We start from the raw sequence: 143,840 nt of genomic DNA, 5'->3' as shown, positions 1-143,840 counted from the left end.
CAAAATGCTGTGTTCCGTCATACGCTTTATGGAGGGATTTTGCACCCTGCTTCTGCCCTCTCGAACCTCGGCCGGGTCTTACGTAGGAATCTGCTTTTTGTCCACGAGAGACTGGTTTAGACTCTTTACTTTATAGGCAGTCTTGCTTGTGAGTTACTCCTTTTTTCCTCATAAGCCTTAAGTCTGGGCCTTTACTCCTCACCAGTGGACTGCTCCCTTCACCAGCGACCCTTCCTGTCGGCAAAACCACTACCTTCTACAGGACTTTAAAACTACCCAGACGTATCCAGGCACTGGCGTTCTTTAAACTGTTCCTGTGTCCTCCTTTATGTTTCTGCTGACAGTGGGAAGAATAGATGCCTGAGAACCCTGGGTTCTTAGGTTTGGCTTCTTTGGTAATAGCTCAAGACCTGTTCTCAAGTGCCAGCTTTACTTCAGTAACTGTTGACTCTGGTCTGTTTCTGACGCCTTTCTAGAAAAAAGTCTGTCGCTCAGGTACACCAAAGAGGAAGGAGAGTTTTCTTAGGCCACCCTTTTAAAGCTTTGCAGAACCTCTGGGCCATATTCGGTTTTCAGACAAGACTTGGAGACCTTAGGCCAGGAGATTAAATAGTTTGGCAGTAAATTCTCAACTGGCTCATTCCATGGTATTTGCCAGCAAAGATACCAGACTGGCAAGAGTCGTGATGCTATAATCTGTCACAGAAGTTTCTCCCATTGAGCCTTTAAAGGGCTACAGTGTCGGTACCTGTACTGCAGTCAGGAGAGACCAACAGTTTGGGTGGGGGGACTACTGGTACAAGTGCCTACTAAGTTCATACAGGTGCTAGAAACGTCTTCATTACTACAGTGTGGCCACGCTCGTAGTGGCCTGAACACTCCAGTGCCTGTGGGAGCTCCCTGCCAGGCTCCACACCCTCCATCGGTGCTGGGGGTCCGCACGGTGCTTGCCAACCAAAGACCCGCTCCTGTCCACCTGCTGACTTTGGAGCTGAGAAACTCTCATTCCGTATGATTCTCTCAAGCACCTCCTGTCTCCCTCTAGCCTTCAAGTGGTCGTTTATAAGAAAGTTGTCTGGAATTCAGAGCATTTTTTTTCCCCATAAAAAACTGACATAACTGGTGATTAGCTTTTAAGCTCAAACTCACTGACTTACACAAGTTATGATGAGATGTTCCAAAAGTAGATGTGAACTATTTATAACTGTTTTGTTGTGTTCTTTAACATACAAGAAAACAATTTGTGAATTCCACATTGGATGGCCAAGAAGACCCTGACACGCTGCTGGCCCTCGGGGCTTCAGCCTTACTGTCAGCCACACGAGGGGAAGAGCTTTCTAAATCCGTCCCCTCGCAGGGACTTTAGGGCAGAGCTGGGAACCGAGCCGGGCAGGCTGGGGAAGGAGATCACCACCAGGGCAGAGCCCAACGCAGCAGGACCATGTCGCCTTACTCTCGTCCCCAGCTTCCCTCTTCCTTTCCCTCCTTGGGGCTGTGGGCCTGGGTTGAGGGAGCTGGGATGGTCTGGTCATGGGAGAAGCCGCAGAAAAATTTGCTCCTTTGAATCTGATGGGGGAGGCCATTTGTATTTAGAAAATGCTCTGTACATTGGGGATTGCCTGTGTTTGGGAGGTTCATTAACTCTCTGCATCCTTTTCTCAGCCTCCAAGCTACATTGAGAAATTACTGGTCTGTGTTTTTATTAAGCCTTATAACATTTTTTACATGCATTTGGTGCCAACTTTTTTGTAAAGCTGTCATTGGAAACAACAAACCTGTGCTCACATCACAATGTAACCTTGAGAGGAGCCTGTTTTTTTACAAGGCAGGAGTGGGTGTAGCTGTTGAATTAAACTTAGCAATCATGTCCTAAAAAACAAAAACAAAAACAAAAAACAAAGCTGTTTTCTCTTAGACCCTTCATTCAATCCCAGGATGCCATGCTGGTTCTGCTTTCAAAATTCATGCAGGATCTGACCACTTAATCACATCTCCAGTGCTACCACTCTAGCCTGAGTCTCCTTCATTCTCTCACCTGGGTTACTGTAGAGTTCTCCTAACACGTGTCCTGCTTTTACTTGCTTCCTTGTCATCTATTCTCATCTGACCCAGCAAACAGAGAGATTATTTTAAGATATAAGTATACTGTATTACTTCTCTGCTCAAAATCCTGCAATGGCTTCTCATTTCTCCCAGAGTCAAAGCCAAAGTCCTTACTTAGACTCCATCCACTCAGTCCCCCATTGCCTGTCTGACCTGCCCAGCCACCCTCCCCACCCATGCCCTGCTCCAGCCCCATTAGCCTTTTGGTTATTGCGTGAACACCCAGGCACATTCTTGCTCTTTCCCTTTCATGTTCATGTAACTCACTTGGCTTGCAAGGTGGTGCAGTGGTAAAGAATCTGCCTGCCAATGGCAGGAGATGCAAGAGATGCGAGTTTGATCCCTGGGTTGGGAAGATCCCCTGGAGGAGGGCATGGCAACCCACTCCAGTATTCTTGCCTGGAGAATCCCATGGACAGAGGAGCCTGGTGGGCTACAGTCCATGGATTGCAAAGCGTCAGACATGACTGAGTGACTGAGCACAAGCAAAAACAACTCACTCCCTCATTTCTTCCATGTCTTCACTCAATTCTTGCCTTTCCAATGAGTCTTCCCCTGACCACTCTATTTAAAATTGCAACCAATGCTTCCCTACTCTATCCAAATTTCTTACCCTGCTCCATTATTTCCTCCACAGTACTCAGCATGTTAAAAAAAAAAATTATTTGGCTGAATTAGGTCTTAGTTGCATCATGTAGGATCTTTTGTTGCAGTGCGCAGCCTCTCTAGTAGTGATGTACAGGCTTAGTTGTCCTGTGGCAAGTGGGATCTTAGTTCCCCAACCAGCAATTGAACCCAGGTCCCTTGTTGGAAGGTGGATTCTTAACCACTGGCCCACCAACACCTTCTGTCATACTGTTCTATACTGAAAGTTACAAACAAATATAATTGCTTTGTTTACTATTTACCATCTTTGTCCTCTTCCTACAACACAAGAGATGATTCTACACATGGACATCACCAGATGGTCAACACTGAAATCCGATTGATTATATTCTTTGCAGCTGAGAAGAAGAGAAGCTATATACAGTCAGCTATGTGGAGAAGCTCTATACAGTCAGCAAAAACAAGACTGGGAGCTGACTGTGTCTCAGATCATAAGCTTCTTATTGCACACAGTTCAGGCTTAAATTGAAGACTGTAGGGAAAACCACTAGACCGTTCAAGTATGACCTAAATCAAATCCCTTATGATTATACAGTAGAGGTGACAAATAGATTCAAGAGAATCTATACTTGAATTTAGAATCCAGAATATTCTAAATCTAATCTAATATTCTGAATCTAAGATCAGAATAGATCTTAGACCTGGTAGACAGAGTGCCTAAAGAACTATGGATGGAGGTTCTTAAGACTGTATAGGAAGTGGTGACCAAAACCATCCCTAAGAAAAAGAAATGCAAGAAGGCAAAGTGGTTGTCTGAGGAGGCCTTACAAAAAGCTGAGAAAAGAAGAGAAGCGAAAGGCAAAGGAGAAAGGGAAAGATATACCCAACTGAATACAGAGTTCCAGGGAACAGCAAGGAGAGATAAGAAAGCCTTCTTAAGTGAACAATGCAAAGAAATAGAGGAAAACAATAGAATGGGAAAGACTCGAGATTTCTTCAAGAAAATTGGAGATACAGAGGGAACATTTCATGCAAAGATGGGCACAGTAAAGGACAGAAACGGCATGGAGCTAACAGAAGCAGAAGAGATTAAGAAGCAGTGGCAAGAATACACAGAAGAACTATACAAAAAACGTCTTAATGACCCAGATAACCAAGATGGTGTGGTCATACCTAGAGCCAGACATCCTGGAGTGTGAAGTCAAGTGGGCCTTAGGAAGCATTACTACGAACAGAGCTAGTGGAGGTGATGGAATTCCAGCTGAGCTATTTCAAATCCTAAACGATGATGTTGTTAAAGTGTTGCACTTCATATGCCAGCAAATTTGGAAAACTCAGCAGTGGCCACAGGACTGGAAAAAGTCAGTTTCCATTTTAATCCCAAAGAAAGACAATGCCAAAGAATGTTCAAACTACCCAGTTGCTCTTATTTCACATGCTAGCAAGGTTATGCTCAAATCCTTCAAGCTAGGCTTCAGCAGTCTGTGAACTGAGAATTTCCAGATGTTCAAGCTGGATTTAAAAAAGGTAGAGGAACCAGATATCAAATTGCTAATATCTGCTGGATCATAGAAAAAGCAAGGGAATTCTAAAAAAACATCTACTTATGCTTCACTGAATACACTTAAGCCTTTGACAGTGTGGATCACAACAAACTGGAATTCTTCAAGAGATGGGAATACTGGACCACCTTACCTGTCTCCTGAGAAACCTGTATGCAGTCCAAGAAGCAACAGTCAGAACCATACATGAAATAATAGACTGGTTCAGAATTGAGAAAGGGGTACATCAAGGCTGCTTATTTGATTTATATGCAGAGTATATCATGCGAAATGCTGGGCTGGATGAAGGACAAGCTGGAATTAAGATTACCGGGAGAAATATCAATAACCTCAGATATGCAGATGATATCACTCTAATGGCAGAAAGCGAAGAGGAACTAAACAGCATCTTGATGAGGGTCAAAGAGCAGAGCGAAAAAGCTGGCTTAAAACTCAACATTCAAAAAACTAAGATCTGGTCCTATCCCTTTATGGCAAATAGAGGGGGAAAAGTGGAAACAGTGACAGGTTTTATTTTCTTGGGCTCCAAAATCACTGTGGACAGTGACTGCAGCCATGAAATTAAAAGATGCTCTCTCCTTGGCAGAAAAGCTATGACAAACCTAGGCAGCATACTAAAAAGCAGAGACATCACTTTGCCAACAACATTCATATAGTCAAAGCTATGATTTTTCCACTAGGCATGTATGGATGTGAGAGTTGGAACATGAAGAAGGCTGAATGCTAAAGAATTGCTTTCAAATTGTGGTGCTGGAGAAGACTCTTGAGCTTTCCTTGGACAGCAAGGAGATCGAACCAGTCAATCCTAAAGGAAATCAACCCTGAATATTCATTGGAAAGACTGATACTGAAACTCCAATACTTTGGTTACCTGATGAGAAGAGCAGATTCACTGAAAAAGACCCTGATGCTGGGAAAAATTGAGGACAGGATGAGAAGGGGGCGAGAGAGGGTGAGATGGTTGGATGGCATCATCAACTCAATGGACATGAAAAAGTTTGAGCAAACTCTGGGAGATAGTGAAGGGCGGGGAAGCCTGGTGTGCTGCATTTCATGGGGTCACAAATAGTCGGACACGGCTTAGCAACAGCAGCAACAACAACAAATCTTTCTATTTCCTGCATGAGCTCTTTGAGGGCAGGGATGTTAATTCACTATGCTTAGATCAGTGTCTGGCAGAGTAGGTGCTCAAAACATATATATTGAATGAATGAATCAATACTTTTATTCCAACAGCTAAGATTTTACAATTCTTCTAATCAATGCTCTAACTTCATTCCTGGGTGTTGGTGAAGTATAGAGAATTAGAAAATCTGACACAACAGTTCAGGAGGATTTGAGACTCTTAAAAAAAAAATTTTTTTTTTTAAGTATAGTTGATTTACAATATTGCATTAATTTCTTATGTACAGCAAAATGACTCAGTTATACATATATATGTATATTCTTTTTCATATTCTTTACCATTATGGTTTGTCATAAACTACTATATTAAATATATTTCCCAGTGCTGTATAATATGACCTTGTTTTTTCATCCTATATGTCAATGTATAATAGTTTGCTTCTGCTAGTCCCAAACTCCCATTCCAAGGCTAAAATATTTTATCATGAGCCAATTGGCTTATGGGATCTTAGTTCCCTGCTGCTGCTGCTGCTAAGTTGCTTCAGTCATGTCTGACTCTGTGTGACCCCATAGACGGCAGCCCACCAGGCTCCCTGTCCCTGGAATTCTCCAGGCAAGAACACTGGAGTGGGTTGCCATTTCTTTCTCCAATGTATGAAAGTGAAAAGTGAAAGCGAAGCTGCTCAGTCATGTCCGACTCAAAGCAACCCCATGGACTGCAGCCTACCAGGCTCCTCCGTCCATGGGATTTTCCAGCAAGAGTACTGGAATGGGTGCCATTGCCTTTTCCACTTAGTTCCCTGACCAAGGATCAAACCAGGGCCTTCATCAGTGAAAGAGCAGAGTACTAACCACTGGGCCCCAGAGAACCCCCCCAAGGCTAATTCTTGATCGTGCCCACAACAACCTCAGGTCCCCCTGGATTTTACCATTTTTTGTCAATTGGACTGTTGCTGGATAACAGCTTGTCTCTGGCTGCACCTTGCCTTCGTGCTAGGTCACTTCAGTTGTGTCCGACTCTTTGTGATGCTATGGACTGGCTCCTCTGTCCAGGGAATTCTCCAAGCAAGAATACTGGAGTGGGTTGCCATGCCCTTCTCCAGGGGGTCTTCCCAACCTAGGGACTGCACCCTAGTCTCTTAAGTCTCTGGCATTAGCAGGCTGGTTCTTCACCACTAGTGCCACCTGGGATGCCCTGCACCTTACCTAAGTCCACAAACAATGGCCACCACACTCTGTTTTGCTATAAGGTTATCTGAAGCTTTGGCATTGCCTTTCTTTGGGATTGGAATGAAAACTGACCTTTTCCAGTCCTGTGGCCACTGCTGAGTTTTCCAAATTTACTACTGCACGATTGCACTCATCTCATACGCTAGTAAAGTAATGCTCAAAATTTTATAAGCCAGGCTTCAGCAATATGTGAACCGTGAACTTCCTGATGTTCAAGCTGGTTTTAGAAAAGGCAGAGGAACCAGAGATCAAATTGCCAACATCCGCTGGATCATGGAAAAAGCAAGAGAGTTCCAGAAAAACATCTATTTCTGCTTTATTGACTATGCCAAAGCCTTTGACTGTGTGGATCACAATAAACTGGAAAATTCTGAAAGAGATGGGAATACCAGAACACCTGATCTGCCTCTTGAGAAATTTGTATGCGGGTCAGGAAGCAACAGTTAGAACTGGACATGGAACAACAGACTGGTTCCAAATAGGAAAAGGAGTTTGTCAAGGCTGTATATTGTCACCCCGCTTATTTAACTTTTATGCAGAGTACATCATGAGAAACGCTGGACTGGAAGAAGCACAAGCTGGAATCAAGACTGCCGGGATAAATATCAATAACCTCAGATATGCAGATGACACCACCCTTATGGCAGAAAGTGAAGAGGAACTAAAAAGCCTCCTGATGAAAGTGAAAGTGGAGAGTGAAAAAGTTGGCTTAAAGCTCAACATTCAGAAAACGAAGATCATGGCATCCGGTCCCACTACTTCATGGGAAATAGATGGGGAAACAGTGGAAACAGTGTCAGACTTTATTTTTCTGGGCTCCAAAATCAGTGCAGATGGTGACTGCAGCCATGAAATTAAAAGACGCTTACTCCTTGGAAGGAAAGTTATGACCAACCTAGATAGCATATTCAAAAGCAGAGACATTACTTTGCCAACAAAGGTCCATCTAGTCAAGGCTATGGTTTTTCCTGTGGTCATCTATGGATGTGAGAGTTGGACTGTGAAGAAGGCTGAGTGCCAAAGAATTGATGCTTTTGAACTGTGGTGTTGGAGAAGACTCTTGAGAGTCCCTTGGACTGCAAGGAGATCCAAGCAGTCCATTCTGAAGGAGATCAGCCCTGGGATTTCTTTGGAGGGAATGATGCTAAAGCTGAAACTCCAGTACTTTGGCCACCTCATGCGAAGAGTTGACTCATTGGAAAAGACTCTGATGCTGGGAGGGATTGGGGGCAGGAGGAGAAGGGGACTACAGAGGATGAGATGACTGGATGGCATCACTGACTTGATGGACGTGAGTCTGAGTGAACTCCGGGAGTTGGTGATGGACAGGGAGGCCTGGCGTGCTGCAATTCATGGGATCGCAAAGAGTAGGACACGACTGAGCGACTGATCTGATCTGATCTATCCGAAGCTTTGGTCTCAGTTAACACGTGGATTGAACACCAAAAGATACCAGGGAAGATGGGGGAGATAAATTAGGAGTTTGGGATTAACATATATAAAATAGGTAAACAACAAAGGCCTACTGGATAGCAAAGGGAACTATACTCAGTATCTTGTGAGAAGTTATAATGGAAAAGAATCTGAAAAAGAATATATGAGTCACTTAGCTATATACTTGAAACTAAAACAACATTGTAAATCAACTATGCTTTAATTAAAAAAAGAAGCTACCAAAAAAAGAAAAGAGACACCAGGGAAGAGTTTAACTAATCATTTCATTACTACATTGCAAAGACCATCAGCTTCCCTTTCTGTGGTCACATATTCTTCTTGCACCCCTCTGCCCAGCTCAGCCAAGTTTAGAGTATCTCTCAAGGTCTGAGATCTGAACCCTACTCTGGATGTTCCTTTCTGTGTCATCTAGGACTCCGATTGCAAATAACAGAATACAAATCAAGTTAATTTTAAAAATCAGCTCAATTCAGTCACTCAGTCATGTCCGACTCTTTATGACCCCATGGATTGCAGCATTCCAGGCCTCCCTGTCCATCACCAACTCCCGGAGTTTACTCAAACTCATGTCCATTGAGTCGGTGATGCCATCCAACCAACTCATCCTCGGTTGTTCCCTTCTCCTCTGGCCTTCAACCTTTCCCAGCATCAGGGTCTTTTCAATGAGTCAGTTCTTTGCATCAGGTGGCCAAAGTATTAGAGTTTCAGCTTCAGCATCAGTCCTTCCAATGAATATTCAGGACTGATTTCCTGTAGGATGGACTGGTTGGATCTCCTTGCAGTCCAAGGGACTCTCAAGAGTCCTCTCCAACACCTCAGTTCAAAAGCATCGATTCTTTGACACTCAGCTTTCTTTAGGCCCAACTCTCATATCCATACATGACCACTGGAAAAACCATATCTTTGACCAGATGGACCTTTGTTGGCAAAATAATGTCTCTGCTTTTTAATATGCTATCTAGGTTGGTCATAGCTTTTCTTCCAAGGAGCAAGTGTCTTAATTTCATGGCTGCAGTCACCATCTGCACTGATTTTGGAGCCTAGGTAAATAAAGTCTGACACTGTTTCCACTGTTTCCCCATCTATTTGCTATGAAGTGATGGGACCGGATGCCATGATCTTAGTTTTCTGAATGTTGAGTTTTAAGCCAACTTTTTCACTCTCCTCTTTCACTTTCATCAGGAGACTCTTTAGTTCTTCACTTTCTGCCATAAGGGTGGTATCATCTGCATATCTGAGGTTATTGACATTTATCCCAGCAACCTTGATTCCAGCTTGTGTTTCTTCCAGTCCAGTGTTTCTCATGATGTACTCTGCATAGAAGTTAAATAAGCAGGGTGACAATATACAGCCTTGACGTACTCCTTTTCCTATTTGGAACCAGTCTGTTGTTCCATGTCCAGTTCTAACTGTTGCTTCCTGACCTGCATACAGATTTCTAAAGAAGCAGGTCAGGTGGTCTGGTATTCTCATCTCTTTAAGAATTTTCCACAGTTTGTTGTGGTCCACACAATCAAAGGCTTTGGCATAGTCAATAAGGCAGAAATAGATGTTTTTCTGGAACTCTCTTGCTTTTTCCATGATCCAACAGATGTTGGCAATTTGGTCTCTGGCTCCTCTGCCCTTTCTAAATCCAGCTTGAACATCTGGAAGTTCACAGTTCATGTATTGTTGAAGCCTGGCTTATAGAATTTTGAGCATTACTTTGCTAGTGTGTGAGATGAGTGCAATTGTGCGGTAGTTTGAGCATTCTTTGGCATTGCCTTTCTTTGGGATTGGAATGAAAACTGACCTTTTCCAGTCCTGTGGCCACTGCCGAGTTTTCCAAATTTGCTGGCATATTGAGTGCGGCACTTTTACAGCATCATCTTTTAGGATTTGAAATAGCTCCACTGGAATTCCATCACCTCCACTAGCTTTGTTTGTATTGATGCTTCCTAAGGCCCACTTGACTTCGAATTCCAGGATGTCTGGCTCTAGGTTGGTGATCACACCATCATGATTATCTGGGTCGTGAAGATATTTTTTGTATAGTTCTTCAGTGTATTCTTGCCACCTCTTCTTAATATCTTCTGCTTCTGTTAGGTCCATACCATTTCTGTCCTTTATTGTGCCCATCTTTGCATGAAATGTTCCCTTGGTATCTCTAATTTTGCATCTGGAATGCAAAAGTAGGGAGTCAAGAAATACCTGGAGTAACAGGCAAATTTGGCCTTGGAATACAGAATGAAGCAGGGCAAAGGCTAATAGAATTTTGCCAAGAGAACTCACTGGTCATAGCAAATACCCTCTTCCAACAACACAAGAGAAGACTCTATACATGGACATCACCAGATGGTCAATACTGAAATCAGATTGATTATATTCTTTGCAACCAAAGATGGAGAAGCTCTGTACAGTCAGCAAAAACAAGAGCGGGAGCTGATTGTGGCTCAGATCATGAGCTCCTTATTGCCAAATTCAGACTTAAATTGAAGAAAGTAAGGAAAACCACTAGACCATTCAGGTATGACCTAAATCAAATCCCTTACAATTATACTGTGGAAATGACAAATATATTCAAGGGATTAGATCTGATGGACAGAGTGCCTGAAGAACTATGGATGGAGGTTCATGACATTATACAGGAGGCAGGGATCAAGACCATCCCCAAGAAAAAGAAAGGCAAAATGGCTGTCTGAGGAGGCCTTACAAATAGCTGTGAATAGAAGGGATGTGAAAGGCAAAGGAGGAAAGGAAAGATATACCCATTTGAATGCAGAATTCCAAAGAACAACAAGGAGAGATAAGAAAGCCTTCCTCAGTGATCAAAACTTTTAAAATAGGAGGACTTATTATAAAGATACGGAGGGGTTTCACAGGAAGTAAAATCTGGTGCTTACATTTCATAAAACTCCAAACTTGCTCTTATATTAATACAGTGTGTAGCCCAGATGTACTGGGATTACTTCCTGTCTTCCCTTAAGAGTTTTACTTGCTAGAGTGCCTCTGTTGGATTGATTGCCTGACTAATAACCATGTCTTCCTTTTCTTCCTTCTTCAGGGCAGTTTGGGCTGGTGTTTTCTTTCCACAGTGATATATATGACAGCAGAAAGGGACTGCATACCAACTTGAGTGGCAGAACCTGAAGCGAATCAGGCCAGTTCCATTGCTTTTGTCATCGACTGGTTTGGCACTAGTCATGGGTCTTCGGTTGGGTTTGCTAGAGTACAGTCTAAGACAGGGATGCTCGCACAAGTGATTGATGAATGGACTGCCCTCAGGAGAAGGGAAATGAGGGAAGCAGGGAAAGGGAAGCAAGGACATGGTCTCATTTGGAGATTAGCTTCAATGTGAGTCCATGCGTAGCTCTGGAGTGTAAATTGCACCACACATTTCCTCCCATCTTGGAACCAGGGGCTAACCTTTTGTACCAGCTTCTCTGTTAATCACTGGCTACAGATTCCCCTGAGAAGAGGGTGTGGTGGTGATGGTGATAGCAAGATGATTCTGGTTTGAGTTGGAGATAAGCTGTGGGTCATCAGTAGTCAACCCTCAGGAGAACCCCCAGCTGAGTAGAGGGTATTTGTGCACAGGGCACCAAAACCAGGTACTATAGCATGGAATTAGGGTGACTACTGTCCCTGTTTGCATGAGACTGACTTGGTTTTATCTATTTGTTTTTCCTTTTTTTAAAAAAATATACCTGACATACAATATTTTGCTAGTTTCGGGTGTACTACATTGTACAGGAGACAGGGATCAAGACCATTCCCATGGAAAAGAAATGCAAAAGAGCAAAATGGCTGTCTGGGGAGGCCTTACAAATAGCTGTGAAAAGAAGAGAAGCAAAAAGCAAAGGAGAAAAGGGAAGATATAAGCATCTGAATGCAGAGTTCCAAAGAAGAGCAAGAATAGATAAGAAAGCCTTCTTCAGCAATCAATGCAAAGAAATAGAGGAAAACAACAGAATGGGAAAGACTAGAGATCTCTTCTGGAGAAGGCAATGGCACCCCACTCCACTACTCTTGCTTGGAAAATCCCATGGATGGAGGAGCCTGTTAGGCTGCAATCCATGGGGTCGCAAAGAGTCGGATACGACTGAGTGACTTCACTTTCACTTTTCACTTTCATGCATTGGAGAAGGAAATGGCAGCCCACTCCAGTGTTCTTGCCTGGAGAATCCCAGGGATGGGGGAGCCTGGTGGGCTGCCGTCTATGGGGTCACACAGAGTCGGACACGACTGAAGTGACTTAGCATAGCATAGAGATCTCTTCAAGAAAATCAGAGATACCAAAGGAACATTTCATGCAAAGATGGGCACAATAAAGGACAGAAATGGTATGGACCTAACAGAAGCAGAAGATATTAAAAAGAGATGGTAAGAATACACAGAAGAACTGTACAAAAAAGATCTTCATGACCCAGATAATCACGATGGTGTGATCACTCACCTAGAGCCAGACATCCTGGAATGTGAAGTCAAGTGGGCCTTAGAAAGCATCACTACGAGCAAACCTAGTGGAGGTGATAGAACTCCAGTTGAGCTATTCCAAATTCTGAAAGATGATGCTATGAAAGTGCTGCACTCAATATGCCAGCAAATTTGGAAAACTCGGCAGTGGCTACAGGACTGGAAAAGGTCAGTTTTCATTCCAATCCCAAAGAAAGGCAATGCCAAAGAATGCTTAAACTACCACACAATTGCACTCATCTCACACGCTAGTAAAGTAATGCTCAAAATTCTCCAAGCCAGGCTTCAGCAATATGTGAACCATGAACTTCCTGATGTTCAAGCTGGTTTTAGAAAAGGCAGAGGAACCAGAGATCAAATTGCCAACATCCGCTGGATCATGGAAAAAGCAAGAGAGTTCCAGAAAAACATCTATTTCTGCTTTATTGACTATGCCAAAGCCTTTGACTGTGTGGATCACAATAAACTGTGGAAAATTCTGAAAGAGATGGGAATACCAGACCACCTGATCTGCCTCTTGAGAAATTTGTATGCAGGTCAGGAAGCAACAGTTAGAACTGGACATGGAACAACAGACTGGTTCCAAATAGGAAAAGGAGTACGTCAAGGCTGTATATTGTCACCCCGCTTATTTAACGTCTATGCAGAGTACATCATGAGAAACGCTGGACTGGAAGAAGCACAAGCTGGAATCAAGATTTCTGGGAGAAATATCAATAACCTCAGATATGCAGATGACACCACCCTTATGGCAGAAAGTGAAGAGGAACTAAAACGCCTCTTGAGGAAAGTGAAAGTGGAGAATGAAAAAGTTGACTTAAAAGCTCAACATTCAGAAAACGAAGATCATGGCATCCGGTCCCATCACTTCCTGGGAAATAGATGGGGAAACAGTGGAAACTGTTTTTCTGGGCTCCAAAATCACTGCAGATGGTGATTGCAGCCATGAAATTAAAAGACACTTACTCCTTGGAAGGAAAGTTATGACCAACCTAGATAGCATATTCAAAAGCAGAGACATTACTTTGCCAACAAAGGTTTGTCTAGTCAAGGCTATGGTTTTTCCTGTGGTCATCTATGGATGTGAAAGTTGGACTGTGAAGAAGGCTGAGTGCCAAAGAATTGATGCTTTTGAACTGTGGTGTTGGAGAAGACTCTTGAGAGTCCCTTGGACTGCAAGGAGATCCAAGCAGTCCATTCTGAAGGAAATCAGCCCTGGGATTTCTTTGGAAGGAATTATGCTAAAGCTGAAACTCCAGTACTTTGGCCACCTCATGCGAAGAGTTGACTCATTGGAAAAGACTCTGATGCTGGGAGGGATTGGGGGCAGGAGGAGAAGGGGACGACAGAGGATGAGATGGCTGGATGGCATCACCGACTCGATGGACGTGAGTTTGAGTGAACTCCGGGAGTTGGTGATGGACAGGGAGGCCTAGCGTGCTGCGATTCATGGGGTGGCAAAGAGTCGGACACAACTGAGCGACTGATCTGATCTGATCTGATCTGACATAGTTATTTGATATTTGCTATGTTATGAAATGATCACCGTGGTTAGTCTAGTAACCATCTGTTCCCATACAAAGTTATTAGAATATTGTTGACTATATTCCTTATACTGCACATTACATTCTTGGGGCTTATTTATTTCATAACTGGGGGTTTGTATCTCTTAATCCCCTGTACTAATTTCACTCCACCACACCCCTCCCCTCCAGCAACTACGCATTTGTTCTTTTTTATATATATAAAAATTCTTTTAAAACATTATTTATGTATTATTGCCTGCGTGTTGGGTGTTCGTTGCTGCATACGGGCTTTCTCTAGTTCCGGAGAGCAGGGCCACTCTCTGCTCGCAGTGCACGGGCATTGTGCAGTGCACAGGCGTTGTGGTGGTTTCTCTTGCAGAAGACAGGCTCTAGGCACTTGGGCTGCAGTAGTTTCAGCACAAGGGCTCATCAGTTGTGATGCTTGGGCCGTAGCGTGTGCAGGCTTCCGTAGTCGTGGTGCTTGGGCTTAGTTGCTCTGAGGCTCCTCCCAGACCAGGGAACCAACCATGTCCCCCGCGTTGGCAGGTGGATTCCTATCCATTGTGCTACCAGGGAAGTCCTACCCATTAGTTCTTTGTATCTAAGAGTCAGTTCTCATTTTATTTTTAGTTTTCACATATAAGTGAGATCAAACATTATTTATCTTTGTCTGATTTATTTCGCTTAGCATAATAGCCTCTAGATCTAGCCGTGTTGTCACAAATGGCAATATTTCATTTTTATGGCTGAGTAATATGGCGGCCTGGAGGAGATACCCCACGCCCCAACGCTGGAGGCCAGGGGCGGCGGCCGGGAGGACCAACCCCACGTCCAAGGAGCCGTGGCTGCGCGGGCGCAGGAAGGCCTAAAGGAGCTATCCCACGTTGAAGGTCAGGAAGGGCGGCGGTGAGGAGATACCCCTCGTCCAAGGTAAGGAGCAGCGGCTGCGCTTTGCTGGAGCAGCCATGAAGAGATACCCCACGCCCAAGGAAAGAGAAACCCAAGTAAGACGGTTGGTGTTGCAAGAGTGCATCAGAGGGCAGACACACTGAAACCATACTCACAGAATACTAGTCAATCTAATCACACTAGGACCACAGCCTTGTCTAACTCAATGAAACTAAACCATGCCCGTGGGGCAACCCAAGATGGGCGGGTCATGGTGGAGAGATCTGACAGAATGTGGTTCCCTGGAGAAGGGAATGGCAAACCACTTCAGTATTCTTGCCTTGAGAACCCCATGAACAGTATGAAAAGGCAAAATGATAGGATACTGAAAGAGGAACTCCCCAGGTCAGTAGGTGCCCAATATGCTACTGGAGATCAGTGGAGAAATAACTCCAGAAAGAATGAAGGGATGGAGTCAAAACAAAAAGAATACCCAGCTGTGGATGTGACTGGTGATAGAAGCAAGGTCTGATGCTATAAAGAGCAATATTGCATAGGAACCTGGAATGTCAGGTCCATGAATCAAAGCAAACTGGAAGTGGTCAAACAAGAGATGGCAAGAGTGAATGTTGACATTCTAGGAATCAGCAAACTAAAATGGACCGGAATGGGTGAATTTAACTCAGATGACCATTATATCTACTACTGCGGGCAGGAATCCCTCAGAAGAAATGGAGTAGCCATCATGGTCAACAAAAGAGTCCAAAATGCAGTACTTGGATGCAATCTCAAAAACGACAGAATGATCTCTGTTCATTTCCAAGGCAAACCATTCAATATCACAGTAATCCAAGTCTATGCCCCAACGAGTAACACTGAAGAAGCTGAAGTTGAATGGTTCTATGAAGACCTACAAGACCTTTTAGAACTAACACCCCAAAAAGATGTCCTTTTCATTATAGGGGACTAGAATGCAAAAGTAGGAAGTCAAGAAACACCTGGAGTAACAGGCAAATTTGGCCTTGGAATACGGAATGAAGCAGGGCAAAGACTAATAGCGTTTTGCCAAGAAAATGCACTGGTCATAACAAACACCCTCTTCCAACAACACAAGAGAAGACTCTATACATGGACATCACCAGATGGTCAACACCGAAATCAGATTGATTATATTCTTTGCAGCCAAAGATGGAGAAGCTCTATACAGTCAGCAAAAACAAGACCAGGAGCTGACTGTGGCTCAGATCATGAGCTCCTTATTGCCAAATTCAGACTTAAATTGAAGAAAGTAGGAAAAACCACTAGACCATTCAGGTATGACCTAAATCAACTACCTTATGATTATACAGTGGAAGTGAGAAATAGATTTAAGGGCCTAGATCTGATAGATAGAGTGCCTGATGAACTATGGACTGAGGTTTGTGACATTGTACAGGAGACAGGGATCAAGACCATCCCCATGGAAAAGAAATGCAAAAAAGCAAAATGGCTGTCTGGGGACGCCTTACAAATAGCTGTGAAAAGAAGAGAAGTGAAAAGCAAAGGAGAAAAGGAAAGATATAAACATCTGAATGCAGAGTTCCAAAGAATAGCAAGAAGAGATAAGAAAGCCTTCTTCAGCAATCAATGCAAAGAAATAGAGGAAAACAACAGAATGGGAAAGATTAGAGATCTCTTCAAGAAAATTAGATATACCAAGGGAACATTTCATACAACGATGGGCTCGATAAAGGATAGAAACAGTATGGACCTAACAGAAGCAGAAGATATTAAGAAGAGGTGGCAAGAATACACAGAAGAACTGTACAAAAAAGATCTTCACGACCCAGATAATCACGATGGTGTGATCACTGACCTAGAGCCAGACATCCTGGAATGTGAAGTCAAGTGGGCCTTAGAAAGCATCACTACGAACAAAGCTAGTGGAGGTGATGGAATTCCAGTTGAGCTATTCCAAATCCTGAAAGATGATGCTGTGAAAGTGCTGCACTCAATATGCCAGCAAATTTGGAAAACTCAGCAGTGGCCACAGGACTGGAAAAGGTCAGTTTTCATTCCAATCCCAAAGAAAGGCAATGCCAAAGAATGCTCAAACTACCACACAATTGCACTCATCTCACACTCTAGTAAAGTAATGCTCAAAATTCTCCAAGCCAGGCTTCAGCAATATGTGAACCATGAACTTCCTGATGTTCAAGCTGGTTTTAGAAAAGGCAGAGGAACCAGAGATCAAATTGCCAACATCCGCTGGATCATGGAAAAAGCAAGAGAGTTCCAGAAAAACATCTATTTCTGCTTTATTGACTATGCCAAAGCCTTTGACTGTGTGGATCACAATAAACTGGAAAATTCTGAAAGAGATGGGAATACCAGACCACCTGACCTGCCTCTTGAGAAATTTGTATGCAGGTCAGGAAGCAACAGTTAGAACTGGACATGGAACAACAGACTGGTTCCAAATAGGAAAAGGAGTACGTCAAGGCTGTATATTGTCACCCCGCTTATTTAACGTCTATGCAGAGTACATCATGAGAAACGCTGGACTGGAAGAAACACAAGCTGGAATCAAGATTTCCGGGAGAAATATCAATAACCTCAGATATGCAGATGACACCACCCTTATGGCAGAAAGTGAAGAGGAACTCAAAAGCCTCTTGATGAAAGTGGAGAGTGAAAAAGTTGGCTTAAAGCTCAACATTCAGAAAACAAAGATCATGGCATCCGGTCCCATCACTTCCAGGGAAATAGATGGGGAAACAGTGGAAACAGTGTCAGACTTTGTTTTTCTGGGCTCCAAAATCACTGCAGATGGTGACTGCAGCCATGAAATTAAAAGACGCTTACTCCTTGGAAGGAAAGTTATGACCAACCTAGATAGCATATTCAAAAGCAGAGACAGAACCAACAAAGGTTCATCTAGTCAAGGCTATGGTTTTTCCTGTGGTCATGCATGGATGTGAGAGTTGGACTGTGAAGAAGGCTGAGCGCCAAAGAATTGATGCTTTAGAATTGTGGTGTTGGAGAAGACTCTTGAGAGTTCCTTGGACTGCAAGGAGATCCAAGCAGTCCATTCTGAAGGAGATCAGCCCTGGGATTTCTTTGGAGGGAATGATGCTAAAGCTGAAACTCCAGTACTTTGGCCACCTCATGCGAAGAGTTGACTCATTGGAAAAGACTCTGATGCTGGGAGAGATTGGGGGCAGGAGGGGAAGGGGACGACAGAGGATGAGATGGCTGGATGGCATCACTGACTCCATGGATGTGAGTCTGAGTGAACTCTGGGAGTTGGTGATGGACAGGGAGGCCTGGCATGCTGCAATTCATGGGGTCGCAAAGAGTCTGACATGACTGAGAGAGTGAAGTGAACTGAACTGAATATTCTGTTATATATATGTATATATATATCTTTTTTATCCATTCATTTATCAACAGACACTTAGGTTGAACATATATGCACTTAAGTTGTGCATGTATCTTTTTAAATTAGAGGTTTTGTTTTCTTCAGGTAAATGCCTGGAAGTGAAATTTCTGGGTCACATAGTGGTTCTATTTTTAATTTTTTGAGGAACTGTCATACTTTTTTCCATAATGGTCGCACCGATTTACATCTCATTAATAGCACATGAGGGTTCCCTTTACTCCACATCCTCGCCAACACTTGTTATTTGATGGCTTTTTAATGATAGCAGGGGTGAGGTGATCTCTCATTGTGGTTTTAACTTTCATTTCCTTGATGGTTAGCAATGCTGTATCTTTTCATGTATCTGTCAGTAATCTGCATTATCTTTTCCTGAAAAATGTCTCTGTCCATTAAAATTTTCTAATATGTTTTAATGAACGAATGAATGAATTTTTGGCTGTGCCAGGTCTTTGCTGTTGTGCTTGAGTTTGCGCTGGTTTCAGTGGGGCGTACCCATTTTTAAACTGGACTATTTGTGTGTGTGTGTTAAGGGCACTGTCTTGGTTTTAGCATAAAAGTCCCACATCCCAGAAAAACCTCAGTCCCAGGCAAACCAGGATGGTTGGCCCCCCCTATATCAAACCCATTTGGCCAATGCTATATGAAGGAAAGTCTGCCAGTGGATTTCTAAGAAAGGGACACAAGAAGGATGTGCATGTTCATGATCAGTCACTCAGTTGTGTCCAACTTTTTATGACCCCACAGACCCCACAGACTGTAGCCCACCAGGCTCCTCTGTCCATGAGGTTCTCCAGGCCTAGAGCAGGTTGCCATTTCCTCCTCCAGGGGATCTTTCCCACCCTGGGATTGAAAGGATAAAGAAACCTTTTTCTTACTCTCCTCATCTGGATTTATGCCTGGAACTGCTGTACTTGCCCAGCGGCCGTGACGGAAGAGAGTCTTCAGGCAAAGCTAACACCATCAGAGGGTAACTAGCAGATATTGCACCTTGAAATTTGGTTATCTCAACAGAAGTCCCCTTTTAAATGGTGGTCCTATCTTCCTTTCACGAAACACACACCAGGCAACAATGAAGGAAGGAGCTTGAAAAAGCAGCAGAGTGTGGGAAGAAACAAGCAGTAATTCTATCTACATGTTCCCTCCTACCATACAAGGGAAGGGTGTTCCTGTCCTGGGCCTGAGAAGGGAGGGTGTTTCATGCGGACGGTCCCTCTCACTCAGCTCCCTCTGTCCCCTCAATTCTCTCCCCTTTTCCCTCTTGGAGGACACACAGTCCAGGGCATCCCAGCCCCTTCCTGAGAAACTTCAGCCCTGGACAAAGGAAAGGCAGGTTCTGCTCCTTCCAGTCCTGAGGCAGGGAGCGTCAGCACTCCCCCTGTATCCCCTGCACATCCTCTCTGCCCTCATGGACCTTCCCTTTCACACCGACAGTTCTTTACCTCACACACCTGCACCCTCCCCCTGAGACCCGCTCTGCTGTGGAAGCATGCTGGCCTCCTGGGGGCGGGCCAAAAACAAGCAGCAGTTGGGAATGAACAGCTCTGGGGGTGGCCCTCAGTTGATGGTGGGTAGGAGTTAGTGGATAAATACCCCAGCTGTCTCATTTGTGGTTAGGAGAACTCTGAGACAGGTTCTTTTCAGGCCTGAGCCCAACTGCCCGAAGCAGCCCCATCGGCTCATAACTCACCCTTGTTGGCTTCCTCCCTTCATTCCCCCTCCCCCGTCTGCCCATGCTTCCTGGGATTGTCACCCAGTAACACTATTTGTCCTCAAAAACTGTTCGGGGTCTGCTTCCGGGCAAACCCAACTGAAGTCCTTTGTTCTGACTTATTTTTATTTTATTTTAAATATTTTTATTTATTTATTTGGCTGCGTGGGGTCTTAGTTGCCACAGGCAGGATATATTTTTTCTTTTAGCTGTGGCATGTGGGATCTAGTTCCCTGACCAGGGATCAAACCCAGGGCCCCTTGAACTGGGAGTGAGGAGTCTTAGCCACTGGACCACCAGAGAAGTCCCTGTTCTGTTTTGAAAACCCAAATATCTCAGGATTTGGTCCAATAATTGCAAGTAATATTCCCCTCTATGCAGTCTTTGCTGAAATTAGGGAGATAGAATGTGGTTTGACAAAGTGAGGATGGAAGTGGCTTCCCCTACTTCTTTTCACACACTACTAGCTTTTATTGCTAGTATGGAGTCTCCTGTTCGTAACTTTTCATTTATTTTTTTTTCAAAGTAAAAAGCATTTTTTAAAAGTCAACATAATTGGTATATACTATTTAAAGGCAAATGAGACTAAAAGACCTGACTCCCCTTCCTACTTCCCAGTCCCACTCCTCAGAGGCCACTATTCTCATCTAATGTTTCAAGCTGTTTCCTCTACTATTACCACCATATTTCTAAGTAACGTTTATACTGTTAACTCCTAACTTTTTAACATTAGACATAATCCGTTTTATTTCTTACTATGGTAAATGAACACTGAGCCCCCTTTAATTCCTGATTTCTCCTTTGGTACACCTCCACACTCCACATATTATAATTTTTGGTTATGACTGAATAACTATGACTCCCAGCTAAGCCATATGGTATATTATAATTACATTTCCTTTCCTACACTATGTTTTGGTTTGCCTGGGATTAATTGTCTCGTTCTTTCATTCGGTTAGTTTTCTTTGTAGCTACTACTACAAATTCTTCCCTCCTCATTTCTTAATCCCACTTGTGGGTGAGAATATTTCCTTTATACAAAAGGTAGCCTTCTATATTGGAGAAGGCAATGGCAACCCACTCCAGTACTCTTGCCTGAAAAATCCCTTGGATGGAGGAGCCTGGTGGGCTGCAGTCCATGGGGTCGCTAAGAGTCGGACACGACTGAGCGACTTCACTTTCACTTTTCACTTTCATGCATTGGAGAAGGCAATGGCAACCCACTCCAGTGTTCTTGCCTTGAGAATCCCAGGGGTGGGGGAGCCTGGTGGGCTGCCATCTATGGGGTCGCACAGAGTCGGACACGACTGAAGCGACTTAGCAGCAGCAGCAGCAGCAGCAGCCTTCTTTATGGGTTTTCCTGGTGGCTCAGAAGTAAAGAATCTGCCTACAATGCAGGAGACTTCAGTTTGATCCCTGGGTCAGGAAGATCCCCTGGAGAAGGAAATGGCAGCCCACTCCAGTGTTCTTGCCTGGGAAATTCCATGGACAGGGGATCCTGGTGGGCTATAGTCCATGAGGTTGCAAAAGAGTCTGACATGACTTTGTGACTAAACAACAACAGCCTTCTATGTATATACAAGTTTCTCTTGCTGTCTGAAAGTAGAGAGTTCCTATGAAATTTTTCATAAAATGAAATGGTGTACAAGGAAGAAACAGTTACCTCCGGATACATCTGGCTAATGGAATGAACAAAATAAATTGAGATAAAGCACAGATGCTCACAGACACAGTTCAAAGCTACAGTAGCTTGATGAGATGCTGTGTGTAGTTTCCAGACAAGGAGCCTGGTGGCGCCACTCTGGGATGCGTGCGGTCTCAGTAATAGCCAGCTGCAAACTCTGAGCGCCGTCATTACCATTATCATGATGCTGGGCTTGGTGGCTTGCGGTATTTTCCCCAACCAGGGATTGAACCTGGACCCTTGGCAGTGAGCGTGCTAACCACTGGACCTCCAGACAATTCCCTTTCACTTGTTTTTAAAATTGATTTCACTTTTGGTTGTGCTGGGTCTTCACTGCTGCGTGGGCTTATCTCGAGTTGTGGCAAATGGGGCTATTCTCTAGTTGTGGTGCGTGGGCTTCTCATTGCAGGGCTTCTCTTGTTGAAGAGCATGGGCTCTAGGGAATGAGGGCTTCACCAGTTGTGGCGCGTGGGCTTAGTGGTTGCAGTTCCCGGGCTCTAGAGCACAGGCCCAATAGTTGTAGCATATAGGCTTCTTTCTGTGTGGATCAGGGATTAAACCCATGTCTCCTGCATTGGCAGGTAGACTCTTATTCACTGGACCACCAGGAAGTCCCACCATTTTTCCTAAAGCAAAAATTCTCTTCAGATCTTTCAGTTAGCAAAAACAGGTACTAATGTAGGTCTTCTGTAAAAGCAAAAGGCATAAAGTAAACTTTTGAGAAGTAGGGGATATCTGCACACTCTTCTGTGTCTTGCTTTTTTCACTTAATGATACATCCTGACTCTGTATCAGTTCAAAACAAATGTTCTTGCTCCTTTTTTGTAGCTGCATAGTACTCCATTTCATGGATATACCAGGATCTCTTTAGCCAATCTCCTATGTTTGGCCATTTGCTTCTCATACTTTGCTATTACAAATAATGCTGAAAAACCTTGTGTGGATGTGTTTTAAATATATTTATTTATATATTTAAAATACATTTAGGGTAAATATAATATTATGTAAATATATACTAATTATATAATAATATAATATATTTAGGATTATATCTAGGGTAAATTCTAGAAGTGGAATTGCCAGGTCAAAGAGTCAAAGCCTATTTTGTTAGATATTGCCACATCCTCCTCCATAGGGGTTACACTATTTTACACTTCCTAAAAGAAAGCTAAAGGAAAACTGTTTTTTCTACTCACACCAACATTTCTAATATCAGTTCTCCAATTCCCTGCAGACACCAACAGGGTGTCCTACAATTCAGTTCAATTCAGGCATTAATTACCCAGAGTTAGAGCAGATTTCACAGGTTAGGGCTCGGGCGCACCTCAGACACCAGTCGTAGGTCCAGGCATCACAGACTTCTGACCAACAAGCTGTAAACCAGGGCTTCCCACAGCCCAGCCCACAAGTTCAATAATTTCTTAGAATGGCTTGCAGAACTAAGGGAAACACTTTACATATTCTTACTGGCTTATTGTAAAGGATGTAACTCAGGAACATCCGGAAGGAAGAGATTCACAGGGCAAAGTATGTGGGGAAGTATGTGCAGAGACCCCCCGCCCTCTCCAGGCACACTACATATGCAACACCTCTGTGGGACACTCTCTCAATCCATTCACTTGGGAGTTTAGTGAAGGTTCCATTACATAGGCCATTCGTAATTAATTTGATCCCCAGACCTTCTCCCCTCCCCAGAGGTGGGGCTGGGGTGGAGCTGAAAGTTCTGACCCTCTGATCTTGTGGTTGATTCCTCTGGCAACCAGCCCATGTCCTCCAAGAGTCTCACCTCTTTAGCATAGATTCGGGTAAGGTTGAAAGGAGCTCACCACTCCTACATTCAGGGTTATAGGGGCTCAGTGTCGGGAACTAGTGGCAGAGACCAAATATACATTTCTTTTTAAAAATTATTTCATTGATTGATTATTGGGCTTTCTGTAGTGGCGAGAGGGGGCTACTCTCCAGTTTCGGTGCTTGGGCCTCTTATTACCGTAGCCTCTCTTGTGAAGCTCAGGCCATAGGCGTGTGGGCCCAGTAGTTGTGGTGTGAGGGCTTAGTTACCCTGAGGCATGTGGGATCTTCCTGGACCAGGGAACGAACTCGTGTCCCTTCCATTGACAAGTGGATTCTTAACCACTGGGCCCAGAGAAGTTCCAAATACACATTTCTTATGTCATTGCAGCAAAGTATGAAAGTGTGTATTTCCCACACAGCCTCGCCAGCAGAGTATGTGGCCAAGCTTTTGAATTTCTACCAATCTGATAAATGAGAAGTAGGGTTATGGTGTACTTTTAATTTATACTTCTCTTCTTCATGAGTAAAATTATGCATATTTTCTTATATTTAAAGGCCATTTTTAGATCTTCGTGTGTGTATGTAAGTAAACTATTTCCTCTAGTCCACTTTTCCAGGAGGGAAGGATTATTTTAGAGAAAGATACAGCATTCACTAAAGGTGCACACTAAACTGCTGTAACAAAGAGGGCCTGCAATGCAGCGGCTTGAATAAGATAGATGCTCGATGCTTTCTCATGTAGCAGTAAGAGGTGAACAGCCTGGGGCTTCTGGAGTGCCTCTGCTACTTATTTAACTTCTATGCAGAGTACATCATGAGAAACGCTAGGCTGGAAGAAGCACAAGCTGGAATCAAGATTGCCAAGAGAAATATCAATAACCTCAGATATGCAGATGACACCACCCTTATGGCAGAAAGTGAAGAGGAACTAAAATGCCTCTTGAGGAAAGTGAAAGAGGAGAGTGAAAAAGTTGGCTTAAAGCTCAACATTCAGAAAACGAAGATCATGGCACCTGGTCCCATCACTTCATGGGAAATAGATGGGGAAACAGTGGAAACAGTGTCAGACTTTATTTTTTTGGGCTTCAAAATCACTACAGATGGTGACTGCAGCCATGAAATTAAAAGACGCTTACTCCTTGGAACGTAAGTTCTGACCAACCTAGATAGTATATTCAAAAGCAGAGACATTACTTTGCCAACAAAGGTCCATCTAGTCAAGGCTATGGTTTTTCCAGTGGTCATGTATGGATGCGAGAGTTGGACTGTGAAGAAAGCTGAGCGCCGAAGAATTGATGCTTTTGAACTGTGGTGTTGGAGAAGACTCTTGAGAGTCCCTTGGACTGCAAGGAGATCCAACCAGTCCATTCTAAAGGAGATCAGTCCTGGATGTTCTTTGGAAGGAGTGATGCTAAAGCTGAAACTCCAGTACTTTGGCCACCTCATGCGAAGAGTTGACTCATTGGAAAACACTCTGATGCTGGAAGGGATTGGGGGCAGGAGGAGAAGGGGACGACAGAGGATGAGATGGTTGGATGGCATCACTGACTCAATGGAGATGAGTTTGAGTGAACTCCGGGAGTCGGTGATGGACAGGGAGGCCTGGCGTGCTTTGATTCATGGGGTCGCAAAGAGTCGGACACGACTGAGCGACCGAACTGAACTGAACTGAACTGCTGTCCTCAACATGTTCTTCCTTCTCTGTCTAGACCAACTGTCATCAGCAGGAAGGGGAGAAATGCGAAGGGCAAGCACCTTTTTTCCTTCTAAGCCTGGGATCCAGAAGTTGGGCACCTCCTTACTGCTCGCCTCCTATTGGCGAGAACTTGGTCACATGGCCACACGGCTGCAAGGAGGGTGATGAACTCTGGTCTCTGGCTGGACTACCACTTATCCTTGAGGGTGGGGCTTCCATTACTAACCAGAAGGAAGGGAGGATAGGCAGTGCAGAGTACTTCAAGGGGTAGTTAGTACTCTGCCCCAAGGCCTGCATGAATCAGAGTGTTTATTGAGTGGTTTCTATGTGTACACTCTGTTTCAGACACGGGAGGTGTGTGAAACCTGTGACCTGTACAAGAATGGATAGAATGCACCCTAGTATAGGAAGGAAACTGGAGCAGTCATTAATCTGCCCAGAATCTCACAGGCAATCCATGATGCAGCCGGGACGGTCTGGTCCCAGGACCAATACTCTTCATCACTGTTTTATTCTGCTTCTGGGCCTTCTTTAGGGTTTTTTTGAGCTATTTTTTTGCTCTCTGGGGTCAGAACTTTCTTTCCTCTAACACATACCTCTATTGTTCGACTTTCAGGCACGTCACTCTCGTACACTTCTGTAGGAATGTGTCCTGTCCTGTTTGCCAGTAAAAGACTGCTTCCCCTGCACTGCCACCTTCAAGTCACTCAGTCACCTTCCAGTCACTGCACGGCCTGGCTGTTTGGCGGCTGAGACTCCTGTCCTGCTTTCCCTGTGTGGCCTCATGATAAACCCCCACTATATAAAGATCTTCTGCGTGACTAGGGTCTTTGCTACTTGAAACAGCCCTCAGTTCACCCCCTTATATGTGAGGCCTGGAGCCTGGCCTTTGCTTTGTGCATGTTAATGTACCAGTGGAGAGGTTTAAGCAGGTGGAATTCAGGAGCAGGCCTGTGATTAGAAGCATCCTAAGGTAGTGATGTGGGGATTGGGGGAGAAACAAGGAGGCCAGTGCAAGACCTTAACCAAACTTGGGGGAATGGAGAGATGTTCTTCTTCCCCCTTGTTGGGTACAGGGTCCTGGCCAGGGCAGCATGCAGCATGTTGTCCTGCAGGGCAGCTTCGAATGGGAGCTTCACCACCCAGCCGCACAGCCTTTCCAGGTGGATCCTGCAGTGTTCCCAGCTCTGCATACTCCAGCTGCACGGCACTCGTACTGCCCCCCAACAAGCCCGCCCTTCTACAATGCATCGCCTTTGCTCATGCGGTTATGTCTTTCTTCTCTAGCATCGCCAGGAAAACGCTTACTCATCCTTCAGAGTCCAGGTTAAATGTCACCTCCCCTGTGGTGACACTTTCCCTACTTTCCAGACTTAGTCACATAACTTGGTACACGCATGCATTACAGCAGGCATTGCACTGAACTGTAATTGTGTGTTTGCGTTTGTAGTTGCCACTACAAAAATGGTGACTTCTCAAATGGCAGGGATAGACTTATTCCTATTACCCTTTGTTCTCAGAGCACCTACAGGAGGCCAGGTATAGGTGGGCGCTCAATAAATGTCAGTGAGTGAATGGTGGGGTTGATCGCAGCCTGATAGAAGAGGGGCTCCGACCTGCACCTTCCCGGAGCAACCTCTAGAGGGCAGTCGCACACCATATGCAGCTTCTCTAGCCTCTGCCCAGTTGCTTTTATTACCTTAGGCAGCTTGCACGATGATGGTTAGATAGATAGGTACGCCCATCATCATACAAGCTGCCTAAGGTAATAAAAGCAACTGGGCAGAGGCCAGAGAAGCTGCCTAAGATAGGTGGGGGGATAGATATGGTGGCTCTGGAAGAGCTCTGGAGTTGACAAGCCCTGGGATCTTAGACTAACGAGGCAGATTTAGGTACTGGAAGCACTGTTGGCTTATCCCTTAGATACCGTTTTAGGGCTGAGGAACTATGGTTGAAAGATGGAAAAAAGTTGTCGGTTTTAAAATGAGCAAAGAAAATTGCAAAAATGAAAATTCACAAATATTAAATAAATGGTCACAAAGTAAAAACATCACCCAGTTAACCGTAGCTCCACTTGTACATAGTTTATGTATAAATTATATTTCATGTGAGATGTGAGTGCATTTTCCTGTTTTTGTCAGGATGTGGGCAGTCCCAAAGCATCAAGGGCTCCTGATGCCCTTGAAAAGGCCCTGGGAAGGAGTAAGCAGAATGGAGTGTTATTGGAAGCCCAGACTGCCCACCAGAGGGCACAGGGCCCCGCTGTTTAGCTCAGCTTCCCACTGAGTCTGAGGCTGGAGGTCTGCACACCCACCTGCCTTTCCCTTTTCTGCTGAGGGCTCTGTGGCCACGCCCACCAAGGTCTGGTCAGTAACAAAGGTTGACCTTGGCCACCGTCTTCTTGATCTCAAGTTAAGATAATAAAGGGTTGGTTTGAGCTCTTCCACTGGAAAAATATTGAATAGGAAGAAGCTGTTTCCCCTGGGACTTCTGGATCAGCAACAGAATGGGCAGGAGATGAGAATGTGAGCAAGTGACTCTGAATTCAAGTCAAAACCAGTCAAGGGCTCTAAAGCACTGGGTGGGGACCCAGGAAGGCTTCTGGGCAAAGGCAGCATTTTGAGTTGGCTTTGACAGGTGGGTGAGTGTCACACAGGCAGTAGGTGGAACATCCTAAAAGAGCAGGAGACAGACGAGGGGAAATTAAATGGTACATCCTTCAGGCTTCACAGATTTCCTGGGGCAGTGGTGTCTCCAATTCACACACAAAGGGGCTGAAGTTCAAGGAGTTAATTATAATAGTAAAAAAAAAGGATCATTTATTGAGTGCTTACTTCCAGCCAGACCCTGTGCTAAGTCCCTTACATATATTGTCTCATTTAATCCTCTCAACAACCCTAATGAGAAGTAGATGTTATTAGGTTCATTTTACAGATAGAGAAACTGAGGTTCAGAGATGTTATATGTTATTGAAAGTCAGGATTCAAGGACAAGTCTGTCTGACTTCAAACCTCATGCTTTTAATCACTACATCATGCCCTCTTTCAAAGCGGCCTGCCCAGTTTCACAGGGTTATGAATTAAGTGGCAGAGTGGAACATTTATTGAGTGCTTACAATCAGTGTGTCAGACCTGTTCTAAAGGCTTTGCACATTTTAACTCATTTAGCTGAAGTAAAGGAGGCAATGATCATTCACAAATGAGATCCACAATGATCATTCACAAGGCCAAGAGACGCTAATTCACTTGTTTAACTTGCCTACGGTTGCTTCCAGGCTGTCTGGTTCCAGAGTCTGGGCTCTTTACCACAAGCTTGCCTATTTTATAAGGTCACAAGGTATGGGGCCGGGGCAGCGATAGGCCCAGTGGGGTGGAGAACATGAGGGTGGGGTGCAGTGGTCTGCGAGGTGTGTGAGGGAGAACCCAGCCACAGGAGCTGGTCGCAGTGTTTTACTCTGCTGTTTCCTCAATAGGAATTCAATGCTGCTGCTGCTGCTGCTGCTGCTAAGTCGCTTCAGTCGTGTCCGACTCTGTGCGACCCCATAGATGGCAGCCCACCAGGCTCCCCCGTCCCTGGGATTCTCCAGGGACGTGGAGCCAATGGAGTGGGTTGCCATTTCCTTCTCCAATGCATGAAAGTGAAAAGTGAAAGGGAAGTCGCTCCGTCGTATCCGACTCTTAGCGACCCCGTGGACTGCAGCCTACCAGGCTCCTCCGTCCATGGGATTTGCCAGGCAAGAGTACTGGAGTGGGTTGCCATTGCCTTCTCCAATTCAATGCTGAGTTCCTATCAAAACTACAAAGAACATAATGCCTCCCCAGGTATCTTTACCTTAAGGCAATTTGTTAAAGTGGTTTTTAATTAGCAAATACCGCTGCTTTCCAAATAGGGGTTCCTTTTTTTCCCTGTGATCAGGGCCATTGGTCTGCTGAAGCTTTCCTGAATGGCTCCCACAGTCCTCCAGTTAAGGTCAGGAGCCACTGTATTGAGGATATCAGCAAGACGGGTCTGTATGGGGGAAAGGCTGGCGTGGATGAGGTCAGAGATTGAATTAGGTGTTGGAAAGGGAAACGTCCATGGCTCTGGTCTCTAATATGACTCTATCCAGGGTCTCTGGGACCAGTTCTAGGTTTCGTGACTCAAGGGAAATAACAAGCACAGGCTTATGTAGGTGGAAGGATCACATTTGGAGCAAGGGAAACTGTAGGGAGAAAAAGTATTAATATTTAAGCATATGGGCCCTGAAGTTGGACTATCTGAATTCAGATCCCTACTCTGTTATTGTATGATGCTGTGTAATTTACTCAACCTAAGTCTTATTGTTCCATCTTTAAAATGGGTATTTTAATGATCAATTCAGTTCAGTTGCTCAGTCGTGTCCCACTCTTTGCAACCCTATGGACTGCAGCACGCCAGGCCTCCCTGTCCATCACCAACTCCTGGAGTTTACTATTTTAATGATAACTTCACTCATTAACTGTTCATATAGTAATGATTAATGGCCTGGTGTGGAAATTAAAGTGACCATGTACAAAGTGCTTAACACAATGCTTCACATATTCATACGAACAATCAATGCCTATTATCTTGTTCAAATTAAATGGGGAGACAACAACAAAAACAATTCTATTGTTCAAGTTAGCTATAGAAAGAATTTCCTCACAACAAAGAGTGTGAAGCTTGAGCAAATTGTAAAAGCTCCTCCACAGTTTCTTTCCAAGAGTGGATTCAACTCAGGGGTGGTCATTTCTGGAGGCAGGGCCTGGGGAGGCCCTGGTAGTGGGCGGGTATGTGTGGCTTCCTGAATCTATGACAGTTGATAAACAGATATTCTCTATGGCATTGCCTGAAGTTTACAACCAGGAGATGGAGCACCTGCATTGCCAAGGTGTGCATTTATAACTATTTCCTGGACCTGAGTAAATTTCTGTTTTAAAAGTGCTTTCTGGATCCCTACCTAAGTCTCCTTACTGCTTAGCATTAGTATTTGCTTCTCTTTGGCTGAGTGAGAACTGAGCTGCAAAAACTCCCGGAATGAAGGAAGGATGGAATGAAGGAAGGAGGAGATAAGTGGGTTGGGTGGGGTGGCAGGGATGGGTCCCCCATAATGGGGGATGGGCTTGGATCCAGGTCTGGATATCACTGTGCCGTGCTTAGTCACTCAGTCGTGTCCGACTCTTTGCGACCCCTTTGGACTGTAGCCCACCAGGCTCCTCAGTCCATGGAGATTCTCCAGGCAAGAATACTGGAGTGGGTTGCCATGCCCTCCTCTAGGAGATCTACTCAACCCAGGGATTGAACCCAGGTCTCCTGCATTGCAGGCAGATTCTTCACTGTCTGAGCCACCAAGGAAGCCCCTGGATATCACTAGGGCCTCTTTAAGATTTGTCCTGATTTGGAGGCGGCCGGAAAGCCTCCTGGCTACTGGCAAAGAATGAGTTATCGAACGTCAGTTGAAGGGGTGGCAAGTGGTGAGGGAGGGCCTGGTCAAGTAGTTCTTATCTTTGGGGAAGTTTCAGAGTCATTGTCACTTGTAGGGAATTTCCTGAACTATGAACATTATTGCAGACAGGATAGAATGGCTGGTGAGAGGAAGTTGGCTTCAGTCTCCCCCCACTCACCACCCCCCTCCACAGCAGGATTCAGTATTATAAACCTGAACCCTGCCCCGGCCTGACCTCCTGTGACTGTGCCTGCCTTGCCAAGCCCTCACCCTCACTAAACCTGGGCTTCCTCCTTTGTAAAAGAGGATGGCAATAGCACTTACTGACAGTAAACCTTGGATGCTGGATATAAATAATACAATAAGTGATGACTCCTGGGGTCAGAGATTTGCACTGAGGGGAAGGGACAGAGAAGAGAGTCTGTCCCATTTCTTGGCAGCTGATTAGAGGAACAAGCCAGGCATAAACCAAAAGAAATGCAATTGGAAAATACCTTTTCCAGCCTGTGGTGGGGAGCAAAACGCAAATATTGGAGAGAATTTCTAGTTGCTCTTTGCAGTAAATTGTGTCACATTGTTGCATTGGTTTTCCCTTCCCTGTCTATTCAAATAAAATTGCATCCCCAGGGCTCCCACAGGCTGGCAACAGGAAGCACAAGCGGCGAGTTGGACATTTGATCAGAATGTGTTCTGGGCGCCCTGGCAGATTCTGGGGAATTGACTTGGGGCATCGACCGTTTCACCACAAAAGCACAGAGGGCATGGCTGGGGCTAGACTGTGCTGCCTGCAGACTAGGCAGGAACCCCTAAATTCAACCCAAGGTAACAGGCGTCTACCAGTGTGTTCAGTAATCGGGGAAGGTTTTCAGGTTGAGGGGGCTCCTTCCTGTCATTTGTGGGAGATTATTGGCTCAGGGAAAGGCTAGTGGATTAAAAAAGGTGGAAAAGATAAACAGCAAGAAGCAGTGAGGTGGAGAAAGCACCTCTGCTGTTGGGGCTCATAGAGAGATCAGGAGGGGGTCAGAGGTGTGTGTGTGTGTATTGCGGGCGGGCAGAGAACAACATCCCAGGGAGCAGATGTTGAGGAGGGACTAGCCTCTGACAACGGATGTGAAATATTGACCCAGGGGAAAGTGCCTGGTGTTTGTCCAGGCCAAACCAGTGCAGCAGTTTCCATGGGAGGAGGTACAGGAAGATGCTCTGGGTTGGAGGCCCACACTCTGTAGCTCACCCTGGGGGAACCTCACCAAGGTCCAGAACTCAGGCTCCCTGCTTGGGGACAGATCCTCCAGGCGGATTTAGAGAAGGATGCTTATGTTTGAAATCAAGGCAGGCAGCTGTGCACACACATATGCACACAGATAAACAATTAAATGGTCTTTTTCTTTTTTTTAAAGCTCACCTATACATAGAAAGAACTAGATGGAAATATTAACAGTGATTGTTTGATGGAACTATAATTTTCTATTTCGTATATTTCAAATGCTCTTTAATGAGAAAACACTGGCTTTTAAAAAGAGGTGAAAGAAGCACATCTGCCTATCAATGTTTAGTTCCTGAAGTCAAAGGTTTGTTTCTAGCCCTGCTGATGTAGCTGAAACTGACTATGTCAGGCATCCTTCACCTTATGCTTCACTTGTACATCTTTCCATGTGTTTTTCTTTTCCTTTGTTAATGATTCTTTTGCACCTAATTTACCTGCTAGTATTTGACTCCATTGAACTCATTTTCTGAAGCTGTTTTCCTGCTTGGCTTTCAGGCAGCAGCTTTCCTTTCCTTCTTGGATGGCTGCCTAGCTCCTAAAATTGATATTATTCAGGGTCTGTCCTCAACTGACCCTCCAGGTTGGAGCACTCCCTCCCATGGCTGCAGTCACACCACCTTGTGTCAATAACAACTTGCAGCTCCAACCCATCTCCTTGCAGAAACACTTCTCCAAATGCCTACTGCCTATCCCCACAGGTCTCTCAGATTCAACATGCTTAAAACTTAAATTCCCTCCCTGAGAGCAACTCTTCCTTTTGTGTTATCTGTGTTAATGGCCTGGGTCAGAACCCTAATAATTGTCTATTCTTCCCTACCTCTCTGTAGCAGGTTGAAAAGAGATGTCCATGGCTTATAATCATTACCTTATATGGATACAGAATATTGCCTTATAAAATGAAAAGTGTGATTAAGGATCTTGAGAGGAGCTTATCTTGGATTATCTAGGTGGGTCCTAAACCCAATGAGGAGTGTGCTTAAGAGGCACATGGAAGAGAGGGCACACTGAGAAGAGGAGGCATTGTGACCGAGGAGGCAGAGAACGGCACGCTGCTGCAAGCAAGGGATACCAACTCAAAGAACAGACTGTTCCCTACAGCCCTGGGAGGGAGTGTGATCCTGCCAACACCTTGGTTTTGAACTTCTAAGAGCTTCCAGAATCTGCCACTGTGAAGCAATAACTTTCTGTTGTTTTAAGGCAGCCAGTTAGTGTTAAGTTGTTTTGGAAATTAACGTAACCTCACTCTTTGGCATCTAACTGATCACAAAAGTCCTGTTGATTCCTATTCCTAAGTAGTTCTTCTTTCTCTCCCTTGTCTATCTCCACTTTCTGGTCCAGGTCCCTTTATGCTCTCTTGAACCACTATAATGGTCTCCTAACTGTTTTCCCTTTCTCTAGGCTTCCCCTGATTACTATCCCTACACCCAATCCATTTTCCACAGTGGTTCCACTGCCTAGAACCACAGGGAGCATTCTAGAATATAAGTTTGACTATATCACTCCCCTATTAAAAGATCTCAAAAGCTCTCTATTGCCTTTAATAGAACCAAGCTCAGATTATTCCTCAGGATGATCTGCAAAGCCCTTCCCAGATGGGATGTAACCTTCTTTTCAGCCTCCTTTCTCACTCTGCCCTACTAGGAACACTGTGCTCTCATCACATGGATCATTGCAATTCCTTTTTCATGACCTATTCTTTGAAGCTCCTGTTCTTTTTTTAGATGATAAATCTTTAATTTTGTGGTAATTGTAGATTCATGTACAGTTTGTAAGAAATAATGGAGAGCCCATGCAGTTTTCACTTCAATCCCAAAGAAGGGCGATGCCAAAGAACGTTCAAACTACCATGCAGTTGTGCTCATTTCATGTGCTAGAAAGTTCTGCTCAAAATCCTTCAAGCTGGGCTTCAGCAGTACCTGAACTGTGAACTTCCAGATATATAAGCTGGGTTAAACCAGAGGAACCAGAGATCAAATGGCCAACATTTGTTTGATCATAGAGAAAGCAAGGGAATTCCAGAAAAACAACTACTTCTTCTTCTTTGACTATGCTAAAGCCTTTGACTGTGTGGATCACAACAAACTGTGGAATTCTTAAAGAGATGGGAATACCAGACCACGTTATCAGTCTCCTGAGAAACCTGTACGCAGGTCAAGAAGCAACAGTTAGAATCTGACATGAAGCAACTGACTGGTTCAAAACTGGGAAAGGAGTACGTCGAGGCTGTATATTGTCACCCTGCTTATTTAACTCATATGCAGAGTACATCGTGTGAAATCCCAGGCTGGATGAAACACAAGCTAGAATCAAGATTGCTGGGAGAAATATCAACAACCTCAGGTATACAGATGATACCACTTTAATGGCAGAAAACAAAGAGGAACTAAAGAGCGTCTTGATGAGGGTAAAAGAGGAGAGTGAAAAAGTTGGTTTAAAACTAAACATTAAAAAGACCCTAATATCATGGCATTCAGTCACATCACTTCAGGGCAAATAGAAAGAGATAAAGTGGAAGCAGTAACAGATTTTACTTTCTTGGGCTCCAAAATCACTGTGGATGGTGACTGCAGCCATGAAATTAAAAGATGCTTGCTCCCTGGAAGGAAAGCTATGACAAATCTAGCAAGCATATTAAAAAGTAGATACATAGATTTGCTGATAAAGACCCATATAGTCAAAGCTATGGTTTTTCCAGTAGTCATATATGGCTGTGAAAGCTGGACCATGAAGAAGGCTGAACAACAAAGAAATTATACTTTTGAATTGTGGAGATGGAGAAGACTCTTGAGAGACCCTTGCTCTGTGAAGTCAAACCAGTCTGGTGCTGCTGCTGCTGCTAAGTTACTTCAGTCGTGTCCGACTCTGTGCGACCCCATAGACGGCAGCCCACCAGGCTCCCCATCCCTGGGATTCTCCAGGCAAGAACACTGGAGTGGGTTGCCATTTCCTTCTCCAATAAACCAGTCTATCCTAAAGGAAATCAACCCTGGATATTCATCAGAAGGACTGATGCTGAAGCCGAAGCTCTAATACTTTGGCCACCTGATCTTCTCATTGGAGAAGATCCTGATGCTGGGAAAGATTGAGGGCAAAAGAAGGGAGCCACAGAGGATGAGACGGTTCGATAGCATCACTGACTCAATGGATATGAATTTGAGCAAACTCCAGGAGATAGTCAAGGACAGGAGCCCTGGTGTGCTGCAGCCCATGGGGTCACAAAGAGTTGGACACGACTTAGTGACTGAATGACAGCTACAATGCCCCTTTTAATGTCGCTTCCCCCAGTGGTAACATCCTGCAGAACTTTAGTAAAATAACACAACCAGGATATCAACACTCATGAAATTTGCCAGCCTTGTTCAATTTTCTGTTTTTTTGGTTCTCATTATGTAGTTGGTTCAATGCATTTTTATCACATGCAGGGTAGTGGATCCACCACCATAGTCAAGGACCCCTTCCTTGTACAGCCCTCATACATTTCCTTACCTTCCTTCTCCCTCCTCTCACCTCTCCCTAACCCTTAGCATCACTAGTTTAGTCTTCATGTCTATAATTTTTAATGTTAAAGTTTTTTTTTGGCTGTGCAAGGTCTTTGTTGTGGCACATGGACTTTCTCTAGTTGCAGCCTATGGGTTTAGTTGGGATCTTAGCTCCCCCATGAGGGATCAAACCTATGTCCTCTGCATTGGAAAGCAGATTCTTAACCACCAGACCACCAGGGAAGTCCCTCAAGAGGGTTAAATGAACAGAATATATAGTATGTAGTTAAAATGCTTTCAAGTTTAGCATAATTCCCTGGTGATTTCTGTAAAATTATTGCACGTGCCAGGTTTGTCCCTCTTTATTGCTGGGTAGCTTTCCATTTTGTGCCTTTTTACAGCATCCTCCACAGTTTTCTCCACCTAAGGGTCACTCATCTTTTAATGTCAGATTCAAATCCCATCCTTCCACCTGCAGGACTTGTTAAATATTATCACAGGTAATGTTGTACGCTCAGCTCACATCATCTCTGGTATCTTCCTCTCCCTATGCTCAGCCCTCCTCATCCTCCCAGGGACTTAGAGCAGACAGGTTGGTGCAGGGTGACCGCACCCTCTAGCCACAAGGAGCACTGGGTCACCCTAGCAGAGCAACAGGTCTTCCCTCAGGGAATCTAGAATTGCAATGAGGTTCCCATCCTTTCCTTTCAAATCTTATTCTTTTTTTTAGAGCAGAGTAGCTTAAAAACTTAGACAGGCAGCAACCATTTTATATCATGCAATCTGGGAGGCAGAGAGTCAGACTGGAGTGAAAGAGAAGCTTTGACTTAAGAGGCAGAGAAACAAGAGAGGAGACAGCAAGGATGATGTTCCTGCATCAATGAGAGCTGCAGTCCCAAGAGCTGGGAGTCTTGCAGTGTGGGGCTCTGAGACACTCCTATAACCTTACACCTCTCCCCCTCCTGTTCCTTCTGAGCTCAAATAAGCTTGTTAGACGGATTCAACTAGATTGTAGTGTCTTTCCGAACAGAAACTTGTTTCTCTTTATATGCTAGCACTTCTGCTTTAAAGTTCTTTGCATCCTGGGGTTGCTTCTCTCTGCCCCTTTATAGAGACCCTCAGGATACCCTCCCCATTTTGGTCTGCCATTTTTGTCCCTCACCTCTTCCAAAGCACACTCCTATAAGACATCATTAACTTGGGCTTTGCTCACATCTTGACACTCAGGTCCCACAGCCCTTCTGTCTTCAGTTTGGAAGAGGATGTCCCTTATATTCATGTCCTTACATTGCTTTTGGGGGTGTTTATCCCGTTTTCCCAACAGATTAGGAGACCCCTGCAACCAGAGGCTCTCTCCCCCAGGATGGCAGAAGGAATGTCTTCATTAATCTTGCAGATCCCTGAGGGAAGAACTTATCTTCTGTTTTTTAAAAGGAAATCCTGGCCCTATATTAGCTCTGCACACTGTGGGTGCTCAATAAATGTCTACTGACTGGGTAAATGATAGACTTAGTCCCCTGGAGTGTCATATTCTTTCTTTCCACAGGGAGAAAGTAATAACATTCAGCAGAGCAGGCTGGATCCCTTAATATGATTACCTGGGATTTGTGGGCTGATGACTCTTTCTCCCAGCTTTATTGGGTACATTCATCTCCACAGAGTAGATATTCCCGGAGACCACTAATGCTACTGGCCAAACAATGGGCTACCATTAATTGGCCTAACCCTGCTCATCATGGGCTTCCCCCGTGGCTTGGCGGTAAAGAATCTGGCTGCAATGCAGGAGCCACAGGAGACTCGGGTTTAATCCCTGCGTTGGGAAGATCCCCTGGAAGAGGACATGGTAACCCACTCCAGTATTCTTGCCTGGAGAATCCCCATGGACAGAGAAGCCTGGTGAGCTACAGTCCATAGGGGTTGCAAAGAGTCGGACATGACTGAAGCGACTTAGCACGCATGCACATTCGCACTGCTCATCATATAGGAGGCACTGCCTCCAGCCCGAGACTCCAACACTGCTGAAGCAGGGGTTGTACTGACAAGTGTGCTTTAACCAAGGTCAACTGTGTTGAATTTGTTGTGTATCTGTATTTAAGACATCCTAGAGACTTCCATGGCAGTCTAGTGGTTAAGACTCTGCTCCCAATGCAGGAGGCATGGGTTCCAGCTCTGGTCAGGGAACTAAGATCCTTCATGCAACATGGTGTGGCAAAAAAAAAGACATCCTACTATGAGCCTTATATGCTATATATGACCTTACCATTTTTTAACCTTTTAAAAACACACCAACTTGAGATATAAACAATATGGAATACATATCACCTATTTTGAGTCTGTAATTCAGTGGTTTTAGTATATTCACAGAATTGTGCAATCACTTCCATAATAAATTTTAGAACATTTTCTTTACTGTCAAGAGAAACTCCATACTTATTAGCAGTCATTCTCCATTTTCCCCAACACCCAGCCCTATGAAAAGGGCTGTTGTTTTTGTTTTAGTTGCTGAGTTGTGTTTTGTAACCCTGTGGACTATAGCCTGCCAGGTTCCCTCTGTCCTTGGAATTCTCCAGGCAAGAATACTAGAGTGGGTTGCCATTTCCTTCTCCAGGGGATCTTCCTGACCCAAGGATCGAACCTGTGTCTCCTGCATTAGCAGGGGAATTCTTTACCACAGAGCCACCAGGAAGCTCCAGGAAAAGGGCTATTTTGTTTCCATAGAATATTTTCCTACTTTGGATATTTCATATAAATGGAATCTTGCAGTATGTGGTCTTTTGTGACTAGCTTCTTTGAATTACCAAGTTTTCAAGGTTTCAAGATATTGTGACATATCAGTATTTCATTTCTATTTATGCCAAATAATATCCTGTTTTATGGCTATGCCACATTTACCCATTCATAAATTGATGGACATTTGGGTTGTTTTCACTTTTAGCAGGTTATTTCTCCATGTTTCATCTTATTAATCTATAAAAATGGGAGTTAGCAGCTGTCTGTTTCAAAGGATTACTGAAAGTACACATGGAAAATATGAAATCCATTCTAAACTATAAAGCACTACAAACATGTAAAGACATCATTTTGATATTTATATGAGATCAATTAAGCAGTGTTGGGGCCAGTGTAATTTCCCTGAGCTTGTGGCCTATTGTTGGTTAACTCAGGGGAATTAGGTGCTATCTCTTCGGGTTTGATCTCTACATTACGTTGAGTCCATTTTGCTTTTTCCCCTAGGTAATGGACTGTATCTTTTAGCCACAGCCTATCATCTCATTAGCATTTGTTGCTAGGAGACCAGGTTAGAGACTGCTTAGCTCAGTGCAATCCACAAGCCAATGTAGAAAATCACCAGAATCACAGGATATTTAAACATCAAGGCAGTTCCATTTCATCCCAATTTTTAGCAAGTCAAGGGAAAAGGGCTGAAGCTACAGGTGTTCTTAGGGACCTTGCTTTACCAAGTATCTTGCCAACTCCCCCTTCTCTGATTTTAGGTTTGCTTTCCTTTACCACTCACACTCATGTATGCCAGGGTGACTTTTGTTTTTCCCGACTGCTTAGCAAGTACATGTGCTAAGGTAATGCAAAAACATTTTAATATTAAAAAACAGAAAATGAACTAAGAAGGATAACTTGTTGCCATAATAAGTACAAAGATTCCAAAACCCCATTTAGATGTAGACACCATTTTACTCCTACCACCTGCTGTTGTTCAGAGGCATTTTACAGCTTTAAAGTCTGTGGGTGCAAGAACTATAGAGGAGAAAGGCTGGGGTGATCTTCTAGTTTTCATCTTCATTTTATCAAAGGGGTGATGACTGGATTATCTAAGAATGACTGTTTCCTTTACCACTAGTAACTGCCTGGAGCATAATTTCCCCTTCAAAGCCTTGGTAAGAGCAGCTGGGGATAATGAACAGTGGTTAAAAGATGCTTTGTTTTACATCCAGCAAAAAGGATCATTAACACCTCAACTGTTTTTTTACCAAGCCTGTGGAAGGCTCCTGCTGCTGTTGATAATCACAGTAACCCTCAGGGTAGCAGGGGCAAAGGGGTGGGTAATTCACCAGAAAATGGTATTCACTGATTTGGATTACGTGCACCACTGCTCCTCTCCATTCATGTGCTTAATTAAGAGCTGACTAGTACAAAATAAATGAAACTGCAATTCTTCATTGGAACTATCTGGGGAGTAACAGAAATTTTGCAGGGAGGAGGGGTATATGCCAGAAAAACCGCATTATTCTCTATTATACTTCTCTTCTAGACTTTGTCTTAATGTCACATCTGATTCTGAAGGGGGAAAGACTTATGAGTCCAAGAGACATCCTATTGATATGGTGATACAGGAGAAGGAGGGGGGAGTATAGTTTCATCTTCATTTTATCAAAGGAGAAATAAAGGCCAGGAGCTGTGACCAAGATAATATAGCTAGTCTAAGGTGCAACTCCAGTCATGCCAGGGAAAACCTCAGAAGGACAACAGAGCTATAGTTGGCTCAATCTGATTCACAACATTATTCCATATCATTCAAAAGTTCCTGTAAAAGTCTTTCTAGTGACCAGCTGCTTGATTGCCTGGGGGTTATTTCCATTTGTTCAGTCCCTCTGGTACAGAAAATGGAATTGCTTTCTTTTGGTTCAAGTAGGCAGGTCTGGATGGAGGGAATTGAACTTAGTTCACAAAAGGTGCCAGAATCCACACTCTTTAAAAAATACATATAAAGTTAGAGTAATGAGTCAAGGTTCCAGGTTTCTCAAGCTCATGCTTCCTCAACTCCGTCTCCACCTCAAGGTAATGGCCAGGATACTCTCATTAACTAGTTAAGACAGGTGAAGAGAAATCCTTGGTGGGGTCTCTAATTCCCACAGTCCTTTTGATTACACTTTCCCCATAAGCTTAAAATAAAAAAAACATGAACTCAAGGTTTATTTTAAATTACTAAAGTCCCTGAAGTAGAGGACTAGTTTATTTTTAGTATTAAAGTGATGAACAATAATTCTCATTATTTTGACTTATCCTTTTTCAAACTCACTTGCTCAGAAAGTTGCAAACCCATACAGTTTCTAACAAGTTCCACTAACCATTAAGAAAGGACTTATAACAATAAAAGTTATGTGCACATGAAAAACCAGAGTAGAAAAATGCCATTCAGAGGTATAATACAAAGAGAAAGAAGACTTTCTGTGATTTAAATAATATTTCATGTCCATGATTCAGGAATGCTTCTGTTGGGAGCTGCGAAATCAAGGTGAGAAAACTTTGGTATCCAAATTGGATGTTTGGGTTCTCTGCCATGCCATTTTGAGCTAGGCCTGAGAAGGAGGAAGAAATTCTCAATTCCAGATCAGTTGCCAGTCCCAGGGTCAGGAGTGAGGACTAAGTACAAACATACTCAAGGTCTGACCTTGAACGGCAGTGGGACCACCTGGGAAACTCCTCACTTGAGTCAGGCCGGCTGTGAAGAGCCAGGTCAGCCCTACGCAGGCAGGGCCTTTATGCTCGAGACCCTCACAAGAATAGGCATTTTAAGTGAGAGGCTGACATAGCTGGAGTTGTGTGACTTAAAAGGTTGTAACCCACAAGGATGGGAGTAACAGCCCTTAACACTACGCTTCAGATAATCGACATGACTCCACCTATAGGGCAGCAGGACTAAGCAAATTCCTAGTAACTGAGGTTAGGCAGGATCTTAGGTCATAACTCATAGAAGAAGCGATAGGTTCTACTGTATAAAATCCAGGAGGCCTGGACACTTAGAGAGTGTGGCAGAACACATGGTCTTCAAAGATCTGCTTCTCTTTTGCTGGGAAGGTCTTGTTACATATTGGACAATTCAATCTAAGGGTCTGCAGGTGCTGCTCCAAGACCAAGTTGTGATCAAAAACATCAGCAGCAAAGTCTGATTTGCAGGTGGGGCATTTCTTGATGGAGAGCTGGGAGGAAGAAGAAAGAGGTCAGTCTAAATGCCACGTATACATGGCAGAGACCATGTCTGGCTTTCTACTGTATCCTCAGCACCTAGCATACTGCTCGGCAGATGGTAGGTGATCAAGAAACAGAAGATGAATGAGCAAATTCACATTTGGAGACACTCACTAGGGCTTTCTCTAACCCCAGGATTGAAAGGAAGCACTGGGTATACCTTGTTTGGCTACCTGCCTGGTTCATCTTTCCTCCCCAGTCCTGCTACCAGACTCAACTTGCAGGTAGAGATCTTGAACAGAACAATGATGGATAAACTGTGCTTTTCTCTCTCCATCCGAAGAGGCTCTCTTAGCTCTTGGCACTGACCAAATTGATCTTGCTGACTTAGGAGTTATCACAATGAAACAGTCTCCCTATAGTTCTCCCCTAAACTGGATGGAGCAGGAAGGGAAATTTTCTCAAAGCTTTGATGTGGGCAATCTCATGAATCAAATACTTACCAGGCTCGGGGCAGAACTTTCTTGGATACCTGAGGGTAATAAAAAAGATTTCATTCAATGAAAAAGTATCTATGCACTAGAATGCATTCTCCAGCTGTGTGCTAGCAGCTGTTTTCTTTAACCCTCATCATTCCTCTTTGATTCTTTAGCTCTCATATATATCATCTATTTCGATAGAGGGGATCTAAGTCAATGAGGGAAAAGAGGAAAAAATAATGAAGTAGCATTTTCAGTAGCCATTATATAATCAGCAAAAACAATAAACCTATTTTCAGTGTGGAGAAAATGAGATTTTAATGAAAACAGTAACAATTTAACAAGAAAATAGTCTGAGAATAGATTTTAAGACCAAATGCACATGAAGTCATTTCTTTAATGAAATGCTTAAAAATAGTTTTAAGGAAAAATAAACTCATACCACTGTCTATTGCAAAGATGTGATTTTAACTGTTAAAAAATATGACTGCTTTAAACTGTCCCTAAAAAGCAAATGAGGTCTCATGTTGCTTTTGGAGACAAAAAAGCAGGAAAGTTCCCTGTGTGGCAAGGACATCTGACCCCAGGTCCATAATGACAAGACTGGCTGTCACCGCACCCCCCCCCCCATTTCCTGTCCTCCAAACCACCCAGGAGGTCTCTGTGGAGCACACCCCTGCTACCCCTGGTCAGGCCATGGGGGTGGTTGCCTCACCGCCCATCCTGGGCAGCAGAGCCCGCCTCTCGTGCTTCCATTTCCAAATCTTAATTAGCTTCCTTGGCTCTGTGTATATCTTCTGCACAGAGACATTTCTCTGATTTATATATTTGGAATATAGCCACGGGACTCAATTTGTGTCTGCTGCCTCTAGGCGAATGATCTGATTTGCGACTTCTAGATTCAGATTTATTTCTCAATTAACACTTCTTGCCTGGCAATCTTTCTGTTGGATACTCAGGTTCTGCCCAGCAAGTCTTAACAATGAGGCTGGTCTTAATTAGCATCTCAGATAAAAAAAAATTTAGTGGGGGAACGGGATGCAGGCAGGGGCTTCCCAGCTCGAATGGCAAAGTTCTTACCAGAATATGGGTTTCCAAAGACAAGTCCTGGGTCTTGTCTTGTACCTCCTTGATTCGAAGTGGGCACTTGATATGATAAAGAGTCGCAGTCCAGACCCATGTAACTCAGCAGTCTGTTGTTCTCTCTCTTCAAATACTAAGGATAGAGTATTCACAGAGATATGTTGAAAGACAACAACAAAGAATGGCCACAAGGAACTGGCCACGGATGCTCATTACAGGTAGCTGTCAATTAACGGTGTGGCACCAGAGAAGTCCAAGAAGTGATAAACCGTTATTCTTCAAAAGGGGAAGCAGCAGCCTCAATATTCCAAAGATCTAAGGTCTTTTTTTTTTTTTTTAAGATTTTTTGATGTGGACAATTTTTCCAAAGTCTTTATTGAATTTGTTACAACACTGCTTCTGTTTTGTTTTTCTGGCCACGAGGCATGTAGGATCTTAGCTCCCCAACCAGGGATTGAACCCGAAACCCTTGCATTGGAAAGCAAGGTCTTAACTACTGGACCACCAGGGAAGTCCCAAAATCTAAGTATTAATATCTGAATTTAAATATATACTGGATTTTGTTTAGAATCAATGCAAAGAGGAATTTACAATCTTTAAACACATACCAACTGAAGAGGGTATAGAAGCTGTGTGGATATATGAGGGCGGCAGGAGCTATATTGACTAAAACTGTTGTACATTATTGAGAGCAGAATGCTTCTTTTAGTCTCCTTCCTAGAACAATTTTCTTACACACTGTGAATGTTCTTCTGATGTAATTTTCCCCTCTTCATGTTTTATCCCATCAAATGGATATGCTAACAGCGTGAGAGGGAGGAAGGAAGGGAGGGAGGGAATGCAAGGAAGAATGTAAGAAATCAAGCTGCAAGGGAGACAGGTGACATTTAAAGTTCTCAGAAAAAAGAACATTAGTAAACTTCTTAACATCTTAAGGGGGCTTTACTATAGTTCTTAACAAAGCTTCCAAGTATTAGATGTTTTTCTTGTTGTAAGTTGTGTGCATTCTTCCTTTCCCATCTTCTGCACACCCCTCCCCAAAGGCCCACCCATGTTATTGACTATTTCAAAGTCAAGGTACTTAAGTAAATTAAGAGGATGAGAATGACAGGACCAGAAATAGACCCCAAAGTCCTTCTGCAAAACTGAAGCACACTGGCTTAAATGATATAATCAAAGGTAGGAGGCTGACTGAAGGCACGGCCCAGAAGCATCATGGAGAGGGAGGGAATGCGAGATGAAGAACGGCTGGAGGTACAGATCAGAGGAGCAGCCAGAATGCATGGATACCTGCTCTTTGATGCTAACAAGTGTGTGAGAATGACTTCAAGTTCAATCTTTTTAATTGTTGCCATCATCGTCAATCAATTAATAATGTGTTTAGCACAGAGCAGAAAATAAATACTGGTTGGATGAATGAATGAACTGATGAATGAGTGAATGCACAGTATTTCAGGGGGGCCTACCATGGGTCCAGCACTGGTACAGATCACCACTTCTGTTCCTAGTTTGGCAGCAGAGAAAAAGAAAAATTTTGTGCGGAAAGAAAGGGGTCCCTTGGCTAAATAGCATAAAAATGACGTAGGATATTATTCCCCAAATACAATACTTACAATAGCTGTGGAGTTTAAAGCAAAAATAGTAACTTAGATCTTCATCAAGGCTGTTCCTTTCAAGTTGACTACTGCCATGCCAAACACGTTTCAGTTACAGAACAAAAAGTAGGTTTTGCGGTAGATTAGGAAACCAGATGAAATGTACTCTTTGTTTAGGGAAACTGTTTCATCCAATGTCCCAGAAAGAGCTCTTTTAACTTTTTATGTTATCACCACATCTCCAGGTCATCCTGCTCCTTCCCTTTAAAACTCTTTTACACACTTACATCATTTTCTTTTTCCATTTTCTCTTTCTCTCTCTGTAGAACATCATGTATTATCATGTTCTCACTCAGTCTTTTTGACAGGTCCATGTTCTGCTCCTATCAAAAAAAAAATTAGCATTAGGATCACATATTGTAGTCTGGATCTGAGATGGGATACGAGAAGATAATAGAGGATCTGGTTTCCAAAGTGGTGGGACTGAGGTGGGGGGGAAGGGATCAGGGATGGGGATGAGTGGTGCCATGGAGGGGATGCAGACTTACAGAAAAGTGACTTAACAAAATGCCTGAAGGCTTGGGCTGGCATCAAGATGCCGGTTTCTTTTGGTTTAGCTGGGAGTTAAGTGACCAAAGAGAGAGTTAGCTTGGGGGGAACCTCAAGACTGACTTATCAGAATGAGGGGTAGGAAACCCCACCCAACCATGGAAACAATCATCTCTGTCTTGAATGAACACCTCACTGAATGCACAGTGAAGCACTGAGTTAGGCTGCTGTGACTCCCAGTGTGAGGACAGGCACGTGGATTCAAGTTACGAGGAAGAAGGAACCCTGGATGGCATTTATCCAAGGCTACAAGGAACCCAGACTGGGGTCTTGGGCTTTCCAGTACGATGGATTCACCTGACTAGTTTCATGGACCCAAAAGTCATAGGCATGCTTCAGCGCTTCCCGTCTCCTACCTACATACGTACACATGCGCATACCTCACAGAAACACTTAAGCTAATCTTACTAGTTGTGGGGGTTTTTTTCAAGATTTTTTATTTGAATGCTGGTGCCCAAAATGCTGTGCGCTTCTAGCCGACCCTGAGGAAGTAATGCCAGAGGGGGCTACCCGATGACAGTGCTGACTGGAGGCTCCTGGCTCCCCATCCCCATTGGCTCCTGCTGGCTCTTCTGGTCCTGCTTCACTTCCTCAAAAGGCAGAAATAAGAAAGGTCTATCTGAGTCCGCACAGCAACCCACTCAATGGTTACACAAACCTTCCCTGAGACCCATGGCTAAGCTGAGGCTTCTATTTCCAGGGATCCCCAGACTGGTTTCTGGCCGCATACTCCATCCCTCCTCTTTTTAGCAGAAGGATAAATCTCTCTCCCTAACAAGGGTGTAAAATCCTAGTCCCGGAACCACAAACCTTCATACCCCTTGCTTCCTGGGCCCCACATCTCTGTCACCTACCCGTGTGGCAGCCCTGAGTTGCCTGATCTGTTTGTGGAGACGTTGACACTCTTTGTACTTCTCTAAGAAACAGGCTTTCCCGGCCTCTACTTTTGCCTTTAGGCGTTCCACCTCTTGTACTAACTGCTCCTCCACTGCTGTTTTCTTGTTCCTAGGCTCCTGAAGCATAAGACACGTAGTCCTCAGAGTTAGGGGCCTTTTGGATGCATGAGGAATAAAGAATGCTGTCAGACAGCTGGGGACCCCTTGGGTTTTGAAAAGTATTCCATGAAAACCAAGGAAACCCATATCTGCCACAAGGAGGTCCAAACCTTTGAATGGCTATAGATTATTTACAAACAACAGTAATTTCTGTGCAACATCAGAGGTCACAAACTCAAAAGTGCCAATAGGAGCCTGGCAAGTAATATAATTGAATGAAGGAGCAGGATGCCATGAAACAGTGAGGCTTCAGCCACGTGGGACACGGAGGACCCATCAGAAGGATCAGCAGTTACTCAGCTCCAGACACCACTGCTGGACAGGTATGTCAGCTCAAATGTTGCCAGAGCCTCTGATTTTTCAGGAAGCTGGAAATACCATTTTTTTTTAAATGGGAAATATTCCCATTTTTAAGTGTTGATAAGCAAATCAATTTTTACTTAGAACACTATTTAGAACAAATAAAACATTTCTGTGGAATATACTTAATCTGTGAGTTGCTGATTTTCAAATTTTGTTGAATCTATTCTTTAGTACATCAAGCTAAAATACACAGTAATGTGTTTAGTAGGTACTCAATCATTGATTGGATAATGACTGACTGAATGAATGATGCATGCATGATATGAGTTACATTCCCAATAACTAGATATTCTCCACACATCAGGATTTCTCAGGTCCTTACAACAGTTCAGAAAATGGAATTTCTAGCACTTGTTATCACCACAAGGTCTCTTCTATAACAATATATTACAGGAAATTATTAGTCAATTAGGCTTTCATCACTGTGTTCCATAGCTTAGAATAATGTATGACAATTGCTAACATTATATTAATATTAATTATAACAAAATTTGACTACTATAATATTTTCTAATTTAAAGCTCATTTTATAATCATTAATATGTCTGCCCCCACAGTAACTCTTTAAAAAGAGGACAGGGGTTATTCTGTGTGATTCCTTACCCAAGGCTCTGTTTACTACAACCTGCCATGAAGTTTAACTTAGAATATTCCTCTGTCACTCATCACACATTAGAAATGCCCAGCTCTCCTAAATAGTTTGTAAAGGTCAGATTCTCTGTCCTTTTGGGTACAGAGAAAGAAGTCCAGCGGTAGATGCTATTCTAACCTGTCATTTACCCTATCACCTGCAAACAGCTCCTATCCTTTCCTTTCCTTAGGCACCCTCCCACACAGCCATTCAAAGACAGACATGCCGTTAACTCCTGTTGTTTCTTCACTGCAGTAGTTTCTTTCTGCTTCATCTCCTCCACTGTCTGCTCAAGCTTCTTCTGGTGCTCCCTCTGCAGAAAAACAGGTTATGAGTACCACTGCTGGGAAAACACACACACACATGCATAAGCACAAGTGTGCATGCACTGGGGAAGGGCCTGCTAAGCTAATGAGTGAGAGAGGGAAAAGCAAATCTTCTCTTATTAGCTTCTGAGAAAAGCCGTGAGATGCCTCATTTTAGATGGCTTCCCCTGAGACCTTTCCCAGAGCCTCTGATACCCACATATACAAGAAAGAACAATGCATGTATTTTTTCACAAAGGTCAAAAAATATTATTTTCTTTCATGACTCTACCTGTTCAGTTAAACTGAGAAAAAGCTGGCCATTTTCCTCTTTCAGGTGCTCCAGCTGCTCTGTCTTATCTTGAACTCCCTGAACAAGCTTCTCCATTTCTCTCCCTTGATTTGACAGCTGAGCCTAAAGCAAAAGTAGTGAACACAATCAAGATATAAAAGAAGGAAACCTAAACAGGAACAATGCTTTTAAACGTACAGTAACATAAAAAGATGCGCTTTCCCTAGCAATTCCAACTATCCCTATCAACTTCTGTGTTCTTCAGCTCTACCTTACACCTACTAGAGAAGGGAAAGGCTACCCACTCCAGTATTCTCGCCTGGAGAATCCCCGTGGACAGAGGAGCTTGGTGGACTTCAGTCCATCGGGTCGCAAAGAGTCAGACACGACTGAGCAACTAAGCACAGCACCTTAAACCTAAGAATCTAAGACTCAATCGAGTAAAACTTGACAAACTACCCTTTAAAGCCCCTAAGGCACAGCCTCCTAAAAATGAGAGCAGTTCTGCTTCTACCCGCTTATCCAGTCTTTTTAGTAAGATTTTGCTGGAAAAGATTTTGTAGCTAAAAGAAAAAAATTAGAAAGGATATTGGGGGAGGGTGGCGGTCAAGAATGGAAAATACACACTCTGAAATTTCAATCTGATGCTCTGAGAAGTCCACCATAAGGCACCCACTATAATGCACTGCAACTTTCTGGATCACCAGAGTGGAGTGGTGGTGAGGCTAAGAAAATCTACTTTGGCAAAGGTTTGGCATAACCTACCTGAAGCTGATCCACTCTGACTCCCATCTTCTCATTTTCTGAGGACATCTTCTGGTTTTGTTCTTTCAGTCTGTGGAGGTAAGAGATGACTAAATGAAAAATATGCTGATTCTAGTTGAGCTACCCCAGACCATAAATGATTTAAGGCTGCCTTGGCCCTAAGCCTGCAGAGTTATTCTTTTTTTTTGATTTTACATTCTTTTTTTTTTAAATTTTATTTTATTTTTAAACTTTACATAATTGTATTAGTTTTGCCAAACATCAAAATGAATCCGCCACAGGTATACATGTGTTCCCCATCCTGAACCCTCCACCCTCCTCCCTCCCCATACCATCCCTCTGGGTCATCCCAGTGCACCAGCCCCAAGCATCCAGTATCGTGCATCGAACCTGGACTGGCAACTCGTTTCATACATGATATTTTACATGTTTCAATCCACTAGTCTCTTCTTCAGTCCCGTTCTGGCTTCCTGACCTCAAACTGCAAGTGTTCACTACTTAAAACTAATAACCTGAATTCAGGTCATGTGTCTTTACCATTTTGATTCTAATTCTCTAACCCAGACTCAAAGAGCTCATGAGTCAAAGAGGGAGAATCATACCTATCATTGTCCTTAATAGGAAGACTGCACTAACAAATTCTAGAAATCTAATTTGACCTTGCCTAAGAGTGTTTATAATACAGCAGTTCCTCCCATTCAAGAGTCAGACTCACTGAAGCAGCTCTATCTCCCAACAGTCCTTCTGTTCTTTCATTGTCTGTTCCAACTTCTTATTGATGCTCTTCAGGGTTTCCAGCTCCTCCTGTAGATTGAAATGCCAAAGGGACTGACCATTTCTAAGGTAGTGTTTAGTATCTCAGGCAGCCAACAAATATTTATTGAGCACTTATAACATGTCAAACATATACACACAGCAGTGAATGAAATATCCAAGTAAAAGGATTTTCATATTAAAATGTTCTTAATATGTTCTTTCCATAAAAATGGAAAAATACATTTATCTTAAGAGTTTGGGATTAACATATATAGACTACTATATATAAAACAGATAACCAATAAGGGCCTATGTATATAGTACTGCTGCTGCTGCTAAGTCGCTTCAGTCGTGTCTGACTCTGTGCGACCCCATAGACGGCAGCCTACCAGGCTCCTCTGTCCCTGGGATTCTTCAGGCAAGAATACTGGAGTATGTTGCCATTTCCTTCTCCAATGCATGAAAGTGAAAAGTGAAAGTGAAGTTGCTCAGTCGTGCTTGACCCTTAGTGACCCCATGGACTGCAGCCTACCAGGCTCCTCCGTCCGTGGGATTTTCCAGGCAAGAGTACTGGAGTGGGTTGCCACTGACTTCTCTGGTATATAGCACAGGGAACTATATTCAATATTTATAATAAACTATAAGGGAAAAGAATCTTAAAAACAGATACATATATGCATAATTAAATTACTTTGCTATACATTTGAAACTAATACAACACTGTAAATCAACTATACTTCAAATTAAAAAAAAGAAAGGAAAAAATACATCTACCTCAATTTCTCTTCTAGTGGAGCTTATATTTGCCCATTAACTCATTACACAAATATTTAATGAGTGCCTCTACACACCAGACCCTGTTCTGGCACTGCAGACACAGCAGTGGACAAAATAAAATTTCTTTTTTCCTAGAAAAGTGCTGTCCAATAAATTCAGGAAAGTCATTATATATATAATTTTAAAAATTTAGCAGTCACATTAAAAAAGCAAAAAGAGACATGAAATTATTTTATTAATAGTATATGTATTTAGTGTATCTAAAATATCATTTCAATACATAAACAATAAAAAAGAAACATCTAATATACTAAAATCTGTGCCAGATACTAGTATAACAGAATCAGATCATACGAAAAAGTGGGTGCTGGACAGGAGCCATCACCCCCACTCACATTTAACAAGCACACACACCTGCTTCTTTTGGAGCGTGGCCTGCATGTCTGAGTTTTGCTTCTGGAGGCTGACACAGCTGTCCTTCAGCTCCCGGTTTTCCTTGCAAAGCTCCTTGTTGTGCTGCTCAATTTCTTCCACCTCACCCTACAAAACAACATTCCATAAACACGTATTTGGCTTTTTATAGCTCAATGGATATTCAAGTCCTGCTGACATGAAATTCACATATGCTGGGATGGTGAGGGTCTAATTGATCCCCACTCACTGTAGTGACATCTGTGTACCCCAAGTGGAAGCAACCCCTAAGTAGGTAGGGAAGGAGGAAGAGAAATGTGTCTACCATAAGCACTGAGCCTGCCATTACCAAGAAAGAAAAGACAAAGAAAATTAAGCCACAAAAACTTACAAGGGGGAATGACAGAAGACTGTAATTTTTTTTTTCATGCAAATACTTTATTTCTCCTATCAGACTCAGTTCTGTGAGACAGGAATAGGGTTTTAACAGATTCTTCATTACATCCCTAGTCCACCAGAGTGCTGGATGGAACTAGATGTCTGTTAAATAACTAAGTAAGTAAATGAATCTAACTGAAAGATATTATACAAACAAGAATATCTACTGTGTCTCTCCTCAAAGGAGCTTATAAAATTTACCATAGTGATAAGATGTACACAGGACAAAAATTAAGTACCTGGGAAAGTTAAGGGAATAACTGAATGCCAAGTGAGTTACAGAAGCTTTAGAGAAAGGAGAAATCACTTATTGTTATGATTCTTATTAACATTCTGAAGTCATTCCCTTCTGATGGGTTTGAATGGGACTGTGTAAAAATTTCACAACAGCATCTGTTAGACATTCAATAAAGGCTTACTGACTAAAATTCTACCCTACCCTGGAATTGCTACTCTTAATGGCAGGAAGGGACTGAGATGAGATGCTTACAGACCTGAGTGGTAACAACCAGGATGTCCTCTTCATTTTCTGGACGGAACTGGAAAGGGATACTTGCTCCCCGGACCACCCCATCCTGATCCACATAGCAGAACTGGTAATACTCATCATCCTTGGGCAGGTAGTAAGCTGGAAATAGAACATGATTTTTAACCCAAAATATTGCTTCCCTGGTGGCTTAGAGGTTAAAGCATCTGCCTGCAATGTGGGAGACCCAGGTTTGATCCCTGGGTTGGGAAGATCCCCTGAAGAAGGAAATGGCAACCCACTCCAGTATTCTCGCCTGGAGAATTCCATGGAGGGAGGAGCCTGGTGGGCTATAGTCCACGGGGTCGCAAAGAGTCAGATACGACTGAGTGACTTCACTTTGGGCTTCCCTGATAGCTCAGCTGGTAAAGAATCCGCCTGCAATGCGGGAGACCTGGGTTTGATCCCTGAATTGGGAAGATCCCCTGGACAAGCGAAAGCCTACCCACTCCAGTATTCTGGCCTGGAGAATTCCATGGACTGTATAGTCTATGGGGTCGCAAAGAGTCTGACACAACTGAGCGACTTTTACTCACTCAAGGTCTATTCAGAAAACTAAAAGTCTAGAAGTCTTTTATCTACCCCAGAAGGCTCTAGCTCAAGAGAATTAATGAGTTTTGGTTGCTGTTTTTAATACCTTTGATCTAGCATTTTTCTCACCTTTGAATTGGACTTCCTGCTGTTTGGCTGATTCACTGTTTAAGTCAACGGGCAAAGTAACCCACATGAAGGTGTAGTACTCGCGGGTTGTCTTCCATCCAACCTGCAATGACAAGAGGCTCTCGTTCAGCATCTGAAAGTGCTCAGATTTAGGCTCTGTCTTCTGAAAATGCTCCTTTCGTTATTTTAAAATTATAGTAGAATAAGTTCTTCATCATAAGATCTACCCACAATGGATCAAATCTTTTTGACTTATGATAACTACATATACAATTAAAAATTGGTATGCATGCACATATACCAGTTACTCATAAATTATTCACCTTAGAAGGAAACAAAAACTGGCCACTCAATACCCAGGATAAGAGTGCCAAATATTGTATCTCCAAGTCAGATACAGTTCTGAGAATGACTGGGGAAAAAAGTTGTGGGATTGTGAGCTTTGATTGTGCTATCTTCTTACAATGGTATACTTGGAACTTCTTAATCAAGAAGCACTTCTGATCTGCCCTCTCTATTGGTTTGTCCTCTCCTGTGTCCAATTAAGTCTTGTCACCTATACCAGCCTGGTTACATCACTGCCTTTAAAAATGGCTTTTTAAAATAATGTGTGTGTTGGGGCTGGATGGGTAAGAGAGTTCTTAGATTAGGAGGCACCAGATAACGAAGTCCAGTTTGTATGATTTTCTTGCTCCAGAGTTTTTCTTAATATATGTTTATTGAAGATTTTTTGGTGATAAAAAAAATAATCTGGTAGTCATAAAGGCCTCTTCCAGGGATGAAATGTGGTAAGTCATAAGATATAAGGATACTGTAAAATTTGCCTCAGAGCAGAAAGCTGGCTAAGTGGGAAATATTCTCACTAAGTGTGAAAAGGGGTAAAAGATGCTCAAATCATATCTGGAAGATAAGAGCATACCAGAGAACAGAGAGAGAGTCATTGTGTCTTTAAGGGGTGAACACTCAGCAAATAAGAAGCAAAAATGACATTTATTGCCATATTTTGACTCTGCCTGAGCCCAGGGGGAAGAGAAGAAACTAAAAATAAATTCTATTTTTATATAGTAGGGAATCAGAGCATGGTTGAAAAGGCTATAAGCTCATCAGAACATACTGGGGCATGTTTTAGTGTCTCATTAATACACACCCCATTGCTGTGAGCACCTCTGAGCCACTGCAGCCTGCGGAGGAACAGGAAGCAGGAATTTTATGGAGTCTTCATTCACATCCTGGAGCTTCTTAATGCACTGTGACTAAAATATCATTTGGGAAGGCCTAAGAATTACTACTGCCTTGGAACAAGGACGCAACTTCCAGTCACCTGAGCTTTCTGTCCTTGGCTCCTCCATCTCAGGAGTCCTCGTCCCAGCCTGCCTTTTGTGGTATGACCATGGAACATGGCATAAGAGCCCAGGTAAAGGAGAGTATGGAGCACAGGGCTCTATGTTGAAGGAAGAAAACCTGACTCCCAACCACTTTAGCTTTTATCACTGGTGGTAGCTTTCACTCTATGGAGAAGATGGAGCATGCTGCACATGCAGAAACATTTTGTTGAGGGCCCCTTGGATGCCAGGAACCAGTGGTGTTAGGGCAGATGAGGAGCTGAGGAGTAGGATTAAGACTACACTGCAAGAACACCAGGAACATTTTAGAAGTGAGCTAGGAAGGACAAGCATTGAAAAGCAGAGATGTTACTCTGCTGACAAAGGTTGGTATAGTCAAGGCTATGGTCTTCCCAGTGGTCACGTATGGTTGTGAGAGCTGGATCATAAAGAAGGAAGAACACCAAAGAATTGCTGCCTTCGAACTGTGGTACCTGAGAAGATTCCTGAAAGTCCCTTGGACAGCAAGGAGATCAAATCAGTCAATCTTAAGGGAGATCAACCCTGAATAGTCACTGGCAGGACTGATGCTGAAGCTGAAGCTCCAGTATTTTGGTCATCTGATGTGAACATACGACTCATTGGAAAAGTCCCTGATGCTGGGAAAGATTGAGGGCAGAAGGAGAAGAGGGCATCAGAGGATGAGATGGTTGGATGGCATCACTGATGCAATGAAAATGAACTTGGGCAAAATCTGGGAGATGATGCGGGACAGGGAGCCCTGCTGTGCTTTAGTCCATGGGGTTGCAGAGTCGGACACAGCTGGATGAGTGAACAACAACAAAGGAAGAACAAAACTTTACATTCAGCCCTTAATTCTCTAATTTACTATCTGTTGTTCAAAGGAATTCAGCAGAATAAAGGAAGAAAAGCAGAGGCTTGGGAGTCAAACAAAGGTCTCCAAACGGGGAGACCTTGGGAAAATCACCATCTTGAGAATATTCATTTTATTCATCGGTGCACAAGTAATAAAACTGCTTACCTCAGGGGGCTGCTGTGCTGTGAGGATTAAATTAGAAAACACATACCCATACACACACACTAGAAAAAAAAAGAAAGAAGGAAAGAAAACCCCATCAAAGACCTAGCACATCATATGTTCTCAAAAAGTTTGTGTTCTCTCTTTATTAGTCTTAAAATTTTCTTTCAGGCTTTACTGGTGGTGATCGGCAGTTTAGATGCTAAGTCGTGTCCGACTCTTGTGATCCTGTAGACTGTAGCTTGTCAGGCTCCTCTGTCCATGGGATTCTCCAGGCCAGAATACTGGAGTGGGTTGCCATTTCCTTCTCCAGGGGATCTTCCCGACCCAGGAACTGAACCCAGGTTTCCTGCATTGCAGGTAGATGATTTACTGACTGAGCTATGAAGGAAGTCCTTCAGGCTTTAGCGTAGGTGGCAAATCAATAGCTTTTAGGGAATTCCCGGGTGGTCTGGTGGTTAGGACTCAGCACTTTCATTGTCAGGGCCTGGGTTCAATCCCTGGTCAAGGAATTAGGATCCCTGCAAACTGAGTGGCACAGCCAAAAAATAGGATCTAAAAAAAAATACAAACAATGCTTTTAAATATTTGTTTTTAAAAAGTATAATCCTTTCATTTGGTTTAGAGTGACATCCTTGCTGGAAGTTGCTAAGGCTTGGGAATTGTAAACAATCAGCCTGAGCAAAATGGAAAAAAAAAAGTTAGATTACCTCTGAGAAGCTGTAAGTAATTTTTAATCATTCTTTTTTTCAATTATATATACCTGTACTGTTCAATATGCTAGCCACTAGTTAGCATACTGAAGCTACTTAATTTAAAGCATATAAAGCTACTTAAATTAAAATTAAATAAAACTTAAAATTTAGTTACTCAGTCACACTAACTACATTTTAAGTGCCATTAGCCACATGTGGCGAGAGCTTACTATACTGGACATCAAAGCAGCCAGTATAGCTCCTTCCTAGAAATTCTGCTTGTCAGTGTTAGTCATAGAAAGTTCTACTGGACAGCTTAGATACATATGGGGAAGAAAAAAAACAGTTGCCATCTTCTTTCCAAGACAGAAAACACCCTGCTGGGTCAGGTTTCTGTTAGGACACCTTTAGTCTAATGAGTCAATGTTCTGCAGTCTCAGGAGGAGCTGTCATGATATTCGCCAGTGTCCCTCTGCTTGTCCACTATCCCCACCTCTAAACACTGCCTTGTTACCTCCAGCTTCCATCACTCTTTCACTTAGCTTGAAATTCCAAACAATTAAGAGAAGGAATTTGGTGAGGGGTGTGAATTAGCACCAGCTCCTACATACTACAGTCAAGAATGATGTCTGATTTCAGGATGAACAGTGTTGGCAAACAAGCACATGACATACTGAGGTGTCAAAACAAAGGTCGCTGATGCTGGAACTCTGCAGTGTAAATAATGTATGTTTGACCTTTATCTCCTGTCTCTGGAAATAGGACAATTTGTCATTATGGTATGTGAGTAAATGAGTGAATATATGTGTCTGTGGCAGGGGGAATGTTAGAGATAGAGAGAGACATGGTGGGAAAGAAGGGAAAGTAGAGAATAAATTGACTATAATAAAAAAGTACCATTTCTGTACTTGAACTGACATGGTGATTAGACACTGGAAGAGGAAACCAAAGGAGCTCATAAACTTTCTGTTCTTAGAAATCTTCACAAAGAAGCAAGACACACTTATTCAGGAACAAACTTCTTGGATACAGGGTATTAACTTTTCAACATCCTTTCCAGATTGGTAATACTCATATTAAAAAAAATTAAACACTGTACTAAGTAAGCAAGTGACATTAATTCACAGAAACTATATAAGAGGCCATCCACCCTAGTCAGGTCATAGATGAATATTAATTTAAAACATTTACATTCGGTCTTTGAAAGTGTAATAAAACTTGGGGACTGTATGATTTGCTATCTTATTTTAGCTTAAGACTGAAATTAAAATTTGAGTCCTATAGCACTGTTGATGTGTGAAGGGGGAAGTGCTAGGGAGCTTAGTTCAGGATTTTAACATTGGTCACACATATACGCAACATGCTTATAATACAGAGACAGACACACACTCAAGTAACTAAGATTCACCTCTGGTTCCTAATCATTTGGTACTAAATTAACACTTACTCTAAAGATGCCAATCCAATCCTTTCGACGGGGAATGAAATGCTGGGTGAGGGTGTAGTAGCACGTGATGTCCCCCCCAGGGATGTAGAACTTCTCCACACTGTTAAAGATGACCTGAGAGAAATGACAGTGGTCCAGCAGGACAGCTGAGGTGGGGGGATCGTCTACTGTCTCTTCCATGGTAGGGGTCCTGTTAAGAGATATGGGATAGAATAAGGCTCAAAAGGGTTGTCTGAAATGGCAGAAATTTCTGGGCTCTCACCCAGGGAACATTCCGTTCAGGGCAAGTCAGGAAAAGCAAAAGTATGACAAGTATTGAGGTCACACAACTTGCTTTCTGTTTCAATATGAGCCACTTTGCATTCACAACTTCCTATGCTCTAAGAATTTTCTGAGACTATCTTTGACCTCTTCACCACAGGCACCACCATCCTCATTATATCCTTATCCTCTGCTCATAGCTAATTTTCTCCCTTTCTTCTAAATGCCTTAAGTAAGGCAGCCTAGAGGTAAATGCCCTGAGCTGGGAACTATAAGACTTAGATTCTAGATTTTTTATCCCAACAAGCCCTGTGACTTTTGGAATGTCAGTCTCTCTAGATTTCAGTTTCTCTATTCAATTCCATCCATCCTGTAATTATCAGATCCTCCTTAATAATAAAGCACTCTGCTAGGGGCTGGGAATGAGTGCAGAAAGACAGGCATAAGAGAAGATTATCTGACATGCAGTGGTGACAAGCACAGGTTCAGAAACCAAAATGCTGGAGTTCAAATTCCAGCTTCACCACCTATAAAATGCATGCCCTTGGGTAATTTATTTAACTGGACTCTGCGCATGGTTCCTCATCTGTAAAATGGGGCTGATAACATCTACCTCATTCTTTGTGTGCATGTATGAGCATTAACTGAAATATAGGTATACCTTGAAGATATTGCAGGTTCAGTTCCAGACCATCTCAATAAAGCACATACTGAATAAAAGTGAGTCACACAATTTTTTTTGGTTTCCTGGTACATATAAAAATTCTGTTTACATTATAATCTATTAAGTGCTCAGTAACATTATGTCTAAAAAAACAATGTACATACCTTAATTAAAAATATTTTATTGTTAAAAAGTGCCAAAAGCAACATCAAAAATGACTGATCACAGATCACTGTGATAAATATAAAAATAATGAAAAAGTCTGAAATATTGCAAGAATTATCAAAATGAGACACGAGTAAGCAAATGCAGATAGAAAAATGGCACCAACAGACTTCCCTAAGATATGGTTGCCACAAACTTTCAATTTGGTAAAAAATGTCAAAAGTATCTGTGAAACACAATAAAACTAGGTAGACAGTGACTAGTCCTTAAATTAGTACCTGTCATAGAGTAGGCAATTCACACAAAGTAAAGGCATGTTTAATTGCTGAGTTATGTCTAACTCTTTGCGATGCCATGAACTGTAGCCTGTCAAGCTTCTCTGTCCGTGGGATTTCCCAGGCAAGCATACTGGAGTGGGTTGCCACTTTCCTCTCCAGGGAATGGAACCTGTGTCTCCTGCTTGGCAGGCAGATTCTTTATCACTGAGGCAACTGGGAAGCTGCTAAAGTCATGCTGAGTGACAGAATAAAGTACTTGGACAAAGTCTGCATAAAGAGAGGGCTTAACAGATGTGATTATTACTTTTGTGGGGTTTTTTTTTTTTTTTTCTCTTTTCTGGCATACAGTCTTTGCCCTCCAAAGGGTCACAATCCGATATGGAGGTTAGATGAGAATTTAAGTGACTGCCAAATGGATAAATACATGCAAAATGCTCCTGGGTTCAAAAGAGGGAGAGAGATGAAACTGGTTAGGAAAATAAAGAAAAGCTTTGAGCAGTGAGTGGAATCCTGGGTAAGTCCTCAAAGAAGATTAGGGTTTTGACAAGTGTGTTTGGGGGTGAGGAAACTTCACATGAATGTAACAGCATGCAAAAAGCAAAGAAACAGAAAAATGCAGTCCATGTTTGGAGGACAGCAAGCAAGTTTGGATCTCTACAAAATGGAGACAGTAAGCTGATTTCACTTTTCGAGGTCATGCTGCTGCTGCTAAGTCGCTTCAGTCATGTCCGACTCTGTGGGACCCCACAGACGGCAGCCCACCAGGGTCCCCTGTCCCTGGGATTCTCAAGGCAAGAACACTGGAGGGCTTCCCTGGCTCAGTGGTAAAGAATCTGCTGGCTAATGCTGGAGACACGGGTTCGATCCCTAGTCCGGGAAGATCCCACATGCAGCAGAGCAACTAAGCCCATGAGCCTCTGAGTACTACTGAGCCTGTGCTCTAAAGCCTGGGAGACGCAACTACTGAAGCCAGTGCCCCTAGAGCCTGTGCTCTGCAACAGGAGGAGCCACCGCAACTAGAGAAAAGCCCCTGCAGCAAAGAAGATCCAGCACAACCCAAAATAAACAAAACTATTTAAAATCATTAAAAAAAAAAAAAAAAAAGAACGCTGGAGTGGGTTGCCATTTCCTTCTCCAATGCATGAAAGTGAAAAGTGAAAGTGAAGTCGCTCAGTCCTGTCTGACCCTCAGCGACCCCATGGACTGTAGCCTTCCAGGCTCCTCCTTCCATGGGATTTTCCAGGCAAGAGTAGTGATCAAGGGTGGGGAACTACTGAAGAGAAAGAAACAATACTTAAAAGAAACAAAGTCTTTAGAACTGTCAGGACCTGATACTTCCTGCCCTTCAAAAGTCACATGTCCTGTGTTCTAAATGCCTCTTTGGTCTAACATTTAGTGAGTCCATGTTACTCAACCCTCAGCTGTACTGGGAAATGAGAACAATACTGCAGCTCTACACAGCAGATGAAGAAAGAGCTGTACATATGCAAAAACGGCATAATACCTTACAGATTCAGCTGCTAGAACATGCTGGAAGATTGTATACACACACATGCAAACACAACTTAAAAAGGAGTAAGTACAATAACCAAAAAACACAGTAGCTCTTCTGGCTCTGCCCCACCCACTTATTTCCTGGTTTTATTTTGAACTCTAAGCAAACAGGCCTTCTCTTCCAGCTCCCCCAGAAATAAATTTTTTCACAGAGAAGGCAAGAGGACTTTGAGGTACTCAACTGTCTGTTCTTGGGACTGAACTGCTAAGAAATGTATTGGCTTTCTGGGGTTTGTGACACAGTTTGGCCACATCCTCAGTGTCAAAACTCAGATCAGTTTTTCTAAGGAAAGGACAGGACACATTCTAGTCTAGGCCAGTACTTGTTCTTCCTGATAAGCTGTGGCCTGCTGATCTGATGAATGCTGCAGGAGAATGTATAGGGAGATTTTTCAGCTTGCAGACCCCTGTCTTTCCTAGTGGTCTTCAGTCCACTGAGGCCAGCATAGCCCTTGGGTCCTAAGCTTGGAGCACCATTTATCCGAGCATGTGACTTGATCTGTGCTTTACCATGGATAATGATCAATACCTCAGGTAAGAGTGACTTTGGGCCCCGTCTCTCAATTAACCTAAGTACCATCATACTGTCTGTTCTTTTCCTTCATAACACTATGATAACTGTAAATACAACACTAATGCTAGCCCATAGTAATTACTAAGTACTCACAGAATAAATGAATGAATAAGATATGCATGCAATTCATCAAAAAGTGAAAGGAAGGAACTTTGTAGGTAAACAATGGTGTGTATGATGGTGGCGCTAATTCTTGTCTTTAGCCCTGCTCCTAATTTGTTTGGTGTCTTTGGAGAAGCTGCTGTTTCTCAGTTTTCTCTTTTCTAAAATAGGGTGAGGAGCAAGTTGCTGGTGGCAAAGTGGTTAGGATTCTGGGCTTTCACTGCTACGGCCGGGATTCAGTCTCCGGTTGGGGAACGGAGATCCTACAGGCCACACAATGTGGCCAAAAAAATTAAAAAAAAGTAGGGTAAAGAGATGAAAATCTCCAAGTGTTATGTCAGTTCTCGGTATAGCTGGTTCAGCGGGCAGAGCTGGTTCAAGTGGCGTGGTGCCAAAAAAATAAAAGGCACAGATTTGATTTCCTTAAGGACCCATAAAATTCACACTCCATTACCTGCCTTCCACACACTCAAACTCTGGCATGCTGTTTTGCAAATGCATGCTACTCTGAAAGGCAGGACCAGTCAAGGGTAGGGGAGTTTGGTACTGTCTCTCTTTACTATAAAACAATCAATCTGTAAGTGAGCTCAGAACACTGAAGAAATGACAGCATATGTACACAAAATGGCATGACAGAGCTCAAGCTCTGAGGCTTGAGTGTACAGCCAATGGAATCTTTGTTGTTGTTCAATCACTAAGTCGTGTCTGACTCTTTGTGACCCCATGGACTACAGCACACCAGGCTTCCCTGTCCTTCACTATCTCCCAGAGTTTGCTCAAACTCATGTCCACTGAGTCAGTGATGCCATCCAACCAACTCATCCTCTGTCGCCCCCTTCTCCTCCTGCCCTCAATCTTTCCCAGTGTCATCTTTTCCAGTGAGTTGGCTCTTTGCATCAGGTGGCCAAAGTATTGGAGCTTCAGCTTCAGTATCAGTCTTTCCAATGAATATTCAGCATTGCTTTCCTTTAGGATTGACTGGTTTGATCTCCTTGAAGTCCAAGGGACTCAACTCTCAAGGGTCTTCTCCAGCACCACAATTTGAAAGTATCAGTTTTTTGGCGCTAACCCTTCTTTATGGTCCAACTCTCACATCCATACATGACTACTGGAAAAATCATAGCTTTGACTATACGAACCTTTGTCAACAAAATGATGTCTCTGATTTTTAATATGTTGTCTAGGTTTGCTATAGCTTTTATTCCAAGGAGCAAGCCTTTTGATTTCAAGGCCAATAGATGGAACTCTGACATAGTTACTTTTTTTTTAATCTCAGTTTCTGAAATGATTAAGGTCCTCAGAGGAGGAAGGCAATGTATTTTAAAATGAGTCTCCTGAACTGGCTCCTGGCTTCTAAGAAAACCTGACACATTTTCATCTAATGAGCATCTCAAGATTAATACATGTCTCCTAGGACTGTTCCATGAGGGCACAGATTCTCTTATATTCTCCTGAAGAAAAGGAACAAAAAAGCCAGTTCTACTCCTGCTCTTTCTGAATGAATCTGTAAACTACACTGATAACACTTTTTAGCAGAAAAATTAAAAAATGTTTTAAACTTTCTGATTAGGTTCTAACAATCCAAATATTCAACCAAATCATCTTACCAATTTTCCCAAAGAATTTTCCTCATTATGCTAAATTGGGAAGAATAACTTTATTTTAAAAAAAAAACTAAAATTCTACCACACAAATGTTCAACATTTTTATGTTAGCCTTTTATACCAGTGGGCACATGTTTCATGAGAAATGAAGACTATAGATAAGTTTCCCTGGATTAGTTCACAGAAAGCAAATGCATCCGAAGCCCAGAGAGAAATGCTAATCAATTCTTCATTTGGGAATCGTTAAAAACAAAACACACATTCAACCCAATTCCTTCTTCCTTCTGCTTACTTAACTTTCTAAACTATTAGCAATTAGCAAAATGGATGAACTGATTTGAATCCCATTCCCCCTGGCCCTGGAAGAGATGCTTCCACAAAACTACCCTTTAGAGAACACTGACAATAGCTATTATGGATGTGTAGATGGCCCTGAGATGGGGAGCAAAAGAAAAGATACATAGCCACTGGTCCTCAGATTATTACAGCCACTTGCTCTAATCCAAATTGTCCAAGTTCATTCTAGTTCCTTACCTAAAATCTTTGAGTGACTTAAGTAAATTTTATACCCCCAGGAGACTTTTAATACCTAATTCACTAATAATTGTTTGGATTCGTTACCCAGCTTATTCTAAGCAGCCTTTATCCCATATACCACATCACTGTGCCAAAAGTACTAAGGAAAAACAGAGAAACAGTTCTGAGCAACCAGAAGAAACTGCAAAAAGCTCAAAGCTGTGTACTCAATCTCCATTTTCTTTCATTTTACTTTACTAAGATTTTATACTTTTTCTGTGAAGAGGGTGATTATGCTAACCCTTGAAGTGACGAGGGTAGTGACAGTGATATGTAGCAGAAAGGGAACTAAGCTAGGAGCCAAGGGACCTGGGTCCATTAGTTCTGCCACTAACTAGCTCTGAGATCTTGGCCAAGTCACACTACTTTTTAAACCTCAGTTTCCTCATCTGTAAAAATGCATGGATCAGGCAAAAACATCTCTAAGAAACTTTCCGGCTATAATGATGATCCCAAGTGAATAAAAAAGGAAGCGAAGACAGAGTTTAACTGTCTTCATATAAGAAAATGAGGAAGCATGGTATTATACTAATAAGCACAGTCAAAAATTTTGAAGAGCCCTATTTGTACTCTGACTCCAAAGTCTGCAGGATATGTTAGTGTTGTGTAACTCTTACTACCCTTCTCAGAGTCCTTTCCACTCCACACGTGTCATTTCTGCAAAAGGGTAGACTTTCAGATAGAGGCCCTCTGAAAGCATCTGTGAAAGTGAGTCACCTGGATATTCCTTAATCATTAAGGATAGTCCTTAATTATCTACATAATCTACAAAGGCCTACTGTATTAAAGTCTTTTGCTTTTAAAGGTTTTTGCAGTTGCTGCTGCTGCTGCTAAATCGCTTCAGTCGTGTCCGACTCTGTGCGACCCCATAGATGGCAGCCCACCAGGCTCCCCCATCCCTTGGATTCTCCAAGCAAGAACACTGGAGTGGGTTGCCATTTCCTTCTCCAATGCATCAAAGTGAAAAGTGAAAGTGAAATTGTGTCTGACTCTTAGCGACCCCATGGATTGCAGCCCACCAGGCTCCTCCGTCCATGGGATTTTCCAGGCAAGAGTACTGGAGTGGGGTGCCACTGCCTTCTCCTTTTGCAGTAGTGTAGCTGTTATATAGCTTTTATATTATTCTACTCCACTCCAACCATGGCTACTTGTTGGCTTACATCAGAAGCAAAGAATCCGAGGGATAGAAAAAAGTTTAAATGTCCAGGAGGGTTGAACTCAATAAATAAAAGTGGAAACATGAGCCCCCGAACTAAATTGGGGGGAGTGTTGGGGGAGAAGGACTACAGGAGATCGATGGTAAAGAAGCAGGTCACTGCACTCCAGCTGCTCTCTCTTCTCAGCTGTCTAGAACATCTCCTCCAATTACAAAAGACAACTGAACGAAGGGGGGTTCAGTGATCAGGTAGGGGAAACTGAGACCCAAAGGGAAAGTAACTTGCCTAGGGTCATTGGGCAGGGTCCCGCTTCTGCCACCAAGCCGACCGCGATGACGATGACGTCAAGCACGGGAGTTAAGGAGCCAGCACGACCTCGGCCGGCGAGGGGGGCATGACGCCTTGACTTCAAGACCCTCACTCGGGTCAGAGGAATTCCTTCTGTCCCAGGGACCGCCCACGCGGCCCCGGGCACTGAAGCCCTGCCCTCCTCGGCAGAAAACTGCCCTCAACCCTCCAACGGCCGCGGAGAGGCTCCAGGGGGCCCATGACGTCACTCCCACTTACGGGTCACCCTAGAAAGATGAAAGGAGGTGAAAACCGAAACCAACCGCACACCCGCCCGCCCATGGCCCTTTCTCAGTACTGAAAGTGTGAAGTCGTTGAACCTAAGGGCCCAACTGTCCCTAATTGCCCGCCTTCGCGCCAGAGACTCACCAGGGGCTGCAGTCAGCGTCAGCGCTACAGCAACAGGGCACAGAGGGGAACAGAGGCGGGGCTAAAACCCAGGGACGAGCTGTCCTATCTGACCCCGCCCATCACGTCATAACGGTCAGCAAGTCCCGCCCTCACCGCGGTGCTTTACGGGACTTGTAGTGCTCAGGTGCATGGGTTCCAGAGTTTTCCGTCACCTTGTGTGTTCTGGAGCAGCAATCACATCCGAAGGAGCTTATTTCTTCCCCTAAGACGAGACATTTACTTTAAAAAAAAAAAAAAAATTCGTTCAGTTTTGAATGAGAAAGCTCCATGCATTTGAAGGGCCAATGAAAGATCATCTTCATTTTTCTCCTGCCTCCACAAAATACTTCACTAAGAGTCTTACAGATGAGAATGCCTTTGGCATTTAATGATGCCTCCCATCTGCCCAGAGAGACCCAGTAATCTCCCTGGGTGCCCTAGTTTGTGGTTCATCATTTCCCCTCTAGGAAGAAATTATTCTTTAATGTTAACTCTGTCAAAGTAGTGCTCTTGCTAATTGGGTTAAGAATAAACTCAGCAAGAGTTCCTGCTAAGTCAGTTTAGAGAAAATTCCCCCACTTTTTGATATCTGATGAAACCCTGGCCTGTCTTCAGCAAGAATCCTGTAAGTAGGTTTAGCAACAATCCCCTCACCTTGATGTCTTTTCTTAGTAATTTTCCATTCACTTGTCCTTATTGTATTTGGAGTCTAGTTCAATCTCTCTCCTTTAGTGTAATGTACCCATTGCAATAGTCCTGGATAAAGTCCCTCTTTTATCATGTCAGGATAATTATTTCTTAACACGGAACATGCTGACTATGGAAGATTAAAATCAGAAATGCCCCTTCTCCAAGGTGCAGCATCTGTCTAAATCTGAAAGGTAACTTTTCTGTGTCATTTAACGAGGGAACTTATGCCCCTGTAGCCACTTGAGGCTTCAGGCAGGAGAATGAGTGTTTCCAATTCTGCCTTCTCACAAGAGTCCTGGCACTCAACTGAGATGAAAGGATGGTGGGAAATGATGAGTAAACCCGGGAGTGGGGTTTCTGTTGAAAGTTCTAATTACGTTCTGAGTTACCAAAATAATACTCTTCTATCTAAAACTCTGTCTACTGTTTTCTGATCTCAGAATCCTGGATGTATTTCCATTAATGTTACTTACTAGTCTTTTGGAAAGCACTAAGAGTTGACACCTCCTACACACACACAGCTTACCGTTGAGGTGGTAGTCTTCCTTACTGCGGTAAGAATAAACTCAGTTATATCTTGTCAACTGGTTGTTTTGTTGATAGTTTGGGGAGCTAAATTTGACAGCATAGAAGAAAAAGATCAGTCTGATGTTTCCAATATAAGTGTCAAGGGAAGGCTGCAAGTACAATCCTTTATAACTGAATATTAAAGAAATGAGAATTTATATTTAGACCTACAAAGAAAATCTTCCACTTCTGTTTTCAACTGATAGATATGGGGGCTAACTAAGACTGGAGATTAGGTTACTCTGTGCCTGACACAGTGGGTTATCTCATTTAATCCTTATAAGAGAAGCACTTTTACTATCCCCATTTTATAGTTGATAAAATTGAAGCTTAGAGGAATCAAGTTACTTTCCCCAAGGTCACACAGCTAGTTAGTGCCATTAGAAGGCTTTGAACCCAGCATTCTGACTCCAGTGTACTCAATCACTATACTCACTGCATTTTTCATGAGAGTTCAGTAAGGGAAGACAAACAAACACATAAATGAGTTTAATACCATGATATTGGCTTTAGGAGAATTGTTATGGTGCTAAAACAAAATTGGTTTTTCCTAGGGCCAAGAAGGAAGCTTTCAAAGAAGTATTAAAGAAAAAGTTATTCTCAGATCAGATCACATCAGTCGCTCAGTCGTGTCCGACTCTTTGCGACCCCATGAGTTGCAGCATGCCAGGCCTCCCTGTCCATCACCAACTCCCGGAGTTCACTGAGACTCATGTCCATAGCCTGTTAAAATGCTAACAAGACTTTATTCAGAGCTATTACAATAGAAACATTAAACAGGGGAGAGAGATTGCACTCAACTCCAAATACAATAAGGACACATAGGAATTCATAGGCATTAAGCAGAGTGAGGGGGTGAGTAGATGCAACACTGCTAAAAGGACTCGATACCAAGGGTAATGAGGCTTCTTGCTCAACTGACTTAATAGGATTTTTGCCGAGGTCAGGCTAGGAACTGATTAGATATCAGGGTGGAGGATTCTTTCTGAATCAACTTAGGGTTTTTGCTGAAACTGGACTTGGCAAGGATAGACATAGAAGCCCAAGTATGAGGCCGAGTTGAGAAAAGGGCTCAGAGGAGCCTAAGCAAAGTTTGGTCAAAGAGAGAGTGTTTGTCAGATGCTTGATTTATGTGAATAACAAATGTTGCAGGCAGAAAAAGGAATGGGAGGGGAATTTGAGATGGAGGGAGGGAGTGGCCATTGGCCAACAGTGGTGGTGCCATTACCAGAATTCTCTGTAATGATGGAAATGTCCTCTATCTGCACTATTGGGTCCAGGAGCCATTCACCACATGTACACCACATAGAACACTTGAAATATGGCTATTTCAACTGGGAACCAGATTTTTATTTAATGTAAATTTAACTAGGTTTATGTGACCACTGTCCCAGCTAGTGCAGATCTGCTGGAGCTGGGTGACAGGGCTGTGGACTTTGGAAAGTAGAAGCAGGGGCAACCTCAGAGAAGGTGCCCAACTAGCTCCTGCTGCTTTCACCTTCACCCTCAGCTCTAGTCCTGCCCAGTCCTACCCAGAAACCAGTGACTCCTCTGGCCTTTGGACTGTCAACTCCATGGAAAGGGAAGGGTGAGAGGAATTTTATCCCTGAAGCTTGCTATCTCTGTAACCATCTAGAGACTCTACAGTTTGATGACTTACAATGTGGAGATAGCTTGTATGTCCAGGTTTGAGAAAGAGAAGGAGTAATCAATGGCAAGAAGGCAACTAAAAACTATGTCAAGTACAGTGTTTCATAAACTTCAAGAGAAACCAGAACCAGGCATGCCTCACATTAATCAGGTGTTTCTAAAATGTGCTGGCAAACCAATCACCTACTTAGAACTTCAGGGGATGTTAATATTTAAGGGTGCTTTGGAATGTCCTGTTAAAAATTTGGGAGGCATATATTTGTGTTTATAAAGTACATTAAGTAAAAAAAAATTTTCTTTAATTCCACTCATGTTTTCAAGACTGCCATCTGTAGAGAAAAATGTGTCTGTTGCACACTCTTCCTTTAATTAGCTAACTCAAATCGATTCAATAGGAATTATTTCACAATTCTGTAAATTGTAAGTAATTTGTGGACAGGTAATTTTGACTTGTCTGATACAGGTTTGATTGTTTTCCCTCCTTTTCTTGTGGAAAAAAAAATCAGTTTTGCCTCTGCTTGCGACTCCTTTCAATATTCTAATGGAAGACATTTTCACATATTGAGGTATGGGGAGGTCATTCTGGCTTCTAGATGATTTAACTTGAATTTTATGCTTTGTGGCCTATCAAACATATATTATATATCTGTTTTGCCATCAAAGAAAATGGTATAGTGACCAGAAGTTTAAAATGTCCATAAAAATTAAATGCCTCCCTTCCTAGGACACCAATGCTTGAACTCCTTTGATGATAAGACTCCCTTCCCAGGTGTCAAGACCATACCAACTTGCTGTGTATGTGCTGATCTGCTTTTTTTTTTTTTTTTAAGTTGAAGGAATGTATCCCTGATGATTTGTTTGATATTCTTTGTTCTGACAAGATATAAAACTGTATGGAAAATCATGCTTCTCCAGAGCAGTTCTTCAGAGTTATCTGAGTGGCTGTGTCCTGGGTTATAGTCCTCAATTTGGCTAAACTATAACTCTTTTCTATTCCTATTACAGTTTGGTTATTAATTATTTATATTGACAATGCTTGGGGTAGTTCACAGGATATCAGAAAAGCTGGCCTGAGGTCACCTGTATCCTACTTCAGGCTGGTGCTTGGTACCAAGCCCCTTGAGGACCCTCATCCCCACCCCACCTCTGCCTCACAGCACTCTTCAGATGCTTTGGTGAGTTTTCTCTGATATCTGGATATCCTTTTATTAAATGATAGTCCATGACTTTTATTTGAGCTCTTATCTTAAAATCTGTAGTCTTAAGCAGGTAACAGTTCATTTCCTACATGAAAGGAACCTAGGGAGAATTCCTAGACAGAAGATATGGGGGAAACTCCTAGGCAGGGACTAAGGGGGAATTTCTAGGCAGGAAAGACCTGGAAGAAACTTTGGAATGAACTAGGTTGGTTGACCTTTTTTTTTTAAAAAAAGTGTGGCTTAAAATTGGAAAGATGTATATGTTATAGTAAAATTAAACTTTTTTTAAAAATGAAAAACTATGCTTCTAAAGCTTATCAACTCATGGACAGACAGCCACCCGCTGAACTGTTGGCTTCATGTACAATTGATGTGGAGCCAGTACTTGCAAGTACTTAAGTATGTGTGTGAGTCATTCAGTCGTGTCCGACTCTTTGTGACCCCATGGGCTGTTATAGACTGTAGCCTGTCAGGCTCCTCTGTCCACAGAATTCTCCAGGCAAGAATACTGGAGTGGGTAGACATTCCCTTCTCCAGGGCATCTTCCCAACCCAGAGATCAAACCTGGGTCTCCTGTATTGAAGGCAGATTCTTTAACATCTGAGCCACCAAGAGAGCCACATTGGCTCAATTAGTAGAACCTAAAATTGAAAATTTTTAAATTGAAATTCTCCAAGCCAGGCTTCAGCAATACATGAACCGTGAACTTCCTGATGTTCAAGCTGGTTTTAGAAAAGGCAGAGGAACCAGAGATCAAATTGCCAACATCTGCTGGATCATCGAAAAAGCAAGAGAGTTCCAGAAAAAACATCTATTTCTGCTTTATTGACTATGCCAAAGCCTTTGACTGTGTGGATCACAATAAACTGTGGAAAATTCTGAAAGAGATGGGAATACCAGACCACCTGACCTGCCTCTTGAGAAATCTGTATGCAGGTCAGGAAGCAACAGTTAGAACTGGACATGGAACAACAGACTGGTTCCAAATAGGAAAAGGAGTATGTCAAGGCTGTATATTGTCACCCTGCTTATTTAACTTCTATGCAGAGTACATCATGAGAAATGCTGGACTGGAAGAAACACAAGCTGGAATCAAGATTTCTGGGAGAAATATCAATAACCTCAGATATGCAGATGACACCACCCTTATGGCAGAAAGTGAAGAGGAACTCAAAAGCCTCTTGATGAAAGTGAAAGTGGAGAGTGAAAAAGTTGGCTTAAAGCTCAACATTCAGAAAATGAAGATCATGGCATCCGGTCCCATCACTTCATGGGAAATAGATGGGGAAACAGTGTCAGACTTTATTTTTTTATTTTTTGGGGGGCTCCAAAATCACTGCAGATGGTGAATGCAGCCATGAAATTAAAAGACGCTTACTCCTTGGAAGGAAAGTTATGACCAACCTAGATAGCATATTCAAAAGCAGAGACATTACTTTGCCAACAAAGGTCCATCTAGTCAAGGCTATGGTTTTTCCTGTGGTCATGTATGGATGTGAGAGTTGGACTGTGAAGAAGGCTGAGCGGCAAAGAATTGATGCTTTTGAACTGTGGTGTTGGAGAAGACTCTTGAGAGTCCCTTGGACTGCAAGGAGATCCAACCAGTCCATTCTGAAGGAGATCAGCCCTGGGACTTCTTTGGAAGGAAAGATGCTAAAGCTGAAACTCCAGTACTTTGGCCACCTCATGCGAAGAGCTGACTCATTGGAAAAGACTCTGATGCTGGGAGGGATTGGGGGCAGGAGGAGAAGGGGACGACAGAGGATGAGATGGCTGGATGGCATCACTGACTCGATGGACGTGAGTCTGAGTAAACTCTGGGTGTTGGTGATGGACAGGGAGGCCTGGCGTGCTGCGATTCATGGGGTCGCAAAGAGTTGGACACAACTGAGCAACTGAACTGAACTGAACTGACTGAAAATTGAAAAAAGAAAGTGGGAGAGGGAAGCCTTTTAAACTCAAGGAAGAACACTATGAGATCTTTCTGTGTGTCTATCTGGATGTATGTGTATATCTGTGTGTATTATAAATATGATATGTTTCTATCTCCAGATAATATTATCTAATTTATAAAAGACCTGTATTTACTTGATTTCAGCATAAGCACATACAAATCAAATGTTTCTAAATGTAACAAAAAACTAACCTCCAAGGTGACAGAGTAGAAGGATATGTGCCTTCTACTTTGGTGCCTGAGCACCAAAATCACAATTAGCTGTTGAACAACCATTGTCAGGAAGATGCTGGAACCTACCAAAAAATATACCCCCAATCCAAAGACAAAGCAGAAGCCTCAACAGGATGGTAGGAGGGGCACAATCATGATAAAATCAAATCCCATATACCTGCCAGGTGGGTGACCCACAAACTGGAGAACAATAATACCAAAGTTCTCCCACTGTTATGAAGGTTCTGACCCCTACATCAGGCTTTCCAGCCTGGGAATCCAGCAAAGGGACTGGGAATCCCCAGGGAATCTGACTTTGAAGGACAGCAGAATTTAACTACAGGACTTCCGCAGGACTGAGGGAAACATACTTCACTTTTGGAAGGCACAGACAAAATCTTGAGCTCACCAAGACCCAGGGGAAATGTGCAGTGACCCCACAGGAGACTGAACTAGACATTGCTGGTGTTGGAGGGTCTTCTGTGGACGTGTGGGTCGGTAGTGACTCTCCATGGGGATGGGGGCACTGCAGCAGTAGTCCTGGAAGGTGCCCCTTGGTCTAAGTCCTCTTAGAGGTCTCCATTAACTCTACCACAGAGCCTGTTAGGGGGTCACCTAAGGCAAACAGGGCTGGGTCACCTAAGGCAAAACAATTAACAGTGAGGGAGCACAACCCCACCCATCAACAGATAAGAGCAAGACCCAGTTTTTCCCTCCACCAGTCCCTCCCATCAGGAAGCTTACACAAGCCTCTTAGCCTCCTCCATCAGAGGGCAGACAAAAGAAGCAAGAAGAACCACAATCCCGCAGCAACTAGAACAAAAACCACAACACAGAAAGTTAATCAGAATGAAAAAGCAGAAGGTTAGGTCCCAGATGAACGGACAAGATAAAATCCGAAAAACAAGTAAATGAAGTGGAAACAGGCAACCTTCCAGAAAAAGAATTCAGAATAATGATCAGATCAGATCAGATCAGATCAGTCACTCAGTCATGTCCAACTCTTTGCGACCCCATGAATCGCAGCACGCCAGGCCTCCCTGTCCATCACCAACACCCAGAGTTTACTCAGACTCACGTCCATCGAGTCAGTGATGCCATCCAGCCATCTCATCCTCTGTCGTCCCCTTCTCCTCCTGCCCCCAATCCCTCCCAGCATCAGAGTCTTTTCCAATGAGTCAGCTCTTCGCATGAGGTGGCCAAAGTACTGGAGTTTCAGCTTTAGCATCTTTCCTTCCAAAGAAGTCCCAGGGCTGATCTCCTTCAGAATGGACTGGTTGGATCTCCTTGCAGTCCAAGGGACTCTCAAGAGTCTTCTCCAACACCACAGTTCAAAAGCATCAATTCTTTGCCGCTCAGCCTTCTTCACAGTCCAACTCTCACATCCATACATGACCACAGGAAAAACCATAGCCTTGACTAGACGGACCTTTGTTGGCAAAGTAATGTCTCTGCTTTTGAATATGCTATCTAGGTTGGTCATAACTTTCCTTCCAAGGAGTAAGCGTCTTTTAATTTCATGGCTGCATTCACCATCTGCAGTGATTTTGGAGCCCCCCAAAAAATAAAAAAATAAAGTCTGACACTGTTTCCCCATCTATTTCCCATGAAGTGATGGGACCAGGTGCCATGATCTTCGTTTTCTGAATGTTGAGCTTTAAGCCAACTTTTTCACTCTCCACTTTCACTTTCATCAAGAGGCTTTTGAGTTCCTCTTCACTTTCTGCCATAAGGGTGGTGTCATCTGCATATCTGAGGTTATTGATATTTCTCCCAGAAATCTTGATTCCAGCTTGTGTTTCTTCCAGTCCAGCATTTCTCATGATGTACTCTGCATAGAAGTTAAATAAGCAGGGTGACAATATACAGCCTTGACATACTCCTTTTCCTATTTGGAACCAGTCTGTTGTTCCATGTCCAGTTCTAACTGTTGCTTCCTGACCTGCATACAGATTTCTCAAGAGGCAGGTCAGGTGGTCTGGTATTCCCATCTCTTTCAGAATTTTCCACAGTTTATTGTGATCCACACAGTCAAAGGCTTTGGCATAGTCAATAAAGCAGAAATAGATGTTTTTTCTGGAACTCTCTTGCTCTTTCGATGATCCAGCAGATGTTGGCAATTTGATCTCTGGTTCCTCTGCCTTTTCTAAAACCAGCTTGAACATCAGGAAGTTCACGGTTCATGTATTGCTGAAGCCTGGCTTGGAGAATTTTGAGCACTACTTTACTAGCGTGTGAGATGAGTGCAATTGTGCAGTAGTTTGAGCATTCTTTGGCATTGCCTTTCTTTGGGATTGGAATGAAAACTGACCTTTTCCAGTCCTGTGGCCACTGCTGAGTTTTCCAAATTTGCTGGCATATTGAGTACAGCACTTTCACAGCATCATCTTTCAGGATTTGGAATAACTCAACTGGAATTCTATCACCTCCACTGGCTTTGTTTGTAGTGATGCTTTCTAAGGCCCCCTTGACTTCACATTCCAGGATGTCTGGCTCTAGGTCAGTGATCACACCATTGTGATTATCTGGGTCGTGAAGATCTTTTTTGTACAGTTCTTCTGTGTATTCTTGCCATCTCTTCTTAATATCTTCTGCTTCTGTTAGGTCCATACCATTTCTGTCCTTTATCGAGCCCATCTTCACATGAAATGTTCCTTTGGTATCTCTGATTTTCTTGAAGAGATCTCTAGTCTTTCCCATTCTGTTGTTTTCCTCTATTTCTTTGCATTGATAGATGAAGAAGGCTTTCTTATCTCTTCTTGCTATTCTTTGGAACTCTGCATTCAGATGTTTATATCTTTCCTTTTCTCCTTTGCTTTTCGCTTCCATTCTTTTCACAGCTATTTGTAAGGCGTCCCCAGACAGCCATTTTGCTTTTTTGCATTTCTTTTCCATGGGGATGGTCTTGATCCCTGTCTCCTGTACAATGTCACGAACCTCATTCCATAGTTCATCAGGCACTCTATCTATCAGATCTAGGCCCCTTAAATCATTTTTTCACTTCCACTGGAGAAGATGCAAGAAATGTTTGCCAAAGACCTTCACTTTCACTTTTCACTTTCATGCATTGGAGAAGGAAATGGCAACCCACTCCAGTGTTCTTACCTGGAGAATCCCAGGGACGGGGAAGCCTGGTGGGCTGCTGTCTATGGGGTCGCACAGAGTTGGACATGACTGAAGAGACTTAGCAGCAGCAGCAGCGGCAGAAGAACTAAAAAACAAACATATGGAGATGAACAATACACTAGAAGGAATCAATGGCAGAATAAGGCAGAAGATTGGAAAGGTAACCTGGAAGAGAGAATGGTGGAAATCACTGCTGCCAGACAGAATATAGAAAAAAGAATGAAAAAAAATGAAGACAACCTAAGAGACCTCTGGGACACGACAACATTTGCATTACAGGGATCCTAGAAGAAGAGAGAGAGATAAGACCTGAGAAAATATTTGAAGAGATAATAGCTGAAGACTTCTCTAACATAGGAAAGAAGTAGTCAACCAAGTTCAGGAAGTACAGAGAGTCCCCTGCAGGATAAACCCAAGGAGGACCACACTGAGACACATAGTGATCAAACTGACAAAAATCAAAGACAAAGATAAAATATTAAAAGCAACAAGGGAAAAATGACAAATAACATACAAGGGAACTCCCATGAGTTTATCAGCTGATTTCTCAGCAGAAATTCTACAAACCAGAAGGGAATGGCATGATACATTTAAAGTGATGAAAGGGAAGAAACTACAACCAAGAATACTCTACCCAGCGAGGAGCTCATTCAGATTTGACAGTTAAAGACTTTTTCAAATGCCATTTGTCATCAAAACTAAGGCTTGCACTAAAGGGACTGAACCCAAGTATTAGGGAAATGACTTTCACACAAAGGCGAAGACAACATAATCTGTAAAGGTTCTGGCACTATAGATAAAGTCCATTCTACCTTCGTAAAAATGAACCCTTCATTGTTGAACTTTTGCCATCCTGATGTCCTTGGAACATGACAACGGTCTGCTCCCAAATCAGAGAAATTAAGATGGGTAAACAATAGCTATGAATTAAACAATTGAGGCTATGGGAAACCCAATACAGCTGCTCGGATTTTCCTGGTTCCCTGGCAAGCCACATTTTTGCTTGATGGGTTAAACTCTTCCCTTGCTGCAAGGCTGACGTTCTCATAGTGACAAAGAAACTGTTAGAAAATGTATTTTCCATGTGGAGTATGCTTTTTCCAGTGATGAAGGCACCTACTTCACTGGGAAAATCATAGTTGTCTTCTTTTTTATTCTATTTATTTATTTTTGACTGTGTTGCACAGCTTGCAAGATCTCAGTTCCCTGACCAGGGATCTAATCCGTGCCCCTTGTAGTGGAAGCAGAGAGCCCTAACCACTGGACTGCTAGAGAATTTCCAACATAGGAGTCTTAAAAAAGACCTCACAAACTTCTTAAAATCATTACTGTTACTATCATCCTCAATCACCAGACAAGTTCAACAAAACTAAAGGAAAAACTAAATTCAAGCAGGAAAAAAATCAGCTACATGGGATTTGACTAACTGGTAAATATGATTATGATTTTTGTGACTTTTTGTCTGAAATACTGCTGACTTCTAATCTTTGTTTTCCAGATATAAGGGAACTTTTCTCCTTAAACTAATTATGGCTTATAGCAATTTGATAAATTATACCTTTATAAGCAGAATTCATGTATGGATGTGAGAGCTGAACCATAAAGAAGGCTTAGCACTGAAGAATTAGTGCTTTTTAACTGGGATGTTGGAGAAGACTCTTGAGAGTCCCTTGGATTGCAAGGAGATCAAACCAGTCAATCCTAAAGGAAATCAGTCCTGAATGTTCATTGGAAGGACTGACACTGAAGCTGAAGCTCCAATACTTTGGCCACCTGATGCAAAGAACTGACTCATTGGTAAAGACCCTGATTCTGGGAAAGGTTGAAGGCAGGAGGAGAAGGGGACAACAGAGGATGAGATGGTTGGATGGCATCGCCGACTTGATAGACATGAGTTTGAGCAAGCTCCGGGAGTTGGTGATGGACAGGGAAGCCTGGTGTGCTGCAGTCCACAGAGTCGGATACGACTGAGCAACTGACACGACTGAGCGACTGAACTGAACTGAACTGAATTGAAGCAGAATTAAAGCACTTTTCTTTTTACTTGATCCCTCCAGAATTTAGAAACTCCTAGGTTCTCAGCAGTCTTTCCCACAAAGGCAAAATGGTTATAAGATGCAAGAAAAACTGACTTTTTAAATGATCTGTCTAGTTGACTCCCCCCAGGAATAGTCAATTTTTCCACTTTGCTTCATAGACAATTATCTGATTTATTGTCATAGTATGTATTATTATCAGAGAAGGCAATGGCACCCCACTCCAGTACTCTTGCCTGGAAAACCCCATGGACAGAGGAGCCTGGTAGGCTGCAGTCCATGGGGTCGCTAAGAGTCAGGCACGACTGAGCAACTTCACTTTCACTTTTCACTTTCATGCATTGGAGAAGGAAATGGCAACCCACTCCAGTGTTCTTGCCTGGAGAATCCCAGGGACGGGGGAGCCTGGTAGGCTGCCGTCTATGGGGTCGCACAGAGTCGGACACGACTGAAGCGACTTAGCAGCAGCAGCAGCATGTATTATTATTATTTTCCTAGAGGAGCCTGGTAGGCTACAGTCCATGAGGTCACAAAGAGTCGGATATGACTGAGCGACTAAGCACAACACGTGTTAAAAGTAAAGTCCCTGGAACACCAATGCTGGTACTCCTTTGATGAGAAGATTCCCTTCCCAGGTACCAAGGTCATACTGATTTGCTGTGTGCATGCTGATATTCGTGTGTTTGTTTTTTTTTAACCTTGAAGGAATGTATCCGTGATTTGCTTGATGTTTTTTTGATCTGAAAAGATATAAAACTGTGTTTCTCCAGAGAAGTTTGTCAGAGTTATCTGAGAATTTTCTCAGAGTTATCTGTCTCTTGGTTGGCTCAAATATAACTCTTTTTTATTCCTATCATAGTTTGGTTATTGATTATTTGCACTGGCAATTCTTTTTAATCAGACAAATTGTGCTGCTTTTTTTGAACTAGCTGAACCATCTATCTTCACTGAATGAGCTAAATAAAACCTTTAACATGAGTTCAAATGCACTTTTATACCTGTGTGAATCATGGTTTTACCTTTTCTGGTGAACATTTTCTTAATATTTTAAACTTTTAATGCATACAAATACATATTTGACATAATTGTAGTCATAGTCTTTATAAATTTTTTTTCACTTACTATTATCAGGTAAAAAACTTTTGTATACTGCTATAAAACTTCATAATGATTGGGAGTTTTTTTGGTTGTTGTTACATAAGTGATTTTACTACAGCTTTCTTCCCTATTCTCTAACCATTGAATATTTAAGTTAGTCAACCTTTATTTATTATTGTTATTATTTGACCATGCTGTGTAGCATACAGGACCTTAGTTCCTCAATCAAGGATTGAACCCAGCACCCCTGCAGCAGAAGCATGGTGTCCTAACCACTGGACTACCAGGGAATTCCCAAAACAACTTTTAAAAAAGCAAAGATTCTGCATTTGCTTAACTCCTTCTGAAATTCTTGAATTTGACTATCATTACTATTTTTTTAAATAAATAAATAAATAATTGTTTATTTATTTGTTTATTTGGCTTTGTCAGATCTTAGCTGCTGCATCCTGGATCTTCGTGGCCTCATGTGGACTCTTTCGTTGCGGTGTATGGACTCTAGTTGTGGTGAGCAGGCTCAGTAACTGTGTTACAAGGGCTCCAGAGCACATGATCTTCAGTAGCTGCAGCATGTGGGTTCTCTAGTTGTGGCACAGAGGCTTAGTTGCTCTGTGGTATGTAGGATCTTACTTCCTTGACCAGGGATGGAACTTGTGTCCGTCCCCTGCATTGCAAGGTGGATTCTTAACCACTGGACCACCAGGGAAGTCCCTCATTACTATTTTTACCATATAAAATGATGTCAATGTGTAGGTGAGAGGACTCCATACTATATACTCATTTCACACACATACATGGGTACATAGTATGGAGTCTATAAAAGAAGTATTAGTGGGAAATGAGTATTCCAAACAATTTGAAGGAAAATAAAAAGGTAACTCTAAACATACAGGATCCTTTCGCTACATGTAGTGCCTTCAGTGTGGGAGACCCAGGTTTGATCCCTGGGTTGGGAACATCCCCTGAAGGAAATGGCAACCCACTCCAGTATCCTTGCCTGGAAAATTCCATGGACGGAGGAGCCTGGCAGGCTACAGTCCACGGAGTTGGACACGACTGAGCGACTTCACCTCACTTACAAGTGCATGCATCTGGTGTCTCCAAGGCACCCAGCAAGATGCCCTGCACACACAAAGTGTTCAAGTAATGTGCCTGTTATTTCCTCTGCAGTCAAGGCCACTTTCTATGGAATTTGTTTCTAAAAGCATCTGCACCAAAAAAAAAAAGGGTGCCGTAAAAACAATCATGAATAATAGCTCCTTTCAGGGAAAGCTGTTTCCCCCAGAAGGCAGAGGGAAGATGAGAAAGGACAAAATAAAAACAGAAGCTGGAAGCTCCATTGCTCCTGGGCAAGCAGCCCTATTCCCTGGGCCTCTCTGAGCCCTATCAGATACATACCAAAACGGGAGACATCAGAAGAGGTGCTGGACAGCAATTTCTGTTACTATTTCACCAATAACAGTACTAAGAAGTGTGTGAAGGAAGGAGTTCTCTATGAAACCCTGCAAGGCCTTGGTCAAGGCATCATATTCTTCCGGGCCTCTCTTTTCCTCATCTGCAAATAAGAGATCTCTTCTGATTTAATAAGACTTCTGTGATTCGACATACCTCTATAATATTTCCTAATACATTACATCATTTCTATTTCCTACTTCATCCCTGGTACATATACCAGTACTTTCTTTTGATTGGCACAAGAAGAAGGGGCTTCTAGGCTGGATCTTGGGTCAGGGGACCAAAAGCAGGACACTCTATCTTTTTACGTTAATTACTTAAAGGAAGTGTCTCAAACTGGGAAACAGAGTGTGTGTCAACTGTAAATAAACTTCTGAGGGTTCTGTTATTGTCTTTTATTTATTTAGTCAGGTGGGTGCCTTAGGAACAAAAAGACAGTACAAACAACAGCTTCAGACCTGTATTTTTTCACACACTCTTGCTTCTTAGTTGGAGCTCAGAGGAGGGGACATAGTTTACATTTTTGGAGGACTGCAAGGACCCTCTAACACACTGCTTTAACCTTCACACCTAGGCTCAGGAAACCCCAGTGTTTGTCATGTGGGTTTTCCTGTTTCTGGTTTGTCTGCTACAAATCGCTGATGCTCAGATTTCCTGGCTGTCACTCTCTGGCCCTGGAGGCGATGCCTGAGGGGGTTGAACCCTGCTTTGCTCTCCAGTGGGGGCAGCTCTACTGTTCACCCTGTGTTTGTTCCTGTCATTACCCCTGAAAGGACAGCAGTGCCAGGCTCTGGCCTATTAGCTCCCACTGCGGCCAACCCTCTCATAAATAACCCGTTGTCAGGGATTTTAATGGAAGCCCTCTGGAAGCTGTAAATCTTTGTGGCTCCCTCCTGCATCCTCTCTCTCATTTCCATCACAATATTACTCCAGAGGGACCAGAGACCAAAGCGTGAGCTTGCCAGAGCAGATTGGTAGGACACTGGGGAAAGAAAGAGGCGGGATGGGGGAGGGGAACAGAGCTGGGACAGTTGGTCTTAGGGAAGCATCTGTTGGGTGGCCAGTTGATGATGGTCACCTGGATCCCCAAGGCCCTGGAGAGGGGGAAGGGCAAGATGGCCTAGGGCCACCTGGTGGGAAGAGGGAAGAGAACAGGATGGCAGAGAGGCTTCTGGAAGGGTGCACCTTGGGTCCTCCAGTGTGAATTTAAGCACCAAGTAGCAGGATTTTAGTGTCTGCTTCAGGTTATGCTATGCCTTTGCCTCTAGCCTCCTGCTTGAGCAGATCAGCAGGTAAAGGGGTGGTGTCCTGGGTTGGCAGGAAAACTTTTCCTCTACCAATTTAGGTCTGAAAGGTAGCAAAGTTTTTATGTACACCAGAGCATTCAGGAGTGAGTAACTACCCCAAATAGCTAGGGATTAAGGTTTAGACATCAGTTTAATAAGAGTGGGGGTGATTAGGGATTCAAAGGATGGAAGTCTCTAATGAGACTTGTTTACACAACTTTTTGGAATGTCCAAGAAAATGGACATTCCAAATGGCTGGGTGGTGCCTGCCTGACTGGAGACCTTCCTGGGCGGGTGGAGGGGGTTGCCAGGTTGTGACCACTGGTGTTTGGAACACTCTGGTTTATTTATATCAGGGAAGTTCAAATTGGATTTCTTTCTGCATCGGCTGTAGCCCAAATACTTCCAACTTAAAAGTAAAAACTCTTCTGAAGATTTTTTTTTTTTAAGTCCATTCACCTGCTGTTTCTCCAGTATTCTATCACAGCATGGTACGAAGTCCTGGGTACAAAGTTCCCAGTGAACCTGCTAAAACTTAGCTCCTGGACTAACTTCAGCATGCTTCACATCACAGATGTGGATTTTGTCTTTTCCCTTAGTTGTTTTGACCACAGGTTTTCTTAGGAGGTCTTCTCCTTCTTACATGTCTCCCTTCAATTGCTGGAAAAGAAAGTAATGATCCAAGTCGTACATAAATCTTACTCCTTGGGACTAAACGATCTTTTTTTCACAGGAGCAGCTACATTTCAGTGGCATCAAGTCAAGCATCTGGAAAAATTTCAAGAACGAAGAGGGATGTATATCCCTCCTCGGTTCAATCCGTTAAGGGAGTTTCTCAAAATCGCTATGATTCAAGACTTAAAATCAATCCTTTGTTCAATCTTTCACCAATCTGAATTAACCCAGGCAAAAACAGCTCTGTGCTGTGCTTAGTCTCTCAGTCGTGTCCGATTCTTTACTGGCTGCCAATCCTTTCCAGGCAGGACTCTAAGCTCAGACAGCTGGAAACTTTAGGAAACCACAATTACCTGAATCCAGCCACTACTCTGATTCTCCACCTGAGAACAGTCAAGGTGTTGTTTTGAGAAGTCAAAACCCCTGAGCCCTGGGCGGCTCTTTCTTATTGGCCAGTTCAGTGGCGGGGTCAGAACCCCCCCCTCCGGCCCCTCCTCCCACCCTCTGAGGTATCATGATTCAATAAGCCTGAGTGGTTCGTCACAGGCTTGTGGTACCCATTTTACTGCTAAAGAAGCTAAGTCCCAGGTCACGTCGGCTGTCCGAGGTTACACAGGAAACCTGAGATCTCGACTTGGGTTTCAATCTAGCCCTCTCCGCTCGGTGTTTCCTGCTCCGGTTAGTGGATGTTTACCCTCTACAGAGTGCCTAAGGCCCAAGGCGCCCCTCGCTCGGACCGACTAACGCCCCTGGAGCTCCAGAATCAGACGTTCTGATTCGCTCCGGTCCCCGACGTTCAAGCCGCGCCTGCGCACGACGCCCGGACGGCGCGGGCTGGGTCAGCCTAGGACCCGGGGGCGGGGCGGATCGGGGAGGGCTGGGCGGATCCTGTAAGGCGGGGACCCGCGGAGGGCAAGCGGTAGTTGCGCCTCGCGCGGCTGGAGCGCGGCCCCGCGTCCCAGCGTCCTCGGCGTCTCCCGGGACGACCTCGGGCGCTTCTCTCTCCGAGCGGTTAACTGGATTCGGGAGGCGGGGGGCATGCCAACTACCGAAGGGGCCAATCGAAGCCCTGGAAAGCCCTATATGCAAATAGGGGCCGGGCGGACCCCAAATTAGGAGCGGCTAGGGTTGGGGTTAGGGGTTGTCTGGCAGCCAGAGGGAGCGTGTCTCCGACCAAGAGTGTGGTTGCGAGCTATACGGGCGGCAGAGCGGGGGCGAGACAGGGGAATAGGAATTGCGGGTAAGAGCGCCCCAAAGCCCGCTGCTGCCCCCAGGCTACGGCCTCCTAGTGCCTCGCCAGTGAAAACCGGGTTCTACATGTCCCCCTCGTCCCCCACGGTGCCCAGTTTCCCAAAGCTACCCCTCTGCCCTTCCCTGGTGGCATTCTGTGGCAAAAGCCTCCTGCACGCCCCTGCTTTCTCTCGGTTCTCCTGTAGCCCACCTCTTCTCAGCAGGTCTAGGTATCGCTCGCCCTCTTCCACGCCCCATACTCAGTTCATTGCTAAAATATTCTCACTCCCGTTTCTCATCCTCAGGACCCCATGCCAGGACCTTTATCACACACCAGCCATTCTTTTCCCAGCTCCTCACTCTTTCCTAACCTACCTTTCCTCCCAAACCTGGGTCGCCCTCTGTGCGCACCCTCACTTCCTGCCCTCCCTCGATTTCCCCAAACCGAGGCCCCCAGGGAGCTGTCCCTGAGATACCAGAGATCCCTAGGAATCGCACAACTCTGTCCCTTTCCTCATTCCTCATCCTCGGATCCTTCTCCTGACCACCTTTCTTCCTTTGTCTGGAGAATCCTTACAGAAAGACACTCAGTTTCTCGTGGCAGCGCAGCCCCCTGCAAATAACCTACCTCCTTTCCAGCCCTCTGCAAATAACCTCGGAGAAGGCAATGGCAACCCACTCCAGTACTCTTGCCTGGAAAATCCCATGGGCAGAGGAGCCTGGTAGGCTGCAGTCCATGGGGTCGCTAAGAGTCGGAAACGACTGAGCTACTTCACTTTCATTTTCATGCATTGGAGAAGGAAATGGCAACCCACTCCAGTGTTCTTGCCTGGAGAATCCCAGGGACAGGGGAGCCTGATGGGCTGCCGTCTATAGGGTTGCACAGAGTCGGACACGACTGAAGCGACTTAGCAGCAGCAGCAAATAACCCATCTCCTTTTTCTTTCACTTCTAGGCGTTATTTCTCACCTTCCTGAAGGAAAACCCTTCTAGGCTTGAGGAAAATTCTTTGGGACTTGAACCCTAGGGAAAAATGTAACATATTTATTAATAGGAATGAACGTGGGAAGGGAGTTAACAGTTTACTAAACCCTAGTATGTGCTAGGCACTTAAGTTATTTATTGTGTACACCAGTGCCACAATTATATTTTCATTTTACAATAGCCCTTATTTTGAACCAAACATTACTTTAAGAGCTTTAGATATATTAACTCAATCTTTAAAGCAACCTCATGAGGTGAATATTATTTTCATTTTACTTACGAGGGAACTGAGGTACAGAGAGAATCACTCATCCACAGTCACGCTTCTGTTATAGTAAGTGGTAGAGGTGGGGTTTGGGTCCAGAAGCAATCTGTCTTTGCTAGTTGCTGCTGCTAAGTCGCTTCAGTCATGTCCGACTGCGTAATGTGGAGAAAATGACTGGGTATGAGCCTGCCTGAAAATTGCATCTTCCAGTCTTGCAGAATGCCTTGATTTCTAGCAGAATAAAAGATGGCATCTGAGTCAGCACGTTTCTTGTTCGCAGGGAACGTGGCCAGTTATTCTCAGCAATTATTGGCAAAACCCTTGAATAGTTGAGTGCCTCCCTTGTTAGTCTGGGTTTTGCTAAGGGTCCCTTCAAGGCCCTTTGCTGAAATTCAAAGAGTGGATAGAATGAAAAGCCAAAAGACCATAGTGAAAGTGAAAGTCTCTCAGTCGTGTCCAACTCTTTGTGACCCCATGGATTATACAGTCCATGGAATTCTTCAGGCCAGAATACTGAAGTAGATAGCCGTTCCCTTCTCCAGGGGGTCTTCCCAACCCGGGATTGAACCCAGGTCTCCTACATTGCAGAGTCTTTACCAGTTGAGGCACCAGGGAAGCCCTTCCTTTCTGAAGTCATAGTTTTATGCTAAAATATAGACCAAATAGTGCTCAAATTGACTCTGGTAACAAGAGGCATAAAAAATAACCTTGCTAGAGTAGGGGAAGAGGTGGAGGACCATAGTAGGCATTTTATTTTATTCTGCCCGCTTCAAAGTTCAAAGCACTTTCCTGGATATTAAGCTTTTATCTTCTTGGTGATTCTGTAATGATGGAAAAGATAGGAAATGAGGGAGAATATAAGCACTGGCTTCTAAATATACCCTATGTCAAAGAGGCAAAGCTAAAAGCAAGATCCAGAGATCTTACTCCATATCTTTTTTGCCCTATCTACTTCTATCTTTTCTAAGAGCTAGCAGAGGCATTCTATGCTTCTGGTAGGGGAATGAGGACCAAAAGATTAAAAGGTGAGTGGAGTGCAGGAAAACCTATTATTTGGAAGAAGAGAAGGAAATCACAGGCAGACACAGTAGGAAAACTCTTCAGTGCTGAATGAATTCCTACAGACCAAAAGAAAAGCCTAGGTTGTGAAGGTCAGGGTTAAAAAAACTAGGCTAACATTTGAAACACTTAACAACCAAATGATTCTTTCCTCCCTTTTACAGACCCCCATATTAATCCCTGGTAGCTCAGCTGGTAAAGAATCTGCCTGAAATGCAGGAGACCCCAGTTCGATTCCTAGGTTGGGAAGATTCCCTGCAGAAGGGATAGGCTACCCATTCCTGTATTCTCGGGCTTCCCTGGTGGCTCAGACGGTAAAGAATCTGCCTACAATGTGGGAACCCTGAGTTCAATCTCTGGGTTGGGAAGATCCCCTGGAGGAGGGCATGGCAACCCAGTCTAGTATTCTTGCCTGGAGAATCCCCATGGACAGAGGAGCCTTGCAGGTTGCAGTCTATGGGTCGCAGAGTCGGACATGACTGAGCAACTAAACGTATTAATTCAGCCTAGCAAAGGAAAGCACTAAACATTTCCCACCCTTCTGTAGCACCTCTCGGGCCAAGGGTAGTCAACATGTGTAGTCTTTGAGAAGTGGAAATGGGTCTCTCCAAGTAACCTGCATTGTGTTTGCTTGTGTGGAGCTCTCCCAGTGCTCATCCCCTCCCCCTGGTGGCCAATGGAAGTCATTTTCATGCTGTCACTAGGCTTTGGTTGGCAACCTCTGCTTGGAAGATCCCAAGATCAAATCCCATACCAAAATGCAAACAGGGTTTTTTTCCACTGTCTTAACTATTTTACTTGGGAAGGGGAATTCACTGTGTCTTGTGTTATCAAGAAAAACTGAAGATGATATTTGCTATGTTTGCTACATATATTTGTGCAGCGTAGTATGTATGTTGTTTTTGCTTTAACTCCCTAAGTCCCTTCATCTATATTGCCTGCCCACTGACTAGCATAATGGAAAGCTGTGTAGAAGGGCAGGAAGCTGGGGCTTTGATCCTGGCTCTGCTGACTTCTCTCTGGCTTTCTACAAGTTGTCCCTCTCCGCTAGCTGGGAGGGGGATTTCAAAACCTCTAAGAAGGAGAAGGCAATGGCACCCCACTCCAGTACTCTTGCCTGGAAAATCCCATGGACGGAGGAGCCTAGTAGGCTGCAGTCCATGGGGTCGCTAAGAGTCAGACACGACTGAGCGACTTCACTTTCACTTTTCACTTTCATGCATTGGAGAAGGAATTGGCAACCCACTCCAGTGTTCTTGCCTGGAGAATCCCAGGGACGGGGGAGCCTGGTGGGCTGCCGTCTATGGGGTCGCACAGAGTCGGACACGACAAGTGACTTAGCAGCAGCAGTAACTTCTCCCCTGGAGAAGGAAATAGCAACCCACTCCAGTATCCTTACCTGGAGAATCCCATGGACGGAGGAGCCTGATAGGCTATAGTCCACGGGGTCGCAAAGAGTTGGACACGACTGAGTGACTTTTTACTTTTACTTTTTACTTAGTAGCTACATAACATCCAGCTAAAGACTGGCAGGCAGGTATTTAGAATAGGGCAGAAATGGTGGGATGTGACTTGTGAGATTACATTATAAAAAGATTATGGCACTGTCAAAAAAAAACAAAAAACAAAAAACAAAAAAAACCTCTAAGAAGCAAACAGGCTGAACTGGACAATTTCCAAGGTTCCTCCCAGCTGTAATATTCAGGAATTCGACTGGAACATGCTCTAATTACACTCAAATAAGAGCCCTGGTACAGTGTGGACACTGGCAAAAAGAAGGGAAAGAAACAGAATGAAAATACATACACAGTAGGAACAATAGGGCTGGTCTCAGATTATGTCAGATCTGGGGAGATCCAGGCCCCTTGTTGGAAGTGCAAATTTAGAAGTATTTGGCTTAAAAGAAAATGGTGTGGGACCAGCTGATGCTTAAGAGGCTAACATCACCAAGACTGCTTCTGGGAGCTAGGAAATCAGTCGCTTCACTTTATGGTTATGGTCGTTTACGGGTGATTGGCAGAGAGGAAAAGGCAGTGGATGGAGTGTAGAGGAGAGACAGGATGTGGGGTCAGATGAATATGAATATAGCTTCTAATCCCAGGTTTGCCTCTTACCCTCTCTGTGTTTCAGCCTTCTCATCTGTAATAGAAGTAAGAGAGTATCTATGGTATGATATTATGAGGATGAGATGAGACAGTATGTATGTAAAGTGCTTTAGTATAATTAATACCTGTTATACTTGGTAAGTATAATTAATACCTGTTATACTTGGTAAGTGGGCTTCCCAGGTGGTGCTAGTGGTAAAGAATCTGCCTGCCAATGCAGGAGACGTAGGAGACATGGGTTTGATCTCTGGGTTGGGAAGACCCCCTGGAGGAGGGCATGGCAACCCACTCCTAGAGAATCCCATGAGCAGAGGAGCCTGGTGGGCTATACAGTCCATAGGGTCACACAGAGTCTCACAGGACTGAAGCAACTTAGCACGCACGCATGCTAAGTAGTCTAGGTAAGTAGGTTGTAAATAGTATTTACTATTATAGTGAATGAAACTGTTTTAAATGCCTGCTGTATGAAAGGATGCAAAGTCAATGCTTAAAAAAAGTTATTTTTTATGCTCACACAACATTTCTATTATATAGATGAGGAAAAGGAACCTTAGAAAGGTGAAACTAGTTCCTGCGTTTATTCATCCTTCCAGTCCATTCATTCAAGAAGCATAGGGATCTCTGTTATGTGTTAGACACTGTGGCAAGAGTTGAGAATTCACAATAGCCTCTTCCATCAGAGAAGTCACAGTCCAGGGCCACACAGCTGAGAATGATAGCAAATAGTGAGCACCTGCTATGTGCCAGGCACTCTCCTAAGCATACTGTATTAACTCAGATGAATTACTACATTTAATTCTCATGGCTGGGGTACACCATTTTACAGCTGAGGAAGCTAAGGCAGAGAGCTGTTATGATAAGTAAATTGCCTGAGATCACACGCCTAGGAAGTGGCAAAGCGTGGACTTAAATCTAGGCAGATAGACTCCAGAATCTTGAGTTCTTAGCCACTTCTGTACAGCTGCCTTTTAGAAAGTGGTTTAAAGCCACATCCCTGACTGCACAGGCCCTTTGTTGTCGTCAGTTACTCAGTGCGACCCCGTGGACTGCAGCATGCCAGACTTCCCTGTCTTTCACCATCTCATGGACCTTGCTCAAACTCATGTCCACTGAGTTTGTGATGCCATCCAACCATCTCATCCTCTGTCATCCCCTTTTCCTCCTGCCTTCAATCTTTCCCAGCATCAGGGTCTTTTCTAATGAGTCAGTTCTTCTCACGTGGCTGAAGTATTGGAGCTTCATCAGGCACAGGCCCTTCCACTGGGATATAAGTACCGTATTTCAGGATGCCAGCAGCAGCCCCCCTCCCTTCTTTGCATTCTCCTTAACCTTGTTCTTTGAATCTGTGGCCTCACCTCTTTTGATTTCTCGAGGCTACAAGATTGCTTTTGACCAAATTTTAAGACAGGAGAGTAGGTAGGTAGGTAGGAACCTCCAGGTTAACAGGGAGTAGTTGCTGAGACTGGGAAAGAAAAGTTGAGATCTGCTAGCAGAGTCTGAGTAAATTCAGATGTCTGTGGGGTCAGACGTGAAGCCTAAATGAAAGAGAAGTGATCTGGGGCATACAAAAGTGTTTCCTCTCTCTCTTAATGCTGCTAAATGGAAAACAACAACATGAGGGTAACTGTCACTTGGCTCCTGAATCAGGTAGACAATAGGGAATGATAGGGACTGAGGCAGACTGGAAAATGTCTAGAGAGGGAGCCATTGCTCAGTTCTGGTTGATTGCTGGTCTGAAGCTATGGGGACCTCCTTTTCTGAAAGTAATGGACATCTAGATTTTTATGACAGATCTACATTTCCCAGTTATTGGCAGCTACTTCTTTTTTACATCTCTAACAGTGATGACCACCACTGTGGGGCAAGTAAACATTTCTGTAGGCTAGATTCAGGAGGCAAACCCTGGTGACAAATGTTGAGTGAGCTGTTCTCTTTTAGGGGCTGGAGAGAAGCCAACAGGATTTAGCCTTGGGTATGAAATAGGAAGAAGAGGGCTGGGGAAGAGAAAGCTCCCAAAGACAAAGCGAAAATAGTCACACGTGGCAATGGCTGTTGTCTGCTGTCTTGCATCTGTCTCGGGTGCCTTCCAAGTGTGTCTCATGTAGCCTAGTTTACAGAGGAAGGTGGGCAAGTCTGCCATGATGAACCCACAGAACTACACAAGCTCCGTCCCTTCCTTGCCTTCTGTGCCTGAGGCTCTCTTGTGCAAGAGTAAACAGAATTTGACTGGCTTTTTTTTTTTTTAGAGGGGGGTTGTTGTTGTTCTTTTTGAGCCAGACAAATACAAGCAACCCTGACTTGTTTTTACCACTTGGGCAAGGATTTGAAAAAGGGCAAAGACAACTTGCAACTCCAGAGGCCAGATTCAGGGTCAGTTTTCCCTCCTCAAGTTAACATTAACCTTTAGGTAAACGGAGCCACTCCTCCTAGAGGGCTTGGTAAACAGGAGCCATTGTGGAGGCCAGGGGAGGGGAGCTGGCCGTTTACCTGGCAGGAAGCGAGCAGTCCAAGGTCAAGATATCATGTACTGCAGTCCTCTTGAACTTTTCCAAGAATATGCCTGTTCACTGAGAAAAATTGACGCACAACGCCCAGGTTTCATCTGTTAATTGCACTGAGTGCAGCCTTTCTCCCCCTGCTCAGGGCAGGCGTCACCACAGATGGCTTGGCTGTGAGGAACAGCCCTCTTCAGCAAGAGAGAGAAGCCAGGGGCAGTTCTTGGCCACTTAAGAGCTCTGCTGTTCCTCTCAGTGGTGGCTACGAGCATTCAGTGAGATGGTGTATGTGAAAATTCTTTGGAAAACCTAAGGAATTATGTCCATGTAGGGTTTTATTATTAAATTATTCATAGGTAGCCTCTGAATTAGAGCACCCTCCCCCATTTTGGTTTGAAAAAGAAATGGAGAGTGGTGGCAGGGTATCATAATGTTAAATAAAACACGGCTGTAAGGTATCGAAGTTGTCTGGAATTAGCAAGGTTGGGTATAGAGGGGAGGTAATTCCCAAGAGGCTGTGTGACTCTGCTGAGCCTGCTGTAATTGCATGCTGCTGGTGGTAGTTGAAATTGTTGGAATCCCTCTGGGAAATAACATGATGATATAAATAAATAAATAAAATATCAGAGGCTACATAATTTCCATATCTATTAACTTAGTAATTCTGGTTCTGGATAAATATCTTAAGACTATAATCCTAAAGAAATAAAGGCTCTTCTATACATGAAAGTGTACATTTTAGAGCTATTTATATAATAGTAGAATTGAAAGCAACTTTCATTGCCAATAACTGCATTTAATTGCAATGGCTGGTTAAATTCAGACACATTCCTTCAGTGGGATATTATTACACAATGATGAAAAGCTAGAACTATGTAAAATTTGCCACAACCAAAAGAATGGTTATGATATGATAGTAAGGGACAAAAAGCAGATCAAATGTTGTTTATTATATAATTATAATTATATAAGACGTATATAAGACTAATGATAATTAGAATTTTAGAATAAAAAGGAATATACAAGGGACTTCCCTCTGGTCCAGTCGCTAAGACTTTGCCTTCCAATGCAGAAGACACAGGTTTGATCCCTGGGCCAGGAATTAAGATTTCACATGCCTTGTGGCCAAAAACCAAAACATAAAACAGAAGCAGTTTTGTAACAAACTCAATAAAGACTTTTTAAACTGTCCACATTAAAAAAAAAGAGAATGCACGAAAAGGCCAAAGTTGCTCTGTTAGTTACAGGTGGCTTCCCACCTTGCCCTTTTCTGAGCTTCCTTTAATGTTAGAACATTAACAGTATTTCAATGATAATAAATTAGAATAAATTGTAGTAAAGATATTAACCATTTTTTAAAAGCCAAGGAGTTTTGAGGAAAGAATAGGGTAATTAGCAAGAGGACTATTGGCATCAAATCAGAGGGATTAAAATAATGAAGAGGTTGGTGGGGTTTGGGGAGGTGAGGAGAATGTACCAGAAATCTGGTTTTATGGTCATAGAAGCCTCAGATGTGAAGGGGATATGAATCAGTTCATTGGGCCTGGGCAGTTCTAGCTACCCAAAGCCAGACTAAGCACATTCCTAAGGATTAGTGAAGCAAGGGCATTAAAATCCACGTCGAAAAACTTGATTTTGAAATTTCAAGCAAGCATCAAGGAAGTCATCATGGAGGTGGGGTTAGGGGATGAGAACTTTGCTGGACTTCCTTGTAGGTATTTTATTATTTTGTCTTGCTTTTATTTTGAATTGGGTGGTGAGGGAGACACTGTAGCCTCATCTGTGGTTGAAGTCTCTGAAGGGTTGCATCTGACCCTGGGCTGGAGTCTTGCTCAGTCAGCTACAAGTCAGTCCTGCACTTGTGAATGTCAGTTGCATGCGGGATGTTTGATGCAGCGCCTGAATAGTTAACAGACCTCCTCAAAGCACCCCATCTACAACCATGGGGACCAACTCCCTCAGCTAGGGAGGCTCAGGGCTCAGTTCTGAGGCTGTCTCCAGACACTCACTCAGTTTAATAAAACTGTTTACCTGGTGCCAGGCATAGCATCTCAGCTTGCTATGATGCTGAAAACCCCAGGAGGGAAAAACCAAGGCCAGAGTTGGCTGAATGAGTCCCCCAGGTCATAGTCATGGCAAAAGGTGGAATCAGCTCCTTGCTGGAGCTTGCACGAACCGTGGAGGTGAGGTAGCATTTCATGCACTGCAACCTGTTGTCGGGTTCTGAGTGCTGGCCCACCGCCCACATGAGCAAGGGAGGGGGTCCCCCTGCAGGTGGATCTGAGTAACTGCCATTCTGTTTGCCCTCTCTCCAGGGTAGAGGTGGGGGCAGTATTTCCCCTGAGCCTCCTCGCAGGCAGGGGAGATGCTCCAGTGCCTACCTTTGGAAGAAGAGGAAGGGACAGACTCAGAAGAGAAAGAGGACGGTTCTATAGAAGATTCTAAAGAAATCATCACCATGGCTTTTGTGAGAGAGAACACTGGGGCGCAAAGGGGGCTTCAGAGTGCCCATCAGCAAGGCAAGAAGAAGAGGAAGAAAAAGAGGTTAGGATTGCAAAATGGGGAATGGGGATCCATGTTGGGAAAAGCAGGAGAGACCTGGAGGGGAGGGGGCCTCAGCTGCGAAGGAGTAGGTAAAGGAGAAACTGTGGAGTGAGTCGTACCATTTTTGGTTCATATAAAAAAGAACCTACTTTTGATAATCTGTTTTATAGTATCAAATAATGGTGTGTGTAATCTAAAACCACACCTGTCCTCATCTTTATTCTGTTGTTAGAATGCCTTTTGAAAAATTGTGTGGAGAGAGACGATTTCCTCATTTTAAGAGAGTACTTATTGTCTTGGGGATTTAGGATACTTTAAATGTAACAGAACCACATTGATTTCTTAGGATCTGACTGTGGCTTCTGTATTCCAGTTCTTATTTAATATTTTGCCATACCCTACTCCATTCTTGGTGGGGGGCGGGGGGGGGGATGAATCACTCCTCAGACTGATTGATATCTGACATCTTATCTTTCAAACTCATAGCTTCCCTTAATGGGGGGCAATAGGAGGGAGACCATTAAATATTTTGGCCAAAAAGATGTTCACTTCCTATTCCTGATGGGCCACTGGAATTAGAGGATTGAGGAGTGATGATGTTAATGTGAAGCTTCAAAATCAGCTATAATCACAATACAGAATTTCTAGCTCATAGGCAGAGCAATAGTACTCTGCACCCATGTTTCCTGTCACTCTGCAGCTACAGGGGTGTGTGTCCTTGGTAACAGGAATGGTCAAAGCAGGCTCAGTGTGGCCACTGAGATTTCACTCAGCTCCCATGGGGCTGGATGTTTCTGCATGCAGTCACTTGTTCTGGCAAGTGTGTCTGTCTCTGTCTTGGTGCTTTCCCCTTTCTCTTTTCCAGATGATTGGTGATCAATCTATCCAGCTGCCGATATGAGAGTGGTGAGCATCCGCCCTCAACGCATCCACCGTGGGGACCCCACCAGATTCTCCCAAAGAGTTGGGAAGGGTCACTCATATATTCCTGAGGACAGGAAAGGGGTGTCTTCTAATTGTGTTCTTTGCATCTCCCAGTCCAATTAACTATTTGAGAAATTTGGCAATCTCATTCCAAGAAAATATGAGTTTTGATCTCAGTGGTGTGTACTTCCACTATCTATAGTTCCTGTTTATGGTTATTGGGGGATCTGTTGAAGAGCTGGCAGCGATGGCTGCAATCAATGGCTCTTTTTTGGAGCACAAGTTACAAACTGGCAGTCCATGGGCTAAAGATGACCTGCAGACCTACTTTGACTGCAGAGCAGAGTGTCATTATTTTCACTTTGAATTTGGGTGCTTTAGGCTGGTCCTGACTCTTCGGGTCACTACAGGCACTTCTTCCTTTCCAGGCCCTTGAAGGTATTTGAATTTGTGTTGGAGTCAGCTCCCAGTTATTAATAGGGACCAGGAAAGAAGGATGTGTGCGGTTTTGAAATACACTGTGTAGTTTTCTTCTGTCAATTTACCTTACTAATTAAGCTTGGTTTTGGCTGACGTTAAGGATTAGTTTATATTCCCTGAACACTCAGTGCTAGTGTTTGGAGGAAAGCCAAAGGCCTGCTTCCTGGCAAGGGTGGGGGAAACACTGACCTCAGAAAACCTTCCGTGGTGATGGCTGGGCACAGGCCGTGCTCTCCAAAAGCTTTCGACTCTCTGTGTTCCTTTCTTGGCAACGGCGTGTCCAGATGGGGCAAGATGGCTTCCGGTCCCAAGGAGCCCACTAGTCTGGCTTCCATGTACAGTCTGGGAGCACCTAGGAACGTAACCTCCCCCTCTCATGCTCCTTCCCCACTTCCCCCCTTGGGTCTTTCTTCCTCTCCCTCCTGGCAGTGCGTAGGACCGCCCAACGGTATGGCCTTCAAGAGGCAGGAGAAAATGACGACTGGACTCTCTACTGGACTGACTTCTCAGTGTCTCTGGAACGGGTGATGGAAATGAAAAGTTACCAGGTATCTGGGTCAGAGCTGGTCCTCGGTGTAAGCGTGGCATCGACCCTGTGGGGCCCCACTCTTATGACTGACCCCAAAGGGGAGCTTGTGGGTGCTCCTCTGGGCCCCATTGTTCACCACTTTCGGCTTCCTTTGCAGAAAATCAATCACTTCCCAGGGATGAGTGAAATCTGCCGCAAGGACTTGCTGGCCAGGAATATGAGCCGCATGTTGAAGATGTTCCCGAAAGATTTCCACTTTTTCCCGAGGACCTGGTGTCTTCCTGCTGAGTGAGTGCCGCTTTCTCCACTCCCCACCCCCAGTTTACATTTTCCTTTTGCCCCTAACCCTGGTTACTACTTTCCCTTCCCATAGGATCTTCAATTTCTCTCACTTCAGGAAGAGAAGGGATAAAGGGTGTGTCCAAGGTTGAGAAAACACAGGGCTCTGCCTGTAAAATTAGATGACATTTAGGGGCTGGGTGCCTTGGAGCCTGTGCCCGCAGTTGGGATGAGAGTTTGTTCTCACCTTGAAAGCTGTTGATTTTGAACTTGTTCCAGTCCTTTCACTGTGCAGTTTCTGAATTTTTGAGGCCTTCAAGCACTTCTGGAGGGAGTGAGGTAATGGTTAGAGCCCTCTAACCATTAGGAGCAGGGAGGGATGCCTGACCTCTGACCCATGGCAGGACATGGCAGTCAGCCTTTTCCCATCTCTGTCTCACTATATCCATCTGGATATCCATTCCTGGTACATAAAGTACTCTGGACCACACCGCTGAGAAGCAGGAGAAATGTAAGGTGACATGAGCATGACGTGGGTACAGTCCGGTGTCTGGATGAGGGGGGAGGTGGGGGTACAGAAGCATTGCCATCAGAATGATGTTCACAAGGCAGGGGCCCACAGGAGTCCCACTGTCCCCGCTCCACTGAGTACTTTCCCAAACCAAGAGCACCAGGGTGCCCAGCTTTTTCAGACTTGTCTAGAACAATTGGCAGAGCTTAGTTGCAACTTAGAAGGAAATGTGTTTGTCATCAGGTCAGCAGGCTCCTCCAGATTTCATGGCCACTGAGAGACACTGTAGTTACATGACTTTTCCAGTGGCCACAAAGCTCCTTTGAGTTAAATGGAAAACAAGAAGTATTGCAAGGCTGAGATTTAGAATCCTTTAAGTTGGTTGCTTGCTTCTGAGTATACTTTCTTCAAGTACATTCAAAGATAGCATTTGCCGGACTACCCCAGTGGTCCAATGATTAAGACTCCGCCTTCCAATGCAGGGGGTGCAGGTTCAATCCTGGTTGGGGAACTAAAATCCCAAATGCCATGGGGTGAGGCCAAAAATTAAAATAAAAAGATAGCACTTTCCCTGTCACTCTATCTAGAGTGGAGGTGTTACAGAGGAAAAGCTGAAGTCCAGAGCAAGGAAGGAGATCCAAAGTCACATAATTTGTCGGGGCTTGAGTCAGATTCAGAACTCCACATCTCTTATCTGTAAACTCAAAGCCAAACTGCATGGATCACAGTTACTTTTATGGGAAGTGAGGCATGTACCAACACCTTGCCTGCACTGTGTCATGTATGAGATAATTGCCATTGTCTGCATTGTGTAGATGAGGGAACTGAGGTTTAGTGAGGTCAAGTCCTTACAAAGGGCCACACTGCTGGTGAGTGATGTTGCCTGGGTTTAAATCCAGCTCTGATCTCCCTCCAGAGCCCATCCACTGTCCACTGTGTGTGCTCCACTGTCTCTCCAGATCTCTGGGCATCTGTCTGTCAATTCCAGGGTTTTTGTCACTTTTTTAAAAAAAATAAAGAGCTAGCTTTCATTTTCGCTGATCCGCAGCTAAAGGTGTCTTATTCCCTCCCTGCTCTGGTAGCTGGGGAGATTTGCAGAACTACAGCAGGTCAAGAAAAAATAAGACTTACATCTGTAAGCCGGATTCGGGCTGCCAAGGGAAAGGTATATTCATCACCCGAACAGTGAAAGAAATCAAACCAGGGGAGGATATGATCTGTCAGCTCTATATCTCAAAGGTACCTCTTCATCATAACTATTTATTTATCATCCATGTACCCTCAGGCTGTAGCTTCACTGTGAAACTAGGGAAGGGAGGGCGGGGAGGGAGTGATGCCAAATCCCGTCTTCTGCCTTGTACTTGGTCAGACCAAGCCTTCTGACTGGAGAGATGACATGTGCCTAGGCCAGAGTGCCCTTGCGCCCTTGGAGGTTGGTCTGGCCCTGCCAGGCTGGCCCCTTGCCTCTAACAGACAGCCACTGATCTCTGGAGATCCCACCTCCTCTGGGAGAGAGAAGTAGCTCTGGAGAGATCAGGGCAACCAGCTTTACTCCATGGCTGGAGATAAAGCCCAGTACAGAGAGGGAGCCTTCTAGAAGGTACATGGAAGGGAAACCTGGCTGGCATTGCCATCAGCATTGCAACTGCACGAGAATTCTGGCAGAAGGGCAACAGTAGTATATGCAGTCCTGGAGGGTGACAACATGTCCTTCATCACAGGACTTCTTCGTGTTATTTTGTTTCATTGCCAGGAGAGCTCTTCAAGGTAGTTAGTTACTTGTGCCATTCGACAGATCAGGAAACAAAGGCCAGGTGTGGTTTAGTGACTTCCACAGGGTCACGTGATGGGTCACAGGGCCCAGGCCCCACATCTCCCTCTCCAGTCCCGGCCCAGGCCACCCTTTTTTAAACACAGACAACATTGGAGCTGACGCCAAACACAAGACAGGGCCCTAATGAGCTTCATGTCTGGGTTTCTCCTCTGATGCTGTGTGGCTTCTGTTCTCTCCTCCCAGCCCTTTATCATTGATGGGTTCAAGTTCGACTTACGGATTTATGTGCTCATGACATCCTGTGACCCCCTCAGGATTTTTGTGTACAATGAAGGACTGGCACGCTTCGCCACCACCTCTTACTCCCATCCCTGCACAGACAACCTGGTGAGCTTGGGAACATGCTGCCTCCACTTCCTCTTTAAGCTGGTAAAAAACCCCTAGTTACATCTGCATTCTCAAGGCGGGGTGAATGTGGCTGTCACTTGCTGGACTCTCATTTAGTGTGTAACAGGGTGTATCTGTTCTTGGATTTAGCCTTCCCAAGAGCCCTCAGAATAGGGATTATCATCTCCAATTTACAGATGAGGAAACTAAAATCCAGTTATAAGGACAGCAGAACTAGGAAAGTCCAGGACCTTGGGCCAAGGCCCAAGTGCACAGAACTAGGAAGAGGCGAGGATGGGACTCGTGGCCTGACTGCAAAACCACAGTTCCATGGTGCTCAAAAAAAGGACATGGGCAAGCCCTTAGTCCTTCCCCCACATCCGTGGCCCCAAGGTTCCTCAGGTCTTCCTCAGCAGAGTGCCACTCAGCCTCCAGAGGAGTGGGAGTGTTATGCTCCAGCTATAGGGTACCCCTTCTTTATTCCTCCTTTTTGCCAGTATATGTAAGCCCTAAGACATCCTCTTCCTTCTCTTTAAACCCCAGGGTCCATGGGAGGGTGCATTGAGGATGTGGGAGGCTGCACTTCCTTCTGACCCCACAGACTTGTGTCTCTTTCCCTAGAATGATATCTGCATGCACCTGACTAATTATTCCATTAATAAGCACAGTGCCAATTTCCTTCAAGATGCTCACTCTGGCAGCAAGAGGTAAGGAAGTGGTTCCCCTTCTCTTTTCTTTCCTTTCTGGGCTCAGAGCGGCTCTCTGTGATTCTACTCAAACCCCGTCAGTCCCCATCAGTGTTTCCATCTCAGATCATGTGGTCTCAAAAAATATTTCTATTCCTCTAAACCCAGAACAGATGCCTTAGTCTCTGCCTTCTGGCTGTTAATCATTAAAAGAAGGTCACATCATAAACCCTAGGGGATTGGGAGGAGGAGAGATAAACATGAACTGTTTCCCCAGCAGGATACACACACACACCAAAACATACTCATATTACAGTTGGCCCTTCTGACATTTTCAGACCAACAGCTATTTATCGATTGCTGGTCTGCCACTGGAAAAGGACCTGCCAGGCCTGGGGTTCCCTGGGGTGTTGCTCCAACAGAGATTCTCAAATGATGTGGCATGGTGTCCTGGTGTGACATGACCTGTGGCTAGCTGGCTAGAAGTTTCCCCAGAAGAATGGGGGGAAATGGGAGGAATGCATGAGTGGCTTTTACATTTTCCCCAGTGGCTTTTACATTTCTATTATCATCTAATCCTGTCTCACTGAGTTTTAAGATGACTAGGCTAAAGGGAGAAGGAAATGGCAACCCACTCCAGTGTTCTTGCCTGGAGAATCCCATGGACAGAGAAGCCTGGTAGGCTGCAGTCCATGGGGTCGCACAGAGTCGGACACGACTGAAGCGACTTGGCGGCAGCAGCAGGCTAAAGGGAGAGGGCAAGGAAGGCCTGTGTGTCAGGGTCCATGTTAGTGCTTTGTGTGCATGTTTTTTTCATTGAATTTTCACAACACCATGGCAGAGGTGCCATCACCTCCCCTTTGTAGGTGGACAGCTATGAGTTAGGCACCACCTCCATTTATAGATGAGGAGACTGGGTCTCTGAGAGGTTAAATAAGCTGCCGAAAGTTACAGGCTATAAATGCTCGAGCTGGACACAAATGTCAGTCTGTTAGATTCCAAGGCGCATGATCTTTCTCTTGTATCAAGCTTAAAGGACTGATAAATAGAGTCTGTTTGGGTTCAGAGAATCAGAGAAGCACAGGAAATTTCACAACTCCCTCAGTAGCAGAGTTCCACAAAGCAAAAGGAAAATCAGTAGGTTAAGCCTCCTGGAAGGGGACGTGTTGGGTGGATAGGAGGCGATCTCCCCCTTGTCTGAGAGTGCCAACCACCCATCTTGCCCACAGCTCCCTGACCTCCTCTTTGCCCACCTGGTCCTTGGGGACCCACTGGCATTCTGCACTGTTCCATGGTGAACATCGGGGCTCAGTGAGGCCCAGCTTCTAGTCCCTGCTCTGACTCTTGCTGGCTGAGTCGTCTGGAGCAAGTCCCTTCACCTCTGTGAGCCTCCGTTTCTTGGTCTGTAGGATGAGAGCAGTGAGATGCCCTGCCCTGCCCACCTCGTAGGGTCACTCCAAGCCTCACGTGACCTGTGAGAGCACCCAGACAGCGCTCTTAGTTACTGTGATTTCTCCTTAGTCTAAAGGCGTGTAGTTAAAGGACCACCATCACCCTCCTCTTATGAGAACAAACACCCCACTAATAGACTTTGGGCCCTCAGACTGTGATGGGCGGTGTATGTGGTGCCAGGACCAAGGTGGGGGTGTAGAGTATTGTTCTGCTGCCTGTATTTTCCTTCCTTCCTTCCTCTTCTTTCTCTTCGCCTCTCTCACCCAGGCCTGGCCTCACCGCTCTGCTCTTGTCCATCCCCCTCCCTGCTGGAGCCCCCTCTCCTACCCTCCCTGCAGTCCCCCACCCACCCTTTCTCTAGGCCCATCTCTCCTCAGCTGCACCTGGATGTCTGTGTTGCTTTCTGCTCAGCATTTCCCAATGTCTTCTTCCTCTCTCCTCATGTCCACCCCAGCAGTCCAAGCTTCCCCCTGTCTACCTTCTGACTCACAGGATTGGAGAGTTTGGTATCATCTCAGATGCTTCCTTTTTCAGCAAATCATTGAATTCTGAAGGTCCTTCCTTCAAATGTCCCCCAGTCCTTTCCTGTCCACCAGGCCCGACCTTGGTTCAGCCTCTTCCTTGACTGTTGCATGACCTCATCACTCTTCTCCTTAGCTCCAGGCACCTCTGCTTAACCTCTCTGTACCTCCGATTTCTCATCTCTGAAATGACGAGATTGGGACATCCCTGGTGGTCCAGTGTCTAAAACTCTGCACTCCCATGCAGGGGGTTGGGTTCAATCCCTGTTCAGGGAACTGGATCCTAGATGCTTCAACTAAAAGATCCTGAATGCCGCATCAAAGGCTCGGCGTAGCCAAACAAGTAAATAAAATGACGTGATAGGGAATTCCCTGGTGGTCCCGTAATTGGGATTCCACATTTCCACTGCAGGGGGCACATGGGTTTGATCCCTAATCAGTTCACTGATCAGATCCCACAAGCCGTGCAGTGCAGCCCACAAAATAAATACAAATAGATAAATAAAATGATGCAATAAAAATGAATCCTGGCCAGCCAGCCTCAAACAGATTTACCATAAGAACTTATTGAGATGATGTGTATGAATAGGCCTCAAAAGCCATAACCCCCATGCAGGTGGCTCCTGTTATTATTATACACTCCATATGGTCATTACTTCCGCACTCAGGTAACCAGTATGGTTCCCAGGTGCCTAGAGCACCAGTTCAAACTCCTCTATAGTCACTCTATGGGAGAAGGCAGTGGCACCCACTCCAGTACTCTTGCCTGGAAAATCCCATGGGCGGAGGAGCCTGGTGGGCTGCAGTCCATGGGGTCACTAGGAGTCGGACACGACTGAGGGACTTCACTTTCACTGTTCACTTTCACGCATTGGAGAAGGAAATGGCAACCCACTCCAGTGTTCTTGCCTGGAGAATCCCAGGGACGGGGGAGCCTGGTGGGCTGCCGTCTATGGGGTCGCACAGAGTCGGACACGACTGAAGCGACTTAGCAGCAGCAGCAGCAGTCGCTCTATGCTTTGACCAGACCCCATTTCCCACGATTATTATTACTACAATAATAGTTACCATTTTATTTGTTGGGCACTTGCTGTCTGCCAGACACTGCTCTGAGAAATTTACACACCTCAATACGTTTAATCCTCACAATGACACTATTAAGTTGGCATGATTTCCCAAGTTTGCATATTAGGGAACAGGTGTAATAAGGTTAAGAAACTTGGCCAAGGTTACACAGCTAGAAAGTGGCAGAGCTGGAATTAACTCCTGAGTCTGGTCCTTGCCCTTAACTACTAGTAACACTGCCTGCACCATCCACTCTGTGGTGTTCTCCTAGGATGTTCTTTTGCTCACTTTTTGATACACAAGCCTTGCTCATTCCCACTTCTCTGCCTTTGCTCAGCTCCACCTGGAAACATTGGGAAATATCCTTGAAGGCCCTTCTGTCTAAGCTCAGTGTTGCCTTCTCTGACCTGGTCCTAGATGCTGGTCCAGCCACATAACCACTGCAGTGCGGGGGAAACCCATCTTCTCCATGGGCCTCTGTTTCCTCACTTGTCAGATGGGAGAATTGTCTTCCATCTCTAAGGACAAGCCTGTGGAATCTGAATCTAATCACCCCAGAAGCCTCTCCATCTCTGGACTCCCACCATCCTCCTGGTCAGCATCAGCTGTAGCCTATAACTACTCTTTGCTTGGAGCACATGTTTGTCCTGTGTCCCCAGTTGTACTTAAGTTCCTTGAGGGTTAGTATGACGCCCTGGCTTTAGAATCTAGGTGTTTCCCATGTTTTAGGGCAGAGTGTTTTCCTTCTCTCCCTCCAATTTGCTTCACCTCTCTTCATTCTCCTCTTCCTCACCTTTTGAAACCATCTGCTTCTCCTACTGACTGCCTCACCTGCCCTAAACTCCCCGCTTCCTAGCTTGATACCAGCCATACCCGCAGCAAATCCCCACCAGTCTGCAAACTCAGTAGGAGCAGTGAAGAAGAAAAACTGGGAACTTGGCAGGCCTCCGGGGAAGATACCGGGCCTTCTTCATCTTTCAGGGAGCCTGGCACATAGTTGACGTGTTAAATCGAATGGACTAACCACTGGGTGTTATGAAATTACACAGTAATGTATATTCATTGTGATGTGCCTGAGTCACCAAGAAGAGGTTATGTTATGATTCATAATGTCTATTAGAAGATGGTAGAGGAGCGTCTAATCTATTTTGGGAATATTTATTTCCCAGTTAGGCAAATTAAACACTTTTTTTTTTGTTTTGCACTTGAGAGGATTGGCTTCAAGTGATCTGGAAAATTCATTTACGAGCAGCACTTCATCCTGGACAGTGGCAGGTAGAAAGGCGTGCCTCTGTACTGAGTGTCTCTGTTTATCTGTCGTCCTATAAGTGCATCTTTGGTTGTTTCATACGTGTGCTGGCTCCTCAAATGGTCCTTAGGCTTCCCACAGGAGAGGTGCTGCTTTCTCAGGATCCCCTCATCGCATGAATTTTGCACACACAGCAGTGTGTTTGTCGCTCAGCTGTGTCCAACTCTTGGTGACCCCACGGACTATAGCCCGCCAGGCTCCTCTGCCCATGGGATTCTCCAGGCAAGAATACTGGAGTGGGTTGCCATGTCCTCCTCCAGGGAATCTTCCCGACCCAGGGATCAAACCCATGTGTCTTATGTCTCCCGCACTGGCAGGTGGGTTCTTTACCACTAGAGCCACCTGCAGGCCCTTAGTAAGTGTGCATTGGCTCCCTGACTGGGGTCCAGGTCTATGGACTGCTGGTTGAGCTGTATTTCCTGCCTTCTCATTCTTCTCTTTGCTTTTCATTCTCCTGCATCACCCACATTTCCTCCTCCAATGTTTTCACTTCCTACTTCGGCTCTCTGTGCACACGTGTGTGTATGTGAGGGGGCGGGTATCTGTCCCCACCATTGTCTTTTGGACCTGTCAGATTTGTCCTGTCTCTGTACTGCCCAGCTCAGAGCTGACTGGAGCATTTCTTCACAAACTTCTCTGCAAGGGGTAGATATTCTCTGATATCTGTGACAGGGGGACCAGCCATCTTGGTTTGCCTGTGACTGAGGGGTTTCCTGGGATGTGGGACTTTCAGCTGTAAAGTCAAGACTATCTGGTTTGCCTGGGACAGTGGGTAACCTTATCTGTGGAAATGCCCTGGGGTTGCCTTTTCCCTCTGGGCTTCCCTTTAGGGGGTTAACATTGAATAAAATTAACAATATGTCTGTGTCTTTAGTGTCCCCAGAATCCCCTCAGATAGTAGAAGTGGAACCCAGATATCAGTGGTCTTAAAAGACTCCTTAAGTGCTTCTAATTAACACCAAAGGCTAAGAAACCATTGCTACCAAAGCAACATTGTGATGTGGGGTGTTGGTTTTTACAATTTTTAAAATTCATCCATTAAGCGGGATAGCCAATCCCTGCCCCAGCCCACAGATGTTTTCTCCTGTGGGTCCTCCTGAGCTGACACAGCTATTACCCTGGCTCCTGGGTGTCCCTCCCACTGGCTTTGGGACTTTATCCTCTCTAGAAGTTTCTAGTTTCCAGCATTCTGCGGCCTTAGATGACCAGAGGTGGGCCGCCCTGCCTCACGGCCCATGGTTCCCTTCCAGGAAGCTCTCCACCTTCAACATGTACATGGAGAGCCATGGCTACAACGTGGCGCAGATCTGGAGAGACATTGAGGACGTTATTATCAAGACAATCATCTCGGCCTACCCCATCATCAAGCATAACTACCACACCTGCTTTCCCCACCACACACTCAACAGCGCCTGCTTTGAAATCCTGGGCTTTGACATTTTGTTAGACCACAAACTCAAGCCCTGGCTGCTGGAGGTAGGGAGGTTGGGGTGAGGGGTGAAGCTGGCACCTGTTACTGGGGTCAGTCCCATCCCTCCGCCCTCCTGGCTCAGCTAGCATGTTGTAATCCACTTGCCGAGCAACGGCCTCCCTGGTGCTTGCTGCCTGGGGCGTCTCTCTTTGCTGAAAAGCGGCCACCAGAGGGAGGTAGACGGCCGGGAATTAGAGAATTCCTTGTGCTTTCTTGAGGTCCACCCAGACTTAGAAGCTCCGATCTCAGGCGCAGAGTGACTCTAAAGACAGCTCTACCTTTTCTAACAGAGTTGTCTCCGTCACAGAAAGGAGACTTTGATCTTCATCAAAGCTGGGTGGAGGATATTTGAGATCAGATGGAGCTACTGGGCCTGGCTATCTGGGGCCTAGATTCAGTTCCAAGCACCAGTAGAGAACGACCTAGTGTCTGTGGGCACGGAAAAGGGCGGGGGGCCACTCAGTGAGTTTCCTGTCTCCTCCAGACCCATGGGGTGGTGGGAAGAGGAGGAAGAGAAGCTGCTGGGTGTCTGCGTCTCTTCCTGACTGGACCTGTGCGAGCAGGCCTCTCCCGTGGCCGTTCAGAGTACACACCGGAAGCAAGGGCAAGGGCAGGGTTGTGGTGCAAGTCAGAGGTGATGGTGACGGCTGCCAAGGATACAGAGGCAGCCCTCAGAGGGGAAGACCCAGAATTACATATCAAATTCCTGGGGTCTTGCCTTTCCTCCATTCCTAGCCCTTGTTCCCAAGTGCAGGTGGGAAGGAGAATATGGCCGTTCAGAGCTCTTACCAAAGAGCAGCATAAGCTACCAGGAGCAAGCCTTCAGAAACTGCTAGAAGTCTTCAAATGTCACATAGTGCCTCTGAACAATATGGACTCTTCTGTGAGCAGGAATGAGTCATCTCAGTCCTCTCACCATCCTGACCCTTAACCCCTGTTAGGATCCTGAATGCATCACTCCCTTCCCCTCCCCACCTCCCAGCCTGGCCCTCTGGACTGCCCTCTTCCAGCTGTTCTCTGGGGTACACAGTACACAGGAGGGGCACATGCACCCCAGATGGAGGGGAAACCAAAGACAGTCCCCTCACCCCCACCCCTTGGCATGCTCCTCAGGAATTCAGGACTGAAATAAAGCTAGTTACACTGCAGGGGGTTCTGCTCCTTCCTTTTTTCACCGGGGCTCCAGTCCAGACCCTCTTTCCCTCTCTTCCACTCATTGTGATAGCCAGGGCCCCTAGGTGGGCTTGGGTGGCTCCGTGGAGGGGGCACTTGGCTTTACCCCCTGCTTGCATGCTGCCCAGCCTCCCCAGCTGCCATCTTGTCCTCACAGGTAAACCACTCTCCGAGCTTCTCCACTGACTCCTGGTTGGATAAAGAGGTAAAGGATAGTCTGCTGTATGACACGCTGGTCCTGATCAACCTGAGAAGCTGTGACAAAAAGAAGGTCTTGGAGGAGGAGAGACAGCGGGGGCAGCTCCTACAGCAGTGTCGTTCTCGGGAGACCAGGTACAGTCATGGGTCAGTTCTAACAAATGATAATCCTGTTTGGAACATTAGTTTCCATTTGCAGGACGTGGCAGGTTAAACAGTTTTTCCTGTGGTTATTCCTTTGTTCCTAAAAATAGATTAATTTATAGACATAAGTACATGTGATGAATATAGTTTGTTAATATCATATGAAGAGATCCAGGGATTACTGATACAAAAAGTAAAACCATCTGTCGTTACAAAAAGGAACATTCGTCTGTTCTCCCCTTGTCACTGAGTTGTGGGGAACACCTCATCCCTGCTGCATAGCATTTGCTTTCGTTCTATAACAGAGGCCTTCGTCCGCAGAGCGAAAAGGAAGTCTCAGAGCCTGTCAAGGACTTGGCTTTGCTGCTTTTCAGATCTCACAGTGGCCCCTGCCCTCCTCACAAGCCTGATCCTTTGGAACTGAACTTCTGGAACCAGGCCATGGCATCAGGCCATCTCTGTTTGGATGGCACTGTGTTTCTCAGAGCACGTTCATGTCCACTGTCTTCCCTGTAAGGAGGGGGCTGGTAGGTGGTAGCATGGGGGATTGTATGTCCTGCTTTTGGAGCTAAGAAGACCAAGACTCTGTAAGGGGAGCTGCCTGTATAGGTCACCTCGCTGGCAAGTGTCAGGTCTGGACACAGAGCCCGATAGGTGTGTGCTGCTTGGCGTTCCAGGATGCCTTCCACTGAACTCTTGGAGAAGGAGGCAGCATCATCTAAGGAGCATCCCCTGAATCAGTCTCCTCATCATGACTTGGCTCTGGATGGCTCAGGGGCTCCTGGTTTCCCTACTATTAAAAGGGCTTATTGATCCTCCGGCTTATTGACCTCCACCTCCTGGGGGGCTGTGAGGGGGAATGAGATCATCAGCTCTCATAAAATCTCATCAGGCTTATCCACGAAGCCCTCGGTTCTCCAGAGGAGAGTAGCGGGGACTGTGATTGGAAAGGTGACAGTCTACCTCCCGTCAGAAGCTAAGCCAAGAGGGAAATGGGCTTTACTTGTAATGGGAGAGAATTTGGTGATCTGTCAGGAAGACTGTTCTAACCAGCTGTTAGTGCACTATGACACCGGCTGTCCCAGGAGGGCTAGAATCTCCTTTCAGGAAACGTTCATGTATTCATTTATTTAGGAAACGCTGGTTGAACGCTCTTGCGTGCAAAGCCTTGGTCTCACCCTAGATGACATCCATGTCCTTGGAAAGGCCATGTCCTTTCCAAGCTTGGTCCCAAGAAAACCTAACTGCAGCCCTGTGTTCTGCTTCCCAACAGGAAAGAGGAAGTCAAGGGCTTTCAGGCCGTGCGTGTAGAGAAAACTGAGAAGTATGAAAAGGAAAACTGTGGAGGGTTCCGCCTGATTTATCCCAGTGTGAATTCGGAGAAGTATGAGAAGTTTTTCCAGGACAACAACTCCCTCTTCCAGAATACAGTTACCTCCAGGGCTCGGGAGGTCTATGCCCGGTAGGAAGGCTCCTGGGGTGAGGGCGGCTGGGTGTTGAGGGAAGAGGAGATAGTGCTTGACCTATGGTGTGACCTTGGGGCAGCCATGAAGTTGCTTTAGTCTCACAAGGACCAGGAATCATAAGGTTCCTTGGTGTGGGATGTTGGTAAGTAGATATGAAACTGTTTCTACAAACTCACCCCTAAGACAGCCACCGCAACCCCACTCCCAGAAAGCCCAACCCCTCAGAACTACCTCCTAGATTCATTCAGGTATCAGATCTAAGGACTGGAAGGGACTCATCCCATCCAGTCCAATGCCTACCCACCCACCACCCATTTCATGGAGCGGAAAAAGAATCATCCAGCAAATAATGACAGAAGAAGCTCTAGAAGCCCTGTCCCCTGAGTCCTGTGACTGAGTTATTTCCATCACATCATTGACCAGAGAGGCCCAGCATATGAAGGGGTTTGATGTGGAAGCCCCTGATTTTATCCTCCTACCCAGACCCTCTCCCTAGCACTTGTCGGTTGTGTGATCTGGCATACTGGGAAGGGAGGAGGGAGATGGGGTGGTAGAGTAGGGTGCTGCCCTCCACCACATCTCTCCCTGGGCTAATCCCAGATGGAAAGTGGTGTGGTTGGAGGAAGGACTATCTCCTCCATCTCTTGCTTTGGAACTCTCAATCATTTGGACACACTGGGGCAGGGAAGATGGAGCACTGCCCCTCCTTGCCCAGTCTTGTCTGCCCCTCAAGAAGTATGTCCATAATATTCATAGCCCATCCCTAACCTGCATGATACTCACTGTTCCTCACTGGGCAGGCAGCTGATCCAGGAGCTGAGACTGAAACAAGAGAAAAAATCCTTCCAAATGAAACAGAAGAGGGTAGACATGCAGGGGGAATCGGCAGGCGAGCAGGCAAGAGGCAAGAGCTGGCAGAGCTGGCGACAGAAACAACAGCAGAAATGCAAGACTACCACCAGCCAGACCTCCAAACAAGTAAACGTGGATGGGAGGGGAATGCGCATGCCCAGCACACTTCCCCGGCTGGGGCCAGTTTTCCAGGGGGTGATGCTGAGAAGACCCCTACTGAGAGCTCAGAAACACTGAAGGAATGGGGGCTGCATGGAGGGCTGGGCCCCAGGAGGGGGGCCTGGAAGTCACAAGGAGCCCCGCGGCCTTCAGAGGATCCCTCCATCCAGTCAGAGAGGACTTGCGCTGTTCTGTCCTTCTCCCTCCAGTAGGAGTAAAAGCAGCTGGGAGGCTGAGGACCAGCCCCATGTGGGAGTGGGCTCTAGGACTACCCTACTCATGGTCCCCAACTCCAGTTTAGGTTGGAATGCCACATTCTTGCAGGCCAGGGGCACAACTGAGAGAGGAGGCTACAGGGAAGAACTTCTGGGGGCAGGGCCTCAGAACACTACATGATGGGCAGAACACAGCTGGTCCTTCCAGCCTGCTCTCTGCTCCAAGTATGGACTAGCCTCCAGGCTGGAGCCAGCTGTCCAGTTGTCCCGTGATCTCAGTCTCTGGAACCCCCTTCTTGGCCTAGCTCTCTCTTCTTGCTCAGTGGAAAGATTCAGTTGACTTTTCAGTCTCTCTCCTCCTTCTTAAAGACTTACCTGAAGTGACAGGATTAGAGGGGTTTTTTTGGAATAATTTTTTTAGGGTCATAGACCCTCTGAGAACCTGATAAAAGCTATGGAATCTCTTGCCATAAGTAACTGCAGTTTTAAGTGGTTCAAAGGCCCCGTGAAGCCATCCATGAGCCCTCTAGGGGTGTCCTTGAACCCTAGGTTAAGAGCGCTGGATTAGAGAGACTGATTCAGATTGCTTTCCTCTCCTCCTGATCTCCTTTGCACCTACCCTTGGGTGCAGATGATCTGGAAGTGGACAGAGCTCGGTTCCCATGGGCTCTATGTTTGGTTTCCTTCTTCCCAGTATCTCCAGCCATTGATATCGGTGTCCGGTACACCTGACTTGCTCTCGAGTGTCAGACACACAGAGAAAAATGAAGCAGATAGCAGCCTTGACCAGGAGGCCCCCAAAGAGGAGGCTGATCCAGCACTCTGTAAGCCTTCATCTTCAAGGCCTTACAGCTCTGTACCTGACCTGAGGAATTCAAGCCTTCTCAGCTGCTCCAGGCCAGAGCTCAGTAAACCCATCTCCAAAATGAAGGAAGCCAAGTCTACCTCTGCAGTGAACACCATCACCAGCACTGTGGTAAGTAGAGCAGTCTGCCTGCCCTGAGGACTGAGCTGGGGTCGGGTGGGGTAGTGGCAGGAGTCTTGCCTTCTGGTCCATTCTCTGCCCCTGACTTACTATGGCCCTTTGAGTAAGCTGCCTTCCCTTCTCAGGCCTCAATTTTGCCACTTGTGAAGTCCAAGTTGTGGAACAACACTCCTGCTAGGAGTCTAGACCTATGGTATAGGGCTTTTAGAAAGGATGCATGCCCTCTTTGGGGCAGGTTACCATCTGTTGTATTAGTTTCTGTAGGGCTGCTGTAACAAATTACCATAAACTTAGTGGCTTGAAACACAAATCTCTTCTCTCACAAATCTATTCTTCAGAACAGAAGCTAAAGATCTGAAAACAAGGTGTTGAAAACAAGGGTCATGCTCCCCTCTCTAGGGAGGATCCTTGCTTGCTTCTTGCTAGATTCTGGTGGTTGCTGTCCAATCTCTGCCTCTGTCATCACATGGACTTCTTCCTTGTGCTTCTCCTCTGTGTTGACTGGTATAAGGATACCAGTCATTGGATTTAGGGCTTACCCTTATCCACAATGAGCTTATTTTTAACTTGAGATCTGCAAAGATCCTATTTCCGAGTAAGGTCACATTCTGAGGTTGTGGGTATACATAAATTTTAGGGAGCTGTTGAACCCAGTATACCACCTCAACAACATTTCCATTTGAAACAATGGAGTTTCAAACTCCATTGATGTATGGACACCTTTTGATAGAAAGAAACCGCTTTCAGATTCCAATTGTAAGCAAAGTATTTTTATTAATGTATACAAGCATAAAATCAGATATAAAGCCTTTATACCTATAACACTTGAAGTGAAGTGAAAGTTGCTCAGTCATGTCCTACTCTTTGCCACCCCATGGACTATTCAGTCCATGGAATTCTCTAGGCCAGAATACTGGAGTGGGCAGCCATTTTCTTCTTCAGGGGATCTTCCCAACCCAGGGATCGAACCCACATCTCTCGAATTGCAGGTGGATTCTTTATCATCTGAGCCATCAGAGAAGCCCACCTATAGCTCTTGCTCCATGCTAAGTTGTTGCAGTCGTGTCCAAATCTTTGCGACCCCTTGGATTGTAGCCCACCAGGCTCCTCTATCCATGGGATTTCCCAGGCAAGAGTACTGGAGTGGGTTGCCATTTCCTCCTCCAGGGGATCTTCCTGACCTAGGGAAGACCCAGTATCTCCTGTGTCTGCTGCATTGGCAGGCAGGTTCTTTACCACTGAGCCACCAGGGAAACTTATAACTCTTACACAGCTACAAAACAAAAACAAAGCACTTCCTGGTGGTCCAGTGGTTGAGGATCTGCCTGCCAAAGCAGGGGACATAGGTTCAATCCCTGCTCCAAGAACATCCCACAGGCTTCAGGGCAGCTAAGCCCAGGCAGCACAGCTGTTGAGCTCATGCTCTAGAGCCTGTGAGCTGCAACTGCCAAAGCCCACGCACTCTAGGACCCATGCTTTGCAGCAAGAGAAGCCTACACACCACAAAGAAGAGAAGCACTCATTCCCTGGAACTAGAGAAAGCTTGTGCTCAGCACCAAAGACCCAGTCTGGCCAAAAACTGATTAATTAAAAAGCAAAACAAACAGCACCAATAAAATGGGCACAAAATATTAACTTCACATGACAGTTGATTTTCTATTTTTTGTAGAAACCAAGTTGCCACATAAATGTGGGACTGACAGTCCTAACACAGGTTCTTTTAGGTCAACCAAGAGCTATGTGGTGACTCGACTGGAAAATCTTCAGCATTGTTGGGCCTTCACTTGGTCCAAGTGCAGTACAGAGTAGTGCAGTGTTTTTCAAATTTCTAACCAGAGCCCATAATAGAAATTCATTTTATTTCATAGTCCATCAAATATACATACCTACAACTGGAGAAGAGTTTAAAACAGGGCTTAGCCATGCTGCATATAGTGAGTGACTCAGTCTTTTCTTTTAAAAATACCACTTACAACTCCCTAAATTAATTTCATGACCTAGTGGTAGGCTTACAACCCATAGTTTGATAAACACCTTTAAGAGAGTTTGCTTCAAAGCTTTATCCCCTTGGATTTCACAATGATTTCTTGGATATGACATGAAAAGTACAAGCAGCAAATGCACACACAGAGAAGTGGGACTACATCAGACTTAAATAATCAACAAAATAAAAAGACAACCTGTGGAATGGGAGAAAATCTTTTCAGATTATATATCTGATAGAGATTAATATCCAGAATATATAAAGAACTCTTACAACACACAACAACAACAAAACTAAACAACCTGATTAAAAAATGGGCAAAGGCTGGGACTTCCCTGGTGGTCCACTGGTTAGGACTCTATGCTTTCACTGCAGAGGGCACAGGTTCTGTCCCTGGTCAGGAATTAAGATCCTGCCAGCCATGTGATTCAACCAAAGGAAAGAAAAAAAGTGGGGTGGGGAAGGAAAGGTTTAAATAGACATTTCTCCGAAGTGAAATTAGCCAGCCACAAAAACAAGAAAACAAATACTGCATGCTTCCACCTATATGAGGTATCTCGAGTAGTCAGACTTTTAGAAACAAAAAGTAGAGTGGTGGTTGCCAGTGGCTGCTGGGTGGGGTGAAAAAGGGATGTTTAATGGGTACAGAATTTCAGTTTTGCAAATTAAAAAGATTCTAGAGCTCTGTTGCCCAACAATGTGCATATAGTTAACACTACTGTACTATACACTTAAAAATGGTTATGATGGTAAATTTTATGTTATATGAGGGTTTTTTTTTTTACTATAATAATAAAGAGTAAGGAATATACTTTGGGAATCTGGCTGCCTCTCTTGGGTTCTTGGGGTCTCATTTTATTATATACATGACTTCCATCTAGTCAGTCTAGTCTCCCTAAGCCTTAGTTTCCTCACCTAAAAAATGGAATTTTCATCATAGTACCTACCAATGGATTACTATGAGGATTAAATGAAAGGATCCACAAAAATGCTTCGAGTGGTATTCAACACACAGGAGTCAGTAAGCATTATCTATTATTTTAATGTTACTGCTACTTCTTAAGACCCACCCCCTTGCGTGTGTGTGTGTGTGTGTGTGTGTGTTTTGCATAAACCCAAGAATTAAAGCAGTACTTTAACCTAAGACTTAAAGCAGTACTACTTAACTCTCATGAAATTACAAAGTAAGGCAGCTAGCAAAAATTCATTTTTTTTTCTTTTTTTGGATTTCATGTTGATTTGAGCAAAATCATTGGCTCAGGATGTTGTACTATACTTGGTTCATTGAAAGCCTTTGCCTGTTTTGTTTATTTACTTGTCACTTTATCCCTACGCTCATCTCCATTCACCTAGCCACCATCTTTTGTTTATATGTTTCCTTGTAAAGAAGAGATTTTTTAAAATGCAAGCATTTAAAATTTGTTTAAATGTGACTGGGTTATTTATCTCATTCTATGTCCTATTTTTATTCTTATTGAGCTCTACTTTTTCTTTTCTAAGATTAATTTCACATGCATTAAAATGCTAAGTTTTAGCTGAACAGTTCTGACAAATAAATACACCCATGTGATCCATATCCCTGTCATGATATAGAACTTTCTGACACTTCCCAAAAGTTCCCTCTGGCCTTTCCCAGGCAATTAACCTTTGCTCCCTGCATCCTTCCCCAAGGCAGCCTCTATCCTGACTCTTTTTTTCATCTTAGTTTTGCCTATTTTAGAATTCTGTGCAAATGGAATAATATAGTATATATTATTTTGAGTGTGACTCCTTTAATTCAGTATTATATCTGTGAGATTGATTCATGTTGTTGGAGACATCAGTACTTTGTTCTTCTTTATTGCTAAACTGTGTTCCATTGTACAAAAACACTGCAGTGTGTTCATCACTCTCCTGTTGATGGACATGTGGGTTGTCCCTAGTTTTTATTCTTTTATTGCTATTGTGATTAAAGGTCTTATGAACGTTCCTGTATAAGTCTTTTTGCGGATGTAGTTTTCTTTTCTCTTGGATAGCTACTTACGAGAAGGATTGTTAGGTCAAAGGGTAGATCTATGTATAACTTTATAAGAACACCAAAGCCTTTAGTTAAGGTGATTATAATAGCTTTTGTACATTTCAGCCAACAATGGATGAAGGTACTGATTGCTCCATGTTTGTTACCATTTGGTGCTGTGTTTTAAACTTTAGCCACTCTAATGGCTACGTTGTGATTTCTTATTTCAGTTTTAATTTGATGATTAACCATGTCAAGCACTTCATCAAGTATGTTTCTTTCATGAATGTTTCTTTATGAGGAGTTTGTTCAAGTTTTTGCCTTTCTCCTCTTTAAGAAATGGGATTTAAAAAAAAAATATTTGTTTATTTGTTGCATTCGGTCTTAGCTGTGGCACAAGGGATCCTCATTGCAGCATGTGGGATCTTAGTTCCCTGACGAGGGATCAAACCCATGTGGTGGATTCTTAACCACTGGACCACCAGGGAAGTCCCAGATTTAAAAAAAAAAAAATTAACACCAAAAACATCTTGTATTGGGGGTGTAGCCAGTTAACAATGTTGTAATGGTTTCAGGTGAACAAGTGAAGGGACTCAGCCATCCATATACATGGTAGCCATTCTCCCCCCAAGCCCCCTCCCATCCAGGCTGGCACATAATGTTGAGCACAGTTCCATGTGCTAAACAACAGGTTTTTGTTGGCTATCCACTTTAAATATAGAAGTTTGTACATGACCTTCCCAAAGTCCTTAACTATCCCTTCCCCCTGGCAACCATGAGTTCGTTTTCTAAGTCTGTGAGTCTCTTTCTGTTTTGTAAGTAAGTTCATTTGTATCATTTCTTTTTTGATTCCACATATAAGGGATGTCATATGATAATTTCACCTCTTCTTCTTGTCTGACTTACTTCACTCAGTATGACACTCTCTAGGTCCATCCATGTTGCTGCAAATGGCCTTATTTCATTCTTTTTAATGGCTGGATAATATTCCATTGTATAAATATATATACACCACATCTTCTTTATCCATTCCTCTGTTGGTGGACATTTCGGCTGTTTCCATGTCTTGGCCGTTGTAAACACTGCAGTGCTCCAGTGAATGCTGGGGTGCCTGTATCTTTTCGGGCCATGTTTTTCTCTGGGCATATATACAAAGGAATGGGATTTTTTTATGTTTTGCTGTTGTGTTGTAGGAACTCTTTATATATTCTGGAAACCTACCTATTCTTTTTCTTAATAGTGTTTTTTGATTAGTGAAAAAGCAATTTCGATGAAACTTATGAATTTTTCTTTTATGGTTATTGCTTTCTGTGTCCTGTTTAAGAAGTTTTCATGCACTCCCGTGTCAGAGATATTTCCCTAGTTTTTTTCTGAAAGCTTTATGGCTTTAGCTTTGTGTATAGGTCCATGATCCAACTCAAATTAACTTTTGAGTGTGCTAGGTGATGGGCAGTAGGGTTTTATCCCCTTAGGCACACCTAGTTACAAGACTATTTACTGAAGGACTTTCCTTTCTCACTGAATTGCTTAGGTGCCTTATAAGTTCTATTAAGGTTTTATTTTGTTGTTGTTGTTGTTGATGCCATAGGATTTTTATCAAACAATTATGTCATCTTCAAATAAAGACAGTTTTACTTCTTTATTTTCAATCTTCATGCCTTTTATTTCTTTTTCTTGCCTTATTGCCTGTCTGGGATTTCTAGCACAATGTTGAATAGGAGAGGAGAGAGTAGACATCCCTGCCTTGTTTCCAATCTTAAAGGGGAAACATTCAGTCTTTTATCATTAAGTATGGCATTATTTGTAGTTTTTGACAATGTTCTTTACTAGCTTGAAGAAGTTCACTTCTATTCCTAGCTTGCTGAGAGTTGTTTTAAATCATGAATGGATATTGAATTTTGTCAAGTGCTTTTTTGGTACCAATTGATAGAAGTTTTTCTACTTACATTGTGAATATGGTATATAACGTTGATTAATTTTTTATCTTGAGCCAATCTTTTATTCCTGGAATATAAGACCCTCTTGCCATGTTGTATTGTTCTTTTTACAGATTGCTGCATTCAATTTGCTAATGTTTTGTTGAGGATTTTTGTCTGTGTTCATCAGAGATGTTGGTCTATAGTTTGTTTCTTTTTGTCTGTTAGCTCCATAAAATAAATTGGGAAGTGTTTTCTCCTCTTCTGTTTTCTGGAAGAGATTGTGTAGAATTGTCATTATTTCTTATTTAAGTATTCAGTTAGAGTTCTCCAGTGAAATGATCTCAAGCAGGTGATTTCTTTTTTGTAATATTTTAAACTATAATTAAATTTCTTTAATAGTTATGTATTCCATTTTGAGTGAGTTTTGGTGGTTTGTGGTTTTTAAGATATTGGTCCATTTTATCTAAGTTATTGGATTTATATGTGAAGAGTTGTTTATAGTAGTTTCCTATTATCCTTTTAATGTCTGCAGAGTTTGTAGTGATACATTCTTTCATTCCTGATAGTGGTAATTTGTTTATTCTTTCACTTTTTTTCCCCTTGGTAAGTGTCACTAAGAGTTTATCAATGTATTCTTTTCAAAGAGCTGAGTTTTGTTTCCATGGATTTTTTAATTTTCTATTATTTTCCAATTATTTTCTATTATTATTTCCCATTTCCTATTATTTTCTGATTTTTTAATTTCATTGATTTTTGTCACTAATACTTAGGTTCTGTTTGCTTTGGATTATTTTTGCTTTTTTAATTTCTTAAGGGGGACATTTAGAATGTTGAATAAGACCTTCTTTCCTAATATACACATTTCATGCTATAAATTTCTTTCTAAGAACAACTTTAACTAGATACCATGAATTTTAATCTATTTTCATTTTCATTTAGTCCAAAATGTTTTCTAATTTCACTTGAGATTGTCTTTATGACCCTTGGGTTATTTAGAAATGTGGATTTTTTTTTAATTTTTAAAATTTTATTTATTTTTGTGTTTTTTATTGAACTATATTTGCTGTATAATATTATATAAATTATAGATATACAATATAATGATTCATAATTTTTAAAGGTTACACTCCATTTATTGTTATTATAAAACATTGTCTCAATTCCCCATTTGTACAATATATCCTTGTAGTTTATTTTGTACCTAATAGTTTGTACCTCTGACTCCCCTATCCCTATATTACCCCTCCCCACTTCCCTCTCCCCACTAGTAACCACTGGTTTATTCTCTATATGTGAGTCTGCTTCTTTATTCTTATATTTGCTAGTTTGTTGTATTTTTTAGATTCTACATGTAAGTGATATCATACAGTATTTGTCTTTCTCTGTCTGACTTATTTCATTTAGCATAATGTCCTCCAAGTCCATCCATGTTGCTGCAAATGGCAAAATTTGGTCCTTTTTATGGCTAAGTAACATTCTTTTGTGTGTGTGTGTCTCTGTGTGTGTGTGTGTGTGTGTGTGTGTGGTTATACCACATCTTTATCTATTTTTCTGTTGCTGGACACTTAAGTTGCTTTCATATCTTGGCAATTTAGAAATGTGTTAACTTTCAGTTGTTTTGGGGGTTTTCCTGTTATTGATTTCTAATTTAATTCCATATCATCAGAGAACACACTTTATGTGATTTCAGTTCTTTAAAATTTGTTAAAGTTTATGTTATGATCCAGAACATGGTTTCTTTTGGAGAATGTTTCATGTGCACTTCAAAAAAGTATCTGTTTTGCTGCTATTGGGCAGGGAGTCAATTAGATTTATTTGGTTGCTGATGTTGTTCATTTCTTCTATATTCTTACTAAATTTCTGTATACTAGTTCTGTTAATCACTGAATTCTATTCATTACTGAAATCCACCTCAGGACTTTCATCATGGATATGGGGGCAAAGAGAGTAGAGAAAAGAAAAGAAGAGACACAACTAAAAGGTTCTGTTAGAGCTTTCTCTGTCTAAGGAATTACTTAGCTGGCTAAGGAATGTTACTTAGCCATAAATAGGACAAAATTTTGCCATTTGCAGCAACATGGATGGACTTGGACATTATGCTAAGTCAGAGAAAGACAAATACTGTATGATATCACTTATATGTAGAATCTAAAAAAATACAACAAAATACTGAATATTCCCCAGTACCCACTTTTGAATTTTGAGTTGCTTTGAGTTCAAGTCAGGGCATACTGAAGGAAAAAACAGTAAACTTCTCTGGTGGCTCAGATGGTAAAGAATCCACATGCAATGTGGGAGACCTGGGTTTGATCTCTGGGTTGGGAAAATCCCATGAAAGAGGGCATGGGCATGGCCACCCACTGCAGTATTCTTGCCTGGAGAATCCCCATGAACAGAGGAGCCTGGTAGGCTACAGTCCATGAGGTCTCAAAGAGTCGAACACGACAGAGCGACTAAGCACAGCACTGCTGACTTGCTGGTGCTTTGAATTCTCATCTTCCTCAAATCTTCCTCAATCTGCTTGCTACTATTTACTTTTCAGAATTGTCAGATAACTATTCTATGCATGCATTCTGTGCAGGTTTTATAGGAATAGCCTATGGGAGAGATAGATGCAATATGCTTAATTCATCTTAGCTAGAATCAGAACCAAACTACTGTCCCTTCTGGTTGTTTTAAATTTTCTTATCTCTTCGATGTCTGCATGATGCATCAAGATATCTCCTTTTTCATGGATGATAAAAGCATTTATATTTCCTCTTTATTTATTTTGATCTTAGTATGAGATTATCCATTTTATTAAAGAACCAATTTTAGGCTTTGTTAATTTTCTCTACAGTTTGTTTTCTATTTATTTTCTATTGCTATTGCTTTTCCAGAGAAGGCAATGGCACCCCACTCCAGTACTCTTGCCTGGAAAATCCCATGGGCGGAGGAGCCTGGTGGGCTTCAGTCCATGGGGTTGCTAAGAGTCGGACATAACTGAGCGACTTCACTTTCACTTTTCACTTGCGTGCACTGGAGAAGGAAATGGCAACCCACTCCAGTGTTCTTGCCTGGAGAATCCCAGGGAAGGGGAAGCCTGGTGGACTGCTGTCTATGGGGTCGCACAGAGTCGGACACGACTGACGTGACTTAGCAGATTGCTTTTCTAGTGTTGTTGTTTGTTGTTTCATTGCTAAGTCGTGTCTGACTCTTTTGTGACTCCATAGACTGTAACTCACCAGGCACCTCTGTCCATGGGGTTTCCCAGGCAAAAAATTGGAGTGGGTTGCCATTTCCTTCTCCTGGGGATCTTCTGACCCAGGGATTAAACCTGCATCTCCTACCTGACAGGAGGATTCTTTACCACTGAGCCACCTGGGAAGACCAGTGTTTTCTTTATTATTTCCTTTTTTTCCCAATGCTATCTTTATTATTTCCCTTTTTTCTCTTAGCTTTTAGTTTAATTCTATCACCATTTTCTAGTTTCTTAAAGTGGAAAGTTAGATTATTTACTGTAAGCCTTTCTTCCTATCTAATATAAGTGTTTAGCACTATAAATTTCCCTATAAATACCAGATTATCTTCATAACATAAATTTTGATATGTTGCATTTTTATCATTGTTTGAAATATTTTTCTGATTTCCTTGTGATTTCATTTTTGTTCCATGGGTGATCTAGAAGTATATTGTTTAATTTTCTAATATTTAAGAGTTTTCTAGTACTCTTGCCTGGAAAATCCCATGGGCGGAGGAGCCTGGTGGGCTTCAGTCCATGGGGTTGCTAAGAGTCGGACATAACTGGGCGACTTCACTTTCACTTTTCACTTTCATGCATTGGAGAAGGAAATGGCAACCCACTCCAGTGTTCTTGCCTGGAGAATCCCAGGGAAGGGGAAGCCTGGTGGACTGCTGTCTATGGGGTCGCACAGAGTCGGACACAACTGAAGCGACTTAGCAGCAGCAGCAGATATCTTATTGCTATTCAGTCAGTTCAGTCACTTAGTTATGTCCAACTCTTTGTAACCCCATGGACTGCAGCATGCCAGGCTTCCCTGTCCATCACCTACTCCCTGAGTTTGCTCAAACTCATGTCCATTGAGTCGGTGATGCCATCCTTACCATCTTATCCTCTGTTGTCCCCTTCTCCCACTCCTGCCTTCAGTCTTTCCCAGCATCAGCGTCTTTGCATCAGTTCTTTGCATCAGGTGGCCAAAGTATTGGAGTTTCAGCTTCAGCATCAGTCCTTCCAATGAATATTCATTGACTGGTTTGACCTCCTTGTAGTCCAAGGAACTCTCAAGAGTCTTGTCCAACACCACAGTTCAAAAGCATCAATTCTTCAGTGCTCAGCTTTCTTTATAGTCCAACTCTCACATCCATGCATGACTACTGGAAAAATCATAGCTTTAACTAGATGGACCTTTGTTGACAAAGTAATGTCTCTGCTTTTTAATACACTGTCTAGGTTGGTCATAGCTTTTCTTCCAAGGGGCAGGCATCTTTTAATTTCATGGCTGCAGTCACCATCCGCAGTGATTTTGGAGCCTAAGAAAATAAAGTCTGTTACTTTCCATTGTTTCCCCATCTATTTGCCATGAAGTGATGGGACCGGATGCCATGATCTTAGTTTTTTGAACGCGGAGTTTTTTTAATTTATTTTTTATTTAAGGATAATTGCTTTATGAATGTTGTTTTAAGCCAACTTTTTCATTCTTCTCTTTCACTTTCATCCGGAGGCTCTTTAGTTCTTCTCTTTCTGCCATAAGGGTGGTATAATCTGCATATCTGAGGTTATTGATATTTCTCCTGGAAATCTTGATTCCAGATTGTGCTTCATCCAGTCCGTCATTTCTCATGATGTACTCTGCATGTAAGTTAAATAAGCACAGTGACAATATACAGCCTTCATGTACTCCTTTCCCAATTTGGAACCAGTCCATTGTTCCATGTCCGATTCTAACTGTTGCTTCTTGACTTGCATACAGATTTCTGAGGAGGCAGGTCAGGTCGTCTGGTATTCTTGTCTCTCCACACAGTCAAAGGCTTTGGCATAGTCAATAAAGCAGAAGTAGATGTTTTTCTGGAATTCTCTTGCTTTTTCTATGATCCAACAGATGTTGGCAATTTGATTTCTGGTTCTTCTACCTTTTCTAAATCCAGCTTGAACATCTGGAAGTTCACGGTTCACATACTATTAAAGCCTGGCTTGGAGAATTTTGAACATAACTTTGCTAGCATGTGAGATGTGTGCAAATAACATTCTTTGGCACTGCCTTTCTTTGGGATTGGAATGAAAACCAACCTTTTCCAGTCCTGTGGCTTATTGCTATTAATTTCTGATTTGATTCCTTTGTGGTTTGTACAATGCTTTGATAAAATTTCAGTGTCTTAAAATTTATCGTCTTATTTTACAGCCCAGCAATACCTTGAATATTCCATGGGCACTTGAAAAGAATGTGTATTCTGCAGTTGCTGAGTATAGTGTTATATATATCAATTCAATCACCCTGGTTGATAGGGTCACTCAGATTTTCCATATCCAGACTAATTTGATTTCTGCTTTTTATATCAATTGCTTAGAGATGGATTTTAAAATCTCAACCCCAATTATGGACTTATTTCTAAATATTTATTTATACCTCATATAAAGAGAATCATACAATAATTGTACTTTGTGTCTGGTTTATTTCACTTTGGAGCTTCTTTGGTGGCTCAGACAGTAAAGAATCTGCCTGCAGTGCAGAATATCCAGGTTTGAAGCCTGGGTCAGGAAGATCCCCTGGAGAAGGGAATGGCAACCCACTCAAGTACTCTTGCCTGGAGAATCCCATGGAAAGAGGAACCTGGTGGACTATTGTCCATGGGGTCGCAAAGAGTCAGATATGACTGAGTGACTAACACTTTAACTTAATTTCACTTAGCATAATCTGTTCAGAGTTCATTTATGTTGTAGCATATATCAGAATGTACTTCCTTTTGAGGATGGTAATAATATTCCACTGTGCCTATACCACATTTTGTTTATCCATTCATTTGTTGGTGGACATTTGGGCTGTATCCACCTTTTGCCTATTGTGAATAATGTTGCTGGGAACATTGGTGTACATACTTTTTTAAAAGGAGCGATCTTATAACTTATTTAGCATCTATAGCTAAGAGCTGAATTGCTGGGTCAACAAGGTATTTGTAATCTTATTTATTTATTTTTGACTGCACTGTGTCTTTGTTGCTGCATGCAGGTTTTCTGTAGTGGTGAGCAAGGGCTGCTCTTCATTGCAGTGTATGGGTTGTGATCTTATCTTACTTATCTTTCTAGATGGTTCACCAGAGTGTCTGGACCAACCTACATTCTCATCAGCAGTGCATGAGCGTCCCTGTAGCTCCCTTGCATTCCACCAACACTGATATCCAGCTTTCTATTTTTTGCCAGTTTAATAGTTGTGAAATAATACCTACTTCTCTGATTACTAGTCTCCAGTGTTTAAAGTCTCTCACATTTAAAGACCTCCAGAGGAAGCTCTGTGGACATTCCCCACCATCTTCCACCTTAGCGTTTAACCAATTCATGGTTAGAAACTGTTCTAACCAAAATCTTCCTTATTGCTCATGAATGCAGCTCTTCATCTGTTTGTTTTAATTAAAAAGGGCATAGGAAGGAGCCCTTTGCTTTTCATAATCTCATTTTGGGCCATTTTCTCTTCCAGCCTCTAACTTCAGTAGAAGCCTTCCCAGAATCCACCACCCAGGTCTCAGACACCCCTGAATGTCTGCTGAATGTGACTATGACAGCCAGCTCTGAGTGCAGCAGCCCAAAGATGGACAGGGTGGCCTCTGAATGCAAGCCACAGCAGGTGCCTTGGTACCTCATCCCAGAAAAAGTATCAAACGGTTTTCTGCCTACAAAATCCCAGAGCTTCTCGTGGAGTCCGAACCCAAGCTGGACTTTGCTAAAGAATGGCCTGAAGAAGCAGCATCCCATGTCAGAGCTGTTCACCAAGGTTCAACTGAGAGAGAAGCTGTCTTTGTTCCCAGCTCACTACAACCCAAAGCTGGTGCTGAGTGACCAGTCACGTGAGTGTCAGTGTGTTTGAAGATGTGCCAAGAGCATAGGGGATGAAGAAACCAACAGGACCAGCCTAATCTTGGGGAGTGCCCCATCTGAGGGGGGCCAAAACCCCTGCCTTCAGGGAGATCCCAGTCTGATAGTGGAGACATAGTCTTTGTACTTAGGGAGTCTCTAGCCTTAATGGGAAAGCAAAAAAAAAAAAAAAAAGTGATAAAAATAGAATGCTATGTCTAAGTACCCTTTTCAATCTTTTTTGGTTCTTATTCAAATGAAGCCCATTCAGCTGAGCCTGTACAAGTTTGGGGTGTTAAGTCTGGAAAAAAAAAAAAAGGGGAAGAGAAACTATTTGGAAGAAAGGCGCAGTGGCTGATTCTAATTAAGGAGCTTCAGCCAGTTTTAAGCAGGAGACTCTAGTGGGAGGTGGCCTTTGCCAGGAATTTGTGCTGAGTCCAGCAGCACAGATTGATGATGCCAATGACTTTGCCTTTCCAGAAAACCCCTCCCTGCTCCGGGAGTCCTACTTTCGCAGCCGAAGCTCTGGTGAGAAGAGGCAGCTGGATGTGCCCTCCTTCCTCTTCTTACAGAATTCTCACAGCCATGATGTTTCCCTGAAAGACCTGCTGGTAGTTGCCACTCCAGCCCGACTGGACCCAAGGCCTGGCAGAAGCCATACAGGTGCTTTGAAAGACCTGTGTATGCAGGATCAGGAAGCATACAGTCACTACCTGATCTCTGGCCAAAGAGGATGTGAGAGGAACTAGGTAGGCCCACTTATATTCCCTTCATGTGTCTACAGCATTGGCAGGCACTCTTACATATATTTCTGGAATGTTGGGTAGGTAGGTGGGCAGATAGATTCATAAAGACACGCAGGTAAGTAGACAGTTAAGACTCACCTCAGGGCTTCCCTGCTGGCTCAGTGGTAAAGAATCCGCCTATCAATGCAGGAGACATGGGTTCAGTCCCTGGTCCGGGAAGACCCATGTGCTGCGGGGCAATGAAGCCTGTCCACCACAGCTGCTGAGCCTGTGCTCTGGAGCTTGGGAGCCACAGCTACTGAAGCCCCGCCTACAGCCTGTATTCTGCAAGAAGAGAACCCACCATGATGAGAAGCCTGCACACCGAAATGAAGAGTAGCCGCTGCCTCTCACAACTAAAGAAAGCCTGCACACAGCAACGGAAACCTAGCACAGTCCAAAATAAATAATATGTTTTAAAAAAAGACTCACCACAGTCAAAATGTGACCCCCTTGCAAAGTATCGATGTGTTTCTACTATGACTGATCTGGCCCCGCTGTTTTAAGTACACTTTGCCTTGTTTTCCACTTCTGGCTGAAATTGAGACAGTCCCTAATGCCGGCCCTGGAAGTAGAACCATGTTAACCATGAAAAGGTTGATCTCCATATCTTTTGTCCTCTGCCAGCCTAGCCTACTTAGGTCCAGGGCACTTGACCTGAGAGCTGACCCTGTAAGGCGTGTACTAAGGGGACAGAACAACAGGACACTGGCGCCTGAGATCTGGAAACAAAGATCCTTAAGCTTTTACTTATTTACTTATTTATGGCTATACTGAGTTTTCATTCCTGTGCACAGGCTTTCTCTAGTTGCACTGAGCTGGGGCTACTTTTCTTCACAGTGTGAAGGCTTCTCATTGTGGTGGCTTCTCTTGTGGAGCACCAGCTCTAGGCCCAGGGACTCCAGTAGTTGCCGCACATGGACTCTAGAGCACAGGCTAAGTAGTTGTGGTACGGCGCACGTACACTTGGAATCTTGTCCTGGACCAGGGATTGAACCTGTGTCCCCTCTATTGGCAGGCAGATGCTTAACTACTGGACAACCAGGAAAGTTCAAAGACCCTTAAGCTTTAATTCCACTGTGTAAAAGCACCAAAGAGATGGCAAGGGAGCCCTCTGTCAGAGCATTAGTGCTTCTGAAGGAAGGTGATATGTAAAAATTTAGAGCTCTACAAGATAGCATTGCCTATGGTGGAGGGTTAGAACTGGACATGAAACAACAGACTGGTTCCAAAAGGGAAAGGAGTACGTCAAGGCTGTATATTGTCACGACTGCTTATTTAACTTATATACAGAGTACATCTTGAGAAACGCTGGGCTGGATGAAGCACAAGCTGGAACCAAATTTGCCAGGAGAAATATTAATAACTTCAGATACGCAGATGACACCACTCTTACGGCAGAAAGAGAAGAACAACTAAAGAGTCTCCTGATGAAAGTGAAAGAGGAGAGTGAAAAAGTTGGCTTAAAACTCAACATTCAGAAAACTAAGATCATGGCATCTGGTCCCATCACTTCATGGCAAATAGATGGGGAAACAGTGGAAACAGTGACAGACTTTATTTTCTTGGGCTCCAAAATCACTGAAGATGGTGACTGCAGCCATGAAATTAAAAGACACTTGCTCCTTGGAAGGAAAGTTATGACCAACCTAGACAGCATTTTAAAAAGCAGAGACATTATTTGCCAACAAAGGTCCATATAGTCAAAGCTTTTTTTCCAGTAGTCACATGTGGATGTGAGAGTTGGACTATAAAGAAAGCTGAGTGCTGAAGAATTGATGCTTTTGAACTCTGGTGTTGGAGAAGATTCTTGAGAGTTCCTGGGACTGCAAGGAGATCCAACCAGTCCATCCTAAAGGAAATCAGTCCTGAATATTCATTGGAAGGACTGATGCTGAAGCCGAAACTCCAATACTTTGACCACCTCATGCGAAGAACTGACTCATTGGAGAAGACCCTGATGCTGGGAAAGATTGAAGGCAGGAAGAGAAGGGGACAACAGAGAATGAGATGGTTGGATGGCATCACCAACTCAATGGACATGGGTTTGGGTGGACTCCAGAAGTTGGTGATGGACAGAGAGGCCTGGCATGCTGCAGTCCATGGGGTCACAAAGAGTCAGACACGACTGAGTGACTGAACAGAACTGAACTGATGGTGGAGCGATTTATACTGCTTGACTGCCTATAGGAGATACATTTTAATCATCTCATTCACTTCTGCCACCTAAAACAGACTGACCGGACAGTCTGACCTGGCCGCCTTGTGACCTATAGTTCACACTGCAGAAGGGCTGACGAGTGAATATCAGCCCATATGCATCACTTTGGGTGCTCATAAAAATGCATATTCCAAGGCCTGCTCCTGGAAATTCTGAATCAGTAGGTCCTACTGAGGGGTTCAGGAATCTGCATTTTAAGAAGTTATCATCCACCTCACTTTAAAAAATATTAAAATTCACCTCACTTTAAGAAGTTCCACTACATGTTCTGATGATCCTCTCACCACCCTCAAAGGAAAAAATTGGCCTAGTGTTTCCCAAACTTCCGTGATGATATGAATTGTGTGGGGGCCCTTGTTAAGCCTGTAGTTTCCAAGGCCACACCTCTGGAAATCCTGACATGAGATTTGGGACAGGCCACTGGGAATTTGCCTTTTGAAGACATCTCTCTAGTGTGGAAATGAAGACTATCCTACATGTAGACCCGAGCCTGGGCAGAGGAACCTGTGATGGCCACCCTGACCTGTGGACCTGTTATAGGAACAAAACTCCTCAGTCCTGATGGGGCTCAAACCCACCCCCACTGTCTCTGGTTCATGATTTTCTAGAATTTTAAGTTATTTATGCTCCTACTTTTAAAGGGAAGGATAGGGGACTTCCCTGGTAATCCCTGGTGGTCCAGTGGTTAAGAATTCACCTTGTGATGCACGGGACATGGGTTCAACCCCTGATAGGGGACTAAGATCCCGTATGCCTTGGAGCAACTGCACTTGTGTGCCGCAACTAAGACCTGATGCAGCCAAGTAAATAAATATTTTTTAAAGTGAGGTGGATGATATGTGGTTGGGGCGGGAGGCGGGGGTTAGTCGCTAAGTTGTGTCTGACTCACTGTGACCCCACGGACTGTGGCCTGCAAGGCCCCTCTGTCCATGGGATTTCCCAGGCAAGAATACTAGAGTGAGTTGCCATTTACTTCTCCAGGGGATCTTCCTGACCCAGGGATCAAACCTGGGTCTCCTTGCATTGCAGTTAGATTCTTTACCAACTGAACCACTAGGAAGCCTGGGGCATGAAAACTTATATGCAATATGAGTGTTAAAATAAAGTTATAATGATCAGAAGCCACACTGAGAAAGGGAGAAATAATTATATTGAAAGGGTATGATTAAGTGCTTCCTAAAATGACAATTTAATTTGGCTTTGGACCTCTTAGCAGAAAAAATAACATTGTATCCTGTTTTGGACTTTTTTGTCTCCCTAATCAGAGACTCCCAAAGGACATAGACTATGTCTGCACCGTCACACTGGGGTTTCCCTGAAGGCAGGGTCTTCATCCTCCTACCCCAACGCCAGAGAGGGCACTCCCCAAGATTAGGGCTGGTTCTGTGGGTTTCTTCATCCCCTAAGCTCTTGGCTACTTCTACATCTACTTCTGCTTCACTGACTATATTAAAGTCTTTGTGTGGATCACAACAAACTGTGGAAAATTCTTAAAGAGTTGGGAATGCCTGGCCACCTTACCTGCCTCCTCAGAAACCTGTATGCAGGTCAAGAAGCAACAGTTAGAATTGGACATGGAACAGTGGACTGGTTCAAAATTGGGAAAGGAATATGTCAAGGTTGTATATTGTCACTCTGCTTATTAACTTATATGCACAGTACATTATGCAAAATGCTGGGCTGGATGAAGCACAAGCTGGAATCAAGTTTGCCAGGAGAAATATCAATAGCCTCAGATATGCAAATGACACCACTCTTATGGCAGAAAGTGAAGAGGAACTAAAGAGCCTCTTGATGAAGGTGAAAGAGGAGAGTGAAAAAGCTGGCTTAAACTCAACATTCAGAAAACTAAGATCATGGCATCCAGTCCCATCACTTGATGGCAAATAGATAGGGAAACAATGGAAACAGTGACAGACATTATTTTCTTGGGCTCCAAAATGACTGCAGATGGTGATTGCAGCCATGAAATTAAAAGATGCTTGCTCCTTAGGAGAAAAGCTATGACCAATCTAGACAGTGCATTAAAAAGCAGAGTCATTACTTTGCCGACAAAGGTCGGTCTAGTCAAAGCTATGGTTTTCCCAGTAGTCATGTATGGATGTGAGAGTTGGACCGTAAAGAAGGCTGAGCACTGAAGAATTGATGCTTTTGGACTGTGGTGTTCCAGAAGACTCTTGAAAGTCCCTTGGACTGCAAGTCAATCAAACCAGTTAATCCTAAAGGAAATCAGTCCTGAATATTCATTGGAAGGATTGATACTGAAGCTCCAATACTTTGGCCACCTGATGTGAAAAACTGACTCATTGGAAAAGACCCTGATGCTGGGAAAGATTGAAGGCAGGAGGAGAAGGGGATGACAGAGGATGTGATGGTTGGATGGCATCACCAACTCCATGAACATGAGTTTGAGCAAGCTCTGGGAGATGGTGAGGACAGGAGAGCCTGGCGTGCTGCAGTTCATTGGGTCACAAAGAGTGGGACATGACTGAGCGACTGAACAACAGCAACCTCTTGGCACATCTCTGTACACACTGGCACTCATGTAACTAGTCTGGGAACAAAGATAGCTCTCTCTCAGTTGAACCTTGGTGAACAGCTGTGACATGGGATGCTGCTTCTTCAGGCCATTCTTTAGCAAAGTCCAGCTTGGATTTGGACTCCATGAGAAGCTCTGGGATTTGTAGGCAGAGAAGGTTTTAATATTTTCTCCTAAATGAGTAAAGATAAATTTACTCATCTAGTAAACAGGTGATTCTTTAGGGGTGATTCTTTTCACTGCCTCTGATTTCTAAGAGCAGTTTGTCATGTGGTCACTTGCCATTATGGACTTTTTCTACCATAGTAGACGATGGCTGAAGGTACTGGCATGTTTTCTGATGAATATTAATGATGGTAAAATTTACTCTTTTTTTTTGGTAATGTACTCTTATAGGCACTAGCACTCTCTCTCTCTTTGTATATATATAATTTAATTTCAATCATAATTGTGAAGTTTAGAAAAGAAAAAACCGAGGCTCAAAGAGCATAAGGTTTAACATTCAGGAGGTTCCACAGCTTTCAGTGGTGAAGGGTTTGAGTCAGATGTTTCTGATTCCCAATCCTCAAGCTCTACAACCACTCTTTCTTTCAAGTGGTATTTTTAATATTAGTCTTCAGTTAGAGCTAAGGGAATGATAAATGGCTCTTTAGTGAAGGTATTTCTGTAGGAAGCAGTGGTGGCCACGGCCAAGCAGGGCATTCCAGGGTATTGTGTGGAGTCAGCAGATCTCAGAGCTTATCCTCTGTTTTTAGGTCAAGTAATGGCTTCTCAAAATTCCCAGCTGATCAGACTGCAGGGAACTGACACATACAAGGCAAACTGGCAAAAGTCTAATTATATGCAGCAGAATGCCTATCAACGTGTTGGTTTACAAATGGAGCAGGATGTGGTATGAGAATAGGGCTTCTGCATAATGCTTGAATTAGAGAAGGAAAGCGCAGAGCAGATGTTCAGATTACAGATCATGAACTTTCTCTGTAGATATAATAACAATACCTTCCACACATCACGTTTACCTACTGTCTCTCATGTAATCCTCAGGTCAATGCTGTGAGGTTGGCAAGACAGAATTATTCCCTTATCCTCAATTTGCAGAGGAAGAGAATCAAGGTTTGGGAACATTAACTGATTTGCCCAATGTCATACAGTGGTGGGTTCCGGTGTTTCTTCCTCTTGACCAATCTGCCATGAACTTAGATCCCATCCTGACTCATGTGGGAAAGGGAGCCCTGACAAATTCCTCCATTTTTCTGCTTAAATCTCTATAACCTCATGATCCTTCCTTGGGATCCACTTTCGCAGTGAGGCCACTGAGGTCAGGGCTTCAGATCTGCTAACAGTTGAGCTTTAGGGGATAAGTAGTCCCTTGTAGGACTTAAGGATGATTTAAAGCTTGCTAATGCAGGGTGCTTGGCAACCTCCTCGATAAATGTAGCTACAGTGATGATGGTGGTAATGATACTGTGCTGATGCTGTTGAGCCCAACACAGACTGGACACTTGTTTTGGGTGTATTAAAAGTTTTGCCTACAGTATCTCAATCCTCAAAGCAACTCTTTGTGGTAAGTACCACTGTTATTCTCTTTTTTCAAATGAGGAAACCAAGGTTTAGAGAACTTAAGTAACTTGCCCAAGGGCACACAGATACTGGGAGCTAAGTTTGTGTTCTTAACAAGTACCACTTGTTGTCTCTGGACCAGCCAGACTGGCAGCTCTTAAATGATCCTTGTCAAATGTTTGGGGCTATGATAAGGATTCAGGAATATGAATGTTGTGTAGGTAAAATGAGTTTCTGGTTACTGTGGATGTGAATCACCACAAGATAGGAATGGTGATGATGAAAGTTAATTGACTTAAATATTCTAGAAGCCATTTTAAAGAAAAATCTAAGAAAAAAAATCTTTTTTTTTTCTTTCCAGAGTCAGACTGGATTTCTGCCATTTCTTCCTCTTTCTCCCAGGAAATGATTTGTCTCTTCCTACAGTGTCTACGATACCTGCAGAAGCAACTGAAAGTTTTATTTCCTCATCTAGAGAGCCTGGTCTTATGACTACCTCCCTTTAGCACTACAGAAGCTAACAGCCTTGCCTTTTGTCCCACCCCCTCAGTTAGCTTACAGTACTGGAGGACCACAACTTCTGGGAGTTATGGGTGCTGCCCCAGGACACGTCCTAGCTGCCCCACCAGTGGCGTTCTTATGGGTCCCTCACACAGCACTGCCATCCAGGACACTCCCAAGGATAGAGCAACATGAAGGGAGGAGTGTTGCAAGGAAGGACTCCCCATTTCCAGAAGTCCAGAGCCCTCAGGGCACCACCAGGTCAGTGTCAGTGGTCTTCAACTCCAGAGAGAAAAGACAAACAGCTAGGCTTGATGGAGAACTCTGAGCCCCGAGTAAGGGAATCAGGACAGCTGTAGCTTCATCAGGTAAAGACCAGACCTCCTCCTACACCAGCAGCTCTGTGCCCAAGTATCTTCCAGCTGCCTTCCCTACCATCCGAACTCAAATTGCCTTTTCTGATGCCACAATCACTGTTCGGCTGCCATAGGTCATAGTCTGGCCCAGAGAAAACGTGTAAGACTTGCTGAAATGGGACTTCCTAGAAGCTCTGTATCTTTCCCTTTTTGTCCCTAGTCACCAACCCCAGCCAATCAAGGTTCCTGAGTTGATAAAATGGAAGTCTCTTAAGGTGAAGCCAGAATTATTTGTCTTCCTAAGGGACAATTTGGTGCCAGCACTTTTGAACCTAACGACAGGGTCACCTTCAGGGTCGTGCAGTCTATGCAGTCGCACAGGGCTCCACGCTAGGAAGGCCTTGCATCTGGTTTAATGCTGTTACCATCTTGAAATTCTGAATAATTTGTGAACAAGGAGTCTTGTATTTTCATTTTTGCACTGGGCCCACCAAATTAGGTAGCCGATCCTGCCTAGAGGCTGTGATGGCTCTGGGTTGTCCAAAGGCAAAATATTATTAAGAGTGGGGTGCTTTCCTAGCCCCACCTGCCTCCTGCTTGTTCAGCCATGGGGCTATGCAGAGCAATTGTCTGCTGAATGCTTACGGGGGACAAAAATGCTCGTGGCAGTCCTTGCCCCCATGGAGTGTGCGGTGGGGTAAGACGGGTCCCCGGATAACTAGTCGGATTTCAGTTCCACTAAAGAAGAGCATCGGTGGATGAGAAGGAAATGCCCTCACACCCAGTTGTGAAGATTAAGTCTGCTTCATTAGAAGAGGTGATATTTGAGGTGACGGAAAAAGATAAATGGATTTTTTAATTAAAAATTTTAATGTAAAAAATTTCACATTGCAGTGATGATTTATTTGCCTTTGTATGAAATTTTGTATAAAAATTTAGGTTCAAAATGCCTTTCCTTCAAAAAAATTTTTCGATTGAAATACAATTGACATACAATATTGTATCAGTTTCGGGTGTACAACATAGTGGTTCAACATTTACACACCTTGTGAATTGATCACCACCATAAATGTAGTAACCATCTGTTACCAAAGTATTACGATATTACTGACTACATACCCTATGCTGTACATTACATCCCTGAGATTTATTTATTTTATAACTGGAAGTTTGTTTCTCTTAAATTCCCTTCACCTATTTAGCCAACCTGCCTTCCCTCTGGTGGTTACCAGTTTGTTCTTTGTATCTATGAATCTGTTTCTGTTTTGTTTGTTCATTTGTTTTGTTTTTTAGTCCACATATAAGTGAAATAATATGGCATTTGTCTTTCCGTGTCTAACTTATTTCACTTAGCATAACACTCTCTAGAACTATCCATGTTGTCGCAAATGGCAAGATTTCATTCTTTTTATGGCTAAGGAATATTCCATTGTGTATGTACACTACATCTTCTTCATCTATTTATCTATCAAAGGACACTTATGTTACTTCCATAACTGGGCTATTGTAAATGATGTTGGAATGAACATAGGGGTGCATATATCTTTTCTAGTTAGTGTTTTTATTTTCTTTGGATAAATACCCAAAAGTAGAATTTCTGGATCATATGGTTAGTTCTATTTTTAATTTTTTGAGGAACCTCTATACTGTTTTCCATAGTAGCTGCACCAATTTGCATTCCCACCAACAGGACATGAGGATTCCCTTTTCTCCACATCCTCACCAACACTTGCTGCCTGTTACACCCTGATAATCAGTTATGTTGAGCATCTTTTCACGTGTTGACCAGCTATATGTCTTTTTTTGGGAAAATGTTCAGGCCTTCTGCTCATTTTTAATTGGATTGTTTGGCTTTAAAAAAAATTTGCATTGAGTTTTGTGAGTTCTTTATATATTTTAGATGGTAACCCTTTACTGGGTATGTCATTTACAAATATCTTCTCCATATAAACAGGGTTTTAAAAAGTGAGTATGAGGTGTGGGACTGAGGAATAAAGTTCTGGAAGAAAATATAAACAACCCGGGACAAAAGAAGTAAAGTCTAGTCCAATTTGGCTGGATCCGAAAGGCTAACTGGGAGATGACAATGGAAAGATAGTTTAAAAGAGGGCCTTGGAGACCCAGGTGTTCTTTGTTTCATTATCGTAAACTTCATGATGATGGTGAACTAGTTTGTGGCTGTCTCTCCACTGGAGTGTACCATATGTCTACTTCTTTGTATCCCCTGCTTTCAGCCTGGTGCTTAGCACCAAACTGTGATTCAGTAAATACTTGCCAAATGAATTGATGTAGTGGAGAGTCTAAAATGTTTTCCTGGGAAATGTTAACCTAATTTAATAGGCAGTAGGAAACCACTGGAGAAGGAAATGGCAACCCACTCCAGTGTTCTTGCCCTGGAGAATCCCATGGACGGAGAAGCCTGGTAGGCTGCAATCCATGGGGTCGCACAGAGTCAGACACGACTGAAGCGACTTAGCAGCAGCAGCAGCAGGAAACCACTAGAGGTTTTTGAATGGGATAGGTTTTATTTAGTGTTAGAAAGGTGAATCTCATAGTAGATGGTAGAATGGATGACTAATAAGGGGGAGAGAACAAAGCTGGGAGAGAGGTTAGAAGGCTCATACAATGATCCAAGCCCTTGCAGCCCCTATCAGGATGGCTGACTGTGGGAAAGAAAGGGAGACAGGGGAGACAAACATTGTAGAGCTGGGACAGAGCAGCTGAATGAATGGAGGGGGAAAAGGAAAGGAAACAAGAAAGATGGCCTCAAAAGAACTGAGTCCCGTCAAAGAAAATAGGAACTTTGGAGCTTTGGGGGATGGAGATCAGAGTATTTGTTTCATAAAGCAGATGGATGAGTTCCTGTCTCCAGATGGATTTAAAAGAGCAGCACTGAAGGACACGTTTCCAAATACAAAAATGATTTTCTGAAGACAAAGCTGTTAAATGCAGCCATGTTGGATCAGGAAGGTTCTCTAGGCTCAAAACTATCTGGGCAGCTTAAAAAAACTATCCGGTGCCTCCACTCCCTCAGACGAAATTAGTCAATCTGGCTGAGGTAGGGGGTATTAACCTTGGATTTAGAAATCTCCCTCAGAGGGTCCTGGTACATAGTGAAGTTCGGGAGCCACTAATCTGACTCATCCCATTGGACAGCTGTGGCCACCTCAAACAGGCAAAATGAGTCCAGGTTTCCCTCCACCCTGGCAGGGGGTGTGAGGCGAGCAGACTGGCAGCTGTTCCAAGCATCCTCCCCCTCCCATACTGGATGATTACATGAGCCAAATGTAATCATTCACAAGCCTTGTCTTTACAGCTGGCATGTCACTTAGCTTAATTACAGCACACAGTGGCATTTCAACTCAAGGAATCTAAAAAAGCAATAAAATGGGTTTTGCAAATTGTTAGAAAGGCAATGAAGACCTTGAAACTGCAATTTACTAAGCATTGCTTTCAATTATTTTCCATTCTCCAGGCATGACTCTAAGTTATTAACCGGCAGCCTAGGAAAGCCAATCGGCAATGTGTCCTGCGGAGGATATTGCACGTCTCCTGAGAGCACACTATGTGCTCGGGAGGTGGTGAGAGGCTCAGGAGCTGCCCTGAGGTGGGAAAGGATCATTCTGAGCATGTGTTTTTCCCACCATGCACCTGCTGATCATGCTTCTGCCATGATTTTCCTGAACCACAGGCCATGACTGGTCTGGGGTGGCCTCAGTAAACCCCCCTTCCTTTTTATTCCTGAACATCTACTGTCCCGAAAAAGTGTGAGGAAAAAAAGCAAAACCTAGGACTTAATTTTTTTAAATTTAGATTTTGTGCTTGATGTCTTCAGCTCCCTGTCTGATTTCTTTTGCTATTTCCTGGTTCCTTTTAATTCTTGAGTACGTACTCTTTGGGCAGCCATTTTAAAGGGAAAGACTGTGGTATCTCTCTACCACCCTGCTTTCCTGAGCCTAGGAGTCTTAGGAATGATAATAAAAAGAGACTCTACCCATCTGAGAAGGGGGCGGAAGCAGCAGGGAGTCACAGCATCCCCTTGCTGTGAGCAACATTGGTCAGCATGACAATCAGGAGCAGAGTGCCAGCTGCCTCTGCAGTCATGCCAGGCAGGAGAGCAAACACCCAAATCCTGTTGGCAAACCCAGCAGGGCCATCACAACGTGGCCAAAGTAAACAGGGGCTGGGGCAGCCTGCTGAGATGGACTCTCACTTGCCCTTGGATCTGGTAGAGGGTGAGACCGAGCCAGCTGAGCCCAGGGGTCAGGTCATTGAATAGCCAGAGGGACACTCGTACCCATCCCTGGGTTGGGGCAAAACCTGGACCCTTGCTATCCTTGCCATGATCCCTTTTGAGTTAGGCACAGGCCAGGGAACATATGATGATCAAGCATGTTCCCATGTATTACTTTGTTTATTCTTCACAGCAGGCTTATAGATCAGTATTATCCCCATCTTGCAGATGAGAAAACTGAGGCAAGGAGACATTAAAGACACAGAGCCAGGACTTTGTCTCAGGGCCTCTGACTCAGAGTCTGCTGCACTTCTCATCCCCTCTGCCCTTCCACTGTCCACTCCAAGCTCTCCCCTGTCAGTTCCCACAGTCCTTCCACTGGCAGAGCTCTCACCCTCTAAAGCGGACTTGAGTTCTTTCTGAGAAAATGAGGGGCCACTCAAAGGAGCATGCGTGTGTGCTAAGTCACTTCAGTTGTGTCTGACTCTTTGAGACGCTATGGACTACAGCCTGCCGGGCTTCTCTGTCCATGGGATTCTCTAGGCAAGAATATTGGAGTGGGTTGCCATGCTTTCTTCAGGGGATCTTCCCAACCAACCCAGGTATTGAACCCACGTCTCTTATGTCTTTAGCATTGGTGGATGGGTTATTTACCACTGGTGCCATCTGGGAAGCTCAAAGGAGGGGGACAGGTTATTAAGAAACAGCTAGTAGACCCCTGATTCTGTGTGCCACACCCACCAACACAAACAGAGGCCCAGTGAGAAGAATTTGTTTACAAATATTTTTAGTTATTTGGATATTTCACCAGTGCTTCTTACCCTCACCCCTTATTTAAACAGGAAAGATCTGAATCAAGAGCTCTGCTTTTCATGTTATAATTTCGTTGTGTTTGGACACTGTCTGAATAGACCCTCTTCTGACCTGCGGCCTCTTAGTTAGGTCTTGCCGCCTGGTTGGGAAATATATGTTTCACTGGCAGCCACACAGAAGCTATATTCATATCTAATGGAGGGACTGGGCTCCTATTGATAAAAGAAAAGCCAGTTCTTGGGTTGGCTGTTCCCTTCTGGGTCCCCATTTCTGAGCAGATTTCCTGGTTATTTGAAATTTTCTGATTATTTTTCCAACATGACAGTTTGAGAAGGAGGGATAGAACCAGTACTTCTCCTCTAACATTTTCATTTGTTCTGCTTCTAGGAACCTTGCAGGGAAAAGCCACTGTCAGAAGGAGCCTGGGAAAGAGGAGGTGAAGGGCGCGCTTGGAGCAAGTCCTCCAGTCCCTGTCTCTGGAGAGAGGATTTAGAAGGCAGGGTGGGCTGCGGGTCCTCGGGAGAGAGTGAGGCCTGTGCAGAGCTGGTTTGGAACTTCTGTTGGAGAAGATACCGCCAGGCAAAAGCGCATGGGGGAAATTTGCCTGTTGTTGGATATTAGGACACGAGCAGTAAAAACCTCGCTCCCCACCACCCAGGTCCGAAGTGCGGTTCCTAAGCGACCCAGGGAGTAGGCTGATTCGGGGCGCTGAGTCCAGGGGAGAAAAGTCCCTGGTGGACCGTTTCTCGCTCCCTGCTTCCCAGACAGCACCTCACACGCGCTGTCCCGCCCAGCGCATCCCGGCTCAGGCGCCAGAACCACGACCGGCGCCGCGGGCGCGGGCGCAAGGGCTCCCCGTAGAGAGGCCAGGCTGTCGCCCCGGCGGGGTCGGGGGACGATGGGTCCGGGGTGGAAGTAGAACAGAGGTTGGCCGGGCTGCGCCTGAGATTCCGCTAAGAATGCTCAGGCCAGGGCCAGAACGCCGGTTACCAAGCGCTTCCCCCTCGCTCCACTCCCGGCTTCGCTCCACAAAGCCTCTGAGGTAACATCAGGGCGTGAAATTGGCTTCCTCCGATATGGACTAGAGACTCCGGAGGCATCGCTGCTGTTTCTTCAGCAATTATCATGTTCCAGATACTGGGGCAAAGCGCATAACAAGCTTTATTATCCCCCAAACCACCTGATGAGGGGGCTGCTATATCCATTAACAGACGAAGACTGAGCCTGAGAAGTGGAATAAACCAATAGGTGTCAGTTCAAGACTGAACAGTCCATGTCTCCAAACCCAGGGGAGACCTGGGACGCCTGGACCTCGGTTGCTTGAACTTACACTTCATGCTTGGAGTCAGTTTCTAGTGTTTAGATCAGTGTAAGGCTAGTCAGGGAGCAGAGCTGTGCGTTTCAGCGTGGTCACCTCCATTTCTTGGCTGCTTCTGTAAGGACTCCCATGAAGACAGGGTGGGAATGGCAGCAACTCCAGTCTTACAGAACTGAACTCAGTGACGACCGTCCAAGTCGTAGACAGTTTAGAGCAGTTTCAAGGAAGGTCTTCTGATGTCCAAGAAGAGTTTTCAGCCTGGCTGTTCTCTTGGATTATTTTCATTGTTGGAGTAAAACACTGGCTGTTAGGGGTGTCTCTGCATTTGGTAGCTTTGATTTAATTGCATCTGCCTCTTCCCAGAGCTATTGATTCTCTTGGTGTGGTGGTGGGCTACAGCCTGGACACCTGAAGAAAGGGAACGGAGCGCTCTCCCTTTCCTTCCCTCCCTCCTATCCTTCCTTCCTCCCTTCCGCCTATGTTTTCCCTTCCTTCCTTCTTCTCTGGGGTCTGTGGAGAAGAGTGGAATTTGGTGTTACTTTGTCTTTAATTCACTTCTCAGTCACTCTAGTCACTTGGCTGTAACTGGGTGGAGGCAAGTGCCTGAGGGTTTTTCTGGGACTTGTGTCACTGGGGCCTTGAGAAGGTCTGAGAGGAAGCTGAAGCTGGTGGGACATTTTTGCTGACACGAAGTCCTGGGCCATATACTGTGTTGATATGATTCCAGCACCAATGCTGTAACTGTTAGTATTATCCCCCTTTTACAGGCAAGGAGGCTATGCTCAGGGAGATGAAGCTGGTGAAGCTGGTGAGGAGAGGGATCCAGGTCTATGCTGGGTCTGTTTGACCTCACAGCTTCTTTGTACTCCACCCAGGGCCCAAAAATGACTTTGAATTGAGAGTCAAAACAGGCTCCCTTTACATCATCTTCAACATTATAAATGATAGCCATAGTAACTACGTTCTTAAGATTTAGTAACCAAGTCCGTCCCCAAGAAATGAGAATTTCCTCTTGTCCTGCCTGTGCCCCCAACCCTTCACAGATGCCTGGTGTCCCTCCAGAGGGATGTCCTTTAGCTGATTCTGAGGGAATGGGAATCCAACTGAGACCTGACAGTCCTTTCCCCCATCCCCCAACGCTGGGGTCATTTTCCAAGTCTAATTTCTGAGGCTCCAGAAAACTGATTTTTTTATCTAGCTAGAGAGAAACATCGACAGTGGGATGCTCCTTCTTCCTCCTCCAGGCTGCCCTCATAGATTCCTGGCAGGAAAAAGAGAGAGAGGATTTCAGAACCTCCTCTCCTCTCAGCCTCACTCCTTTCCTCCCTCCCTCTCCCAGCCACCCCCTCGCTTTCTTGTCCCACCAGTTTTCAAAGTGCAGAGGATGTTTACCCTCCGGAGCAGGGCCGGGATGGCGCAGAGGTCAGAAGCCTGATTCACCACTGGGAGGCACCCGAACCCGGCCCCTGCCCCACGGCCTCGGATGCAGAGGCGATCCAGCCTCAGAAACCCCATGCTGCCTTGCCAGTAATCGCCTCTGGGACTCCCCAGCCTCCCAGGCATCCCTCCTGAGCCCGCCTGCCAGGCCCAGAAGCGCACTCAACCATGGGAAAACTGTGAGGGGGCCCTGGGTGCTCTCCATCCCCAGGCGCCGTCAGAATTGAGGAATGTGGAAAAGGGTTTTCATATCCCGCCCCACCTGACCTCCAGTTCACTTTAAGACTGTCCTGGCTTGTCTTTGTCTAATGCCTAGAGATTTCTGCTCACCCTCTCCCCGCTCCTACCCCCGCACCAGGCCAAGAGACTCTTTGCTCTTGGGGAGGAGGAGCAAGGAGGTAGAGGAAAGTTGAGAACTTGCACCTTCCCAGAGGCCACAGGTTGAGAACTGAAAGAGTTTGGATCTTAGGTGCAGAGAGGAAGGGGTAGCAGCCTCCCGGCTCTTCTAGTCCATGACCTCTGAGGAGTGGTTCCCCCTTCAGAACCCGGGGCGGGGTGGGGTGTTAATATTTCACCAGCTACCCCCTTCCTTCCTCCCAGAAGCTCCTAAGTGGACCGTCCCCAGTCCAGGTGCCACGTGGTCCCATGTTGAGTCAGCCTCCTCACCGTGCAGCCCCGACCCAGGCCCTGTTTGCCGGAGCTTGTTGCCTCGGCCCCCGCCTGACCCCGACACACCGATAAGCCCCCCAGACGGCCAAACATCGTTAACTTCTTTGCATTTCTAGACTTCTCTGCCTGTCCTTTCCATGACCCCAGCTGAGGGGTCGCCCGGTGTGAGTCTGCACTTCCCCCAGGGGCTGGACTTCGGTGGGACGAGCAACCTTGCCTCGTCCCCATCCCCTCCCCCATTCTCATGCTTCAGGATGGGGAGTCAACTTTCTGTGAAAGCTGGTTGGTCTAAAATAGTGTTCTCTCACGCTCTGTCCTGCCACAACTCAACTTGCCTGTGTAGCTTGTCTCAGAAGAGCTCCAGGAAACAGTAAAAATTAAGAGACTGAAAGGAGAAATTGACACAGAGAATGTCAACCACAATTTCAGAAACTGAAGCTTAAAATCCCTCTCAGCCCAAACCTAAATATGTGGGGTGGGGCATGAAAAGGACTGGATTGTCCACTGGGTCTAGTAACCACCATATTATGTTCTTGCTTTCTTAGTTCCCTTTGCTTTTTGAAGTGCTGCTCACACACACACACACTAAAAGGGGATCACACTAAATAGGAGACTGTCTACATCAAAAACAAGCAGTTGCTGGGAAACAGGATGCTGGTGGTTTTCCCCAAAGCCCAGGGGGATCATAGCCCCAGGTTCACAGACCATCTGTCCAGGGTGGAGGGAACCACTGTTAGAAAGCTGGTTCTTCTCACCCCAGTCACTTGCTTCAAGCACCCCGCTGCGACCAGGGACACTGGTTCTGCCCTCAAATCCTTGTCTCTCCATTCCTCCTAAGAAAGAGAAGTCTTCTGGAAAAAAACACCCCAGGAAAACAGGCTCTGGCCAAAGAGGGAGCTGGGGGTGTGGAGAAGGCATCCACAGGGGAGGACAGAGGGTCTCTGGAGTGGGGATGGAGAGCTCCTCTTCCTGGAGGAACTCCCTCCCTTTCTGGACAGGAGCTGAGCTCTTCAACCCAAATATGTGGTCTACACTCATTCAAGCAATTGTTTGGATAAATTGGAAAATTTTCTCACCTGAAATAATGCAATCATGGGACCAAGAAGTTAAAAGTCCTTTGACCAGAAATCAAATAAGAAAGCCTCTCCCAAAAGAAAGAAAGCCCCTCAGAACTCTCCTGGGAAAGAGGTCTTTTGACTAAGAAATAGATGTTATAATCTAATTTTAAAAAGCCTTTAAAATTCGATTTACCAAATCCATACCTCAATTTCAATAATTCTGAGGGGATAAAACTTTATAACCAAATCGTGGGGAAAGTATATCTTGTTTTCAAATCTGAAACGCTACCCCGAGGCATTTGACTGGCTTGAAATTCCTCCAGTTCCTAGTCAGTTTCGGGCACACAGCAAGTGCTCAGAAAGTGTTGGCAGGTACATCCTCGCCTCCTTGTGTATATCCGGCTCCTGACGCTGGAACTCTGCAGGGCCCGAATTCTCTCTCGATCTTTTCTCTTAACGATCGGTCTAATGTTTTGGGGGCCCAGTTTCTTTTTATAGCGCCCGAGTAGGATCAAGGCGCAAACCATTCTGCCTTCCAAAGAATTTCTGAAAGTGGTGGGAATGAGCGGAATGAGGATTACTTCCCAGAAAAGCGCTGCAAAGGCTGCTTTTGAGCCCCCGGAATATCCAGTGCTTTAGAAAGAGCGGCCTGTGTTTGCGACCCGAGACAGGGGAACCCGCCTGGAGTTTTGCGAGGCAGGATGCGGAGCGGTTGGCTCATTGCGAGGATCCCGCCGCTGATGGGGGCCTCTGGAGAGAGCGGTACGCGCGGCCTGTGCGGCTCCTCTATTCGCGGCCTGTGCGGCTCCCCCGTTCCCTAATACCTCCTACTCCTCACCGGCCTCCCTTTCCCCCAGCTTCAGCCCCGCGGCCTCTCCCCAGCCCACGTCAGTCCCGCCGTTCCAGGTGTCCTCTGGGAATAAATAAATGCGTGGAGATCACTAGGTCCCGAGAGGGAGCGGCTTTCTCTCAGTATCCCGAGAACCGAGGCCAAGTCGACAGACTCTCCTCCCCCGTCCAGAACTCCGAAGGGCCGAATCTCCAAAGGCCCATCTGCCAGGTGTTTGTTTGGAGCAGCCGTATCTTAGGCTCTACCTCAATTTTCTAAGGTTTTGTGAGTTCTTAAGTGAGAGTCTGCTGACCTGCGGAGGGGTTTGCCCGGGGTCGGGGCTCTGCGGGAGGGAAACAGTGAGTCGGGCCTGAGGTTCCAGCTCTGCGGCGGCAGCGCTGTAGCTGTTTCCATCAGAGTCCGACATGGGACTTTTCTGTCTTCTAATCTTAAGGAGAGTCGAAGAAGAGAGGAAATGATTAAGAAAAGCCAACTCTATCCAATAAAAATGAAACTCTGCAAGAGAAAAGCGAAGTGGGTAATAGTCTGAAATCCACACTCCATTCCTTCCAGAAAAGAAAAAAAAATGTCGGGAAAACTCTAATACATATAAACTTCAAATCCTCAGTCACAAGTATAATTCTATTGACAAAAACAACAACAACAACATGACCTCACATTTTAATAAAATATAAAAGACAAATTAGAAATTAGATTAACAAAAACAATAGAAAAATAGGACAAGAAAAGACAGTTTTCTGAGAAAGGACATACAAATTGCTTTAACACTGTGAGACTAGATTCATCTTCCATGAATATCAAAAATGCACAAAACCTTTGATACAACCCATTTCTAAGAACATGTGATACACATATACTTGCATAAATACACAAGAGTAGTGTATTTTGGTATAATAGGGAAAAAAGGAAGAGAAAATTGGAAACATTTTATCAATAGTCACCTGGTTGAATAAATTGTGGCACATTCATACAATAAAATGGAACCATTAAAAAAACATTAGTAAAGTCACAAAAGTATCATTAACATTTTTTTTAAAAATAAAAGACAACATGCAAAGCTATATATATGATGTGCTGCCACTTTTGTTAGAGGTACTTTTAAGGATACCAAGGACTCTGGAAACAGTGCTTCTGGTCAGAAGTGATCAAATAACTACTTTTCTGGTATTTATTATTATTATAAATCTGGTATTTGTTATTTTAATAGTGTGCATTATAAATTTTATAGAGGATAAATTTTATGAAAAAATTGAAAACAGAAAAATTAAAAATGAATTACATGTATGCTTATAAGATCTAATTAATGCAATCTTTTTAACAACTAAAATGCAGACTTCTCTCAGACACTTAGGACTCGTAAAAACCAGACCGTTAACTTACTCGTTTTAAAAAATACAAGCAAAGGTTTTTTGGTTTTGTTTTCTGTAACAAGTTTGCAGAGAACGATACTAAAGCAGGCACCTAGCTTGTAGTCTGAGTAAAAAGATTTATTTGGGGATGGGGGGAGTAGGAACTAACTTTTAGCCCCAAGACCAGGTCTATACCTCCGAGATCTCCGACAGAAGAGTGAAAAGGAGACATTATTTGCACCATTCAGAGCAAAAATCAAACCAAACTCTAGCAGTTCAATTTGAAGTTGAAACATGTACAGTTGAGGGACTTTCCGCCTTCTCCGGGTCTGCTTGGCTCTGTTTTAGATCTTCGGACCTTATCGCCTGGGACCCGCCGGGCTGCTCTAGGAGATGTTGTTTCGGCGGCCATTCGGCTGGGAGTCGGCGGGCGAGGCAAGCTGGGGCTTCCCCGGGTGAATCTGGGGATGCAGACCGGGCAGAGCCAGGGGCACCCTCCTCTGATGCGAGTAAATGCCCCGGGAGGGAAATGCCCTGCTCTGCTCCGCTCGCGGCCTCCCCCACCGGCCCAGGCAGACGTGAGGGCCGAACCCAGGAGCGCCTGGTTTCCCAACCATCTTTGACCGCCCGCTTCGGGCAATCTCCCTATATTGGACTGGCTCCCGCGCCTCGTTCAAAAGCAGGCTGGCCCTTCGGGCAGGTTATCCAAAGATAAGCCAACGGGCCTGAGGTTCTCCCGATCCTTGCACTGATCTGAGGGCCGGGAGTGGGTTGGGGGACGTGGGGCGAGAGCCGGGCGGCTTCTGGGGCGCCTATGGGTCCGTGTCCCATAGCGACCAGCGACTGACTCCAATCCGTGCAGGAGAAACAGGCGTCTGGGTCCCAAATCCCCCCTTGCCTAGACCAGCGCCTGGCTCTCTTCCTGACCTTCCTTGCTAAAATATATGGACACTGAGGCCCAGAAAGATTAAAAGACATTTGCTGGAGCTGGGTCAAGGAGGAGATACTGGGAACGGCTTCTTGGTCAGCAGGATCCTTGGCAAACCCAGGGAATGAATTGTGTGAGGGGGAATGGACCAGTAAGGGAGGTAGGAGTGGGAGGTGGGGACCATCTGGGTCAGGAGAGGGGTTGCTGAAGGAGAATGAGATCCCACCCTCCTGGAGACCCCACAGGGATTTTGATTTAAGCAACAGCAAGCCAGTTCCACCCCACCACCACCCGCAGCCATGTCTCCTCAAAGAGCACCTGTGCAGAGGCTGAAATGGTCCAAATATGGGAATTATAAATTGATTGGATTTAGCCCCAAACCATTAATTTCCTCTATTTCCTCCTTTTTCTCTCTTCCTGGGGATTCTGCTACCCATTTTCAGTCCTCTCCGAAGGTGCTTCTAAATGAAGGAAACATCAGAGTCCGCCAGGCAGGGCCCTTGGAATCTTGTTCATCTGTCACATCCTCCCCCATTTGACTGGCCTGGCTAAAATGGAATGGGGGCTTGGAATCTGAATATTTGCCTAAATGCGCCAGCTTTCTTTGTGTAAATATGGCTGTGACTCTGTCACACCAGGCGAGAGATGACCACGAATAAGACTAAAACTAAAAATAAAAACTTACTGGCTTTGGGGGTCTTGAAAATCATTGGTGGATCTTTGGTCCTGTTTGGTCCTGCTTCTGACTTGTAACCTGATCAAGAAATATATACAATTGGAACTGATACAACTTCAGGATCACTGGAGATTGATTTGTTTATACACAACCAAAGCATGTCCTTTCCAATACTGAACCAGGAGAGGTGGCAGATTTCCCCCCTGGGGAGTGGGGGAGTCTGCTCTTAGATTAGAGCAGAAGGGGCCTGATCACCTCCCTTCAGGAGTTAACAGCTCAGAGAAAGTGAAAAATCCAGCCAATCAACGATTGTTTGGTTGGAGAAAAGCCAAACAATGGCTCTGGCTGATTTCTTCCGGAATTGTCTGAGCTGGCTGGTCTTTAGAAGGCCAACCTAGCGGGTGATCAGTATCTGTGTCAGTACAGGTTCTGGAAGGTCCCAGCCTCCGCTGCTCTCCTATCCAACTGTCTAGGACCTCGCCTCTGTTCTGATGCACTGAAATGTCCTAATTTCACTCCAATTTCTATCCTTATTCTTTTCTTTGTATGTGCTCCCATCTGGCCCTCTGTCCGTCTCTCTGTCATAGACTACATTCATTTCTCTAGGGGGCTTTTGCTTAATTCAGTCATTCATGCCTGGTGAAAAAATTAGCAGGTCACTGGTTAACTGGCTCAAATGTTGGGTCAGAGCATTTGAGTGATGGCACAACTGCTGTCTGTGGTTCTGTCACTCTGGCTTTTCGAAGGCAGGGCTTGTGGGTACTGTCTAGGATACCCTTCATGGACTGGACATGTTGTCTTCATGGGGAGGGTGACTCACCTACCTAGGTTTATTATAATCCCACATACTTCAACATGATATCAAATTTTTTTTCCTCCTGAAACCGACAATTTGACTAAGGCAGAGAGGGAAGACAATTTTATTTCAGTTTGGAGTCTCCTTCTCTTGGTCATGTGTGGAAAAAAATTCCAGGCCAAGATTCCAGCCGAAACAGATTTTCCTCACTATTTGAAAGGACCCCACTTAAGGGGTCAGCCAGGACAGCTTTCTGGGGTCCAGAGGGAACTGAGCGGTGTTTGAAGCCCAGTCTCTCTTTTCCTAAAAAAATAAATTCTGGCATCCAAATCAAGGAGGAAAATTAAAGGAGGCAAAAAGGAAAAGAAAACCAGAAAGAAAACAAACTGGAGGAGGCCTCTCTTGACTCAGATCTGGCTCAGTCCAGGTCCCCTGGCAGAGCCTCCACACCCAACTCAGGGGCCAGACCAAGACTAAGAGAAAACACTTCATCCTGCTCTTCTTTTAAAAGTCTCCCACCCTTCTCTAGGGCAGGAATCCAGACACAATGCCAGAATTTCCCACCTCTTCTCTGTGGGTGGGGATGCTTAAAGTCACCCTGGACTCCTGCCCCTCTACCCTTCTCCCCCCCTCCCACTAGTACTGCCTTGATCTGGGGAAAGTGTTAAAGTGTTAGTCTCTCAGGCCTGCCAACTCTTTGCAACCCCATGGACTGTAGCCCTCCAGGCTCCTCTGTCCATGGCATTTTCCAGGCAAGTATACTGGAGTGGAGGTGCGTTACTTCCTCTGGGGGCTCTTCCTGACCTAGGGATCTAACCCCGGGTCTCCTGCTTTGCAGGCAGATTCTTTACTGTCTGGGCCACCAGGGGGAGGAGCCTAGCCATCGGGTATCACTGCTCAGGGTAGCCAGACTGCTCTCGGACCCACTGTACCTCCAGACTCTCTTCAAATGCACACATTCAACCTAATCCCTCAAAAAGGTCTAAACAATGTAGGCTCCCTAATGGTATGGACCTGCCCCGCAGTGCTAATGGCTCTATAGAGATCCCACAGTCCTTCTTGGAAGGAGCCTGCTTTTTAGGTGTGGTGCTTGGCGTTAAGGACTTTTAAGTTAAACAGAAAAGAGAGTAAATCCTAGACAGGAGCAATTCCATGCTTGCACAGCATAGATCTTGTGATGCGCAGCAAACATGAATCTTGGAAGATAAACATCGAATTTCAGAGGCCCCAGCAGCGGGAAGACCTGCAGCTGCCAGGTTGGCTGAAGCAAAATTTAGCAGCATTTCTAGTTTGCA

General features: G+C 44.2%; 2 protein-coding genes across 13 annotated transcripts; one reads left to right on the top strand and one right to left on the bottom strand.

Annotated features, from left to right (window-relative positions):
* Positions 1–40,403: 40,403 nt before the first annotated feature.
* CALCOCO2 (calcium binding and coiled-coil domain 2) lies at positions 40,404–64,403 on the bottom strand. Of its 5 annotated transcripts, XM_055576113.1 has the most exons (15): positions 64,262–64,403; positions 56,610–56,799; positions 52,107–52,209; positions 51,415–51,548; positions 50,486–50,611; positions 49,827–49,889; positions 49,254–49,342; positions 48,539–48,608; positions 47,774–47,896; positions 47,403–47,489; positions 45,982–46,140; positions 44,806–44,901; positions 42,921–43,056; positions 41,865–41,893; positions 40,404–41,372 (listed from the first exon to the last, which is right to left on the bottom strand). In XM_055576113.1, exons 2-15 carry the CDS (start codon positions 56,787–56,789, stop codon positions 41,193–41,195), a joined length of 1,575 nt encoding a protein of 524 aa, XP_055432088.1. In that variant the 5' UTR covers positions 56,790–56,799; positions 64,262–64,403; the 3' UTR covers positions 40,404–41,192. The 5 variants fall into 5 exon arrangements, with proteins under 5 accessions (XP_055432088.1, XP_055432090.1, XP_055432089.1 ...); XM_055576115.1 differs by lacking the exon at positions 45,982–46,140 and having other exon boundaries at positions 64,262–64,402; XM_055576114.1 differs by lacking the exon at positions 49,827–49,889 and having other exon boundaries at positions 64,262–64,402.
* Positions 64,404–79,413: 15,010 nt separating this feature from the next.
* Positions 79,414–128,800, top strand: TTLL6 (tubulin tyrosine ligase like 6). Of its 8 annotated transcripts, XM_055576107.1 has the most exons (18): positions 79,414–79,562; positions 80,290–80,909; positions 85,900–86,011; positions 90,685–90,913; positions 91,782–91,819; positions 92,747–92,865; positions 93,004–93,134; positions 94,719–94,875; positions 95,654–95,797; positions 96,419–96,504; positions 102,081–102,306; positions 103,632–103,807; positions 105,090–105,278; positions 106,083–106,260; positions 107,203–107,484; positions 120,082–120,448; positions 120,936–121,204; positions 127,922–128,800. In XM_055576107.1, exons 4-17 carry the CDS (start codon positions 90,735–90,737, stop codon positions 121,202–121,204), a joined length of 2,541 nt encoding a protein of 846 aa, XP_055432082.1. In that variant the 5' UTR covers positions 79,414–79,562; positions 80,290–80,909; positions 85,900–86,011; positions 90,685–90,734; the 3' UTR covers positions 127,922–128,800. The 8 variants fall into 8 exon arrangements, with proteins under 8 accessions (XP_055432082.1, XP_055432080.1, XP_055432087.1 ...); XM_055576105.1 differs by lacking the exon at positions 85,900–86,011; XM_055576108.1 differs by lacking the exon at positions 80,290–80,909 and having other exon boundaries at positions 79,418–79,562.
* Positions 128,801–143,840: the final 15,040 nt, after the last annotated feature.

Source organism: Bubalus kerabau, chromosome 4 (genome assembly GCF_029407905.1).
Source record: "Bubalus kerabau isolate K-KA32 ecotype Philippines breed swamp buffalo chromosome 4, PCC_UOA_SB_1v2, whole genome shotgun sequence".
NCBI lineage: Eukaryota > Metazoa > Chordata > Mammalia > Artiodactyla > Bovidae > Bubalus > Bubalus kerabau.
This window is presented reverse-complemented; position numbering and strand designations above follow the sequence as displayed.

What these genes read in the sequence shown, in the direction of transcription:
- CALCOCO2 (XM_055576113.1), bottom strand. Translation starts at nt 56,789, where the DNA reads ATGGAAGAGACAGTAGACGATCCCCCCACCTCAGCTGTCCTGCTGGAC. An exon ending in CCACGCTCCAAAAGAAGCAG is followed by an intron (nt 49,890 to 50,485) that starts GTGTGTGTGCTT and finishes GCTATATACCAG; the next exon opens with AGAAGTCAGTGGCAACCCAC. An exon ending in CCCACGGACGGAGGAGCCTG is followed by an intron (nt 49,343 to 49,826) that starts GTAGGCTGCAGT and finishes TTCAATCTACAG; the next exon opens with GAGGAGCTGGAAACCCTGAA.
- TTLL6 (XM_055576105.1), top strand. Translation starts at nt 90,735, where the DNA reads ATGCTCCAGTGCCTACCTTTGGAAGAAGAGGAAGGGACAGACTCAGAA. An exon ending in AAGAAGAGGAAGAAAAAGAG is followed by an intron (nt 90,914 to 91,781) that starts GTTAGGATTGCA and finishes CTTTTCCAGATG; the next exon opens with ATTGGTGATCAATCTATCCA. An exon ending in CCAGCCAGACCTCCAAACAA is followed by an intron (nt 106,261 to 107,202) that starts GTAAACGTGGAT and finishes CCTTCTTCCCAG; the next exon opens with TATCTCCAGCCATTGATATC.